The sequence below is a fragment of the Colias croceus genome, chromosome 2 (assembly GCF_905220415.1).
Source record: "Colias croceus chromosome 2, ilColCroc2.1".
Taxonomy (NCBI): domain Eukaryota; kingdom Metazoa; phylum Arthropoda; class Insecta; order Lepidoptera; family Pieridae; genus Colias; species Colias croceus.
The window spans coordinates 2,280,632-2,382,252 of NC_059538.1; the positions used below are offsets into that span (position 1 = coordinate 2,280,632).

The following is a 101,621-nucleotide window of genomic DNA, read 5'->3' on the forward strand; positions in this document are numbered from 1 at the left end:
AATGGAAAACTTGTTTTTTTTGTAAACAATTTATTACTCATTATTGTTGTTTGGCTGTGTGTTTGGCAACTCGAAGCGTGGTCGTCCGTCGTAGGTACTTTTGTTCGGCGTCGCGTCGTCGCTCGTCCGCGTCGGCTTGATATAAAACATTCTTGATTTCATTGACACGCGCTATGATTTGCGCGCGGAATTTCTTGTGTTGTGAATTTATTTTTGTATGCTATGCATTTTAATTGAATCAAATTGCAATATTTCTCTAGTATGCATTTGAGACTATATTGTAATAATTGATCGTGGGTAGGTATAGTAATTAATTATTCTAATAACGCAATTATATTTTCGGTGGGATTCAAAATAAAAAATTGGCCCGTGATTTTTATGAAATTTCACCACATTGCAAATTATATATTATACAATTACAATTACAATTATTATAAATCGGTAAACTATCAAAGTAATCACAAACTTGCAAAATATGCTTTTCCGAATTTTCAGACAGACACACAATTTTATTAGTTTGTTTTAGCAAAGTAGGTACCTATACCTATACGCTTACGTCGCGCGTCGCGTCGCGTCGTCGAAAACGGTGCGCCCAGAAACAAACATACCTACCTAATTCAGTTACAATCCTTTTTTTGTTCCGTAATATATTGTATTCTAATACGATTTTTTTTATTCGTCGGCCAGTTCTACTAGGTATAAAAAGATAAAATTGAAATATAATTATTGTAGCGACAGCCATATGTTACTATGTTTTCGTAAATATGTTTTTCACCTTCCTGGTTATTTTCACATAATCTTATCTCTAATATATAAAAATCAATGCCACTTTTCGTTGTAATTCCATAACTCGAGAACGGCTGAACCGATTTCGATAATTCTTTTTTTATTATATTCCTTGAAGTACGAGGATGGTTCTTATGTAGAGAAAACGTTAATATGTACCACGGGCGAAGCCGGGGCGGACCGCTAGTATATATATAAATGAATCGCAAAATGTGTTGGTAAGCGCATAACTCGAGAACGGCTGAACCGATTTCGATAATTCTTTTTTTATTATATTCCTTGAAGTACGAGGATGGTTCTTATGTAGAGAAAACGTAAACATGTACCACGGGCGAAGCCGGGGCGGACCGCTAGTCTAATATAAAAATGAATCGCAAAATGTGTTGGTAAGCGCATAACTCGAGAACGGCTGAACCGATTTCGATAATTCTTTTTTTATTATATTCCTTGAAGTACGAGGATGGTTCTTACTTCTTATGGAGAGAAAACGTAAACATGTACCACGGGCGAAGCCGGGGCGGACCGCTAGTAAATAATAAAATAATAAATAGTGTATTAGATTTGTTATTGTATCTTGTATACCTACGAATAATTATTCTTACGTCTTGTTGGGAAATGTTCAAATACCTACCTATTGAAATAATTTACTGTTACAAATCATTAGTGTTATTAGGTAGTTTTGAGTGAATAGGCATGGATCAGAAATTCAGAATATAATATGCTACTAACTACTCAAATACATACACGCCAAACTTGTTTTACATTCACGCCATCTAGAGTTCAATCTTTATCATTTTTGTATACGTCTGTGTGTGTAAACGACCCTGTATGCAATGACAGATGTTAAAACGCATGGTTTTACCGAATTGGGTGGATTTTAAGGCAATGATATGACATATTTAAATAAAATATAATATTCAGTAATCGCCATGACTATTCCTACGACCTTAATCTTTTCCAATTACGCAAAAACTCAAATAAACTAGAAATGTAGAATTCAGCGCCATCTAGCGGGACATTGGCTGGGAACAGATCGTAGCAATCACCTTAATCTAAGATTTAAGCTTAGAATTTTAGGTAGGTACGTAAAGTACTTAAAATTATATGAGTCTTTTAGAACACTTTTTTAATCGGTATTAATGTGTAGTTTTAACGAGAAACTCCTCTCAAACTATCTTGTATAATAGATGTCCAGAAGATAATAATTTCATGTTTTCTTCCTCATCTTCATCTTCTTTCGCTATATGTAATAACTCGGATACATATTATAAACATCATTAATTCATTATTCTGAAATGATATTTATTTAATTAATTAACGTTTCGTTTTTAACACTAAGGACTTTTTTTAAGAGAACAATACTTAATGTTTGATTGCATTCATAACATAAATAACATGGCGGGTTGTAAAATGAAAATGAAATTTTATTTTTCGTGTATAACGCTCGAGGGAGAAATCATATTTGTGAATGCTAGCGGCTCAAATAACTGTAAAGCAAATAATAACAATGTTTTGTAGGGTCGCAATTTTTTTTTTAATTACTTAAATGTCACAAAAAAACTATTACGTTATTGAAACTTAAAATATGCTTGTAAGTAGATATTAACTATGTTTCTACTTAATACTTGAAGGAACATAATATTATAATGAATCTAAATACTTAGTTACTTAAGTAGATAGTCTGTCTAGATTTTTGCTGAACTTGACTTAAGTAAATTTAGATTACTAATTGTTGAATAGCAGACTATTCAGAAATTTATCATTTAGAAATAGCTGATAGATATTTCTATGTAAATACAAGGTACAATTTTCATGTAAAATCTAATAACACAACCATAAAGAAATAAAAAAAGTCTTCATTGCATTAACATCTATGTGGATGACATGTATTTTTAACGCAATAAATCATGAAACAAAAATGTCAAACGATCATTTACAAAACCTTCGATACTCATACCTTAATACCTTTAAAGCAATGAATACGTCATTTGATACCAGGGTGAACCTTCAGTTCACCCCCGCGTCCGCGTTAAAATGTAGTAGCCCTTCTGGCTAACATTGAGAAACACCATACAAAAAAAAAAAAAAGTCATTTGAAATCCGTTCCAACTCAATACGAAATTAATCGAAGCTTACACGGCGGGTGAACGCCTCCATGGTGCAGTGGTTGACACGTGAGCGTAGAACCGAGGGGTCCTGGATTCGATTCCCAGTGGAGACGAAGAAAAAAAAATGTCTGGGACTTCACTTCACACTCGGGTGTTGATCAAAATCCGTTCAAAATCCGCTCCTTATCTACCTTTTATGTTGTGTTTATACATTACTTTACTAGACCGATTATACATTACTAGACCTATTTGGAGACTACAAGATTAAATTTACAACTAATACATTACCACGTCAACAGACATAGTCAACTACTATTTAACACTCTTTAAAAAAAAAATACCAAACTACTCTGTAAAATAAACTGTGTTGTAAGAAAGTAGATACCTACCCACTGCTACAAATTTGTAATTTTTTTATAGATTTTACTTATTAATTAATAATAAATTAATAAAATGGGCAAATTTCCCCAAAATTATGAGAAAATCTGATAATCATCATCAAGGTTAAAGTTCAAGGATTCAATACTAAAACAAACATTATAGGAAAACTCATACCAAAAGTAAAATAACACAATTTCATAAATAATAACAGTATATGGCAACCCTACAAGTAATCAGCAGCAGCAGTAAACTGGCAGTAACGAACGTTCACGTAAATTAATTAACTACGTTATGAGCAAACAGTATACCCTAATTGATATATACCCTTTGACTGGATATTGATTTTATAGTCTGTGCAATATTGCATGTGTGCGTGTCAAACCACAGAGAACAAAGAGTCGCGCCAATTTGTCAAATCGATATTGGGTTTTCCCGCCAATAGCGATTCAATTGTACATTGTATCTGTAACTATTTTTATTTTTCTCCGCTTTCGGCATTATCGAATTCAATCTCTATAAAATCAAATCTAAAATCAAATCTATGTATATTCTCACGAAAATGACTAATGAGTTGGTTTATTGTTGCAAAATGTAGCCTGTAGCATCTTCAGCCTCCAAATTACTACTTATGTACCTACTCTTATATGGACACAAAACATAGCCTAAAATCGCTTCAATGCAACTTGCAACGCAAAGAAAACATACAAACATTCTCACTTTCGAATTTAAAGAAGTAAGGAATGATCTTAATTCATTGGAGTTATTAAATTATACAAAATAATTTGTCTTTATTATTAATTATTAAACTTCATCTTAGGAAGAAAGAAAGTAAACAGTAATTAAAGAGCAAAATAAAATTTTTAAACAACATATTGCAGTAGTGTAAAATAAATTTCAAACAATTCCCAATTAAAACTTTATAAAAATTTCTTCTTAATTTTGAACTTATCCAACAAGGTTGTCTTACGTAAGTCGCAATCACTTGCTAACTTTGCCAAGTTAAAGCGGCTTACGACACTTTTATAAGCTCAGTTCAATTTCAAAGGATTGTGTACTAAGCTTTAAGATTAAGTAATTAGTTTTTAACAAGCCGTTTCTCCCGATCCCGCTTGTGTTTATAAGGATATATACTACCTACATAGGAATACGTTTTTATTTTTAAATATTAAAAAAAATCGGTTAAAGAGTTTGAGTTTATATAAACACTTACCTATGGCTGTACATGTTAATAAAATAAGATAAAGCCTTTTTTATCAACTTTTTAGCATCTTTTCAGTAGGGTCCAACTGTAGAAAAGATAATGCTGAAAATAAGAAATGACGGCACATATTAGGGTAGACTGGGTACGATTGAAACAAAGGACGGTTGAAACAACACGAATATCTCGCAAACCGTTGGTGGGGGGGTTAGGGGTCCAAGGGGAAAATGAAGCGTACAACTGTTCTAAACACGAACCACAATGTTGCGTCGATCTCCGCGCGCTTCAGCTGATTTTATAAGACCCTATTGTGTTTTTATGACCAAAAGTAAGTATTTTTGCTTGAAGATTTTTCCAATTATTGGCGTATCTATTTTAGTGACAGTATTAAGTGTGCGTTTTTGTTTGAAGTGAATCTTGTGGAATATGACATTGTGACTAGTTTTTGTGTATCATTGTTGTTACAATTACTATAACTGTATTTTACCTAAAGTAGGAGTTGGGGACGGTTGAAACATTTTTTTTGGGTACGGTTGAAACATTGTTTTAATTATTTTTTGTATTTTTAGATGCCAATTGTACGTGTTAAAGAGATTTCGGGAAGATAAATATACTTTTCAAAGTACAAAGACGTGTATGAGGAAGTGAAAACCGGAGATCATTGCGAAAAGTGGCAGAGAAGCACAATTATTCGCTTCTAAGGTAAATTCGAATGCGAGATGACTCTGGCGAGCAAGAAAATAAAAAAATGGGATATAATAGAGGATATAACAATAGAAGGTATAATAATAGAGGGCAAAAACTCAGAAAGTTTACACTTTTCACTGACACACCAGATAAGGAAGAGATAAGAAAAGAGCAAGAATTAATATTGAAACGAACTAGAGCTAAGCAAGTGAACAAGCGATTGGATTGACGAAAAAGGAAGACATTTGATGGAGGAAAATGTAAAAGTAACATCGAAGAAGCAAAAAATAAAAAAATACAAGAAGAGATATCATCAGAAGATGAGGAGTAGGTACTTCTGTCTTGTTTGTATGTCACCATATTTAGAGAGCAGACCTTATTGTAATAGAGTTACTTAATTATTGTTAGATTTAAAATAAACAATCAATAAAACATATTTTAATGCTATATTTTGTATTATTCGCATATTTTTCAACTGACCCCAATCACTGTTTCAACCGCCCCTGGTATGGGGACGGTTGAAACAAATCGGATTTATTTTTTTAATTTGATCTACTATAAAAAATAATAAACATGGAACTAAAATCATAGCGGCTATTAGTAGACAGATACATGCTCTTTTATTTAACATATATTTTTCATCGCTCGGGTTATAAACAGCAAAGTTATGGCCGTTATAAGTGAAATTGTTTCAACCGTACCCAGTCTACCCTACTTTGGACGGTTTGATTAGCAGTCCCAACTCACCTTTAAATTTAATATAGTAGTAGGCCTCATAGAAATAGGAAACAGACATTTTCATAAAATACTGGATCTTTTTGAAGGTGAAAATTTAGTCAACTTAAATTATACTTGTTGATATTTACTTCAATCGAAAAGAAAATTCTTAAACAAATATTCGTATTTGTATTCCATTCTATTGTTCGAAAAATACAAAGTTATACTCCGTGTCAACGATTTTATTTCATTGGAAATAACATTATTGATAAAGAGACCACTATTTCTGTTACAAATGGTTCCCTCTCAGGGGCATATCTCTGTATTCCCTCTATTGACAAGGATAAAGCTTGTCGTTCATATAATTTGATGTTATGATAACTAAGTAAATGTATTCATCGCCTCTTCATCATCATGTAAGTTTAAATAAATTTGTCTTGTAAGTGACAAATGTTGTAAAATATCTCCTTGGCTAATAATTTTATGGTTGTGTGAATTTTAATCGAAAATGTTGTTTGGAAAGAAAGCTCTTATTTGTTATGTTGTGATGGTTATTATTATGGTACACAACTCTGCGTCATTCAATACTTCCAAAACGTCTGAATTACTTCAAATTTTGTATTTTTTGCATATAGTTAAGTAGTAACCTTATTATAAATTTATAGACATATAGACAGCGAAAAAAATATATTATTATTATCAGTGTTCACTGAGATGCGACCTTTATTTCTGTTCACCGGAAAAGCTTGCACGTTAGAAATTGTAATCTGATTTATGTTGGAACGTGTATGCGAGGCGAATATTACTTATGTCGTTAGCGAACATACATACAAACTGTATTTTATATTTACTTTCATTTGTACTGGCCGTTCGGTCGATCTACACAATATCCAGACAATACTCTATGAGCAAATTCGGACATTAGTCTATTTCTATTCATTTAAAAATCTATCTTTGTGTTCTTCTAAAGCCGATTAGCTAATTTTGTAACAACCCATCCATCTTCTAGAACTTTCGCATTTATAATATACATATCTGTCTTATCTACCTTTGTTTCATAGAATTAAAAATATTTTATATAGAACATGGCTCTACTCTAAATATTTTTTTGTACTTTAAACACTACAATACTAAAATAAACGGGACCATTAAATTTCTTCCGGGTCGGGGAAATAGTTCTAACTCAGCGATTTCTTGAGTGGGTTTTGTGGAAACGTCTGAATCCCACAAAAATATTTTTTATAAAGAATCTATTTTGAATGCTGTTTTTTTAATCGATTTAAAAAACTAAAGCCTTGATTCCTAGGAAAGAATGCCTAAAAATATTTTCTCCTAATAGTAATGCAAGTGAAGATGGTTTTGCTTCGTATATTCCTCATTCGCTTTACGAACCTTTATGAATGCTATATCGTGTATCGATCGTATTTCTGAGAGCGTGGTACATGCAAATTTAATGAGACTCGCTGCACTACACTTTTAGGAAGCGGAATATTCATATAGTGTTGTGTCATCGCCAATTTCATAGGGAATAACTTATTTATTAAGTAGGTATGTTCAGTACTATACGATTATTTTTAAATAAATGGAAAATAAATAATATTTATATCTCGTATTTTTAAAGAAAATGAGGCATTTAACGATACTAATATTCTGACTTCTGAGTTTACACGGTAGGTATAGGTACATCCTATCCTTCCTACTTACTAATAATTATAAATGCGAAAGTTTGTGAGGATGTATGTGTGTTTGTTACTCATTCACGCAAATACTACAGAACCGATTACAATGAAATTTTAGCACACATATAGAGGGTAACTTGGATTAACACATAGGATAGATTTTATCCCGGAAATCCCACGGGAACGGAAACTATGAGGGTTTTTCTTTGAAAACTCGGGCGAAGCCGCGGGCGGAAGCTAGTATTATTATATTGTTTAAATAGTAGGTATATACTTATAATATACAATTTACATTATAGAAAACACGGCGAATTACATACTCTTTATTCAACTTACTTCTCTGGATCTACTGTTATCTCCAAAAACACCCTGACTTCGCTCACAAGTTTCAACAACAAATCGTCCGATACCGTAATTAATTCCTTTCCAATTTCATTCAAAACCTGCCTCATATGCTTACTCAAATAGATTTCATCCCTTACCGTCCATTCGAAGAAATAATTCAGAAACACACCAAAAGGATTCGATTTGTGACCGTAAAAATGGTCCATGTCAGACAGAATCGCGTGAAGAAGTAGGGCGTCGTGGGATAATTTCTCATCTTTATTCGATTTTATAAAATCCAGTCTAGCAGCTACGATTGTCTGAATAGCAGAAAGCACTTCTTTAGTTGGAACATTATCAGAATATGTCATATCATTTAATACAACTTGGAACTCATGAGCTGTACTTTCAGCTAAACACGTATAAAACAAAGTATCATACAGTGCTTCATAGAAATATCTTATGAATAGACGAACTTTCGTCTCGTTCATTGTTTTAAAATGCTCCAATATGGTAGTTAAACCCACTGTACATTCATAATTCTCAACGCAAATGTTATTATCTACACAGAGTTTATTCAAGTACCTCATTTCAACAATGATTGTGGCTAAAATTAGCTTCTGATTGAGCTGCTTATTTAGTTTCTTTTTGTCAACCTGCAAAATTTCAGATGCGACACTCGTCCCTATTTCTTGGAATTTACTACAGATCTTTTTAACTGCGTTTATCCAAGCTTCGGTTAGGTTTTCATCGCTTACCCTTTTGTCAGCGTGTTTTAGGATTCTTCTTATATGTTCTAATTCTAGTTTTAACTGATTTTCATATTCACTAATGATGAATTGATCACCGAGTAACGCGGCAAGGATATTTTGTACAGCCTTAGCTTGGATCACAACGTATTCGTCAATAAATTTTCTGAGATCGTCGCGACAAAACTTTAATTCGCGGCAGATTAATGACGATTTTACCATATCTGTGATTGTATCTTCTTCCCGTATTGGAGTAAGGGATCTTCTGGAGTATTTGGCTAAGTAATTTTGTCCTAAGAAACGAGACAGCGTCTCAATAACATCTCTTCCTAGACTTAGAGATCCTTGCATATCCACTTTGACGCAGTTGCATGCTGTAACTGATACTGAATTTTTTTTTTTTATTTTGATATATCCTGGACTTCTTAGGTATATTAAATTTATAAAGGTGTGAATAAATAATACCTAGGATTAATTTTAACACTTTGGTATAATACATTTTTTGCAAATTCCACTAAAATAGCATATTGCAAAATAAACTGTGAATGTTTTATGACTTGGTGTTTGATTTTATGCATTTTTTATACCTACCTAAAAGTAAAGTTACGAATAATGTAAACAGTTACCTATACATTTTACTATAACAATATTCATGAATTTTTATTTATGTATTTTGAAAACAGGCTTTTTTTTCATTTGCGCGGTATCTGGTATTGTAATTAATTTGCTTATGAATATTGTAATAAAGATTTTTAAACAAAGTTTTTTTTATATTTTAACATGTAGCGTGTTACATGTAAGTTAAAATAATAGATTCGTATGGAAAATAATTAACACCATCTAGCATTATTTTTGAACAAATTTGAAATTACAAAAACCGTCCGGATGAACATTTCTTATTTCATGGAATCCACTAGAGGGCGTTGATTTAAAATCGTTTGGTAAACTAGTTCTACTATCCATCGCTAGATGGCGTCATACACAAAATGAAATAAAGCTGCATATTCAGTTGGCAATAATTTTATAGTTTACTGAAAACTTTTTACTTTGTTATTTGAAGCATCGCAAGCACGAACTCGACCCTATTTCCCGTCACAAACATAATATTTTAAAAATGTGTCTTGTCTTTTACGACGCAAGAGAGAGATTATATATGAATTTTTATGTGACAAACTTTAATTTTTTGCTCGAGCTCGAGCAGTCCGTGTACGGCAGTGAATGAATGTCTATAGTTCACCGCGCTGTCGCGGCTTCAAGCAGTCGATCTCAACTGCTTGAAGCGATCCGTGTATGGCCGCCCTTATGCGGGTTGCAGACGAGCTACGCTTAGCTTAGCTCGCATAGCTGACGCAGTTTTCCATACTTGAGTGCAGACCGCAAACTATGTGAACTAAGCTATGTGAGTTAACTAAAATATACGAAGTTATGTTAGTTGTGTATGTCAATGCGCAGCTAGGTATTGTCCGCGAGCTATCTCCTTCCCGCCTTCCCCGCACGCCCTTCGTCGTCCGTCTAATTGAACTCCGCAACACTAACTGAGCTTTGGCTTAGCTCTTTGTGTGCAGCCATTTATTTCTATCTTAGCTTAGTTTGGCTTAGCCTAGCTTAGCTTTGGAATAGCTTAGTCTTCGGTCTGCAACCGGCATTAGGCCCTCTACACTATAATTATAGCTTTTGCTCGCCCAACACTGCCCATAACACACTCTAGTTCTAGGGTTAAATAAAACACAGCACTATACATAATTATTTATTGGCCTAGCCCTGCTTCTGCGCTATCTCCCTAGCTTTAGCCTTCTCCAGTTTGGCGATACGGGCGTTCGACTTGTTGCCGAGCACACCACCGCCCCAGTGCTTGCGGAGCTCTTCATAACGCTCGTTGAAGTTGGTCCTGATGGCCTCAACCACCTTGGAGAACGCTGCACGGTCTCCGGATTCCACCTGAAGATAGTTTATAGTGTTAATATACTGTAAATAATACCATGCGCTTCGTGATATATAAAAAAAAAAAAAAATGGTGAAAGAAGAATATTAGAAATATAAAGTGTAAGTTCAAATAATATATATATTCCTTTCCGTGGGTATCTTTGGAAGATTTCCCCACTATAAAAAAAAATAAAAAAGGGTAGTTACTCCTTTAGAAAAAAGGATGGTAACAGTTTTAAAACGCGATTTAATAATTATTAAGTCGATGTTTCGCACAGAGATTCGTAAACTGCTTTAAAACCCATTTAAAGCTTTTTTAATCTAAATGTATTGTAATACTCGCATAGAGAAAAAAAACTAAGGTATTCTTTATCAATTTGAATAATTCAAAACAACAGTATTGTTAACAGTCCCAAATGTAAGAATTGAATTATTTACAGGAAAATTACTTCATAGAGATGGCATATTCAGATATTTCTATATTGGTGGTAGAAAGGTTGACCTCATGGCATTCAGATAGCAAATACATCATCATTATATACCATTCTATATGTTAATTATTATTTTAATAATTTTAAAACTATAAACAATATTCAAACTTTAAAACACGGAAAAGCTTTGGTCATATTATGTTCACTAGAAAAACATAAAACCAAACATATTTCTGTGAATTTATAATGTTATAATATTGTTATAAAAAAAAATGTGTGAGTGTACCAGTGTACACACGTAAGAAGTGAAACTTCTTTATGACCTTATTTTTCAAAAAATAATTTACTATATGCAACTTTACAGAAATACGTCGCGTGGTAGGGTAGGGTATAAGAAAAAGATGGCGCGTACCGGAAAAATGTCACGCGTAACGAAAAAATGTTACACTAAATTTTTTTCCAACCCCGATAAAGAAGTTTCACTTCAATTGTTATCAGAACTTTCATACCCTTTTGGAGTAGAAAATAGACTACTACTGCTAGTACTAAAATATAGTTGTTTAATATAAAAATGTGGTTCAAAACAATACTTACATGTGTGAGCGCTAAGCATGTGCAAGTCTTGCGGTGTACAAGGGCTCCCAGGCGAGATTTGCCCTTAACAATACAGTATGGGACGCCCATCTTACGGCAGAGAGCGGGCAGGAAGAGTACCAGCTGAAATATTATGTAAATGTATTAATTTTAATTTTTAGGTTTTTTTTTTGTGTGAAAATAGTGTACGGAGGGTTTACTCAGAGTCAATTGGCTTCATGCAGCTTGTGACAAGCACAAGTCGCTCAGGTGAAGAAATTCTAACATCATTGTATGAAGTGGTTTATTAGATCTATTTTCTAGTGAAATAAACTACCTGTTTGGATAAATGTTTCTTAACCAAATCAAGCTAGAACACTACTGAATAGATTTGAATGAATAGACGAAAATTGGAATATATATTATACATAATAGCAATGCAATATTTGATTTGAAGATTGACAGCAGTGGATACCTGCAGCTGTAGTTATTAATAAGTTTTTTTTTTTAAATGTTGCACACTACTTTTCCTAGCTCAAATGAAAAATTGCATTATGTACTTTCTTATATTTTACACTAAATTATTTGAATTTAATCAATGAATAAGGTTTCATGGCCTTTCTTAATATCAGAAAGAAACCTAAAGCATTAAAGAAAAAAATCTATTTAGGTAACAATTGTGTGAAAGAATAGCAAAGATCTGCACAAACTTTAGCATTTATTGTAGTTTTATATGTTATTACTTAGTATATTATTTATCTTAACAACAACTGAAATGTACCTTTAATAAATAACAAGATTTCAAGAACCCACCTCAATAGGATCAACGTCGTGTGCGATGACCACCAACTGTGCCTTCTTCTTCTCAACCAGCTTGGTGACTGTGTTGGTGCCCGACCTGATTGTGTTGGGCCTCTTCGCTGGCGGCTCGTCTTTCTTGGCAACCTATAAATTAATTGTTGTTAGGAAAGTTCTAGAATATGTGTGTAGTTGGCTTGGTGTGAGGGTTCTCAGAGATCTTGGTGGTTAGGGGTCTTCATGGCTGTCTGAATTGTTTTATGCATCATTTTGTTTAGCGTTGATGAGACAAATTTTGTTTGGTTGTAGTTTAGAAAATTATGAAACAAATGTTTTATGTATTTATTTATTCCACTTTATTCTTAATATTAATGAAATGTATGTTAAATATTGTTTATTTTTATTGTATCTAAAGCCAAAAGCCTTAGTTTTACTTCAGTATTTAGCCAAATTAGAAATATGAATGCTTGTTTTAGAGAAATAGTCCTATTATATAATTTAAATCCATTTAATCATATTTAACCATTAACTACTAAAATTTTTTTTTGTCTCATCTATTAACTATAAAAAAAAAAATATTTACTTCAATGAAATATAAAGTGAAATACAATACCTTAGCCTCAGCAGCCTTCCTTAATCTTTCTTTCCTGACTGCTTCAGTCTCAGGCCTGTATTTCTCCAAGATCTTGAATAGACCCTTAGCTGTAACAACGTTATACTTATTTGTAAATGTAGTTATGTATAAGTGTAAAATGATTTAGTTAAATGCTTGTTCAGAGTTAAAAAGCTCGTATTGTTTTGTTGATAATCATAGAGATTCATCGTTGCATTTATGGATCATCATTTAATGTGCCCTATTCATAATTTGAATATTGTTTTACACATTTCTATCTTAAATGTCTTAATCATGTTACAGAAACTAACTCGCTAACATTTTGTACACATATTACGATTTACACATGTTTGATGGATAACGTTTTCAATTATCCAAATGGCTAACAACAAGAATTAAGCCAGTTTCTATTTTATGTCAATATAAAACTATATTGGTAACTTATTATTGAAATCCACAAATTCATCTGAAATCTAAAAATGGGTAAAACAACATCCACAACAACGGACGGCCAAACTATATTCTTTCTGATTTAACTTAATTATAATGATTACTATAAACTTCTCTTATACATTAAATAACATCGCACAAACCTGTGGTCTTATCCAAAGTCTGGGTGAACTGGTTGATGGGAGGTGGCACTTTGAGACGGCGCTGGAGCACCGCCTTCTGCCGCTGGATGCGGATGTATTTGGGCCATCGCACGAAACGGGAGAGGTCACGAGTTGGCTGGATGTCCTGGCCTTGGGACAGGGTACTTGATAATCAACTTTACAACGAAACTTTTTATAGTAGGTAAATAAATTACAAGTATAACTGAGCAATAATTTCAATAAAGTTTTAATGAAACCTATTTATAGATGAATTCTTGTATAAAATTAAAATATAACAACCCATTATGAAAGATGACACAAATGCAATGACACATTTATAGATATTGAACATCTCGTTAACATTTACACACTAAATATTAAGTTTAGTTTGATTTTTATGATTTAGCTGTAACTATTGCAATATTGAGAAAATAATAAACGCATTATTTGAATGATTATATTAATGATAATATATAGTAGTATTGGACCATTATCAGTGTTAAAAAGCTCGTATTAAAAAACCCACATGGCTTTTCAGGTGTTTGTTTTGATCATCACATTGGTCCATAGTAATTTATTATTAAACAAATTAAATAAAACGTTTCACTCACCAATAGCAAAGTTCTTTGTCCTCTTCTCGAAGAGAGGGTTCACAATCTTTTTGGGTTCAACTTTCTTAACGACCAAAGGAGCGGCCGCTACCTTCTTTCCGACCTTCTTCTTGGGCTGAAAACAAACTACTCATTGACTAAAATGCAGAAACATATACAGTTAAACTTTATAATCTTTAGCCTCAGAGATCTTGGTGATAATTAAGGTGTAGTCATAGCAATCATTGGATTGTTAACATCATGGTTTAGGTGGAGGTTATGTATGCTTCCGAAAGTTTTACGTTGCACTTTTCCACTTTTAGGTATCACTGGCATTTAATTTGAACTAGTATGTATCAAATATTTGTGTAGAAGCACAAAAATACATTGTTATAAACATGTTACCAACGAAAACATACACTGCGGTGAGAACTATCAGCACGCCACTTTTCCCGTTTTTACTAAAATAACCGACGGAAATAATAGTATTAATAAAACGCACATGGTTTTTACCTTCTTCTGCACCATCTTGTATAAAGTTTATTTATGTGATCTACAAGTTACGTACGGATACGTAACTCTAACAGAACACCAGACTTTCGGCTAAAATGGCCGAAACAAAAAGACAGATTCGGCGAGTGCTTGAAACGTCAGTCAAATCTGTCAAGTATATTACCATAGATAAAAGATATTCAACAGATTCAAAACGAGAAGTAAGAAAATAATTTGAAACTTAAATTAAAATATTAATATTTCATACCGCTAAACAACAATATTGTTTTATTTATATTGTATTAATAAAACCTAATAATATTATAATACCTTATATTATTCAGGAGAAAAGAGGCAATTTTAATATATTTTTAAAATTGCAACACTGAATAAGTTAACTAAATAGTATCATAGATGCCGCTTATCTTAAATTTGTAAAAAGTATTAATTAGGATCGGATAATATTATAATAATATTATGATCGGGTGGATTGGATACTTTATCGGTAAACGGATACCACCTTAAATTAAACATTAGAAAAAGATACCACCAAATTGATTCGATCTTGATTATAGTTTCGATTTTGATTCTATTTCGATCTTGAATTTTCACTTTGCAATCAATTCGAATTTTATACCCAGACCGGTAAGTAATAATTAGTAATAATTATCAAAATTCGACGTACCTACTTAGATCCAGTTTTCGATCGAGATTCTGTTCGTTGAGAGTAAAATATCAAGGTCGCGTCATGGCAATACCGTCAATACATGGAGTAACGCGACGATTTTGGTATCTTTGAATATTGCCAAAAAAGTTTCGCAGTACACATATTATACTGACACGTGTGTTCGGCACACATGCTGTTTTTTTATTAATTTTTCGGTGAACTTTCGCGAGATAAAGATAAGAGAACTAACAATAATCATAGCATCCATCCGCATAAACTTTCTGTTATTATAATATTACTAGCGGTCCGCCCCGGCTTCGCCCGTGGTACATATTAACGTTTTCTCTACATAAGAACCATCCTCGTACTTCAAGGAATATAATAAAAAAAGAATTATCGAAATCGGTTCAGCCGTTCTCGAGTTATGGAATTACAACGAAAAGTGGCATTGATTTTTATATATTAGATGTATAACTTATTAGGTTGTCACGTTGTCACACACTTGTGGAGTTGTGGCAAAAGCTTTTATAGGTAAAAAGTACTATTTCCCGTGAGGTTTTGCATCACGAAATGTCAATTAATTAAACATAAATAATATCATTTAGTAGTAAAAAAAACTATCAACCTACATTCATTTTATTCAGGTCAATGGGTTTTACTAACGATGTACCTACATAATATCTGTGAAATACGTAGTATATTATTATTAGTCTGTGGTGAAATCCTTTCCAATCTTTTCCAAATTTAAACTTACTTCGTCCTTTCAAGATAACGTAAATAATAATTTTATTCTTCACCACAGATGGCATTTGCATTGATACAAACTGCTGATTATAGACTTTAATTTACCATAATAGGTATAAAATATCGATATATTATATAAAAACGCGTGCATTTCACCTTTTGATAAATCTTGATTTCGATTATGACACACCGATCGGCGATCACTGCCACGGCAAGCTAGCTTCGGCGGCTTCGCTAGCTTCATTCGCTTCGCTCGATCCGCTCGTGGGGTGGTTCCATATGGTGGTTCGCAGTAAACCAATCGTCCAATACTCTCGTCGCTTTGAACCGACGTCCGCGCTTAACTTATTTAAATGACTTCAAAAAATGGTTCTAAATCCATCTGTTTGTATTATTTCTCACGAATTGAAGGCGGTTTACTTCTTTTGTAAAAAGATAATTATCTAGGTATGTGGATCCTTTACTATGGTCTGTGACTACAACGCATAGTGAGCTTTTTCCTAGCATTATAAATAATATGTAAATAACTAAATAGCTAGGTATATTAAAATATTTTTTTCCTACTCTATCAGATATCCCTCACAGCAGCACTAATTTGATCTACTGCCTACATTCTTATTATTTTGACGTGATTTTTTGTGATAATTGAGGGTGGAATTGTTTTCAGTAATGAAAGTAAAGTATAGTTATAAAATAAAGCTTTATAACCAAAACCAATATATAATCAACATATTAAGTAATTAATAATTATCAACTTTCTGTACAATAAATTTTTAAACTATATTCGATACAAAAAAGTATCGACATAATTATATAGCAAAACCGCAAACTTATTTACAAGCTAAAATTCTACGCGTGCTAAGCGGTCGTCGAACCAATTAGCCACTTTTCATAACAGGAAAATTGCAAGTGACATGAAACCTGCATGATACTCAAAAACGTTTACAGCGACTGTAATCGGTGAAAATTGCTGTTAATTACATTATACGTAACTAGCGCCCTGTAATTATTAAAACATAATAAATAAAGCGTCCCTCTACGCACGCGCCACCCCACGACAAGATCAGATGCCCTCTCCGTCACTCAGTCAGAAATTACCAAAGCGAACGCGCAAGCGTGCTTGCTGTATGCACACGTTCCAAAGCCATTCCTTGCTAAAATAAAAAAAAATGATCCGTCATTTAATCGCGCCAATTACAGATTAAATATACGTTCTTTTTTTAAATTGTCAATGAAACAATGATTTTGTATTGCCATATTACGCGTGTGCGTATTGACTTTTTGTGTTTTGTTTTGTGATAATTTTGTGATAGCGAGTGATGCCAAGTGGATATGCTAGTGATAATGTTAACTGTTTATGGGATTGGATTGCACGTTGTATCGGAACCTATGGTTTGTATGATTTAATTTATTTTAATTGTTTAGATGCTAATTTAAATTTATACAGTTACATTAAATCATATGTACCTATGTACATATGCGCTAAAATTGTATAAAATAAGCCAAATATGAAACTAATGCGAATTTAAGAATGCGAAAATATAGTACTTACGTACCTATAATATTATGTGAATGTGAAATAAAAAACTGAAAAATTATGAAAAATTTAATAGTAAATATGACATAAAAAAGTTAATAAATTTCATAGGTAGGTACCTATACATTAAATTGATTGAAATTTCATGTTTTATATTAAAACTCGGACGTTGGAAACTCTGAAAGCAATAAAATATGGTTAAGTGCTTTTAATATAGTTTATGAGTGCTAATACATAAATATTATTTTAATGTTCTTCATTATAAAATCTTAAAACTTCGTCTTTGTTGCTGAAACCTTAATTATATAAAGATACATAAAACCTTATGTTATATATAGGTACAATACGAAAATCCTAATTATATCTGTATTCTCTACATCTTATTTACAGTTACTATTCTGGAAGCAAAGAATATTAGGAAATGATTCTATATATCCGCGACTGAGATGCTTGTCAAGATTTATACCAATTACCTAAATGCTATAGAGAGAGGGTCGGACTTGGTTATCAAGTAGGGCTGCGACACCGTGATCTCACGTACTAGTAACTAGGGTTGTCACTTTCTAAAGGCACGTAATTTCTTGGATTACATTTTCGATTATCCTAATTTTCTTTTGTATGTATTGAATGGATTTATGGGCATGTGTGAATTATTTAATAATTGTGGATTTCTTTTAGGAATAATAAGTATTTCAAAATAGATTACGTTTGCACCTTGGGTACTTCACGGTTTGACAGGGGTGATATTTAATTGTACGAACAACGAGAGATGTCTCTTTATTCTCACACTTATTACATTTTTATCGTGGTTACATTATAAATTTAAATTGTTACACTTTAATAAAATAAGTTTTATAAAAGTGTTATACTTATTTTGTTAAATTATTAATTACAATGTTACATTCTTAATCCCACCATTATACAAGTAGTTGGTCGAATATAAGATTAATCAAAAAAGGTGGTGGTTATACTGACATAATACAAAGATTCGCAATGCGTTATCGCATTTTATACGATTACTAGCGGTCCGCCCCGGCTTCGCCCGTGGTACATATTAACGTTTTCTCTACATAAGAACCATCCTCGTACTTCAAGGAATATAATAAAAAAATAATTATCGAAATCGGTTCAGCCGTTCTCGAGTTATGGAATTACAACGAAAAGTGGCATTGATTTTTATATATTAGATTGGGGGCGGAATGCGATATCGACCCTAAACTTACACATCCCGTTTCTTCTCGTCATGGCAACGCATGTGCAAGTATTGAGGTCTGTGGTATTTCATTGGCAACACACACACATATGTATTGTACATATAAGTACTTTTATTTAGCAGAAGTATTTGATGTACAAATGTGCTACGCGGTTTCACCCGTCGACTAAACCACGTTAAACTATTGCTGTACATTACACCAAATTATTGTTGAAGTTTAGCCTTGGAAGACAAACAGACATACTATCCCATGTACCTATAATATTAGTTTGGACATTTCAATTTCCTTAGAGTTTTTGATATTTCATATTTGATGAACTTTACAATATTCTCTATATTATTGCAATGTAAAGTACTCGAATGTACGAAGCAAGCGTAAGTGGTGTTACGTAGTGCGAACATTAATCGATTTGAGTGCCGTATCTAAAATTTAATTTTCCCTATCCCCTACGTTCTGCAATGTACTAGCTATAAGCTTTAATGGAAAATTAAAACCTTAATGTATATGACGCTGAAGTTCAGAACTTAGTCGATAGAAATAGCTGAGAAAGTAACCTACTTTACGAAACTTAGAGCTTCATGTTGAGGATTATCAGAGGTTTATTAGTTAACTATCTTGCATTTAACACTATATATATACGTTTTAATAACTATTATGCTCAATATAACACGCATACTGAATAATTCTTAAACCAAAATGTATTGAAAATTATACCCAATTGTTATCAACAATGGCAACATTGAAACTGGCCGGTATGAAATCTTTCTCTTTTAAATTTGTGAAGTTTCGAAATTCGAATATCGGCTCGGCATTAAATATCTATTAAGATGGATCGACGGCTCTCGCTTTGAATAATCATATTATTAAATGATTCCCTTTATAAACAATCTATAATAATATTATAAACTCTGAAGAGATTTTTGATAAATTCTTAGTGTTAGATAGTCCATTTATCGAGGAAGGCTATAGAATATAATTTCATCACGCTAAGACCAATAAAGCGGAGCAATGCGGGTAAAACCGTAGGGCACAGCAAGTAAGTTATAAGATTTATTATTCGTTTATTTATAGAAATACAAATAAAGATTAGTATAACACAATACCGCAGAACGTAATTCAATCATGCGTATTTTATATCACGTATCTCATTGATGATTGATATTGTTATTCAGTAACTATATTCTCATTGTCAAAGAGGTTGCATTTATTTCCTTGAATAACCGTACAAACTTGGTACAAACGATAAAAGAGTTTAATAGACCAGTGATGTAAGTTAAATAAACGATATATTAAATCTTTCTTATTGATGTAGTTAAAATATAAACTCTGCTTATCTGCTGGACTAATTTTGATTGTTTTAGAATAATCAATATAAATTCAGCATATTTTTGGTGTTTGTTTTTAAATAAGGGGCTAAAACATTGAATAGGTAATTTTAGTTTAGGAATAAAATGTTCTGTGAATCTGCAAACGTCAAGTTATTAAAAAAAAAAACGCGGGCAAAAATAATAGCGTAGAGGAAAACAGAAAATATTTTAATGCCAACAGACAGACACTTGGATATAATGAATGACGTAAATACACATATTTTATGGCTCAAAAATATTTATATTTAAAACAAAACAAAGTTTATTGAAATCATTTTTGAACGAACAAAATGTGAGGTTATTTTCTGGCATTTTCTGGCCCTAAGCGCTTTTGACGTAAAGATTAATGATTGTTGATGTTTTCGTGTTTTGCTAAAACATTATTTATTTCTATTTGAGCCGCAATCTTTTTCTCTAGCTGTGAAAACTAATAAAGAAAAATGTATGTGTACACTAGGTACTACAGACTACTATAATCTAGTATAGAGGTATCAGGCAGAGCCCAGAGGTTTCAGAGAACACATACTTACCTATATGTTTTTATAAGAGCCATGCTTCGTCACAAAAAGAAAAAAAATGCTTACAAGTTATTGTTAAAGCATGCAGAGATGCGAGACATATCTTCCTTAATCTTATTCTGTCAGTAGCTTCTTAAGACCTTCTTAAAGCACTTTTGTACCTGGATTAATGAAGAATTCTGAAAAACAGCAGTTTTCCTGAACCTCTGGATGCAAAAATTGTTCAGATATCTGCTAAATATCTATAAAAATATGTTAAGACTTTTGCTAAACTCAAGTTTTAAAACTATATCATGAGAATACTTAGCCATACTAACCTATATACTAGGTAGTATTACTACCATATTATATCCTAACTTGCCATCTACAGGGACCTTAGAGCATTACCGACTGGTTTAATGCTCTAAGACAGGAACCCTTACGCGATCATAGATACATAAAATCAGACGGACTATTACATGCACCCAAGTCCATATAACAGTCTGCCTTCTAACCGTATTGGCTGATAATTGAATAGATATGGCTTTCAAAATGTGCTCCACCAAGCCTAATTGCACCTATAGGTATAGATGGCAGGGGTCTTATACGTTCTGTATTGGATGTTCAATTATTTATATGCACGATTAAACGGGATAAGATGTACTAGTAAGCTACAGTAAGATACTTTAATGGACCCTACTATTTTCTTCATGATTAAATGGGATAAGACTTTACCAAGCTACTGAAATACAGTGCCTGTAAATAATACCTATACTATTCAATACTATAATTATCTTTACGAATATTATAAAGCTGAAGAGTTCGTTTATATTGTTGAAAGTATTTATCTCAAGAACTACAGCTCCTTTTTAAAAATTATTTTAGTGTTAGATAGCCGATTCATTTAGGCAGGCTATATATTATCACGACAAAACACCTATTAAGGAGCGGAGTAATGCAGATAAAACAGCTAACTACCTAGTTTTCTATTATCTATATTTCCATGTAAAATATTCGTATCTTATGTTTGTCGGGTCTTAGGCTGGTTGCAGAGCTTGACCGACCGTCCGCGTCAGTGCGTACCGTCGGTCCTGACGATACGCATCAACAATTGTATGACTATGACACTAATGCGCATGACAATACGCGTGCGTATGGTCGGTCTAGCTATGAACGGTTTTATGAATTTCCATACATATGACAAGCGCGACTGACGTACGCACTGATGGTCGGTTAAGCTCTGCAACCAGCCTTATTGACGAAATGCGTCATTTCCTGACCGTTTTAAAAATTCAAATTTTTTGTTTGCCATTTAAAACCACGAGACAAAAACATATTATACTGTCTTTGTGTGCTAATTTAAAACCACAATGTTTCCTTGAAAATTATTCCTTACTTAAAGGAAAGAAGCAGCATGCGTTAAACAACCAAGCTGCTTCCTTTATTTTATCTTATTTTTAAAGTGAAACTTTTATTACATCGTCTCAAACTTTTTGGTATGTGTACGATACGTACGATAATTATCGTACAAATACGATAATTTATTTTTAGTTAAATGTCTATATTGTGAAAAAAAGTTTCACTTTTACCGTGGTTTCATAAAACCACACAACATTTTTTTTATCTTTTTATTATATTAATCTTTCAAAGTGTTAAATATACATATAACAAACACACACATAATTATTATCATTATTTAAATAACCGGCTTCTACCAAAGGATTACATAAAGGAATAAATTCTAAAATGTATCCTGAACTCATGCGAATAGCACAAAAAGGGAACGTGCTCTGCTCAATGCACAAACGGACATACAATTTATTCATTTCCATAGAACAGTAGTCCCTTTGAACTCCAACTGTGCATTATTCAAAACTTTAAGCTCTCGAAATTGTGTGCATTTTATTCACTAGCTTTATGCGCGGGGCTTTACCTGCTGTTTCTAAAACTTTATAAATTGTATACTAAACCCTTCCGAATCACTCATCTATAAAAAAACCACCATCAAAATCTGTTGAGTAATTTTAAAGATCTAAGCATACAGACACTGACGGCGGAAAGAGACTTTGTTTTAGACCCTACAAGGCTACATTATGACATTCCTGTTAAATTGGGCGAAATTTTCTTTTGAAAATTCGTTTCCCGTTTATTGGGTTCAACGATTTTAATAAGAAAGTTGTAAACAATGCGTTAGCTATCATCAGTTAGGTATTATCAGCCGTTGTAGGTATGTTTTGCAACGTAAAGTTTGTCTGTGCCTTATAGCTCTTTGTTTTTAGTACCTCTCTATTTCCATTTGTCCATATTTAAGCAACTTTTTCTTAGTCATAATTGAGACTGACTTACCCTTTCAAAAGTATCGAAGACACCTTTTAATATGATGAATATAGGTACCTACCCAAAAAAATCGCAAGTAAAACCACACATACAACACACTAGCTTTTCCCCGTGGTTTCACCCGCATTGCTCCGCTCCTGTTGGTCTTAGCGTGATGATATACAGCCTATAGCCTTCCTCGATAAATGGGCTATCTAATACCGAAAGAATTTTTCAAATCGGACAAGTAGTTCTCGAGATTAGCGCGCTCAAACAAACAAACAAACTCTTCAGCTTCATAATATTAAGTATAGATTATTACGACATAATCCTAAAACGCTTAAATAAATATCTAGTTAAACATCCTGTCCACTACGTAATGGCCGAAAGCTCTTTACAGAATTTCATTAAACTTCACTATGAAAGCGACATGAATGAACCCCAAGTTATTGTTCTAAACTTTATCATACTTTGAAAACATTTGCTCGTAGAAGTTGCTAAGCTATGGGTACAATGTAAAATTCATGTTTGTCCTGAACTTGTTTGTTTTGTGGGTCAAGGAAATTTTGCGGTAATAAGCTAGGCAGGGCTGTATCTAAACACACTATTAATGGGCCCGGCATCGTTTGGGCTAGAAAAAACATTATACATAGCCAGGCTATGTATATCAAATAGTAGGCTATGATAGCCTACTATTTGATTTGATAACGCTTCCTGTTTTCTGAAGACAAAATATTTTTTGAAATTGGTCCAGTAATTTTTGATAGTATTTGTAAAAAATAAAAAAAAAAACCTGTTGTAAAGACTTTTAGTTGAAATGACAATAGCAATTTTTAATTATACCTATTAGGAAATAAGCTTATTAGTTCAGGATACATCGCCCATTTTTGCAAGTGACTACTATCAAGCTAATTTTCCGTTTGTAGCTTTATTTTGATGAGATGCCCAATAATTTCGTGTATGAAAGTCTCGATTGTGGTAGCTAACAGAGATAACAAGGTTAAAATTTTTTGATTTGATGGTTCTCAAATATTTATTACTAACTGAATTTTTTTTTTGTTCAATCTCAAGATAATTACCTAAATTATTCGAAAAAATATTTGTCCTACCATAACTATGGTTGGTTCAAAGAGTCCCCCTTTCCAAAGTGTATCGATAACGAGGTCATCATAAATGATTACTAACAAGCTGATTTTTTTGTTTTCACTTAGTTAATGTTTATATAATTCAACAGACATATTGTCCTACAAATTGCGTTATAAATATTTGAGAACCATCAAATCAAAAAATTTTATCGTTGTTATCTCTGTTAGCTACCACAATCGAGAGTTTCGTACACGAAATTATTCGGTGTCTCATCAAAATAAAGCTACAAACGGAAAATCAGCTTGATAGTAGTCACTTGCAAAAATGGGCGATGTATCCTGAACTATATATAATATATGTAAGTATAATCATTTATCATTTTTAATAGACACAATTCTAGAAACTTTTGACATTCACAAAGCAGTCATTTGATTCTACTAATTTTGAGATAATGACTAATCACTGAAATTATTTACGAATTATTTACGATATCGAAGTTGAAATAATTATCAATTTATTTTCATCTTAATTTCGTAAGTAAGTATACAATTTAAACGCCGAAAATATAATTCATATATTTTAGAAGGATGGAAGAGGCTACTACAAAACGACACGATTAATTATTGATGTGAATTCTGAAGGTCTTTAACAAGAAAATTGCGAAATTATAACAATCTTTTCTCGTTCATGTTCTAAAATATTTAAAACGATTAAAGCCCTTATGCTTTATCCGAACTTTTTTTTTATTACTTTGGTATTAATTGTTGATGAATAATGTACGTTGGGATCAAGATGAATTCTTTCTGTTTAATGTTTCTTTATTTATTTTCTTTCTTGATAGTTGATGCTACCTACTGGCTACGATATAGGTACTATTATATATCATAGCTGTCTTTTCGCTACAGTAGTTTAATTTTTAGTAAATCTAATATATATAAATCTCGTGTCACAATGTTTGTCCTCAATGGACTCCTAAACCACTTAACCGATTATAATAAAATTCGCACACCATGTGCAGTTCGATCCAACTTGAGAGATAGGATAGTTTAAAGCACAAAGCGGGCGAAGCCGCGGGCGGAAAGCTAGTTTTCTGTAAAATAATATTTCAAGTTATATTGCTAGCTAGCATTCCGCGCGCGGCTTCGCCCGCTTTGTAGAAAAATTAACAAATTATTATACACTAAAGTCTAAAACTTTCCTCGAGAACAACTCTGTCTATTAAAAAAAGTATCTATAGGTATATATTCATACTTCACGTAGTTTTGAAGATTTAAGCATGAGATAAACTTATGAGCTCATATGCTGTTCTTCAAAACTCGTTCATAACTATTGTGCGTAATGTCATGCAAAGTTTAACTTTCAATTAAACGATATACAGTAGGTACCTATAGCTCCTACAGAAAATTCTACTCGAGATAGAGCACTCTAAATAATGATTTAAACCTATATCTTGGGTAATAATGATAAGATCCTTTAGGATGCTATTTTTAAAATAAAGTAGTAATATTTTATGTAGATACATTGGCTTTCTTCAGAGATGACACTCCTTGCATATAAAAATACGTAGATACACAAACCTTCGCTGTTTATCTTATTTATTTAAAGGTATTTAGTAAATAGCCCATAATGTATAAGTTTACAGAACAACTCGTTGTTGTAAAATATTTTCAAAACGGATATATACCTATATTTTTCTAAAAGACTTTTCACTTGAAATAAAAATAAGGAAGAACGACCACTGTATGTTATTCTATCAATTTTACACTGGTTTTACTGATTTACGCTGGTTCCTTAGATTATTAATATTATATATTTATTTATTACCAAATAGAGGTAAAACAGGGAAACTAAATAACATAATATGTATTGCAATATGAATCCTACAGAAAATTTTATCAGCGCTCACAGCCGAAGTGAAGTAATAACACCATTTCCATCCTCTCTCCATGTTTTGTTTATTCTTTTGTTATTCTAAATTAACGAATAAATAGCGAAATTGGAATTTAAATTTGATATTCAAATTGCAAAATTCACAGCGAACATTTAGATCGACTTAATTATATATAGTCTGGCTGAGAGGCTGCGATAACATCTCGATAACGAACCAATCAGAGGGGCTTTTAAGAGAGTACGGTTCGAGATTACTTCGCAATAACCTAAATTTTACTGGTGAACACAATAAGTATAGTGTTATTTGCAAGTAAGCTCTATCACTGTGGAGTATGGTTTTAAATCATTTCATAATACCACAGTAATACAATAATGCCTAAAAGTATTTTGCACTTTGGAAACTTTTAGAATTCATTCGCCTAGTTTTTCAAGATGTTATAATTTAGCAGTTCGTTAACATGCTTCTTAAATTTAAAATGCTTATGCAAAAATATTACAGTTTTTATGATATGATAGTAAAATTTCAAAGTCGCGTCATGGCAATGCCGTCACGTCATGGAGGCGACGATTTTGGAATCTTTGAATCTTGCTAAAGAAGTTTCACTTCTAGCACGTGTGCTCGGCACACACTTTCTTTTTTTTCTATTTAATATAATTAAGGATTATTTTGAATATTTCCATTTTCCAACAATTACTTAACTCACGCATAAACAAAAATTGATGGGTTCTCCATTGTGATTGATTAACTTCGCAATCAATCTCCTGTGTCCTGGCCACCTGGTGCAAGTCAGTTTCATAAAGTTCATCGGAATATATTATTTTCTATTTTGGTTTGTATATAAATTAACTTTAATTAATTAAGATCGAATTAATGATTAGGTATGTCTTTTCTTTTATAATAGGTACGTATCCATGAGATCTTCATATTGAAGTCTTCAGTAGAAAATGGAAACGGATGGTTGACTGCTTATTGTATTTCAGTAAGGAGCTTAAATAAATATGAATCTAAAGATAATCTTAGGCTGAATCTAACCTATAAAGCATTTCACTACAAAAAAATATGAGAATGAATATAAAAAGTTATCGCAATTAAACTGTCCCTATTTCACAAAACAACTTTTTTATCCATTTAAAACACTTCGAAATAATGCCAACTTGCAATTAGATGTCTGAATCTAACTGCCCTGTACTCTATATTTCACAAAATCTAGTGCTATCTGAACACTATTTAACCAAGAAGATCCAGAAAATAGCAGAACATAATTAGATCTCTCAATAAAAACGCCACTACTTCACATTCTATAAAACCTACCCAAACATCTAATTACTCAGTCAAAACAGGATCACGAAAGTGGCAACTGTAAACGCTACTTTCCTTTAATCCAATCACGCTACAAAATTCCCAACTTTATCTACTTCCAGAAGCCATTCACTGTAAATCCTATTAAGTTATTAAGAGAAGTCAATTTATATAGCCTTTGATGCAATGCCGAGTCTGTATGTTTATCGCCTTTCACAATCGTCCTATTCCAGGAATTTTCGATGGAAGCTGGATTTAGAAATCTACAGACACTCATTTTATATTGAATGGTATCGGGAAACCTTGCAAGTTCCGGGTATGCTAGGTATCAATCATTGATTTATTAGTACAGTAGATAATATAGCATTTAATGCACGTTATAGAAATCTTTGGGAGCAGGGGGAGGTTTATGTATGTCCAAAAGTGGACGTTCTCAAAGGCTGCAACGACAAACAGCATGCGTGCACATTATAATCATATTATAATCCTATAAAACATTATTTGCAATCAAAGCAAAATTTAAAACGTTAGGAGCTCTTTCCGCGTAGGTTTCGAAGTCAATGAACACTAAAAGAGATAATTGGAAATCCATCTTCTGAAGTAAAAGTTGCACCGCGGAAAGATAATTGCTTCTTTCATTTTGTTATAACAACTGTTCTAACCTTCGAATTTACATTTTTATCAGACCATTCTTTTCGCATTTGAGAGTACTTAGCAACTTAGAAGTCTAGCGTTTGCCCTGTGACCTTTACAGGTCAATAGGTTTTACCCTTATCCCTTGACCTCCAGTTTTTACACGCTCCAATATATTTTATTCACCTGTCATGTTTCATATTGATAGTCGAATCAAATGTCTCCTTTTAAGTGGCCGTTTGGGAAACCAGTAGACGTAAAAATGTATACCATATGTATACCTCTTTGAATTTAAATGATGTAAAATTTTTGATCTAGTTTATGTGTCTACGTCAATGTTTTACCCTTTTATATTTTTATTCATCTCAATAATAATTAAGTATTTCCTAGTATCAAAGTATTAAAACAAAATGCCAAATGAAAGGAAAATTATATACAGCACAGCTATCAGCACAGATTGATTTTCTCTAGGCAATTTATTTCATTATCTCCATCAGGAGTTAAACGTCAGATCCTGATTCCTGGGTTATTAATTACTAGCTGCTCCGCGCGGTTTCACCCCCGTGGCTCCACTCCTGTTGGTCGTAGCGTGATGATCTATAGCCTATAGCCTTCCTCGATAAATGAGCTTTCTAACACCGAAAGAATTTTTCAAATCGGACCAGTATAGTTCCCGAGATTATTGCGTTCAAACAAACAAACTCTTCAGCTGTATAATCAACTAAAACTTATCATTCACCAATAGCAAGAGAATAAACATAATTATCCAAAACAAAGTCAAGTAAAGGTTTTTAGCTAAACGGATTTCACGGTTTCATAATGTTGATTATTGCGCGGCAATGTGACCATGCTGACGTGTGAAACCTTTGTCAATACTTTAATGAAACCGTCTATGTGTCTGTTTATTGTGTAGTTTATTTTATTTTAGAGGTTAGTTTTCAAGGACATATTGTAAATTATTCAGCCATCTGAACTTATTTTAACGGAAGAAATATAACCTTCAGTAAATAATATAAATTCGTTGTCCTAATTAGACATTAGAATCACATCAAATAATTTATTTTTCAAACGAAAATAGACTCGACATCGATCGTATTTATCAATTAAATTCGGATTGTTCCAAACTTTCACAATCTTTCCAATACGGCTTGATTGTAAACAAATGCTAGAGAGCTTGATACTTCAGTATTTTCAGCTCTAGATTATTTCAATCATTATCATCTACACTAATATTATAAAGAGGAAAACTTTGTTTGTTTGATTGTAATAAATAGTAGGCTCATAAACTACTGGACCGATTTTGATGAAATTTGGCACAGACAATCTTTAGACCCTGAGAAAGAACATAGGCTACCTTTTATTGCGATATATGTACCACGATTTTTAGATCCATTACTAAGCCTTGCTTTTTCATAAAACGAGAGAGGAATGAGATTTGTGTACGTATACGTCTTTTTGGTCTGAGACATACAACTTTTTGGAAGGAAAATGAAAAAAAAAAAAAATAACTTACCTATTCTGCTAATTTTGAGATGTAATGCTGGTGGAACTGCAATGTTTTTTACTTGCGATACAACTAATAAATAGTATATTCTGATACAAAGAATTAGTCTTCAAATTATCAATAGCTAGTCTTCTTCCCACAGGAGATTTTTGGTTCTATTCATTATCTAAGTCGTTTATTCACTTGGTCCATATTCCGCACCATTGCGCTGTTTCTAGGTCAATAACAACTATTAGCAGCCACGGACAAGATATAGTCTAGAAAAATGCTGGTCCACGCGTTATAAAGAGTTGTCTTTTATCACATTCCATTATTAATATTGGAACAAAGGAACTGAGAACTATGGGTGATAAGTAAGGTTGAAATTGGATTCGTTTTTTATTTCATTGCATAAATAATGTTGAGTACTGTTTGACTAAAATTGTTGTTGTTTTGTAAAGTTGTATGTGTGTAGTGTGATGTAACCAGATAACACACATTGAAGTAGTTCTACTCGAATTATAAGCAGAAACACTCCGCTACGAATTCTGAATTATTGGAACATCAGAAAATTCTATAATGATTTTACCAGTACTTTTAAGTATTTACCTGTAATTTTATATTTTTTTACCAGTAAATTAATATTTTCAAGCAGTAATAAATGATAAAATTCTTGTAAGCATTAATCGATTCTAATAATGTTTTTAATTAGTGAAGCTGATGTTACGTAATAATATTGATGCTCTTATAAAAGTAGTTATAATTAAATAACTACTTTAATAATAAACTTGTAAGATATCTTTTTATGATGAATGAAAATATGATTCATTATATACACACAATCAAATAAGAAGTTCGTACAGGCTCTATCGCTGAAAGCATACTCTACCAGGCAGTTAAGTTTAGGGTATTATTTAAATTTAATAGGTTATAAATATAAATTGTTCAGTGTACATGATAATTTATAAAATTAGCAACCATAATCATTGATAGTTCGCAATGATGGGATACATCCGATATAACGCAGACATGTTTACAATCCCATCAGAATGGGGACGAGGTTGTTTAGCCTGAATCCCATTTCCTTCCCTTTAAAGTTTCAATAATGTCATAAGTTTTTGATGGGAGATGAATTGTGATTGAATCATGTTTGGATTGAATTTGAGTGCTCTATTCCATTTTGAATGCTGATTTTATGTAAGTAGGTATGTTATTTTTTGCTAATAGATGTACATACTTTTAAATGACTAGTTTGGTTGAAAGAGGAAAGGGTTAGGCACTGTGTAAAAGTAACATTAAAAGTTTATCCACACAAACCAAAACATCTATACTAATATTATAAAGCTGAAGAGTTTGTTTGTTTGAACGCGCTAGTCTCAGGAACTACTAAGGTCCGATTTGAAAAATTCTTTCGGTGTTGTTCGTTCGGTCTATCATCACGCTAAGATCAACAGGAGTGGTGCACTGCGGGTAAAACCGCAGGTCACAGCTAGTAAATAATATTATGAAGTGTAGAATTATTGTTACAGAGTAAGTTAATTACAGTGTTGTCAATGAAAAATCTAGATTTTTCCATCAAATTCACACATTTCAGACCTCTTAATTTGAGCAATAAAACTGCACACGGCCATAGTTCAATTGTCTCTAAAGCCTACCCGACTACCCGTCATGCCAAAATCATTCTTTAGGGTTACCAGATGTTAATACAAATCTATACCTATATTATAATCTGTTCAAATGAAGAAATAAAATTATCATGAAAAGACTTTTTTACAATTTGAAATTATCAGACATTCGACGAGTAAGTAATTTATTACTTTTATATTTGTTATTTTTATAATACGAGATATATGTAGCTTTGATCATAGATTAGTATTTTTAAGTATTAAATGATTATTATCTGCAACGTCAATAATAAGTGAGCAATGAAAAAAACCATTTACATTTAAATTTTCCTTCGACATTATTGAATTTAATACGTTAACATTTTCAACACGTAAAAGCTAGGCCTAGCTTTTTAATAAACGTCTAGTTTGTGTGGAAATGTTCTAAAGATCTGCATTTCAAACACATTGATGACAGAGGTGTTGCTGATACTCTGTCGACAAAGGCAACGCTGTCAAAGGTATTATTTGCACACGGGTATCTGCCTGTATTTTTAGTTTGTCAGTTTGTGTGTAGAAATCTATGGAACTTGTGAAACAATTCCTAATTTCAGTGGCAGGAAGAAACATTTTTCCTAAATAATATAGGCTATTATATTTTTGGGTTGTTGCAAGCCGATTCAAACTTATAATTCTAGTAATTTTTTCCCTACTTTAGTTATAGATAATGTTAAGTTGAAAGTTTATCATAGAACTGGAATAAAATCTGGAATGGATACGCCTTACATTGGTGAAAAAGATGAAAAATATCTGCCTCCATATTTTATGAGTTAAAACAATTTCAACAAGTGATAACTGCGTTAAAAACAACCGACTTCAAATTTGCACTTGCAACATTTACAAATACAGACAAAATTTTTATGAGAGCAATTCGACACCATCCCGCATCGAACAAAAAAAGAATCACGTAAATCGGATCAGAAACCTCGGAGTAATCGGTGTACATACATAAAAAAAAACATACCGGCCGAATTGATAACCTCCTCCTTTTTTTTGAAGTCGGTTAAAAAGATTGTCTGGCATCATTCTTCATTTGTTTCTTGACACGAATAATTGTATTTGCGACGGAAAATGTTAACAAAACAGATACTTAATTAAAAAAGATTTGTAATTATCGTAATTATGTGTCGTAGGTAGTCGCCTACTATACGCCCACACTCGAAATTATTTAACCCACACATAGACAATGTGGTAGTTTGTCTATTTTAGTACACGTGAATGTTACAATTTTATAAAAATAGTACCTTATATTTTATTTTGTATTAAATTGTCCACTGGCCGAGGCCACTTGAAATAAAAAATATACTCTATATTTTTTTCTATTTATATCTTCTTTCTCTTTTTGTGGAAGTGATGTGATGACAATGGAGTTGACTGTCACGTTACAAGACTATCTACTTATAATACACCATAAAATGGTGAATGGATGTGGATAAAATCTGAAATATAGATAGTTTGTGACTTTATATACTTTACCATATTATGCATGTGGCTTGCTTATTAATAATTGAAAATTAAAATTTGTCAAATAAATGTCATTTCCAAACCTATTCAGTTAATTTTGAATATCAATAAACACGACGACTATTTCAACTAATTAGTAAGCAAATACAAGAATAAACAAAATGGCGCATCGCTTAACAGTTTACAGCAGTTGAGTGGGAAAATAACCATCTGTTGACGATCGATTCAGTTTTATAAACTAATGAATCTATACCGCATTGTTTTAACACCCGATACTGTCTGCAATTTAATCCTACCATTATATAGGGTAAACGCAGGTATTAACGACCCCTCTAAGGCAATTTCAAAATCAACCATATTTTTTAAGTATACTGGTTCTTCTAAAGATTTATAATTTCATTTTATATGCTAGTGTTATGTATAAAAAATGTATTTATTGAAGCAAATACATTCTAATAAAGGATTATCTTGTAAAAAATAATTTACAATGTGACTTAGTCGATTGTTGCTATTACCGACCCATAAAAACGGCTGTGAAGCTATTAACGATTTTTATGCAGCTATTCCCGATCGTATGTGAGAGGAAGCCTTTTTCCAGCAATGGAATGTATAGAAGCTAGTGATGATGATGATTACCGATCTTAATAAAATGAAATAAAAATGCAAATATATTCGTATTTTTTTATTGTAGTTATTTTTAATAAAACAAATGAGTACTTTTTAGTAATGAACTAAATAATTACAAACTTTTAAATTAATCAACATAATACTATTAATATATGTACATATATTAAATTAAGGATTTCAAACTCTAGGATATTTCGTTATGCTATTTGATTGATTGCTTCGGCGAGTTGTGTTTTACTGAATACTTTTCGCCGCTTTCGTGGCTCCATATTTCTGGAAAAAATATACCTAATTATATGTTTTATGTTAATTGAACCTAAAAAAAATATAATTTTTAATAGGCACCTATTATGTCATAAAAGTAATAAAAATATATTTGCACGCTCAATTACGAGCGGAATGTTTAAGGATCAATATTATCTGTATATATAAACATCTTTATTCTACATTCTGCAAATAAAGCAATTTGAATTTGAATTTGTAGATGAGAAACTAAACAATCTATATTCGATCGGTAATATAGCTTCCTATAGTTGCTATTGCCGACCCACATGGGTCGGTATTAAAGTATGTAAGTATAAACCTAAATTGTATTACCGACCCATAAAAAAATGGTTATTTTAATTCATTTGACCATCAGACTATAAAATAGATTATAATTGATTAATGTCATACAAAATATGAACAAATGCATATTGTTTAAACAAAAAAAAACAATGATTTACTACTGTAACTATTCGATAGGGATCCTCGAAAATATCATAACTTTGTATAAATTGACAACGCTAAAAGACACAACACTAGACAAAAAAGTTTAGTCGCTAATAGATTTTTATGAAGACTCATAGCTTAGATTTAAACTGGTCCATAAGACCACTTGTGTTAGTGTGATATAATAACATAAAAGAAAATAAAACAAAAAGTTACGTTGCTGCCATTGCCGACTTACGGGTCGTTGATACCTGCCACGACTTAAACTGGTGAAGCTAACACCGTCCCATTTTAATTTTAAGTTTTATCGTTTCAAATTACGTTTTATTAATAAAATGTTGTAAGAAATGAAAAGTTGACACTTAAATGCATTGACATTTAGTAATATAAATTAAAGTATAGATGTCATTTGTTTGTAAATGTCTTAAAAAGATACTCACAGTACTTACCCGAAGGAACAACGGAACAGTACGACACGTCCTGCTTCCACGCTACCCCGCAGCAACTTACGCATTTTAACTCTTTTTTGCTCAGTTACTCACTCTAACGTTAAAGTATACGATGCTCAATTAATACATTCGTGTATAACTTTGCCTACCTATAGCTAGAATAGTTCTGGAAACGTTTAAATTTCGAATTACTTTTATAGGTCGGTAATACCTTCAGATTTTCGATGGGTCGTTGATAGCTGCGTTTACCTTACCTATATAGTACCGATATATAGTAGGTGACCTATGCAGTTTGCAAAAAGAAGTTTCTTCCCATTTTAGCAACTTTTTTCATCGATGCTTGGCTTTATTGGTGGTAACTTGATGTTAAAATAAATTCACTATGCCGTCCTTGATAAAGGAATTATAAACAGTAGTTCTTTGGATTAGTACTTTCAAGCAAATACCTACTCTTCGACCATGGACCCGGGTATATTGGTTATTGAGTATATTGGGTCCATGTCTTCGACTTTATAGTATTACCTACATGAAGTTTTTTTTTATTTTTTATTGTACAATAGGGGAGCGCTTGGCCACAATCTCGCCTGATGGTAAGCTGAGATGTGGCCTAAGATGGAGCGCGCTTCCCTAAAATGTACCTGTTCACTCTCCTCTTGAAGACCTCCAAATTGTACTCGTCGGGGAACACAGATTCAGGAAGCATATTCCAGTCCCTATCGGTTCGAATAAAGAATGACGGACGATCCAAACCGCTTTGTCCGGGTACATGGAACGTCAACCATGTGGCGATGCCTAGAATCTGTGCGCCTCGACGAACGATGGAAAAATGGGGATGGCGGAATTAGGTCGTGCAATTCCGCAGCGCACTCTCCAAAGTGTATCCGGTAAAAAACCGATAAACTTGCCACTCTGCGACGGTGGGCGAGGCTCTGGAGTTTTTTGCCTACTAGCTCATCGTCGTTTATTAGCCTCTTGGCACGCCTCTCTATCGCCTCAAGTGTCTCCAGCTGGTATTTGGCAGATCCATCCCAGAGGTGAGAGCAGTATTCCATGCATAAACCTGTGCTTGATAGAGGTTGAGCAACTGTCCCGGGCTGAAATACTGCCTCACCTTTGCCAGTATACCAAGCTTTTTTGAGGCTACTTGGGCTTTTGATTCAATGTATGAACCAAAGTTGAGAGTAGGCGTTAAGGTGATACGGGATACCAAGAAGCTCGAGGTGGTCAGGTAAAAAGAAGTTTAATTATTCTTCATTTTTTAAGATAAATAGCAACTTTTGCAGGACACAGATAGAGTTACATATTTTTTTATAAAGAGTATACTTAGTATATTATAAATTATAATTTATTGTTAAATATAATAATTTATTGTTAAATATTATAATTATCTTTTTTTTAACTTAGGAGTTTCCACATTGTAACAAGACGGATTATGTAGGTATAACTAGCTTTCCGCCCGCGGCTTCGCCCGCTTTAACTAAAACCTTCCTATTGAATCACTCTATGTATTAAAAAAACCGCATCAAAATCCGTTCCGTAGTTTTAAAGATTTAAGCATACAAAGGGACATAGAAAAACCGACTTTGTTTTATACTATGTATGATGTACGATCATAAAACTTATTAACATTATTAACTCACAAACATGTTTATCGTACAAAATTATAACAAACTTTAAATAGAATCAGTTCACAAAGTATTTACTTTAGACTCGTGGTAGTGGCTAAATATACGAATCCATTTATATCCTTGAATGAACGTAAAATTAAACGTGTGTAATGGGAATTAGGTTAATGAACAACGTAGGTGTGAAGTGGAATGAGATTTTGTAAGATAATAAATATGTATAAATGTAACTTTTAAACTTTATATGTTTATTCTAACGATAAATTACTAATTTGTTTGCACTTTGCTAAGCTATCAAGTATCAACCTTTAATTACTGTGCCTACTGATTTTGATTTATTTTCTGTATAAAAATTACAGGTTACCCTACTATTACCTTGGAAACTAACGCATAGAAGAAATAAGTTATACAATATTATGAGTAAGAGCAGAAATGTAGTAGGTAGTAGATAGCGAAAACTCGTGGAAGCTTGACGACAAAATCGTTTTATTGTATTTTATTTATTCTATTTTCTATTAACTAAACAAATATTTCTAAATAAAATTTATTTAGTTTTTAGTTCCAAAGAAAATTTTAGTTAGGTACAAACTTCATTAGTTTGCTATCTTATTATTTCTAAAAATACTCCCAATATAGAATACTAGCTTTTCACCCGCGGCATCGCCCGCGCAGTCAAAAAAAAACCCGCATAGTTCCCGTTCCCGTGGGATTTCCGGGATAAAACCTATCCTATGTCCTTTCTCGGGTATCCAAATATCTCTATACCAAATTTCATGCAAATTGGTTCAGTATTTAAGGCGTGATTGAGTAACAGACAGACAGAGTTACTTTCGCATTTATAATATTAGTATGGATGGTATGTACGAAATTTTTCCTTTTGATCATAAATAGAAAATTTTGTTTCAATATTATTCGTTTGATCGAATTCTCGATATGTACTTCACATCAAATATCTATAGTAGAATAAACCACGAATATATTATCTGTAATACTCGATATATACCCGCAAAATATTTGATTCAAACCGTTATGATGTTTGTAGACTGTAGTCGAGTCTGTGGTCGCTTTATTGTCTACGTCCGTCTGTATTTTATCTGTTTGTCAGAAACTATTGAAATAGACGGATATAATGAAACAAGGAAACAAGTGTAACAATTTGTCTTCCCTTTTGTAACTATACTACTTGTGTCCAACGGTTTTTGCTAGTTTCAAGTTAAATAAGTTAGCCTGTAGCCTTCCTCGAAGAATGAACCATCTACTGAAATAGTTTTTCAAATCGGACCCGTAGCTCCTGAGATTAGCGCGTTCAAGTGAACATACAAACAAACTCATCAGCATTGTAATATGATAAGTATAGAAATGTATATAATATAACGTTTAACTTAGATACACTGGCAAAAAGTCTTTGTTCATTGTCAGAATTAAGAAAATAATTGTTTATGAATCTTTTCAGAATACGAACTTGCCGAACTTCTGTGATAAAATAAAAAAAAACTTTTGCATTAATTGTTTCGTTTCCTTTACGGAAAATTATAAGCTTCATGATTGAAATTTTAATTTAGCTGATATTTGTCATTACGATGAGTTGAACAAAGTGTTGAACCCCAAATTTCATTATAACCATCCGTAGTTATAATATTTTTATTTATTTACATATAAGTATTACGTACGAACATAACTTTTTACCGCTGACCTTGTTGAACGAAGGTAAATCTTAACATAAATCTGAAATACGACTTCAGCTGCAACATGTATGCCCACACTTGCTCGTAATGAACGTATTTTTCTCTGCATTTTTGTATAATTTAGTGATGTTTTTACTTTTGTTTTAAAACACATAAAATAGCAATGATTTGAAGCTTGTTTTTACTAATTATTTCAGAGTTACGAATGTATTTTTAAATAATAGGTGAAGCGTATGAAAACCTTATTAAAAAAATTCGTTTGAGACATCTGTAATCAATTTAATGTAAGGTTTAAAATAAGCGAATTGATCCTTATTTAATCAGCTTTGGACACAAACGTCCCTTTTTAAATCGACCCGAGAGTCAAAGGGATCGTTGTCTTTTATATTGCATTTCAATAAACATCTCTATTTTTACATAAATAGTACATTGTTTCATTTAATTTATTCATATTATTTGATTTTTTACAACAAACTTATAACAGCAAGCACCTGTGTAACGTATTTATTCTACCAAAGATAAACAGCTTTTTTTTTTAAAGTATAAAAATCTTTATTGATAAAGTATAAAATAATACATTTAAAATTTGGGGAAACTAAAGCCTGTGTTAGTTGGAAACTGTGTTACAGGCTTTAGAATCCCTTTAATGTTAATATAATTCAAAAACAGCGATATAAAAGCGAAGCGAAGCGAAGCGAAGCGAAACCGTGGCGGAAACGCTCAAAGGACTACGATTATTTACAACGACAAAGCACAAAGCTTACATTAAAACGACAACATTGCGTAGGTGTTCCACGCGTTCTGAGACTTCAGAGTCAAAGGAAGGAAAATACAAAAAAGTTGCAACTTTCCAGACTCGCAAATAAAGAAAATAAGCGTCTTTCTAAAGGAAACGAGGATTTCTCGAAAACAGTTTATGTTTCATGTTGATGGACTCAAGTGTTTTATTTCTTTTCCTATCAGAGTGTAGAAAAATCTATTGCACACAGGATATTATTGAATGCTATCGGTATGATGGTTATACATTTTTTCAATTGATATTTCAAGGTTTTTTTGTAAATCTAAAACCATGTAATAGTTTTCGTATATTTTAAAAGCGAGAAGAAAAAGAGTGAAAAGGGTTTAGGGTATGGTTAACTATTGGATTAAAGCTCAAAGAAAACGTGAAGATACTTACTAATTTAACCGAATACTTTCAGGACCTTGTCTTGTATCCAAAAATACATTGCTAAGTATTTGCTACATAATTATACATATCTGCTTAAACTGATCATAATAACATTGCTCAACTCTTGCTCAACATATTTCGCTTTTTTACATTTCTCCCCGTGGTTGCCTGGCAGAGATCACTGCATAGTGATAAGGCCGCCCTTTGTGCTTTTATTTTATATGCTTATGTAACCTTTATGCACTTATATTCTTGCACAATAAAATGTTAAATAAATAAACATTATCACTTATCCTTTCATTAATGTTAAATACTTACTGTACAAAATCCAAACTATTTTTAACCGACTTCAAAAAAAAGGAGGAGGTTATCAATTCGGCCGGTATATATATATATTTTTTTTTATGTATGTACACCGATTCCTCCGAGGTTTCTGAACCGATTTACGTGATTCTTTTTTTGTTCGATGCGGGATGGTGTCGAATTGGTCCCATAAAAATTTTATTCAGATAGGCCCAGTAGTTTTTATTTTATGAGCATTTTGGTCTGTAGGTATTTGTAAATTTTGCAAGTGCAAGTTTGAAGTCGGTTGTTTTTAACGCAGTTATCACTTGTTGTTATATCTTCCATAGACAATATTCTATTATGTTCTTACTGTTCTGTGCTAAAGACCAATAAACCAAGTAAAAACTTCTTAAAGTTCAAACAATTGTGGTGTACAACTTTGGCCATTGCGCGTAAAATCGGAGTTATCTTAAAGAGTTTTTATCTCCGAACTTAAATTATCTTTATTTTATGGGACAATTCGAAAATTCATAAGAAGCATTAATCTAATCTTAATAATATTGAATTGATGTCTTTTGTCTAAATAAAAAGGACCTTCGATAAAATTTTCATCCATGTTGAATCGATATGTTACAAATTATAGGTAACCTTGAATAATATACATTAAGATTTATCTTTAAACCAACAAGCGAAACCATGAGCTTAAGCTGGTACAAAAACAAACCTCCGAATCGATTTAAAATATTAACTACAACATTATAAGGGTAAATACAAATACAGTTATTTCAAAGAGAAAATGTTATTCAAATGCAAATTAGATGGCATTCGAGAATCTTCGATAAAATAAATGCAAGAGCTTGTTAGCTTGTAGTGCAGCTTTAGTTCCGAGAAATATTACATGATGCAGGATTATTACATGTGATGTTGTGAACAATGTATTGAAATGGAATAGAAATTAAATACAATGCTTTTTCCTACTAATATTATAAATGCGAAGGTTTGTGAGCATGTGTATATGTGTGTTTGTTACTCTTTCACGCAAATACTACTGAACCGATTACAATGAAATTAAGCACACATATAGAGCGTAACTTGGATTAACACACAGAACTATTATAGTTCTGTTGATTAACACATAGGATAGGTTTAATCCCGGAAATCCCACGGGGACGGGAATTATACAGGTTTTTCTTTTGAAAATGTGGACGAAGCCACGGTTGGAAACCTAGCATGTTATACTTAATTAATGTTATAAAACCTTTATCTATCTTGCACTTGTAACTGTCAAAGTGACAGTTCACGCATATAACTAAAGTGTTTTAATGATGCAACGCTAATCTAGGACATAATGAGTGTGTGGATACAACTTTACAAGTTTATTGTTACTGCTAATTATATATCTATCTACATTTTGTATTTTTTAATCTTTATATATAAAAATGAATCGCAAAATGTATTGGTAAGCGCATAACTCGAGAACGGCTGAACCGATTTCGATAATTCTTTTTTTATTATATTTCTTGAAGTACGAGGATGGATCTTATGTAGAGAAAACATAAACATGTACTACGGGCGAAGCCGGGGCGGACCGCTAGTTAATAATAATTTTAGACTATTACCTAGGACATAGGTTATAGTGCACTGAAAAGTCTGTTTAAGTCTTAGACTGTGTATTACTTATTAGAAGAAAACTGTCAAATGTTAAAAATTAAAAATACACCTAGGTGTTTTACAAACTTTTTTCAGGTCTCTCTTAAGTACTTAATTGTAGATAAACTCCGTACAATTTTCTACAGCTGTAGCTGTTTCAAAATATTTTTTTTCTTTTAGCAATCATAAAGTTATAAATGTAACAAAATATATTATATCCGTTGATATTGTCGTTTCTTTTATTCTGGCCTCGTCGGGAATGTGACCAAACTGCAAAGGGTTCGTCCTTGGCCGTTCGAAGGGTTGTGTTAACTCTGTCACGTACAAACCATTCTTTATGAGTTTCCAGTTAATGCTAGACTTCGTTTATGTAACACTAGCTTTCCACCCGCGGGTTCGCCCGAAACAGAACCATTCTATGTATTACAAAAACGTACGTTGCGTGGTTTTAAGATTTTAGCATGCATAAGAACAGCGACAGTGACTTTATTTTGTCCAATCTCTGATCTTTAGATAAGTTTCTTTGTTAATTTATCAGTATATTGTCTATAGGTATATCTTGTACGTACCTCATCATACTGTTAAGTTGCGTGAATAAAGGAGACAAGTGAAACGCTCGGACGCTAGATATCAACTGGTTTATTGTATGAAATAATATTGTAACACAACGCACGCTCGCAAGTCGCATCTTGCGCTGTCATCATTTTCACACATTTAGGTATAACTATAAGTACGTGTCGCCACAACATTCCCCCCCTTTTTTTAAAAAAAAATGTGTAACAATAGTTAAAATTATACAATACAATATATAAAAACCTAAAACAAAAACATTACCATTTAGTTTATCTAGTTACAAACATTTTAAATAAGCTAGGAACATAATATAACATATTTTATGTTTATAAATTACATACCTATTTAAACTTGCTGCATTCGTTTCTGAATAACATTATCCATCTCCTTTCTAAAACATTTCTTTACTCTCCCAGTACATTTACCGCAACACAAATAACATAAAATAATTATAATTAACAATAGAACTGTAACAGATAAGTAATAATGATTCTTCATGTGTCTTTCGATATTATTAAAGTCCAATTGATTAGCTCCATTTTGAGCTATAATTATTTCTTCGTTCTTACTGTAACTTTTACCCATTTTGAAAATAATTTTACTTTATATTAATAAAATAAGATAAGTAATGTACTTTTAATGAGGTTTGATAGCAAATGAAACAAATATCATAAGACGTAAGTAAATTGCATTGTAACTGTGACCTACATAAAAATATGCAACGCTTATAAAAATCTACTTGATAATTTCGTAACTCGCCCGCTTCGTGTGGTACGAGGTACGAACTTATCGCTATTTGAAAATGAAACGCTTCGCTTAGACTTACTTACTAATTGGGGTTCCTTACTTGAATGTTGCGGCCTATAGGTTGTTACAAAAAATATTATATAAATTATTAACTAATTGCAAGATTGAACTGAATAAATAAAGTTTAATAAAAATGCTAAAAGAGTGACCATATTATTACCTATGTAATCCGATATAACTTACTTAGTAAATAGGTACTAATTATTATAAAACACGAAATACTAAATAGGCATCTTCAATGCGTAAAAACAAAACTATCGTATTACTTTATTCTTTCGCAATAGGTACACAAAAATGTAAAATATGCACAATATAATGTTAATCACATTTATGTAAAACATGTAATGATAAACAGTAATAATATGAAACAATAAAAACAAACTAAATTACTTTAAAACGTTGTATAGTGAACAATTAATATAAAAATTTGTATAAAACGCGATAGCTACATGTAAAAAAAATAAAAAAAAAATGTATATAACACACAAGTATGATACATTGAATAACAGCACAGATAATGCTTAGAATTAAAGACCGTGTGAAGTACTATATATCGGCGAATCGCACGGGTCGTCGGATTACGCGACCGCTCCTAGTTACGCTTATGGGCGGCGCATGCTGAACCGACTTCGATACAGGAGTGTTATGCGGAACAATATTGTTCTCCACATTAACATCATCTTTTAATATAAAGGCTGGCTTCAACCTATCGATAGAAATCCTAACCTTTCTATTTGGCATTTGTATAACAAAACTTTTATTACCACGACTTATGACGCTGTATGGGCCATCGTAAGGTGGTTGAAGTGATTTTCTTACCGTATCATTTCTAACAAATACTTGATTGCATTCTTTCAAATCTGAATGTACGAAAATATTTCTAGAATTATATTGACGTATTGATTTAGGTCTTAATTTGCTAATTATATTTCTAATATGCTTAACATAATCATGTGCCTCGTTAAAATGATGTTCGCTATTTTCAAAAAATTCACCTGGAATTCTTATGTTTGTACCATACACCATTTCGCTTGCACTAATACTAGTATCTACGCGTGGAACTACTCTTAATCCTAACAATACTGTACTTAACTCTGTTAACCAATTATTTGACTCACTCATTCTGGCCATAAGGGCTGCCTTAAGAGATCTGTGCCATCTTTCTACTTTTCCGTTACTCTCTGGGTGAAAACTAGTTGTTCTTATTTTATTTATTCCAAATAATTTCATTAGTTGCTGGAACAAATTGCTTTCGAATTGGGTTCCTCGATCACTTGTCAACCTGATAGGACATCCAAACCTGCTTATCCACCCATTGTATATAACCTTTGCTACTTTTTCCGCATGTATATCTCTTATAGGAAAAGCTTCCGGCCACCCCGTGAACCTATCTATAACCGTGACTAAATACCTATAGCCCTCAGGTGTGCTAGGTAACGGACCTACTATATCTACATGTATGTGTTCAAAGCGTTGGCATGATGGGAAAGTACCTAACTCGGATTTGTTATGACGCTGTACTTTTGCACGTTGACATTTAATACATGTTTTCGCCCACTGCCCTACCTCTTTATTCATACCTGGCCAGTAATATCTATTTGCTACCATTTTTCTACTAGTGCGAATACCGGGATGGCTTAAATTATGGATTATATCAAAAGCGATTTTTCTAAACTTCTCTGTTAAATAAGGACGAGCTTTCTGTCCGCTAACGTTACAAACAATTGACTTATCGCATGTCGGTACTAAAATTTCCCTAAATTGCGTATTGTCCTTGACTAACTCTTGTAATTCTCTATCTTTACTCTGCTCTTCCGCTAATTCATTATAATCTATTACACTTTGACCTGATATACTTTCTATTCGTGATAAACAGTCCGCGACTACATTTTGTTCACCTGATATGTGACGTATGTCTGTTGTAAACTCACTTATATATAATAATTGCCTTGTTCTCCTAGCTACCTCTTTCTCACAGTTCTTTTTAGTAAAGGCGTATGTTAAAGGTTTATGATCTGTAAAGACTATTATTTGTCTCCCTTCTATTAAATTTTGAAAATGTTGTATTGACATATAAATAGCTAATAATTCGCGATCATATGCGGAGTATTTCTGTTGGGAATCTGTGATCTTTTTGGAAAAATAACCTAATGGTTGCCATTCATTATTAACAAATTGTTGCAAAACCGCACCTATGCATGTGTTCGAGGCGTCAGTAAAAAGTGCTAACTCGCAATCGGGCAACGGATGCGCTAACGTTACAGCATGTCGTAACTGTCGCCTACATTCCAAAAATGCTTTGTCAGCTGACTCATTCCACGTAATTACAGTATTATCGCGTTTCTTTGAACCATGTATAAATGAATTTAATATAGCTTGATTTTCTGCGGCTTTAGGTAAATGTGACCTATAAAAATTGATCATCCCTAAAAATCTACGTAGTTCCTCTACCGTTTTTGGTTTAGGAAAATTTTCAATAACCTTTACTTTACTCTCTAATGGATGGATACCGTTTGTATTTACCTTGTAGCCTAAAAATTCTATTTCTGTCTTACCAAAATCGCATTTACTTAAATTAATAGTTATACCATATTTGTCAAATCTTTCAAATATTAATTTTAAATGTTCCCTATGTTCCTCTAAGCTATTACTTGCTAAAATGACGTCATCTAAATAACAAAATAAAAAGTCAAATCCCTGTAAAACAATACAATTCATAAATCTTTGGAACGTTTGCGCAGCATTTCGCATGCCAAACATCATTCTAGTAAATTCAAACAATCCAAAAGGTGTAATAATCGCAGTTTTGGGAATGTCGTCTGGATGATTTAATATGCAATGATAAGCTCTATTTATGTCTATCCGCGAAAATATCTTTTTATTTGCTAACAGGTAAGTAAAATCCCTTAGTCTCGGAATAGGGTATCTATCAGGAATAGTAACAGCGTTTAGCCTCCTATAATCACCTACTGGTCTTATCTCGCCTCCTTTTTTAGGTACTATGTGCAACGGACTAGCCCAAGGACTTTTCGATGGCCTGCATATGCCCATCTCTTGCATTACCTGGAACTCCTCTTTAACCCTTCTATACCTATCTGGCGGCAATGGCCGCGCCCGCGCGTAAACTGGTGGACCAGTGGTTTCAATATGATGATAAATGGCATGAGTAGGTGTTTCCTTAAACGAAACTGGTTTTGTTATATTAGGAAATTCTTTCAACAAATTATAAAGCGGGTGTGTATCCATAATCGTACATATTGGTGCCTGCGACGAATTAGTTATAGAACAAACAACATTCAAGTTAGTAACCCTGTCAACAAGTTTCTTATTTCTTAAATCTACTAATAAATTATGAAACTCTAAAAAATCCGCTCCTAATATAGGTTGGCTTACGTCTGCAATTACAAATGTCCATCGATAAGACCTTCTTAAATTTAAATTTAAATGTATTGTTTTTACACCATAAGTTTTAATTTCGCTATTATTCGCGGCAAAAAGTTTATAATTAGAACACTCACCGGACAGCTTCTGCTTACGTGTTACTGGTACCACCGAAATATTTGCACCTGTGTCCACTAAAAATGTCATTCCGGTCTCCTTATCGAATACACTAAGACGGTGATTCTTGTTAGGTACGTGATCCACCGCCGATATCCGTACCGCACTTAGTTTTCCGGTGAAGATGACCGAGATGGCGCTTTCCAGGCACACGGCTTTTCACAGGCTCGAGCTCGCTCACGAAAACGAAAGTGGTATCTGCACAACCAGTTTGGATGTTCTGGAGTCATGCGTGGTCTTGACGATGATCTGGAACGCGCTCTTCCTCGAAATCCTCCTCGTCCACGGCCATACCCTCGAAAACGGCTGCGGTGGTATTGTTGTCGCCTGTCCTTCACCTCCTCGCGCAGTGATGCAATTTCCAAATTCATTTTGTGCATCTGAGTAACCAAATCGCTGACTGGAAACTGGTGTTGACTACTGGAACTATGGACTTCAGCAATCTGTTCTCCTTGTCCTTCCTCCATCTTATATGTAGCGTCTCTATCTGAATCTCGTTTTTCTGGTGTTGGCGTCGGTTCCGTAGCTGGTGCTGCGACTTGTTTTCCTGACATGGGAAACATAGCGAGTTGATATCACTTCTCACGCCACGTCACTTCACGTATCGTATCGGGCTGAGATCACGTCGGGGTCACCAATGTTAAGTTGCGTGAATAAAGGAGACAAGTGAAACGCTCGGACGCTAGATATCAACTGGTTTATTGTATGAAATAATATTGTAACACAACGCACGCTCGCAAGTCGCATCTTGCGCTGTCATCATTTTCACACATTTAGGTATAACTATAAGTACGTGTCGCCACAATACATTATAACCATTTAATATATTAAAAAACGACTCAATAAATTTGACTTTATTTAGAGTGTTAATGAACGAAAAGAACGACCAAAATTTTAACATACAGTTCAACAAACGAGTTTTCGATAATAATAATAACGAATTTAAACTACAAATTTAATATTAAATTCATACTGATACACGTGTCCGCTTCCGTACTTATTAAGACAAATAATTAAACCCAATCCCAGGAATATCATATATAAATGTTACGTTGTAAGAGAATTCTGATATACGAGTTTATTAGTGTTTCATGGAATTTTGGTTAAAGCTGTGTTATATCGTTCGAATCATAAATCTGAAATTCATGCGACATATTGCAAATCTAAAATAAACTGAACATTGATTTTTCAATTTGTCTACGCATATTGTAACATCACCGCTCGAACGGTGAAGGAAAACATCGTGACGAAACCGACATGTCGAAGAATCAAAAGTTCGACGACATGTTTCATCCGCCAACCCGTGAGGTGGATTATGGCCTGTACCCTCATAGGAGCCCCGTGTCCCAGCTGAGGGAACGTATATGGGCTGATGATGCTGAGTTTGTTTATTCGAACGTGCTTAAATCACGGAAATTAATAGACCGCTTTACAAAAAATTATTTCACCATATCTTCGATTATACCCGAGTGATATATATGCACGGTATTATATAGTCTATACTCTATACATATAATATTGTATACTAGTTTTCCACCCACGGCTTCGCCCGCTTTGTCTATAACCTAATAAATTACATACTATAACCTCCCCTGAGAATCACTCTATATATATTAGAACAAACCGCATCAAAATCCGTTGCGTGAAGGTTTTAAAGATTTAAGCATACATTGAGATGGACACAACAACTTTGTTTTCTACTATGTACCTACCTAAGCGGACTACTGGTGTATGAAATTAATATCCTCTTCAGTAAGCTTAGATTTTCATATTACTAAAATGGATTGAGAATATACCAACAATATGTAACAAGGATCCGCCTCTATTTGTCTAGCATTGTATTTGAAACAAGACAACTATTGTCTAGCCAGAGGCTGCGGTTTACCTCACGTTCGAATGGGATACATCAAGGAGAATCGTATTGATATTAGAAATATTTAATATTAAACTTTATTACTTTGTGTTTAAAGTGCGTTTTCAAACTCATATTCGTTTGTGAAAATTGAAACTGAAATCTAGGTATGTGGAACGACAGAGCAATTTATTTCAGCTTTTTAATTTTAAAATCAAATTAAGATGCTCTAGAATGTTCTTCAAATAGAAGATTAAACTATATTTCAGTTTATCAAACAATAAGATCCAAAGAATAAAGTACGTCTACTAAAATAATAATTTGGAAATTTTCAGCAATAAAATTGATGATTTTTTGATATTCATTTGGCACCAATAGGTTCAAAGTATCTATCGATTACCAAACCGTCTCGAGAAAAGAATATTATCTCGAAAATTAAAGAAGTTCAAATCACAAAAGGTACCCCATTAACAACTGTTAGCATCATCTGACAGTTGATCTCAATTGATACCGACCTTCAACTTAAAGACGAGAATGACACATAAAGTTTAATTCGAGCTAACTTCAGCCTTTGGATTTACGTCATGTCGATTACGCCTACGATACATTTGGCCCTCATTATTTCTGAAATAATGACATTTACAACATCCTACGGGTGTAATAGATATGAAAGTTGTACGTGAACTTTCGTGACAGCCTGGAATGACGTAAAGTTGGGTCTATTCGAGTATCCGAGTGAGATAATAGTTTGGTGTTTTAAAACTTGGTGCAATTAATCTAGTGGCGGTGGTATCTAGTAGTGTCATGCTGCATGAGTGACCAAAAAAATCATGCATTTTTATTTTCGTGTCAGTTAACTGCATAAACAAGGCATAAACTAATTTCCGATAGCTTTGCTCTATGCACCTGTTTGCCATTAATTTTTACCCTCTATTTTATCCCTTCAGTTTTCGCAACCACAGGTAGCCAATGTCCGTTTGGCAAATTAAATGGCATTGAGTAGAGATAAAGTCTATATAGAATTATAGAGGTGTAAAAAGGATCAAAAACTAAATTCAACCATAAAAGGCAATGTCACTATAAAATAAACTCAGTTCTTTAGCAATAAAACTCAGTTCTAAAGCAGACCTATCACTTGAAGCCTAGATCAAAGCCAGCACGCTCGGTGGGGCTTAATTGCATGCGTTGAACTAAAATAAAAGGCGGGAAAGTCGCGCCAGACCACGCCATTTAATTATGACGTCATTACGCCGCAAACTTTTTTATTGCACGTGAGCGATCGGATAATTTTCCCAGCTGTATTTATTTATTTGAGTGGCATTTTTAAAAGCTCTATATTTATTTTGTTGCTGGTGCATTTTTTAATTTATCATTGCATTTGGTATTGACGTTGTTTATTATGTTGTAAATTGTTGAAATTCATTTCACATTTTACGAATTATAATTGGTATTTTTTAATTTTTTATATATTTTTTTTATTCAATGCAAATGTCAAGTTTGACAGTTGATGCTCGCAATTCGATTTGGATTAGGTATTTGTTTTGAATTCGCCTTCGAATTCCATTCTAGATTATTTACTCTGTATTCGATAAGGATTCGCACAGCGCGTTCAAAATTCAAAACAAAGCATTTAAGTGGGCGAAACGTGTATACTCTGTAATGTTTTGGCGGGAAACGAGAGATTTTAATTATATTGCTACATTGAACGTGAAGACATACATAATATGCGTTGGATTCCAGCGTGGCGGATGTTTACATTACTCAGCGTGGAACGCCTTAGTTATTTTAATTATTTCATTAATCTTTAACTTGCGCTGTAGTTTTTTGCACATGCGTATTTGCAACGAGCTTTCAACGGTTCATCTTTTATGCTGATATATGGGTTAGTTCAGGATACATCGCCCATTTTTGCAAGTGACTACTATCAAGCTAATAATCTTGAGATTGAACAAAAAAGAAAAATTCAGTTAGTAATAAATATTTGAGAACCATCAAATCAAAAATTTTTATCCTTGTTATCTCTGTTAGCTACCACAATCGAGAGTTTCGTACACGAAATTATTCGGTGTCTCATCAAAATAAAGCTACAAACGGAAAATCAGCTTGATAGTCTGTAGTCACTTGCAAAAATGGGCGATGTATCCTGAACTAGGTGGTTTTCTGAATGAATTTGGTGCGTTATAAATTATGAGATTAAAAATTTTCAGATATAAGTAGGTACCAATACCATGAAAATAATTGAATTGATACCTATTTAACAATTTATTTTATAGAGAATTATCAATTAATTTATTTTACTACATTTTGTAGATAAGATGTAAAAATGTGGAATATAATTTCAACGCAATCAACAACATTACGGTAAAATAACATAATAATATGTTGGAATAGAAAAAATAACTTAAAAAAAAAAATTAACCATAAGCTAAATGTCTGTTTATTACAAGCTCTAAGCATTATACTGTGATAGCGAATCTAACCAAAGATATGGAATCATATACCCTGCAAAAACATATAAAAAAAATATTCGAAATAGTGACACTTACTCCCACTAGATGGCGCCAAGCACATTCTAACTCGCGCTATAGAAATTTTTTGCAAATGTTATAAGTTAAATCGGGAATGTGCCGCACTTCGTGCCTCAATCTATTGAGTAAGGAAATTATTGGGCCTTGGTAACGCTCGGCTATGTCCTATGTGGGCGAAACTATTTTTGAGTGGGTCCAGGTCGTCCCTTTGAGTCACTCACCTACTTTGTGAGAGATTCGGGTGAAGCGATCTGCCCTTGCTAGTTGCTACTCGAATTATGTTATATATTATAATATGATATGTATTATGTAAGTACATAATATTTTATTACTGTAATGTTTGATCGGTGATTGTATTAATTCTTATAACAATTAGCCACTTTTGTTATGTTATTGTTACTTCTGCAATAACAAACATGTTAAAATAACGGTTGAGGAAAATAGGAAAAATAAGATGTCATTGAATTTGGTACTCTGATAATTTTAACTATGCGACAAATACACATTTTGCAGTCACTGTAAAAATCACCGTTACTGTAAAATTGTTAAATTTGATATTAATTATTATTAATCATTAGGTACTAATTACTATCTATAACTACTAATACGATGCAATCAAACCATAGATTTTTATATGACCTTCTTCCGAACCTACTCTTTAATTACAGTTTTAAAAGGAAAATTTTAAATAACGTTACCTATATCAAGTGAATTAATAACTGCTTATTAAGTTAGTCTATACATATTATATATTGATATTTATACCTTATAGATACGTATTCACTAAATACTTATGAGTTATAACTTGACATTGACAAGCAAACTCAATTGTCAACCCATAGCCCGAATAAAAAAAATCAATTTTATATACTCCAGGTAAGTCTGTAGTGAAGTGTAAGAAGTGATCTCAGACTTAGACCGGTAGAGACCTCTTCATTAGAAGTACATTGTTTCTCCAAGGCTATAGTAACACTGAAAACAGATTTTGATATGAATACGAAAGCAAGTGGATATTGCGTAGGTACTTGTAATTTACATAGGGCTTTTTCATAGAGCAACATTTATAATATTGTATCCGGACAATATTTGCCTTCTATCAAAACATAGAAGGATAAATATAATATAATAAATAATAATATTTACTTTGGCAAGGAAAGTCTTTTAGCCTGCGAGAGAAGAAGCGTTAAGTTTTTTGAGTATATATATGTACATGTAGGTATGTATAATGTCTTTGGCACGCCCTACAGCCCAAACCGCTGGAATAGTTATTTTGGTTTTCAGTATTATAATAATTCTTGTTAATATAGGTATTTAATTTCGTTTCGAACCGAACAAAGAACCTTCAGTTACGATGTTAATGGTTGCTAGGAAGTTAACCTATTCAGATATTTTTATATCGAGAAGTATGAGAAAAAATAGGTATCTACTTTCAATGTTGAATGAACAATGAAATATATTCTTTCAGAGAGTTTTTCACACAACTTAGAATATTATCTATACTATTAATAATTATTATAATATATAAAGCTACACTACCACTCACTCACTGACTGACTGACATCGGGTTTCTCGGAAACTACGGGGAAAGTTGGGGGGATTTCGACGTGGTCGTGTAGAGGTGCTTCCAGTGACCACCGGAAAAATATAGCGATCTCGATCATCTTCGAAAACCAAGTGGACCCCTGGAGGTGCGCAAAAACGGTGGTACCTGGAGGGGGGGTGTCTGAACAAAAAATGCTCGGAACTGGTGGCAATTACCAGGGGTGGTGGAAAAATGGGGATTTTCGCGAAAACAAGATGGCCGCCGTACTTTGCCAAAATCGCCGTTTATGAATCCTTACGTCTCAAATTTGGCACACGTGCTCTGTTCGAGCCGGCAAATCGATCGGTGCCCCATACGAGTGGCTCCGGGCCCCGGTTTCCAACTTTCATACAACGTAAAATCCAACGGCCCGCGGAAACGGTGCGAGTTGGGTGGGGGGTCCCGGAACTAAAAATGATCACCACCCTGGGACGCTACCAGGGAGCCGTAGTGGGACGCTCGAATTTGGAATTTTTCCATTTTTGGCGCAAACATAAAAACGTAAATTTAGCCGAGGTGGTGCAATGGAGAAATACACCAATGACGCATTCGTACTCGCCCAGCTCCCAGGATATCCAGAAAAATCCGAAATCTTAAACTTTCTAACAGCCCGCGGAGACGGTCAACGGCCCGCGCAAACGGTAGCAGCTGCATCTGGGGTGCTCGAACTAAACTTGGAGTAGACCTCGAGCAATTACCACAGATAGTGAAAAAAATTCAAAATGGCGGAAAAAATGGCCGCCGCCATACAAATTCTAAAACGGCCATCGCTGGTCCGATTGCGCTGAAACTTGGCACAGGGGCTTAAATCGAGCCGCACATTAAGATGGCATACTCATAATCGAGTTTCCACCGCTGGTTTCCGAGTTTCATACAATACAAAATTCGACGGCTCTCCGAAACGGCGCGAGATAGGTGGGGGGTGTAGAACTAAAAAATGATCAAGAAGATGGGGTGCTACCAGGGCAATCGAGAAATTTCAAATTGGACGCAATTTTTTTTCAAAAAATGGCCAATTTTTCAAAGCAAGATGGTGGCGCCGGTTCCGTCACGATCGGTCTCAAAATTGACTTCTGTGCTCTGATTGGTCAGATTTACAAAACTGCATACTCAGAATTTCTCTCCGACCCCCGGTTTCCATTTTCCATACATCACGAAATTCAACGGCTCTCTGAACTGGTGGCACTTAGGTTGGGGTCACCAAGGTAAAAAATGTTTAAAAACTTGGTCCGCTTCCAGGCACATAAAAATTTTTGCTAAAAAGCGAATTTTTTTTTTTCGAAAATTTTGTATGGAAATTTCCATAGTAGGAAGGGTAATTGAATAGCATCGGCAAAAGACGGCACCGCGGGCTGCTTGCTGCCCGCGCACCGCGCAACTTCGAGGGTTGACAGCCTCCCGGAGTAGAAAATATTTATTAACTTTTGAACTACCGCACGAGCCAAGCGAGCGAGTCACGGCAGCGGCCAGCGTAAATATTCAAATAGGTAGCGAGGAGCGAAGCGACGAGCGTGTTAGGTTAACTTTTGAACTACTTACCGCACGAGCCAAGCGAGCGAAGCGAGCGAGTCGCATCAACGGCCGGCCTAAATATTCAAATAGGTAGCGAGGAGCGAAGCGACGAGCGTGTTAGGTTAACTTATGAACTACCTACCGCACGAGCCAAGCGAGCGAAGCGAGCGAGTTGCGGCAGCGGCCGGCCTAAATATTCAAATAGGTAGCGAGGAGCGAAGCGACGAGCGTGTTAGGTTAACTCTTGAACAGTTTATTATGAAAAGTCACTGCCCGCTATCGATAGACGTTTCAAAAATTTTACCAATATTTGAATAAGTAATTTATAAGCAGTTTAAGTAGCGAGGAGCGAAGCGACGAGCGTGTAAGGTTAACTTTTGAACTACCACACGAGCCATGCGAGCGAAGCGAGCGAGTCACGGCAGCGGCCGGCCCAAATATTCAAATAGGTAGCGAGGAGCGAAGCGACGAGCATGTTAGGTTAACTTTTGAACTACCTATCGCACGAGCCAAGCGAGCGAAGCGAGCGAGACGCGGCAGCGGCCGGCCTATATATTCAAATAGGTAGCGAGGAGCGAAGCGACGAGCGTGTTAGGTTAACTCTTGAACAGTTTATTATGAAAAGTCACTACCCGCTATCGATAAGACGTTTCAAAAATTTAACAATATTTGAATAAGTAATTTATAAGCAGTTTCGACTAACTGTAGAATCGCTGTTAGCAGATGTTACAAATGGAAAGGAAATTCGAATGCATTTTCAAATGACTGAAGATTTCTGCCCTGGGATGAGCCGCGAGCTGCTTGCAGCTCGCGCACCACGCACCCTCGAAGGTGGACAGCCCCCCGGAATAGAAAATATTTGAATGGGGAATTTATAAGCATTACCGACTGACTGTAGAATCGCTGTTAGGAGATGTAACAAATGGATAGGAAATTCGAATGCATTTTCAAATGACTGAAGATTTCTGCCCTGGGATGAGCCGCGAGCTGCTTGCAGCTCGCGCACCACGCACCCTCGAAGGTGGACAGCCCCCCGGAATAGAAAATATTTGAATGGGGAATTTATAAGCATTACCGACTGACTGTAGAAATCGCTGTTAGGTGATGTAACAAATGGAAAGGAAATTCGAATGCATTTTCAAATGACTGAAGATTTCTGCCCTGGGATGAGCCGCGAGCTGCTTGCAGCTCGCGCACCACGCACCCTCGAAGGTGGACAGCCCCCCGGAATAGAAAATATTTGAATGGGGAATTTATAAGCATTACCGACTGACTGTAGAATCGCTGTTAGCAGATGTAACAAATGGACAGAAAATCCGAATATATTTTCAAATGACTGCCCTATTGCTTCAACCCAGGGGCAAAAGGGGCTCGCGGGCTGCTTGCAGCCCGCGCACAACGCACCAGCTAGTTAATATTATAAAGCTGAAGAGTTTGTTTGTTTGAACGCGTTAATCTCAGGAACGATTGGTCTGATTTGAAAAATTCTTTCGGTGTTAGATGGCCCATTTATCGAGGAAGGCTATTATATATCATCACGCTAAGACCAACAGGAGTGGAGCAACGAGGGTGAAGCCGCGGAGCACCAGCTAGTGATAGAATATTTATATTTTAGAGTAAATTGACATCTATTTGAACTAAGTCCTAGAGCTCATATAAAAATAAATAAATAAGGAAGGATCGCTAGATAATTGTAAATTCCTAGGGAGTCCTGTGATCTTATTGCATTATTCTTTAATAAAATGCCTGGAGCGCACCGCAATCGAGTTAGGCAGCAATCTCCTGCAAGTCAGCCGACTCATTTCATTATGGCGTATTCTTTAATTTCAATATTGCAAGGAAGTTTGTAAGTATTTTTTATGTAATTATAGGGTTATACACGCATTAGGTATAATACTGTTTGGATATTTGAGTAAAATCTTGTACATACATACATATATCAAATACTCGTGTCACACTGTTTGAAGTTAAACTCCTCTGAAGTTGCATATTTGGTAGAAAATCAGACTACATTTTTTTATACACCTAAACCTAAGTGATAAGAAAAAGGCATTTTAGTATACTTTTTTATGTAATTGTTTGTAAGTTTTTCTATGTGTAGAATTAATTAATATTCGACAGACAGGCGTGTTATGTAGGTTTTAATGTCCTTTTCCCATGGTAGAGGTAACGTTATGTATTTTAAATAAGACTTTTATGAATGATGAATAATATTAAATAAATTTTTTGAAAAAAAACAAAAACCGACTTCAAGACTATACCTATATTATGTACAAATTTAAACTAAAAAGTAGAATCACATTCAAATTCGATGGTATTACACAATTTTGTTACAGAGATCCCATACCCCTACCATTCATCATCAGCTCAGCAACATCAGATGGTGACCATTAGATGCAAAAATCTACATATTATATTAAGATAATTTCTGATAAAAAGTGTATATGCCTACAAAATTTGAGGGATTCCCTCGATTTTCCCAGGATCCCATCATCAGATCCTGACCTGGTGACAATGGGACCACCTCTGACGTATGACCTACCAAATAAAAAAAGAATTTTTCAAATCGGTTATCGGTTTATAATTGCCGGAGTAATCGCGTAACAAATATACAAAAAAAATACAGTCGAATTGATAACCTCCTCCTTTTTTTTTGAAGTCGGTTAAAAATACTCCTATTTATCACTTGGTACTTTACCTATAAATACATACTCAGAGCAATGTAAACTTTATGTCATTGGTAACAAATGTTCTTTTTACAGAAACGCGTTTCGATAAATCATTCATGATATCTCAATTTTTTGTCATACGCGATTTGCGATTGGTTGCCAATATATTTGGCATGAATTATTATGAATAATGTATCAATATTTTATGAGTCATTGTGATAAGTTGTGTAACATGTGTGTAACTATTATAAATCTATCTTTATGTACTCAAAGTATATTGTCAAGTATGTCTCTACAGGGTTACTTGTAAAACACCAGCAACCTCGCAGGACAAGATAGCTAACATCATAATATGTAACAACATTTTGTTCTACGACTTTTGGCATAACGCAATAAATTATTTTTAAATGATTTTTTAAACTTTTATTGTACTCTCTTAACATTTGTAAGTCTTTGTTCTATTCATTATTGGATGGACGACGCGACGCCCCCTTCCCCCTCTCGTTCGCTTCTTGTTTATATGTAATTTTTGTGAGGCGTAGAGTTTATAATATTCAAACGGAAAATTAAATGTATATTTATTTTTGTATGAAAATAAAATCTAACAAATTATCAAAAGTCGTAGAACAAATGTTGTTGCTTATGATGTTAGCTATCTTGTTGTCCTGCGAGGTTGCCGGTGTTTTACAAGTAACCCTGTATATAGTCTATAGATCACCTTATGTCATTTTATAATAATTTATTCTACTTTCGATATTAGTTGTAGTAATAGTATAGTAGTAACCAGCGATATTAATAAAAAAGAGCGTGTGTCCCGAGCACACGTGTTAGAAGTGAAACTTCTTTGACAAATTCAAAAATACCAAAATCGTCGCCTTACTCCATGGCGTGACGGTATTGCCATGACGCGAGCTTGACATTTTACTCTCAATTCGCCTAAAGAAGTTTCACTTCAAAAATAAATTGCTAAGCTAGTAGCCATTTTATGTAGCTAATAGCCATTTTATGTAGGTAAACACAAACCTCACGGAGCCAGAGACCTTTCCAACGAATGCAAATCCGTGGAAATCGGTTCGTGCGTTCTGGAGTTAGCAATTAGCATCAGGAATTCAGGAAGGAAAACCCGACTTATTTTTCTATAGTAGATACAAAATAGATACCTACCTATGACTCTTTCTCAAAGTATAAACTATAGTTATAATTTAAAAGCTATAATGAATGTTAGATTAATTAATAGCCTGCCTGAATAGATGTCCTTAATTGCAAAGTTTCTGTACAAATTGCTCGCTATTTGTAACTTTGTCATAAACTGTAAAATGTTGAAATAAAACAAAATAAACTCAAAGTTGCTAATGAAACTGATAGCAGGGCAATTTGTTAAGTTGGAAATATTTCAAATTACAATAAGGGTAAAAAGAAAAGTATACTTACGCTTTTTAATGAATTAAGCATTGTAGAAACTGCGCCATCTTTTTCTTATCCCTACCACGCGTGATTCGACGTACCTATTTCTGTAAAGTTGCAAATTAGTAAATTATTTTTTGAAAAAATAAGGTCTTAAAGAAGTTTTACTTCTTACGTGTGTACACTAGTACACGCACACATTTTTTATTTTAGCGGCATTTTCATATAATAAACTTTTAAAGTGAAGAATAGATAATATGTTTTGTGATGTAAGAATTTGCTTTCCTTACGAATTACGATTACGATTTTTCTTAGAATGATTAATCAATAATCACAATTTAATACACCTGTTGAATATTTCATTTAGAACTAGCGGTCCGCCCCGGCTTCGCCCGTGGTACATGTTTACGTTTTCTCTACATAAGATCCATCCTCGTACTTCAAGAAATATAATAAAAAAAGAATTATCAAAATCGGTTCAGTCGTTTTCAAGTTATGCGCTTACCAACACATTTTGCAATTCATTTTTAGGTATATATAAGATTTTATCTCAGTAGGTTTGTTTACCATTTCTACAGAACTTAAAAAAAATAGATATTTAAACCGATTAAAATCAGCGTTTAAAATCAATTTATAAATTCAATATAAACGCTAAAATAATTGAACGTTCAAGCATGAAACGTGAAAAAACAGAACATGCACGTATCGTCAACATAGTTGCAGACGTAAAAAAGAGGTTTTATATAAAACGAATTACACAGTCTGTCGGTTAACAGGATTAGAGGGTTGGCTCAAAATAATCGATAAAAATGATTAAACTCCAACACAAATAAGCATACCGTAAAGTATCTTTAATAGTGTTTTTGCTATAAATCTTCGTTCGAAAAGAAACGGTTGTGAAACAAAAACAGTTGCCAGTTTTAATTTTGGCGCCAAAATGTTTTATGATAATTAGGTATGTCTTTTCATGGATGGAATGGAGAGTTATGATTGTTTAAACTTTTAAGCTTAAATTATTATAATTTATAATCTGCTCTTGGAAGTCGGAACACAAAAAAATTTTGGTTAGTTTTGTGGAGATAACCTAAAAGTTTGCTTGATCAATTAATATTACAAAACACAAGCTATGTTGAAAGTCGTCGTTGTTTTTGCGCATAGTACACATAAATAATTATTGAAAAACCAATGTTTAACGTTTATGAGATCAACATAAGCCAAAAAAAAATAATTTGTTCTAAACATGTTTGTGTTCAAATATCAATAATGCATTACTTAAATTAAGTCTGAGTGAAATACATTAAAGTTTCTTGCCGTTTTAAACGAAGTGCAATTATTATTAGCTACAAAGTACATTAAGTGCATTACCTATTTCCTAGGAATTGCAGTAAGAGGATTTTGCTAAAACACTTTATACAGATGTTTACATAAGGATAGAGTCCTGGTTGCCTTTACTTATATACAAGTCCTATGCATATATATTTTCCGGTAAATAATGGTTAAAGATATGAGATGTGAGAAAAATATATACAAAAAAACCTCCTAGAAATAGGATGTGTATCTTGTTAAAATTTGAGTTCAATCGATGCTTCTTAAAATTTTTAAAGAATACACAATTTAAACATTTTCAATGTGTAGAATTTAAAAAAAAAATACACAAATTAAACATTTTCAATGTGTAGAATATATTATGTTTTAATTATTGATACTTACGTGTATAAAGTATGACATAATATAAGTATTTGTAATTATCAGTTCTAAAGTCAAAGCTTTAAAAAATACACAAAGATCATGACACGACGAATATGTGTTTAGTGTTTACTTTTAAGATAGGATAGTCTAAGTTTTTGTTGGCAATAAAGCTTTTTTTCTTTTTCTTTTCTTCTTTTTCAAATACCAAACGACTGAAACCGCGGGCTTCAACTAGGTAGTTATAACGCTATTTACTTATTACTTACTCCTACTTTACTTACTTCGATAAAATATACATTCTACATAGTATTTCCACGGTGCGTCGTAAATATAGACGGGGAATGATTTATGCGACATCAGAAACTATTTTTTCTGGCAAAGTGGTATCATTTTGCGGTTGACGTCAATAACCGTAATGAGCCATCGATGACACAGATAAAAAATGATAAAAATATATTAGATCGGGAGCACTCAATCTGATAGTTGTGATTAATTTTTATACTGAAGGGTTTAGTACATGCTTATATAATATATTAATAAAAAATAAAAAAAAATCGTTTGGCTGCAATTTATTTATTAATAACTAGCGGTCCGCCCCGGCTTCGCCCGTGGTACATATTCACGTTTTCTCTACATAAGGACCATCCTCGTACTTCAAGGAATATAATAAAAAAAGAATTAAAGAAATCGGTTCAGCTGTTCTAGAGTAATCTAGAGTTATGCGCTTACCAACACATTTCGGGATTCATTTTTATATTATAAGAAGATTACCTACTATCTAGTTGCTAGCCCCGGATTCGCACGTTTTTATAGGCCATCATATAGGCAGAACGTTGTTCGGCAGACGTGTGGATGGCCTATGGGCTATGACAAAGGATATAAAATTGTTACTCGGTAAAGATGTAGCTAATAGTAAGAATGTCTAAAATCAGTTGAGTAACTGTGTTAAATGTTAACAAGCAAAGAAATATATTTTCTCGTTATAATATAAATTAAGTTAAGTTATAGTCTCGTCTTCTTATAATAAAAGTTTAGATATAGTTATAATAAGTGTTATAATCTCGTCAAAAAACGAACTTATATATTCCACAATATTTGTTTTCAAATACAGTTCATCTACAACAAAATACCATGTAAACGGAGCATGAACTTTTCACCAAACGTTTAAACGCTCCTTATAAAGAACAGAAGAAACAAAAGCGCTTATAAATATTAAAGCAAGCCAATAAATACTTTATGCAGCTATCATTAGCCCCCTCGCAGACAATGCGCTATGAAACAATTGTCTGCGCTACGATTCGTCGGAACCTAGCACTTGGAACAATGCTCTCTCTCGATTTTAAGGACTAAGCTTGTGACCATCATTTTTTTAAATAAGAAAAAATGTTGTTTTATTAGAAAATGTAGGAATAATGAAGTTGAAAATTTTGTATTTGCTTTGCTGTATAGACTTGCTGTATTTACCTTATATTTTACCAAATTTATAGAATCTAATAAACAAATGCCTACAAATTTATAGACTACTAGGATTTTCGGTCGCATGTTTTAAAGCATTTCATTTCAAACTGGACTTGTTTAAATTTCCTATTTAAAAAAAAAGGTAAAAATAAAAAATCCTGTCTCTCCACGATAAGTACACACCACGTACATAAGCCATCATTTACGCTAGTCAGCTGGAACACAACAATTGTAGTCACCCTATAATCTCTAAGCATCTACAAGGACACTTGTGCGTTCACGTGTGAAGAGCCCTTAGCGGTTTAGTTGACGCAGTATCAATGCTTTGTGCGCTAGTTGCTAGCGCTGGTTACTTTACAGAAAAAAATAATAAATTTTCCGTTGTTGTTGGAAAATTCGAATTCCAACTTGGCATAATTTTCACAAAAAATAATATCTAACGTTCTAATTTTTCTACTTTAATTTTCTAAACGTAAATAAAATGACCAGAAGTCTTGGAAATTCCAATGTGACCTGATACCTACCTCTTAAAAGAGTTTTAGTTATTCTAGAAATAAAAACTGTACTAAACACTTAAACAGTATCCATACGTCTGTGTGCTACAAACACAGGCTAAAGTATAATATATTACTTACGTTAAAAAAATGTACAATTTATTCCAACGTGTTATCTACTATTTAGTATCATATAAAATAGCATCTCTATATCATACATAATAATCATACCATAAAAAGTTTTTTCTGTATCACAATGCAGATTTTGTCACATGTATGTTTGTTTCATCCGCGATGCGTGCAATGGAACGCAAGTGACATTTAAAATAGGTCGAATTATAGAATTATATTATCTGTATTCTGTAGGTAGAATTAACATGCGCAAGCATAGATAATATTAAGATTATAGTTATTTATACTACAAGAATGACCGGAATGGTTCGTCTGCTTTCAGTCAGCATCAAACAGTTTTACGATACATTGTTTTAAATACGTTGTGTTTAACAGATTTCCAAGGAAACTGGGATTCTTTGTAAACTTATAAATAACTCTGGATACGCAGAATTTTAGTAGTAATTATTTGTATTACTTTGTAATTTAAATGTGACAATTTCTCATCTCAGCTTCATAAAATAATTTTATTAATTATTATTAATTAATTCAATCAAAAACGTTGGCTTTCGGTGAAGTTTTAGAGCCAATGAAAAAATTACCTCTAAATTTTCTAATTTAAAAATGTGCATTTTACTTTAAATTTCGTTTTTGAAACTAGCTCAACACGAAAATTTTTATGTAAGCCTACCTTAATTGCAATTTAGATAAATTATGCAAACAGTAATTGTCGACCTTTTGCTTCGTTAACGATGCTTCGCCTCACAATCATAAAGCCTAACTTAAATATTTTTCACTACAATGAAAATTGAATGTTCAATTGTTGAACGATAAAAAAGCTTACAATGCCTACAAGAAAGTATTTCTGAAACATTTATATTATATCCTATGAATAAAATATACCACATCTTATATTAAACGTATTCATTTTAATACCCCAATTTCCATTCATCCAATGCATTATGTTCTCGACAATGTCGTTAGTCTCACATTTTATATTCAGAACGTTTTTCTTGGTTGGCGGGAAAATTTGACAGCCGTAACTTTTTCTTTCTTGGTTATGGTAACGAGTGTTGCCAGTGTCGAGCCGTAACTTGATACATCGTTCTTTTTTTTTCAGAAAATAAATCATGGCAAACGATCGGAGCAATGGGACACTTAAACGTGCAACGAACAAATTTAAACTGAAGTCACATTGCAAATAATGCTAAGTTATAAGGGGTGATATTGTGTAGTGATGGATGAATAATCGCGGTGATGGGGTGTGGCCAGAGTAAAATAAATTTGTACCCGAGGCGGAACAAAAACGGTGGGAAAGGAAATAGTGCCAAAAAATCAGGTGAGATAGACGTTTCAATTCGATTTAAATAACAATTCTAACATTTTTATTGCAAAATTTTATTGCACTGTTGTTTACTATTTACAAATAAACAATTTTGGCACTTAACTTTATGCTTGTTTATATTTATCTATTAAAAGTATAAATAATTTATTTTACTCACATTTAAATAAATAGCTACTAATCAAACACCGATTTCAATAAAATAACACATCATTTAACATTTCTATAATAACAAAATATACAGTCGAGATGAGACCCTACTCATTTATGATGCCTACATTATCGCGTGATTGGCGCCACGCAGATATAGTCTGTGACGCGAATCTCGATTATATAGATTTCCCTCCTTTTTAATCGGTTAATGCCCAACTTAACTGTCAAATAGTAATAATGACAATGGTTGAAATAATAAAGTAATAGGTTTTAATTATCGATAGGTACTTACTTTATAAACTTTAAAATGTAAGTCGATACTTGTAATGAAGTCTGACCCATATAATATATATTTTTTACTTTTTAAACTTTTTGATTACAGTGTATTTAAATCGTTCTACCGATTCGCGCCGTAACTATTTCGAATTTTCAAATCGAATAAAAACGTATTTTTTAATCGTTTTCGCATGGTTTTGTAGTGATACTTTTTTAAATAATTTATATTTTTGGTTTTTAAAATTACTTAAAAATCGTAGATACTTTTTACACGTCTAAACCACTAAACTCACAACTGTCGCTCTTCTTCCGCCATTTTGTGTTTTGCCATGCCATGAAATATTACTCAATAATAGGTAATAAAATAATATTATACTTACTAAGCTTACATAATATATCATAATATGTTTAGTTAAAATATAAATGAATAATAAACATGTCAAAATATTTATAGGTACATTATACTTACTGAGTAAAACCATCATGCAAAAACTAAATTAGTTCAACTAGACTGATTTGGTCTAAATTTAACAAATTTAAAGCTTTTGATCTACTTTTCATCCATATACGCGAATAAATTTCCGGACTGTAGGTTATACTCAAAGAGGAAAAATTTTAATATACCTAACATATTTAAATTTTAATAAATAACTCCGATATTTTCTCTTTCTACCATTGAAACTGCACTACTGTTCTCGAATTTAATAAAACAGAAGCGAGAATAAAAAGATTTTCCAAGGAGAGCTTTATTTTCTTTAAACAAAGCCGTCTTTGTTGTGGGAAATAACAAAATTGTATTGTGAATATAAGCCGAGGCATAGAGGACAGAAAAAGTTGCCCTACTAAAATATTTTGAAACAAATGTTAGAACTTTTTCGTGCTCACAATAAATACTTTTTTCTTGTTGTAATTACATCAAAACATTTAATTGAAATCTTACCGTCTAATATTCTAAATTACAAACAAAAACCTAATTATTATTAATGTCAATGTCGCCTAATTTCGGTCAGAAACCAAGTCAGATACCCTACTCAGATAGTTGTCAACTAAAAATATTAACCAATAAATAAATACATAAATAGATTAGTTTATATCCATAACTATAACTACCAATTACTTATTTTGTTTATTTTAATGAACTGTTATTTTGCCAAACAACTTTACTAGGTACTTTTCCTTATAAATGTTATGAAAAAGCGAAGCGAAGCGCGACCGGGTCACAAGTACCTTTCAAAGAGAGGTAAACCCTTGTAGATTTTAAGATAGTAGTTTATTTTATAAGTCACGTACTGTGATAACACATGTTGATAACCGTGTGAAAGTACCTGTTTGGTGGATTTTTATTATATAACCTGCTTGGTTATGAAACGGGTGGCTTATCAAATATTTTTTCAATATCTAATGTATTTGAAAGAATTTTTCAATATCTATTCAATATACTTAAATAATTTCATAAATTCTTGTGTTTGCTTGACCGATTCTCATGTCCGAATCTTCCTATTGCTCCTGTGACGTGTTTTCTCTCCATTGTCTGAGCCTTAATAATAACGTCTCTAACTCTTTTTTATTCTTTTTTTTTATGGTTTTCCAATTTCAGCTCAATTAAAAAATTATTATTAAATATTTCGCTTTTTTTGCCGCTTGGTTGCCTGGCAGAGATCACTGCTTAGTGATAAGGCCGCCAATTGTAATACGTCCTTCTCGTTCCATATATCTCCTTTTTATTGTTTTTTGTTATATAATGGTTGTATTACAATAAAGTGTGATAAATAAATAAAACGTCAAAAAAATAATCTAAATTGATCGAGCCGTTCTCGAGTTTTACGCTTAGCAACATTTTTCGAGGTTCATTTTTATTTTATAGATTTGCTCGTTATTTAAATAATTATAAATGTATTAATGGATCTAACATTTTTTTTCCTTAAACTTTTTTTATCTGTCTCTACCATAGACTTATTAACATACTTCATGGCTCCAACCTTGGCTCCAACACTACATAGAGTATAGAATATAGTCTATAGAAGGTATAGACGTCTCACCAAACGTGCGTTAAAATATTCATGAGGGATCGCAGAGGAATCTAGACACGCGGCAGCGTGTCAAGCCGAGTTCAAGCGAAGAGAACTGGCGAGCAGCAGCCGTGTGTATATTTACACGAACCATTTCGAGCCACTTTTCACCCCCTTATAACTCGAAAACTATTTAAGTTATATAAACCAAATTTGGTACATATCAAGAGGACCTCAAGATAAACAAGAACCTTAAATTTCATAAATACAGATTAAACAGTTGCGTAGATATTAATATCCAAAAATCGCAATTTTTAAGACTGACTGACTTATAGACATATACAAAACCTAACCCACTTCCAGATGACCTAGAAAGTTCAAATTTTGTAATCAACTAGGTAATAGTGAGTGTACAAAGGAAAAAATCAGAAAATACTGAATTTATTTGTATTTAATTTTTTTTTCAATGACATAAATTTTGTTTGTATGGAAAAATGGAAAAGTTTAAAAAAAAAGAAAATAGTATATTCACCTTACTAGTCTTAAAAAATAGATCAAAACTAATCAGTGGCCGAAAAAAATTTTGAAATCCATCAATAAATGACTGAGATATAGATTATTGAAGTTTACAATATATTTTAGGACGAAACATCTGTAGATTCGAAGCGCCTCTGACATCACACTCACTCGCGCTAGTATCGCTAGGGCGGATTACTTCGATTGCATGATTTCTTTATTCAAAACTGTTATTAAACGTAAAATAAAAGAAAATTGTAATAAAAATATTGCCTTTATTGCTCATACAGTTAAAAATAATATATAATTTTACATATTCACATTTATTTATTCTTTATTTATGAGTGTTTAGTTTAGTTTTAATTTCAGTGTAAATAAATAAATAAATAAATAAAATCTTTATTTTGCTTTAAACATGGTATTCAATGGTGATACAATTATATTAATAAAGCACAAACATGTTTAGCCAATACAAGCATGCAAAAATAATTACCATAAATGGTGTAATGGAAGAAGGCTTCGTCGAAGGTCGAAATGATTTAATTTGCGTAAAATAATATGAGTGAAACATGCGCGTTTAGAGTAAAATTTCAAGATCGCGTCATGGCAATACCGTAACGTCATGGAGTAAGGCGACGATTCTTCTACAACGATCTTTGCATCTTGGTAATAGTGTGTGTACAAATTCACGCTGGATGTTTAGAAAATCATGTAATCTTTTAAACAGAAAACGAGTTTAAAAAATTGCAGATAATGACGGGGCAATGTGCGCTGACATTCATAACATACAAGAAAATATAGAAAATAATACTAAACAAAGCATACAGAGAAACCGCAAGAAAAAAAAATCGTATATAAAAAGTATTATATTTATAAAGTAAATCAAATTTGCAGAGTAATTTTCTGTACAAAAAGTAATGATATCCCACCAAAAACATAAATGTAAAAATTGGAGCCGAGTTCAATCGTTGACTTAATTTGCCAAAAAAAGAAATGAGATCTAAATGTGTGCCAAGTTCTGCAGACAGTCCAGAAATTTATTTACAAAGATGTATTAAGTTCTTAGGTTGACTGAAAACTCAATTGTTTTATTTTCCCTTATAGAACAATATTTATTCCAAAATATAACTTTTTTAATTTGAATAATATAATTATTTTCACAAAGCAAACAACTAATGACCTATTGAACCCCATAATTTGATGAGGCTAGTTTTACATACTGTTTATATTTTGTGAGGTTCTAAAAACTAGCCTCATCAAATTATAGGGTTCAATAGGTCATTAGTTGTTTGCTTTGTGAAAATAATTATATTATTCAAATTAAAAAAGTTATATTTTGGAATAAACATTGTTCTCTAAGGGAAAATAAAACAATTGAGTTTTCAGTCAACCTAAGAACTTAATACATCTTTGTAAATAAATTTCTGGACTGTCTGCAGAACTTGGCACACATTTAGATCTCATTTCTTTTTTTGGCAAATTAAGTCAACGATTGAACTCGGCTCCAATTTTTACATTTATGTTTTTGGTGGGATCCTCTTTACCTCCGACATTCTAACTAAAACTTATTACAGGTTATAAAAGCCTTAGTTTCGTTAGTGAGGGTATTTTTGGATATTATTACTATACTAACTTTCCGCCCGCGGCTTCGCCCGCGTTTTCAAAGAGAACGCAGCATAGTTACCGTTCCCGTGGGATTTTCGGGATAAAACCTATCCTATGTGTTAATCCAAGTTACCCTCTATATGTGTGCTAAATTTCATTGTAATAGGTTCAGTAGTATTTGCGTGAAAGTGTAACAAACACACATACACATCCTTACAAACTTTCGCATTTATAATATTAGTAGGATGGCTATTAAGGCACCAGAAGATGTTTTAGTAATGTTTAGGTTAAAATAATTTATTTAAAAAAGAGATTAGAGCATTTGGCATATCTTTCTTTGATCAGTTTTCTTTAAGAAAAAATAAACTTCATATATTATGATCCAGCAAAAGACGAGAAAAGTAATATTACTTTTCTTATTACTTTACCTATATATTACTTTATATATATTACTTTACCTATATAGGTATATGTTGTTTTGTAAATAAAAAATTTATTTATTACAGTAAATAATTCTTTTTACTTATTGAACCAATAGTTATTATGTCACATGGGACCTAATTACGAAGCTATGCCTGCTTATTAGTATCATTCCAACTTGCTTTTGATCAAAAACAATAATATGACTTATTTCCAAATAAATATTGAGTTTTTCGCAATGAGATATGTAATTGACGTTTTAACAATTAAAAAAATCCGTTATTGTACATATATTGTACGTATAGTACATAATCTATACTAATATTATAAAGCTGAAGAGTTTGTTTGTTTGAACGCGCTAATCTCAGGAACTACAGGTCCGATTTGAAAAATTATTTCGGTGTTAGATAGCCCATTCATCGACCAAGGCTATAAGCTATATAAGCTAAGACCAACAGGAGCGGAGCAATGCGGGTGAAACCGCGCGGCACAGCTAGTATATCTATATAAATGAATGAAATACTACAAATAATTCAAAATTAAACCAGCAAAAGAGCCACTGGAATATAAAATACGCTCAATTTTGTTCACAATATTACCATTTGTATGAAACCGGGCCCTTTTTACTTTGTTTCCGCCCTATTGAATTTTATTAAGACTTCAAAAACTACAATTTGTAAGACGAAAGGCGGATTTTCATTTAGTCGAAAGCTTCATGCTTTCAAATATGTAAAGGTTAGATTTTTTTTAAGTTTTCGAGGAATTATTTTAATATTAATTATAAGATTATAACTGGATTGTGACCTAGATTTGTAGGGTATTTTAATATAGGTCGGATCGACAAAAGAGAATTAGGAATAAATGTAAGTACCTACCCAGTTACCTACTTTAAATTTTTTTATAATAAATAGAAATAAAAGAATGGTAATATAGTGAATGGGCTGGAGATTATTGCAGTTAATTTTTTTATCATTAAAATATATCGTAACTAGCTTACCGCCCGCGGCTTCGCCCGCTTTTTCTAAAACCTAATAAATTATATAGTGAAACCACAGACATAATAATGTATGTCTGTGAGTGAAACCTTCCTCTTGAATCACTCTATCTATTAAAAAAACCACACCAAAATCCGTTGCGTAGTTTTAAAGATTTAAGCATACAAAGGGACATAGGGAAATAGCCCGGACAGAGAAAGCGACTTTGTTTTATACTATGTAGGTAGTGATACCGCATACGCTGCATTACATTTTTTTCGAACATAATTCACGTTTTTAGTAGGCTAAGAAGTTACATTGAGCATTACACGAAATCTCGTAAAAGCATGCCGAATTACTAATTTATGACCTCATTAATTTTTACCATAAATTATCAAAGGTTTTACGGCTCACATAAAAGGGGGATTTCCAATAAATCTGTCAGGGATATAAGTTATTTTAGGTTTTCTAGGTCTATTTGTACATTTTTTAAACTAACTACATATTGCGTTTTGGATATTCTCTATGTACAGATAAGTACATTCGTTGTCAATATTAGATTTTTTATGGGATTTATACAACTGTAACCGATTTATTTTACTAAACAAAAAACAATTAACAACTGTAAAATATAAATTTAAATAAAGTCTAAAGATGTTGAAACAGGATAAAACTTAAAAATAATACTGAATTATATTATTTTTACTGCGTAAAAGAATTTCAAAATACGAACATAATTATGTAAAAATTTCATTTCCCTTTATAACTGTAATTTGTAGACTGAAGAAAGAATTCTATAACAACAAAGAAAGGTTATTTTAAAGAATACAAACAACAAAAAGTCTCAATGTTCGCCCCAGTAACCTAGAAGAAGCTGAGCCAGTTACAATACAAATCTTAGTGGCTCTTATCTTAACCATTAGTAATTCGAGATTATTGAGTATTTATTATTTGTATTCGTAAATTAATTTATTATTTCCTGCATAGGTAACCATAATAACTTTCAACCCCTATTTCTTCTAGGGGTGTTATTTTTGCGACAAAACGAACAAAGTAGTCTTCTATAGATAGAAGACAGACAATTTAACATTTCAAAATTAATAACTTCATTTTCAGCAGATCGAGTATTTTCACAGACGGACAAAAAAATTTTCTTATAAACTTATAAACACCTGAAGTGTTTGTTTGGTTGTTTGAACACGCTTTTCTCTGGAACTACTGGACCGATTACGAAAATTCTTTGATATTTCACCGTTGCATATGTACGTGATACTAGTACCATAGTATTATATGTGTACTACAGGCGAAGCCGGAGTGAATTACTAGTTTAATGTATTAGTACGGATAAGTATTAAAACATATAGTGTCAGGCATTTACTAGAATACCTAAGTGAACTAACTTCCAATATCCTGCATACTTCTGGAGCTTAGTTATTTAGCAATGACGTGATGTAGGTTCCATGGAACATAGTTTGAAAGCCTTTATACAGTTGAATACTAGCTGTGGCCCTGGTTTTGCCGGTAAAAGGTGTATTCTTAAGTAAAATATACCTTTTTAATTTAGATACCTACTTACATTCACATTAACTCAAAATATTTTTTTCAACCTTTATAGACTTTTATTATGAACTGTGCCGCGCGGTTTCACCTTCCTTGAAAACTGGGCTATCTAACACCGAAAGAATTTTTCAAATCGGACCAGTAGTTCCCGAAATTAGAGCGTTCAAACAAACAAACAAACTCTTCAGCTTTATAATACATAATATTAGTATAGATAGCATGTTTAAAATCTAAGTCAAATCGTACAATTTAACAAAATATAAGTTACCTTGTAACCCATATATTCTTCTTTAATAATTTTGCGTATTTTTTATCCGAATCATTTTCTTCTAGTCATTAAAAATCTATTTGATTGTTTACTTCAGACGGTAATTATTATGCGGGCCAAGAGAACAAAAAGTGAAAAATTTATGATTCCAAAGAGAATTAGCCGTAAAATCGTTAATGGTACATTAACATTGTCATAAAATGCCAATTAAATGAGTTCAAGCTGAAAAAATGTTGTTACCGTTACAAAAATATTATTATGACCATTAAAATTTTCCATTGAGTTTTCATTTGAGATGTTTTAAGGTCGGTTTAAATGTGTTTCTGGTTTTCAAATATTTTTTCTATCATTTTTCATATAAATACTTAAGTTTACATGATAGCATTGTTAATAATTCTCAACTCAATTTATACCTAAGGTTTAATAAAAAAAAAATTAGAGGTGTCATTTTAGAGAGAAACAGTTTCGTTACAACTTTTGGTCTTCTTTCTGTCTAGCCCCCTTTCGCAACGTGCGACAAGGAACTTGTTCTAATCTAATTCGAAAGTGGGAAGTCCCATTGCAGAACTCGAAATTTAACTTTTTCTCATTAGAAGTAATGTAATGGACTAAATCTTATATTAATATATTATGTAGGTACTCAATTTAACCACTCAATACAATATCTGAAATGAGTTTGAAACTTACAGATTTGTCAAATCCTCTGACCAGCCTAAAACTATCACTACTCTAACCTTTATTTGACCCTGGGTTTCAACTATATCTCTTTAAAATTTCATCAAAATCAGTGCTGTGGTTTAGCCATGAAAGCGTAGCAAACAGACTTTGAAATTAATATTTTAGCGTAGATTACAGATTGAATTTTTAAATGATGTCAAGATGGCGCCTAAACAGATAAAATTTAAGAAAATTCAGCAATAAAATAATTTACGGCAAACAAATCTATAATTAACACACAGTAAGCAGATGCTCGTAGTTTTTACGAGTCTAATGTTGTACTGATATTTGCAGAACAAACGAAAATGTAGGTAATTACTTAGGTACTATGACTACATCCCCCATGGCTTTCTATATATTACTAGTGGTCCGCCCCGGCTTCGCCCGTGGTACCTACGTGTTTAAACTATCCTATCTCTCAAGTTGGATCGAACTGCACATGGTGTGCGAATTTTATTATAATCGGTAAAGTGATTTAGGAGTCCATAGGACAAACATTGTGACACGAGATTTATATATATTAAGATAAACTCACAAAAATACGTAAAAATAACACAAAAACATGAATCCAAAAATTACAGAGGTTTTTAATTCATTCAAATAATTTTAATTATTATTTATGATTAATATTTATATAGACCGGGAGATATTGACACAAAATTTCGAGTCATTTGTAACAGGATGGCGCGGCGGTTCTACAGGGGTCTTAGTACGCAATGATAAAAAGATTGTGATGTGCGGAAGGTATTTGTCTCACAAAAAAAATGTATCAGAGCTCTGTGCGGTTTGAACCAAAGAGACAGTTGTAGACCTCTGTTTAGTAAATTACGGATCCTTACTTTAACTTGCATGTACATAAGAGAAGTATGTTTATTTGTAAAATATCACCCGGAATACTTTAAGAAGAAAGGAGAAGTAAACTCGCATATGTTGACAAGATACCAAAACAAATTACATTTCCCAACGTGTAGAATCAACAAAGCTAAAAACAGTGTAATATTTATGGCAATTAAAATATATAATAAAATACCGGACAATTTTAAGGAACTACCAGTAAACCTTTTCAAAAATAAACTGACGAACTGGCTAATGGTAAAACAATTTTATGACATTGAAGAATTTATGACTTTGAAGTAGTGTAAACTGAATTGTGTGTGATAAGTGAAGTGTGTAGTGTAAATCGTGTAAATCGTAGTGCGTTCGCGTAATTGTGAAAATTGAATTGTGTGTACATTTAAATAATTAGACTAATTAACTTTCTTTTTTAATATTTGCACACCCAATCAATGGGTAGAATGTATTAGCCACATAACATTGTAATAATTAAAACATCTAGAATCTGTAACTACATTCTTGCAAATAAATATAATTTGAATTTGAATTTGAATTTGAATTTGAATTTGAAAAATGATGGTGTGAACGCTAGTACCCTGTCCGCAACGCATGTCCCTATGTCCCTATTTCCGTGTCCCTATATAATATGTATGCTTAAATCATTTGGATGCAGTTTTTTTAATAGATAGAATGGTTTAAGAGGGAGGTTTTAGTATATAATTTATTAATTTTTATACAAAGAAAGCGAAGCCGCGGGTGGAAAGCTAGTACATAAAGATAACTAAGTTATGTTTATAAGACGTGCTTAATTAGGCCTCAATCTCAAGGGACAGCTTCCTGCCTACAAACTTTAATAAGATTATAATGTCTAATTAGGTGGAATGAAGGTCTTGTTATGTTTTCTTTTCGCGTATATGTGGTGAAAATTTATGAAATATATTTAAAGGTTTTTCAGTTATTTTCATACATATTTTTTTTATTTATCAGCCATAAGTAAGAGCAGTAGTTATGCAGCCTATCACCTATGAATGTTAATAATATTTTGCATTACCAAATAATACAGAAGTACGTACACCCGACGATAAAGTATTTGGTTTTTCTTCACCAGCACTACAATAATAATCAATAATCTTATAAGAAAAAAAAATGCGTTCATCTAATAAAGGAAAATAATAAATATTATGAAAATTCATTAACTAAAAGAAAGAAACACTACTCACGAGATAGATTATTAGATTATTTTTTGAATTTCGGGTCAACCAGGAATAAGCGACTAGTCTATACTAATATTATAAAGCTGAAGAGTTTGTTTGTTGGTTTGAACGCGCTAATCTCAAGAACTACTGGTCCGACTTGAAAAATTATTTCGGTGTTAGAAAGCCCGTTTATCCAGGAAGGCTATAGGCTATATACAATCAAGCTAAGAGCAATAGAAGCGGAGCCACAAGGGTGAAACCACGGAGCGCAGCTAGTTGTTAATAAAACCGACCAATCCACATACTTTATAATATAACTAAAGTCTAAAAGCATCACAGCTGAAGCTCATACATTACACATTAAGCGTAGTTTAAACCGACCCTTAAACTCAATAAAACTACAAAGCCGCTAAAATACCCGCAATTCGCACAAAGAGTGGAATAGTCGAAAAGTGCCCCGAATGGAGACAATGCCCCAGTCTGGGTACTCGTGGGGCCTTTATTTTGTTGAAATATGTGGTAAATTACGATAAAACAACGCTCTTATTGTTTATGAAAAATGTTTTAGTGAGAAAAAAAAGACGGGTTGCACTCCGGGAGTGCCGGCAGAAGTGAAAACTTGATTATTAACGTTTAGCATGTTTGATATTTTGGAATGGTATCCGTCTTACGCATGGAATATAAGGGCTAAAAAAAAAACATCCGTCTTACGCTTTTTCGATCAGGCCACGTGTCCTGGCGCGAGTTTAAGATTTTATACCCAACGCCGCAAGAAGTTTTCACTTCAAAAAAATTCTTTGAATTATGAAATATTGCAAATAGCAAAAATATTTCGTTTGTATATTAATCGAAAGTTAATAAGTTAAAGAAAAGAAAAGAAAGATAAGTTAATTGATAAAATGCTTGCATAGTTAAAAATACATCCTCCTTTAACAAATGTTTTCTTTAATCGTACTTTTCCTAAAGCTAAACGACTAATTAACAGATTTAATCCTAAATTATAAAATCAGATAATTCCAGTGTATAATTCCACCCTACATAAAAAGTAAAACGGCATTTGTAAAGAGTTTAGGTACTTACAAAATGCCAAAAATAAAAATTCCCTCGCTCGGGGATTGCTTTACCTTCTCTTATCTGTGAATATAATAGGTACATATTATGTATCTAATTGCAAACATTTTGGGTAAACCACGGTTATATTTCGGTATAAATGTACTTTCCATTTCTGCTTGGTTATATTTGAAATAATCGCATCATGCTATACCGTCACGTCATGGAGCAAGGCGAAGATATTTATATCTTTGAATCTTAATAAAGCAGTTTCACTTCTGACACGTGTGCTCGGCTTTTTAATAAATAGCCATTCTTTTCATCGTCTTTTCTTTCGTCCGCTAAATGGGAGTAAATTTCGTCTGCTAAAGCTTAACGCTTTTTAGAAAAAATATAATTAACTAGCGGACCGCCCCGGCTTCGCCCGTGGCACATGTTTACGTTTTCTCTCCATAAGAACCATCCTCGTACTTCAAGGAATATTATAAAAAAAAAGCATGTTTTAAAGAATTATCGAAATCGGTCCACCCATTCGTGAACGCGTGATGCCGTGACCAAGGGAAATATGGACTCATTTTAATATATAGAGATGTAAAAATTACATAGGTACCTAACAGATATATAGGTATGTTTAAGCTTAAGAAATAAGAAATACAGGGAATACAGTAATTCGTTTAACCATTTATTAATAAATATGTAGATCATATTCTAAGAACTTCCACAAAATAACATCCGTACTGAATGTAGGTTTATTATGTTTATTTCATCTGTATTTATATAAATCTATTTCCCTTCATCTGTGCAGCCATAATTTTAATACATCACGATGAGAATTTATTCATTACCTAGATTCTATCCATAATGATTTATGAATTACGTGATTTTTTTTTCAATTCTTATCTTGTAGGAGCGAAAAAGATGACGACTACGACTCTACCAATTTTGAAAAACTTATATTATTATCAGACACGTCACCTCTTATGAGATAAATAACTGCGTTAAAAACAACCGACTTCAAACTTGCACTTGCAACATTTACAAATACAGACAAAAATGCTAATAAAATAAAAACTACTGGGCCTATCCGAACAAAATTTTTATGGGACCAATTCGAGACCATCCCGCATCGAAAAAAAAAAGAATCACGTAAATCGGTTCAGAAACCTAGGAGTTATCGGTGTACATAAAAAAAAAAACACACCGGCCGAATTGATAACCTCCTCCTTTTTTTGAAGTCGGTTAAAAATGTATTTCTTTTCCAGAAGATCCACTTTATTTTATTATTTAAGATAATATATTTATAATATTTATCTGAATTGAATATCTGACAGTTTCAGCTTACCGCGGGAACATTAATTTTGACAAAACTCTAAAAGGTGTGAAAATTATAAGGACTCTACTATTATTCATACACATCGCTTATAGTTATTTGAAAGAAAGAAAGAAACATTTATTTATCAAGGACAGCACAACACACACACACACACGTACATCGACATTAAAACAAAAAATTGGTTGTCTGTAAAGTCGGTTTACTGACGATAGTTGAACGTGACAACGATTGTGCTTCTTTGTCGCTCGTTCCGCGCTCTCGCTTGCACTGGAACGCCTCAGAGTGAGGTAACGCCGCATGAGTCATGTTTTTTCGGGCGTGCAGCCGGCTCTATCGAATTATAAGACGTTGTCACGTCAAAAACCGTACATAAAAGTTACCGTTTTTTCTCCTGTTATTCGTTCGTTCTTAGTCTCAGTATCTATTAACACAAAATAAAATCCCGGGCCACAAAAACACCAAAATCCGGTCTACTAACAAATTCACACCCCATCACACAATGGACGGTCCCTTATGTATCTTATGACACAATATTATAGACCCACTTGAGACAAGGGCCTAAACGACATGACAATGTTATTAAAATTCGCTTTTTTATCCATACATATTGTTGAGAAAATAATAATAATTATTATAAACAGTAAAGTTATGGCTGTTTGTTTGTTATGATTGAACTCACAAACTACTCAGTTTAACTGTGGAACTTAAGTATAGTTTAAAAAACTGAAAATCAAGCTTTACTAAGATCATGCAATGATTATATTGTTTCCGATCCTTGCTAATGTTCAAAGACCGTTTTTGTGTGTCAAAATCGAGTCAGGACTTCAGGAGTCGGTTATATACAGGTGATGAAAATTTATAAAATCGTAGTAAGCATACTACAAACACACAAAGCAAAACAAATGTATCAAATATATTGTGCTCTTTTTAATATTGAATAGAGACAAGGTTATAACACCCTATAAGTAGTACCTACCTATTGAACATACAACTTCAATTTTCATTAAATTAATAGAAATGTTCAGTACAATTCAAATATTAATCTTTGACGTCGAATCAGTAATCCATTATTTAAATGTCTCGTCTATTTCCATGTGACCTCTATAAATTGGATCAATATTTGTATAGAGTTCTTATGTTTGTCTGTCGGAACTCGGAACCCAGGTGTTCAATATTGAGGTATTAAGATTGTGAAACCCGCAAATGTCACGGTTGAGTTTTATAGTGTAAGAGCTTTTTAAATTTTAAACTACTTTATTTTTTATTTTAATGATTTTTGTATGATTTATGAAGGATATGTTGCAATTTTTCTTTTTGTGTAGGTATTATATTTTAAATAAGTAGGTATACTTACTACAATTTTTAAGATTGCACAATGAACTTCTAGAAAAAAATAAAAATATATTATATGGAAAAAGTTATGTAAATTCCAATTTACATATTTTTCATTACTTGCATGGCAATGTGCATGATTACAGTGCATTGACACCTCCGACATTTATTCACTAAAATAGTTTTCTTATCTATACTAATATTATAAAGCTGAAGAGTTTGTTTGTTTGAACGCGCTAATCTCGGGAACTACTGGTCCGATTTGAAAAATTCTTTCAGTGTTAGATAGCTCATTTATCGAGGAAGGCTATAGGCTATATATCAACACGCTTCGACCAACGGGAGAGGAGTCACGGGGGTGAAACCGCGCGGAGCAGCTAGTTTATAATATGTAATCGTTAGTTAATTTTGTTTAAGCCCAAGACAAAAAATACGTCCCATGTCCAGGTGACTCGGTAATATGTGGTAATGTCATAATTTTCTAAAAGTGAAGCAATTTTGAAAGTTGATTTAGTAGATTTTGAGTTTATCCATTCAAAACAATAAAATTTGTTTCTCTATCTTTTATTAAAAATAAAAACAAGAGAGAAACTCTTATTTTTTTTTTTAGGTAAAAATTACTCTCGTTAGATAATACAAAAGTACCTTACCTTTAAATTTTTCTTTTTAATTTGATCCAACATAAAAAAAGTATTTTACACATCAGTGTAGATTTCTGATCAATGAAAACTTGACCTAGGCAATGATTAAAAATGCAGGTAATAATTATAAAACGGTAGTAACGTACATTTTCCACGCGACGTAAGCTCTTAAAAACCTGTTACATATTCATAATTTTAAACCGTTTGCATAATGCCTTGAGTATCGTCTGGCTTTCACGAAATAAGATGTTTATAAAATATTTATGTGATTTATAATGAACATGAAACTTGTGGTTACATTTCACTTGCAGTTCTACAAATAAAAGTGATATAAATACTATCTATATTAATATATTATATATGTATTTAAACACTAGGTTGTGCCCCGTGTTTTCACCCGCTTTCCCCCGCTTAGCGTGATGATATACAGCCCATAGCCTTCCTCGATAATTGGTCCTCCTGACAATAGCGCGTTAAAGCAAACAAACAAACTCTCCAGTTTTGAAATATTAGTATTAAAAAAAAACTGCAATGAATGTTAAGTAATTAATAGGTTTTTTTTACAAAAAAGCCTTAATACTTATAAAATATATCGATACCGATCAGATACTTCATTTTATGAAGCAGCTCCTAGACTATTCCAGTAATACGATTAGGGTAGTCGTACAAAAGGCGTTTGATTTCGGCCCCAATATTCTCAGCATATCCTTTATTATACTAATATAATGTTTATCATGGAAATGTCTTCATAGGGCTCTTATTGAGCCCTTTATTCGTATCAATTCTTATTGAGGGTCTTTGACCTCTCTTATAGACCACAAGCTATTGTCATTAGGTTTTTTGAATAGTTATATTGGTGTGTAGAATTTGTTTATAAAAAATGTTGTCGAAAATGTATTTATTGTCATTTTTGATACTGGTATGATTTATTTTATTCATTAAGATTATAGATAAATTTTTTTTTTATTTTTAACTTTATATTAATCGCATTCAAGATGAAAGAACGGATTAAAATTATTAAAAAGTGAACGTACCCATTGCCCATAGGCCCACAGGTTTTGTAATCGTGATTTTTTTTCTAATTTTGTTTTAATATGCACCAAGCTAAGGATAATATAATCCTAAACTAGTAACATCACTAAGACTGCATACATTAAATTTATTATCGCCATGGACTCATTACATACTACACCAAATCTAGTAGGATTATGAAAGCTTTAGGCTCCTGATTATGTCTTGTTAGAATACAGTCAGTAATTATCTAGAGTGTTATATAATACAACAATTAACAACATGGCTTAATAAATGAAATACAGTATAATTTTAAACACCTTTATTTTAAATCTTTTATACCTGCATAATTCCCGTCCTCGTGGGATTTCTGGGATAAAACATATCCTATGTCGTGTTAATCCAAGTTACTGTATGTGTGCTAAGTTTCATAGGTAATATACCTATGCTAAATTTTATAATCGGTTCTGCAGTATTTGCCTGAAATTTATAATATTAGTAGGATAGGATTTGATCACTGAAAAATAGTGTTAAAATGATTTATTAAACTGCACTAATTATTAAAATCAAAAATATAAATAAATAAACAAATAATAAATAAATATTTCAGTACAACTTTCACACACGGCACGATCTGATCCCATACTAAGCTTTCGCTTGTGTTATGGAAACCAGATGGCTGAAAAACATACATTATATATATAATTTTAAATAAATACTTACCTATATAGATAATTAACACACAGACACAGAGCAAACATCTATGTTCATCACACAAATATATGCCCCTGGTGGGGATCAAACCCACGACCTCTGGCTTGGAAGGCAGGACCACTACCAACCAAGCCAACCGGTCGGTCAAATACAATACAAATTAAAAATAAATTAAAACAAGTTAAATAAACACTCTGTACTGCGATGTCCAGATAAAATAAAACAAATATTTGTTGTTTCCCGCCTCTCTACAGATGTTTCCAAAAGCAATTTTAACAAAGGTCCCTCCAATACCAAGTCATTTTTTATTCATTGCACAGCCTCTCATTTTTAAATTTAATTGGGTCGGTCTTAAAATGACTTTTCGAAATAAAATCGAGGTTATTAGTTTCTGAAACTTTATTTTAATTATTTAGAGACATCTGTTTTCTCATTTAGTAAAAGCATTTATGTCGATTATTTATGTTAGAAATTTTGACTGTTTTTAGATAAGTAATAAAGTAATGAAATTCAATTCATTTCATTGGACGAAAATTAATTAAATTTTGGATAAATTTCGATTATTGAAGGTGTCGTTTGAGATATTTTAGATCGAAATTAGGTATCCAAGGTTTCATATAAGAAGATAGTAAGTAAGCACTGAAGCTTTTTGGCCATAAATAAAAAATTACACAATTTGATTCCAAGTGTTTCTCAATAAGTATAATATCTTATATCACAGCTTCCAAAAGTTGTATTTTTCTTACATTATTAACTGACAAATAAAATAAATAGAACAAAATTATAAAACTATCTAATAAACACTTTCATTATACATTTCATGACAATAAAATTCACATGAAACTAAATAATTCTATGTTATTGAAACGGAAAAATAACTTTAAATTACAAAATATATGGAATTCCTGAAAATCTCTTGTTGATATTTCCCACGTGTACATTTGCCGTATTTCTATGAAAAAACAGAAACAAAACTAAACAATATTAAAAATATATTTACTAGAAAAACAATTGCACATTTTCTCGATGAAAATGGCGTTGTTTTATTGGGAAAAACTAATAAATTAATATTTACTGTGTGCATCGAAACATTTTATCTTTTAAGCTGCAATGTTGTTTGATATTTTAATATTTATCATCAAAGCGTGTACAAATGATACTTCATAATTTGATTATCGCAGTTTTCCACTTTTGTATTAAAAATAACCATCGAGGACATAACATATTAATTATATATTGATTCTGGATTAAATATAAGCTTAAAAAAGACACATAATGTTTATTCTAATTAAATAGAGTACCCAGAGTGGTACTCTATTCGTCGTCTCAAAGTTACAGTAACCAACCAATAACACGCTTTTATGGGTGTCAACGTTGTCGTTGTTGTTTGTAGTATACAAAGACGGCCGACTCGCCGGTTGGCTTGGTTGTTAGTGACCCTGCCTTCGAAGCCTCTGGTCGTGGGTTCGGTTCCCACTCGGGGCAAATATTTGTGTAATGAACATAGATGTTTGCTCTGTGTCTGGGTGTTAATTATTATCTATACTATTAGTTTTTATTAAAATTATATAATATATATGTCCGTTTATCAGCCATCTGGTTTCCATAACACAAGTGAGTGAAAATTGTCCCGAATTATTTATTAATTTATTAATTCTTTGTATTTATGATGTGTTAAAACTAAATAAGTTAAAATACTATCAGTCAACAGTTGGCAGATATTTTGTATATAATATTAGTGTAGATGAATGAGCGCTATTTCCTAACCTATTTATTCCTTTTGGATCCCATCATCCATCTCCATCTTGTATGGATAAAACATTCGCAACTGACTTCTTACATTTGTGTATTCGTTCGAGTGAGTGTGACCAGGGGGTATACCATGAGGTCATATAGCAATATTAACTCCAGCGTGGGAAAGAGACGGCGCTAGACGACCTATATAGCGCTGTCCTTTTTTCACACTAGAGTTAATCATGGTACACAAACTAGTTAGACAAATTAGTTCCTACGAACTGGATCTTAAGGAAATTATTATTAATAAGAAAGGTGCCTAGGTTTCATGGTGCGATAACTTCACAAATCACCTTGTTTATGGCTTATGTGATAGGCAGTTAATGGCATGATAAGATGTCATTGAAAGTTTACGACTGCCCGTGACTCGTAAAATATCCAACATTAATTTTAGACAGAGCTTTGTGATTCCATGTTACGTTTAGTTACTGGGGCTTTTTGCTGATTGGTTTTTTCGTGAGGATTATTCGATTTATATGATTAAGTAAGTTGTAGAAAAATAACTAATACAATTTATCCTAAACTGCTGTATACAGTAGGTATTATCATACAATAGTATGACAATTGACTAGTCTTTAAATATTTCTTCTTATTTTAACGGATAACACCAGAGATTTTGAAAACATTATTATATATTTTATCATACGTGATTTTCAATATGTACATAACTTATAGGTACTTACAGTGTCACTCTTAATTTGGCCAGCTTACGTATGATTTTTCTTTTGGAGATTTTCTGACAGCAAAAGAATTATAAATGAATACATCATACAATTACATTTGAACCTTTATACATTGGCCCCTTCTTTAGCAATGAAATATAGGAAAGTAGGTACAGTCGAAAACATGGGCGCGTGTGCCGAGCACACGTGTTAGAAGTGAAACTTCTTTAGCAAGATTCAAAGATACCAAAATCGTCGCCTTACTCCATGATGTGACGGTAAATGACGCGAACTTGAAATTTTGGCGTATTACCCATGATCTCCCTGCTATGACCCACTGGTGGGTCTACGGGTAATATCGGGTAATACGCCGAAATTTTACTCTCAACGCGCCTAAAGAAGTTTTACTTTAAGTTTTACATAACTATTGATTTTAATAGTCCTGCAGTGCTGTCACTGTAGTCTGTAATATTCAAATTACATTTCCAGAATCAGTAATACAATATTTGTTATGTTTTCTCGATAATTGAAATGAAGTATTCCAAGCATAACCCAGATATGAGAGTGTGTCAGCGATTCATTCACATCGGATGAATCATGGGTATTATTTTAGCAAATAATATGTTTTGAGAAGATGATACAATGCAGCTTTATTCATGCATCCGTGGAATGCAAATAAATTTTAAATATTAATGTTTTTGTATTTCCTCGGATGTAAGTATGTACCTAACGTTTTTAGATTAACAATAGTTGTTTTCTATTCTTTTGTTACTTACTGTTATTGATGTTGTGTCAAGAAAGTCTCGTTTTACACCTCTAGATTTAGCTTAAAACTTATGTTTAATAACAATATTCAGGTATTTCCATGCAATGTTGTTTTAATCGGTTCAGCAGCTAAACTACAGATTACTAAATATTTGATACGGCTTAGTCTCAAATGAATAAAATACATTTTGACAATTATTTCTTCATCCACATCATATTCATGATCACATACCATACTAATATTATAAATGCGAAAGTAACTCTGTCTGTCTGTCTGTCTGTTACTCAATCACGCCTAAACTACTGAACCAATTTGCATGAAATTTGGAATGGAGATATTTTGATACCCGAGAAAGGACATAGGCTACCTTTTATTGCGAAATATGTACCACGGGCGAAGCCGGGGCGGACCTCTAGTTTTATATAAAGGCTTCTTTCTTTGTTTGAGAGTTTCTGAAATTATTTAATCAGGTCAAATCGACATTTTAGTATATGCAACAGATTACTTTAATAAAATAGAATTCTGGTAAACTAGCTGGAACAAGGGCGTGCGTCTAGCTGAGTCTACATAGCCCAATTTTCCTTTGTAACTTAAGTTACCGGTCAGCTACGGTTCCTAACTTAACTGAACCATTCAAGTTGAACGACCAAGTTAACACTTGATAATTGTTCTCCAATTCAAGTTAGCTTTACTTTACTACATCAAAATGTAGCTTATAAAGATATTGGTCTTTAATATTTAGGTATATTTTAAAGTAATATTATTTTAAAGACAAACTTACTGACCCATATAGTCATAGAGCAAAATAAAAATATTGTATTTGATTTGACGCAATAGCAATATTGCCAATATTCTGTTAACTTTAACCCAAATGAATGAATTTAACGCTTCATTTCACAGAAAGCAACAATAATCACATTATCATTGTGTGTTTTCACAATTTGTAACGAAAAGCCCGCCAATATTTCACACGTAAAAAAGCTACCAACTAATCACAGATTAAATTAAACATGTTCTAGCAATTTCGAATAGATTCCTCAACTCAATTATAAATGACAAAAGTTTGTAACTACAAGTTCATTATGAAGTTGTAGGGCCTCATTAGGAGTGCACCTTGAGTTGTCGAGACTCCGCAGTTCCTATTTGTTAGCCGTGTTTATTGTATGTTGGATGTAAAACTTCTTATATTAATTATAGATTTCCGCCCCGGGATAATTGATCCATTTCTATGTATTTCTGTTAATGTGTGTTTCTTATAATGTTAATTGTACTCCACGGAAATGGGATAACCGATTTTTATGAAATTTTATAAGTAAGAAGGTATTTAAAAGTCTAAAAATAGGTCTGAAGCTTTTTGAGACTTTTTTATTTAATGCTTAGTTTATGTGATAAGGTCTATTTGAAATATAAAATAACATATTTAATATTTATTTCTCTAGCTGATACCACTCACTGATTAGTATCAGTAAGTGAATAGTTTCACTGATAGAATATTTAATACCTTTTTACTACATTTTCATACGTCGTTTGTTATTTGAGCTGACAAGTGACAGATAAGCTTAACTGAACATATTTAGTTTCAGTACTCTGGGAAGTTGCGAAGTTGGATATAATCTGTTTACTGTATAAAGGGAAGTTACACTTTGACATCTATGTGTTAATTTAAGCCTTTTACATATTTATAAATTAGTTATACTTTAGTTTCCTTGTTGAATGTAGCAAAAAAGTGTTATGTAAATAATCCTGTGCTTTAATAAAAATTGTAGGTGTTTTCATTAATTATTTATTTTCCACATATTATAACAAGCTACCGATATCCCCCGTAGGGATTTATGCCAAACTTTTTAAGGGCCAATCCTTTTGTGCAGGCCTAGTTAAGGACTATTAAATGACCTTACGCCTCTGCAAATGTTCATGGGCGGTGGTAGAGCTTACCATCAGGTCCTGTCTGCTTTTTTGCCGAATATTACATAAAATATAAAAAATGCTTTATGAAAAGACATAAGATTTTTTTCTCATTACTTGTCCTTTTGATAGTATGCCTATCTTGCCTTCATTACCTTACCTTCATCAATATCTCATCCCATTTGAAGACATGTTCTTATTACATAAACTCAAGTTGAAAGATACCGAAATAGACTTAGAAATTAATGCTTGAACAAAGCCATACGAAAAGCTAGTCATAAATATGCAATTTGCGAAGTTTCCATCGATCTGATAACCGCGTTATCCAGTCGCTCCATGCATTCGATTTATTCCCGTGTCAATGTTTATCTTGCCCTGTGTACGATACTTTGGTGTTCAATTTACATGATGTTCTGTTTTGTCATTTCCTAATATATGTTCATTGTTCAGCGGTTTGTTTGTTTGTTAAAGAATTATCTAGTTCTGTATGAAGTAGATTTAGTTTAGAGTTTTTTGACTCTAATTCCTTCTGTTATTTATTTTATGTACTAACTGCGTTCATCGGTTTCCCCCGTGTGGCCCCACTCCTGTTGGTCTTAGCGTGATGATATACAGCCTTCCTCTATAAATAGGCTATCTAACACCGGCATTTTTCAAATCGGACCAGTAGTGCCTGAGATAAGCGCGTTCAAACAAACAAAATCTTCAGCTTTATAATATTAGTAAATGTGTTACTCTTTTCAAAAAAAATTCAGTTTACTCTCTTCGTTTGATGATAAAGGTATATATGTCATGAAACTTGAACTCTTTAGAAATAATCTTTAAAACTCTTCTTCGCATTGATTCTTAAATCTTTAAGATTTTGTTTAGGGTTCCCTGCTCTTAGCTGATTAGTCTCTTAAGAATTATAGAAAGAAACTCAATCTGGTATCACTTTAAGGCACTCCTATAAATTAAATTAATACTTTTTTATGTACCTACTTACTTTATATTTTTGGTTTTATGGCATTCAAATGCTTTATAAATTTATATTATATTATTTATTTATATATTATTTATATTATATTATTTTTTATAAATTTATATTATTTATATTTATATACTAAATCATAAAATATATATGGCGCGAAGGATGCGGGTTCGAGTCCCGCCTCGTGATCGAATTTTTTCTATTCTTTATCTATATCTATACATATATAATAAAATCGTAGGAAAGTCAAAACTGTACATTGAATATTTTTTTAAAAGAATACATAATCCATGATCTATAATCGATATAGAAGCCAAAAACATAGTTTTTAGAATTTTTGTCTGTTTGTCTGTTTGTCGGTTTGTCTGTTTGTCTGTTTGTCTGTATGTTTGTCCGAGCTAATCTCGAAAAGTACCACATAGATTGACTTCAAATTTTGCATGAATATTACTAACAGGTCGGGTGAGGCTTTTATATACACATTATCATGCTATCACCTCCGGGGGAGGAGCTGTGAACCTTTATTTTTCTAACGTATTCCGTGTATTACACAGCGTACAATCTAAAGACTCATGTTTAAATGTTGTTTTTGGGTAAGCCACGCTATTATCTAGCTTTACACTATAAAAACTACGTCATTTACGTAATTTTGGCAGAGAAACAGTTTAATGAATCTTAGTAGTATAAAGACAAATTTGAAACAGCGCCATCTATGAGACTTCATTAAAATCAAATCAATTTACATATTTAACGCTTCTTGCAAATTTATAATTAAGAATTAAATAATATGATGTTGGTGGGGTTTTTAATTGTACTTATTATTTATTTAACTTTTTAACCCATGTCTTCCCAGAGTCCACTTCAGGTGCTTATATTTTATGTGAATATACTAAATAAAATTTTACAAGTGAGGGTAGATGTTTATTATTTGATGTCAAACAAGACACCATTAACAGTTAATTGTGACATTTTAAAAAATCCTTCTTGCGTTCCCACAAAAGGTAAAATGTGGCTTTTATATTTATTCTTTATACATAATTAATTATATAGTTAGACTCATGTTTTTAATTAGAATTGAAGTTACGACAAAATAAGAAAATGATGAAATTTTATTTTTATGTATAACTTTTACAAGACTATATTATACGCCCAAAGAAGGTCACTTAAGTTCTTGATAGAATTTTATTTGTTAGTAGCTTTTTAATAAAATAAGGTAAAGTAATCTTTTCATTTTTTTTATTTACAGATTCAATGTTCATAAAAAATTAACGATTTGCGTGAGGATGTAGTAGAAATAAGTATCCTGGCGCGTGGTCAATTGTTGACTAAAGTTAATTTCCAACGTATGGTACAATCATTGGAAGAATCTTGGGTAATTTTAGAGGACATTTTTCGGGAATGAGAAAAGGGGCAGCCAACCACGTATCAGCGTGCGTACATGAGAATCTACGTTTTAGTACCAAAAAAAATGTTATTTTGAAACGTAAATATTGCACTCACAACTACTGTACAAGTATGATTTTTATTCGTGCTTTACTGTTGTTTTATTATCGTTATGGCTTTCGCGGTACAGATAGTACTGGGATCAGAGTACATATTATTTATCAATTTAATATACGTACCACACCAAGTAAAATATTACAATCATACCAAATGGATTAACACGGTATGTACATAAGGCGGTCTTATCGCTTACTAGCGATCTCTTCCAGACTGCCCAAGGTAAGAGATAAAGAATTATACTCATGATCCAGCAATTTTCAACCGAAAAAGAAGTTTTTCTGTAATTGGTAGTTGTTTCATTTATTTATTTTAAAAACCTAATTTTACTTTTACATTTGCCCATTTGCATTACATTCAGCTTCCATAAAACTTATAAAAATTTTATGTTTATTTCTGTCTAATATAACTACTCTTTTTTAGATATAAATAACAAAAACAACTTTTTTATTAAAATTTAGTACCTTGGGAAGATATTATCTATGTGTTAATAGAACAATACATAAAGGAAGTTATGTTACGATTTTATACAATGAAAATATGTAAAAAAATATTAGCAGGTGTAATTATTAAATTGATCCCGAACCCAAAACTGTAGTTAATTTTTTTGTCATTTAGTGTTTAATTCATGTCAATTGGTTCATTAATAAAAAAAAATATGATCATTTAAATAATCACGGCGAACATTTGCTAAGGCATTCATGTACAAGGTGTAATCGTTCAGTGTGCACAGGCGATTTTTTTTTTGTAAGTATTACAGATAACAAAAAACTTTAAACTGATATCGAAAGTACTTAACCTAATAATGGCCGTAATCATTTTTTTTAAATAAATCGAGAAATATCAAAAAAAATATCTTTAAACCCTTACATTAAGTACATATGAAATATGAATATCCCATATACATTTAATATGAAAGATTTTAGCTTTCTTTTTCTTTTTTTGGTTGTCTGCTTTAATTACTTCGCAAATTTGAAGTGGCATTTTCCACGCTTTTCCCGGACATTTTCACGCATTTTCCGGATATTTTCCGGGCATTTTCCGGGCAATTCCTCACGCATTTTCCGGGGATTTTCCAGGCATTTTCCATGCCTTTTCCGGACCATTTCACGCATTTTCCGGATATTTTCACGCATTTTCCGGGGGTTTTCCAGGCATTGTCCACGCTTTTCCCGGATATTTTCCAGACATTTCCCAGACATTTTCCGGAGATTTTCCAGGCACTTTCCACGCTTTTCCCAGACATTTTTACGCATTTTCCGGATATTTTCCGGACATTTTCATGCATTTTCCGGATATTTCTCAGGCATTTCCCAGTCATTTTCCAGACATTTCCCTGACATTTTCCGGGAATTTTCCAGGCATTTTCCACGCCTTTTCCGGACATTTTCACGCATTTTTTGAATATTTTCCGGGCATTTTCTGGGCATCTCTCAGGCATTTTCCACGCTTTTTCCGGATATTTTCCAGACATTTCCCTGGCATTTTCCGGAGATTTTTCAGGCATTTTCCACGCTTTTCCCAAACATTTTCACGCATTTTCCGGATATTTTCCGCATATTTTCCGGGTATTTCCCGGACATTTTCACACATTTTCCGGGGGATTTCCCAGATATTTTACAGGCATTTTCCGGATATCCCCGGAAAATGCCCCAGATTTCCGGAAAGTACGTAAGTTTTTTAGCTTAGATTAGTAATAAATTCTATTAACAATTCTATGAATTGTTTATGGTAGTACGTGTTTACTAGATAATTGTATGTAAAGTAGTAACTACTATGCAGTCGCTATTCCACGCGGACGAAGTCGCGGGCACAGCTAGTAAATTTATATACCTACTTACTTGTTAATCGAAAAACTTATTTAAATTTGTTTTATTATCTGTTAGATTCAAAAAGTTTTCTTAAATCTGGGAAATATCACAACCATCCCAAATTTCATTAGTAAAAACAAACATTCTTAACAAATAACTCGAATAAACAGAAAATATTAATCTAAATTATAAACCAATAAAACATAAAATAATCTGACAATCTTGAAAGAGAGCTTAAAAGCTCGTAACTTTAAATTGGACGGAGTTATTAGTCGAGTACTGCCTTCCGTACCTTCAATATAGCGGAATTAATTTTTTAAACTAATCATTAAACATTTCAATATATAGCTATTTATTGTACAAAATAATTTATATTCGTGTTTATTCAGTACACTTGTTTTGTAAGGCGATATAAATTGAAATTTTGTAAGTAGAATTTTTACCCAAAAACTGCTGATCGAGTCCGAGTGAAATTGTAGATCGAAATAGATTGAAAGCATAATAAATGACCGTTTTATTTTGCTTCCAATTGAGAAAAGTCAGGCGCTGCAATTAGTAGTACAAAATATTAAGAATATTATCAAATTCATTGAAATTAGAATTCAGGTAAATATTTTTTAAAAACGTAGATACAAATCCGTTAAAGGCTTGATTGAATTAACATTAGAAGTCGATATCTATAAATGAATTACATAACAAAACAATCCTGTCTTGTTTTAAATTACAGATTTAAACAAACGGTTTTATATTCTACGTAAAATTTAGAAGGAACTAGAACTAGAGGGAATACAAATTTTATTAAAAGCTACTAGATGTGCCCCGCAGTTCTACTCGCATTACTCTGTTCCTATTGGTCTTTAAGCGTGATGAGGCTATATGCCTATAGCCTTCCTCGATAAATGGGCTATCTAGCACTGAAATGATTTTTCAAATCGAACCATTATAGCTCCTCAGATGAGCGCTTTCAAGCAAACAAACAAACAAACTCTTCAAATTTATAATAATAATAATAGAGATAATTGCTAAAACCGCGTACCGAAGTTAATTTCCCAATTAATTAATTAATCAAGCAACAAACTTTACGAAACCCTGCTTCAAACTCGAAAAGTTTATTTATGAACATTGCCTTAGTGTAAAAGCGTTTTACAAGCTTATTATTCACTTGCACTGTAGATATTTATGTTCGGGTGAAATCTTGCAACTCAATTTTGAAGCAGTCTATAGAGCTGAAATTTTGTACACAGATTCAGTTTTAGATTGCAATGCCTAACCAACAAAGTGTGGCGTCATTCTAAATCCAAGATGGCGACACTTCGAAGATGACAGACCAATTAGTTTTAGTGCACTCCTCTAATATGTGTAATCAAATAAAATTATGATGTCAAGTTTTAAATGTGATGTCATTCTAAACCAATATGGCAGAATAAAACACTTATAAAAGCTTGTTTTAAAAAATAATTTATCCTTAATTTATTAAATCATCATATTGAATATTAGCTATCACTAGGTCCGATAAAAGTATATAGAAAAGTGTCAACAAGAAACTGTGGTTTCTCTTTAAGTACACGTCAGCATATTCCATTATCTAGATTCTAGTAAAAGCAAGTCAATATAGACCACACCCAGCTTGAAACGGGTAAAGGAAATGGGAAGCTTCACGGCATAATGTCGTTTATCAAGTGTAGCTACATTTGTTATTATTTCCTGAGTGATTTATTTTGCTCGGATCTAAAATAGACTTAAGAATTGTTTTGTTTGAACAGGTTTGAACAGTTAATGTATTTCAGTAATTATCAAGCACTTATAGGTTTCCGCCCGCGGCTTCGCCCGCGCAGTCAAAGAAAAATCCGCATAGTTCTCGTTCCCGTGGGATTTCCGGGATTGCGTCATTTTCCCGGGATAAAAAGTAGCCTATGTCCTTTCTCGGGTATCAAAATATCTCCATACCAAATTTCATGAAAATTGGTTCAGTAGTTTAGGCGTGATTGAGTAACAGACAGACAGACAGAGTTACTTTCGCATTTATAATATTAAGTATGGATTTTAAGTAATGACTATAATCGCACCAAAATCTTAAAATCTTCAATTCCATTTCAAGCATGTATCATCAATTGTACTACATTTATGTTAATACCAGAGATTATAAAATCAGTATCAATTACAACGGTCAAACCACTGTCCCTAATGAGATGCATTTCAAAAACATACACAAACCTAGATGTTATATTTTAGGCAAAACCTGTAACCTCAGTTGCGAACTCTATAGACAGGGTATCTGCTTGATGTAAACATCAAGCAATGCGACTACTCGTATGCCAATAAAATGAAAAAAAAAAAACATTCACTATACGCTGCTCGTTCAGATATTCAAGGTCAATATAATTTGCAGGCGCTACAGAAAAGGAGACAGATGAAGAGGAAGGCAGGACTGGAGCCCAGGATGAGGCTGAGGAAGAATCCGACCACGGCAAGCACATCCTGCCGCTCACCAACCATCCACCGACTGTGTAAGCCTTCTATTATGGTTTGATATTGAACACGTGATTAATTTTCCGATTCATTTGTATAATCTTGATTTATATCGTAATGAATAAGCCATTTATGATTAAAAAGAAAAATTGTAAAGTTAAGAAATAAATGATGGATTAATTCACCTGAATAACAAATTCTAATTAACTATTATCTAAATTATTTTCCAACTATGTAAGACTTTTGGGAAGTGAAGTATCTTGGTTTGCTTTAGTTGCCTTGCCCTTTATTGCGCAACAAAGCAATAATCATTGATTTATCTTTCAGTGAAGCATCGGCTAGCATGCAGGACTTCTTCAAAATGTTGGATGAAAAAATTGAAAAGGTACATAACTACCTTTTTTCTTGAATTATTATTTTTTATCCTTAATTATTATTAAGCATCTTCATTACAATCAGTATTGAATTTCGTATTTTTTCTCACAGGGCAAAGACTACGACTCATCGAGTGAAACTGAAGTACAGATAGAAAAAGAAAGGCGAAAACGTTTAATAGACCAATGGCGATCTGCGTCGCAGTCCACACAGTCCTCACAATCACAGCCCAGTCCGCCCACGCCGGCCAGACGACGGCTGCACAGACCGATGCCACCCCAGCCTCCAGAACGCCAGAACAGCCCTGGAAGCGTGAGACGTTGCTATCGGCAACAACACGTCCCCGAAGGCATGTCTCCACCGCCGCGTCGGTCACACAGCGCCCAATCGCACCACCCGCCGGACCCTCGCCATATAAACGGAGAAAACTGGCAAGACCCGACTAAATCACCCGTCAAACGGTCTCAAAGCGCCGGTGCCAACTGGAAAAACAACCCAAAGGTCGCACCGTATCAGAAGCCAAAGAAGAACGAAGTCAACGAAAGCCAAAGAGCCGTGCAAAAAGACATGGACATATCAGTGTCTCAGTCTGTTGATGCTAGTCAAGATTCCCAAATCACGTACAATCCAACATTCCAAACACACAGCCCAGCGCATTCGGCGAAATCACAGCAGCCGTACATCACTCAAATTTTAAGCTACCCCATGTCGCAACAAGTGACTCCACCTTCGCCACCAAAATACATTGCTCCGCCGGAAGAATACCAAGATCCACAAAGTAATACAGTTGATAATAAGTACAATAATTCGAACCAAAAAACGACGCCAGTGACACAAATGAATACTCAGTCACATATATATTATATTCACGGTAACGCTGCAACGAACGTGTCCCAAGATTTAGCGCAGCAGAGGCAACAGACTGCTATACATTTACAGCAGTACGTAGCAATGAAACAGGCGCAGCAGCAGATGTTTTCGTATTTACAGCGTGGACCACATACAGTGTTTCCCAACGTTGATTATTCACAAATACCTCATCGAACGTACGAGGGTGAAGAATACGTACATCCCCCATATGCGCATGGCCACCCAGCAATGCGACCGCATAGTGCGCCGACTCCCGTAGGAGTCGTCAGGCCTATGGCAGTCGCACCAGGATTCGCTCCACTCCCTGACGGCTCTCACATGGTTCAAATGCCCATGTACATGCACATGCCTCCCGTCGTATCGACTATGGGACCCTGGATTCCAGGACAGGGGCCCGAGATGCAATACTACCCGCAATCGCCATTCATGCCCATGTACCGGCCCAACTCCGCGGGATCAGCCGGGACGTTAACTAGATACCAAAAGAAGGAGACAATTGAGACTGATGGAAAGAACGTGTGCCAAAGTATAAACCTGGTGAGACAGAAGCAGATCGGGCAGATAGTATCGGTGCCGGGGCAGGAGCTGACGGTGTGCAACAACCCGAGCGACAGCCCGAGCTCCGCGTCGGTGAGCACGGACAGCGGCGTGTCGCCCGGGAACAGCGCACCCAGCTCTGTGCCCAAGTGCCCCGGCTTCGGTGCCATGACGACAGACTCTTACACGAATTCGGTAGATAATAAGAGCAAGAAAGTGAAATCAGTGCCGTTCTCAACGCGATCGCTGAAAAATTCTAAAAGTTTAGATTCTTAGCGCAAGTTTGTAATTATGTAGATTTTCTAAGTGTACCTAGCGCCTAGTCAATATGTATAGTAAATTTTAGATTCAACACCGCTTATCATTGTATAGTAAAGTGAGCATTTTTCATCAGTGGGTGTAATTAATTTAATCGAGCTAAATAAAAGTGAATCAAGAAAAATGGAGCGTGAAGACGAAAATTATGTTCTTGGAGAGGTCCTAGAAGACAAACCAAAGGCAACATATCAGCAAAGGAGGCTGCACGCAGCTTCAGATTCCTGTCAAATAGGGAAATAGTGCTATATAGTACAGACATTCTTATTATTCCAGCAGCTGTGGTATCTAATATCTAGGAGTGATTTGCCTTGACATGCAGCTGCGGTTAGGATAGTTGCTGGGACTCGGAACTACTAGGAACGGGAACGGACTAGGAACCACATCCAAGGAACTAATGTTTATTCGATCACTCTTAATCGATGTCGTAAGACTTTCATTTCAAATTCCACTTCTCGTGAATTCTGTGATTATAATTTCCATTACTTCTATGCGTGATTTTTGTTTGAAACGGGTAAATTATTATTATTTATTGACGTAATTATTTAATAGGTGTAATTCTATCTAAATATATGTTTAGATAAAGACATGTAAGTGGTACTTTGATGTGCCGAACGATGCATTTTAAATTATCCATTAATAAAAATAATAATGAGTATTCACTGGTTTTATTTAGCCCCTTTAAAGCTTTTTATAACTGAACAAAAGGAAACCTCAATAGTATTCAGTATTAAATAATTTAATTATTATTGTTGACAGTATATTTCCACCATTCTCAACATCGTCTTTTATTTACTATCAAACCACACTCACGAAGACAAACTGTGTTAGCTGATAATTCTGTTATTTACACAACTATTATTTTAACGTAAATCAAAAATAACAAGCCTCCCGCCGCAGCCACTTTCGTATTGTTACAGAAATTTTCTTACATTGGCAAGATGCCAATAGGGCTAAAAATCTTATGCTTATTTTTCTTTTGATATAGGCTCTCATAAACTGTGAATAGTCTTTTGAAATGTGTGGTTTATAAAAGGTTCTGATGCATTTTCTATATAAGATGCAGAACGTGTACTTTAATTGGTTTAGACGTAATGTTCGATGTAGGAAATGTTAGAGCGATACTTGTAGATTTAAACTCTTTTATTTTTAATCAGAATTGGGAAAATTTCTTATGATTTGAAACGATGTAATTCAGAATTATTTGATAGAAATTTCATAAAAATGTTAATTAACACATAAACACAAATATTATGATCATATTTCAGATAAGTAGTGAAAGATTTATTACCACAACATTATTTCGCATAGGTATCTTGTAGAGTAGTTCAATGTAGACACTAGTCTTAGATATAAGTACTTATTATAATCCGATCGAGTCCTATTCAAATTACCTAAGCGATTAAGTATAAGTTGAATGAAGTAGAAAAAACATAATATTACAAAACCAGAAAACAGTATGAAAAGTTTGGTGTCAGTATTTAAACCATGTTTACTCAAATCCACTCTTATCTTATAAGCCTTTGAAATCCATAGAGGTTATACCTAACTTTTTCTTCAATAAAAAGAAAATATGTTCCATAGAGAATTCAATTCAGAATATTATTGCTACGTTACTTTTTCTTTTCAAATTGGTACTACGTCGTAGCCTCGTAGAGTTACACCTACGGCGTAGTTGAATATAGATGATAAAATTTTAAATATTAGATTTTCACCTGCTGCAAGCTTATATAATCAGTATCTTGCTTAGATAGTACGGAAAGTGTGTTAGGGTATATGAGCATGAAGATGCGAGTAAGCATAGATTTTTAACTAGTCTCTTTTAAAAACGACATAATATTATCTACCAACAGCGTAGGTGCTCAATAAGGTAAGGTTTTTTTATACAATACATGTCTATGCGCAAAATTAACTAACCCAATGTTATTATTTCTAGTGTGTATTCTCTATACATTTGAAATATTTTTTTTATTTTTAATAAACTTTGTAGTTAACAAATATACACATCCTACCATCTTATTCTTTACTAGCTGCTCCGCGCGGTTTCACCCCCTTGACTCCACTCCGGTTGGTCGAAGCGTGATGATATATAGCCTTATAACCTTTCTCGATAAATGAGCTATCTAACACCGAAAGAATTTTTCAAATCGGACCAGTAGTTTCCGAGATTAGCGCGTTCAAACAAACAAACAAACTCTTCAGTTTTATATATTAGTATAGATAAACGAACCATAAGTTAACATAATGATAAGAATTATAAATCCATACACCTACACAATTATGCACTACAGAATAACCAGCAGTTTCATAAATGCGCTGTTATTTTTGATTCAAACCTGAAATGATTTAGCGTACGTCGCGAGCGGAAAGGTCAATGTACCCCACCCCTCAGTCATGCCGCCTTTACTTGAAACTGTTCTGTCGTTTTTTGCAAACGTATTTTGGCTGAGAGTCTCTGTTGTTTGTTTTGGATAAGGATTAGATAGTGATATTTTGAATGTTACGATCTGATTAAGTAAATGTTGTGTGAAAGAATATGATTGTGAATTACCATGTAATTATTGGGAAAAGTCGTCATGTTTTTTTTAAATACGAATATACAGTGCCGGCGTGAGGGCCACTGACACCCCAGGCGAAAATATTTTGGCGCCCACTTGAGGGAAGCAATATCAAGTGATAGGTTAACCAACTTCAGACCTTGGCGCCCCCCAGAATATGTCGCCCTTGGCCATTGCCCCCTCTGCCCCCCCCCCCCCACCCCTAACGTCGGCACTGCGAATATACATCATGCTGATTTGAAATCCTGTTTGGCCTCTAATAAACATTGGAATTTGAGTAATGTTCAATCATAAATCGAATATTTAACTTTTCAGTATGACTATAATTCTATTCATGGCAGTGAGATAATTAAGGATTTAATAGTTTTTAAATATGCCACCCTGCCAAGTCAAAAAAAATCAAAGCAAAAATTGATTGCGTTACTTTGGACGGAGGCGTCATTTTAATAGTAACATATAGGTTCATTGCACTTCTAATGAAAGCTCACTAGAGCTTTTAACTAAAATAAACGAGTAGTTATATATCCATAAACGAAGCACAGCGTAATCCATAGCTGGAAGCTCATTGTACGATCAGTAATCGGTTTAAATTAATTTGATTTAACTGCCGGCTACGATACTTTCGTGTATTTCCCTTACACGTGGTGCTGATTCATAAAATCAACAGACACATGTATATTGTATACATTGAAAATTATACAATTGTATTTTCAACTATTATATTGATTTATTATTGACTACAGCCCGTGTAGAAAAAATTATGGGTAATTTGACCCACCAGGTGACCTATCTAGAACGATATAAGAGCATTAAATAATAATATACAGCACTATGACATCACTTGTAAGCTGTCCACCTGAGTGCAGATGAGAATTCGAAAGTTCAGGTAGAGATTTTTTCCTCTTGTCTCTGCATCTCTGTATCTCTGGACTACAGGCCCGTGTTTTTCAACACGGGCCTGTAGTCTATAAATTACGGAGATGATAATTCTTGGGTCATTGTGTAAACGCCGATCCAGTATTACAGATATTTTACTAGATTTCCGCCCGCGGTATTGCCCGTGTTTTCAAAGAAAAACCCGCATAGTTCCCGTTCCTGTGGGATTTCCGGGGTAAAAAGTAGCCTATGTCTTATTCTGGGTTTTCAGCTACCTACATACCAAATTGCATTTGCGTGAAAGAGAAAACAAACTTTCGCATTTGTAATACTAGCATTAGTAATAAGTAATGTTTTTTTCCTTTGCTTGTAGTAGATATAAATAGTTAGCTGTTTATGCAATGTCATATTCATAAGTGGACTTTTTTACTTAGTTTCTATACAAGCTAGTACCTAGAGTCAAGACCCTTTCGTCTCTGTATGCAATTAGAGCCTTAGTGCATGTATAAATGCACTAAGGCTCTAATTTTCCTTAAACTTAGTGACATTATTGTTTAAATAAATAAAACTGCTACATGAGAAACTTTATTATAAGACGTCTCAGTAATTCCCTTATTATGTCATAAACCACGAACCAACATAATCATAAACAGCAAATAATTTGAAATTACTAAAGTAACTGTGAAAATAAACAGGCGGCGTACAAACTCCGAGTTTCGACAAAATAAATTTTCCACAGTTTAGATTTAAGCTTCGCTTTGTATAATTCGTTTGGTTTACGGCGCAAATTTCATATTTTTAAAACGGCTTTACGATAAGAGTATTTGCTGCTAAGATGAGAAAGATTATTTTAATAATTCTTTCCGTTGTATAAGGATATTTTTTACGATTTTTATGAACCTTTTTATACGAGATCTCGTGTATAATTAGTAATAGGTAAATACAAAATATAGTAAAGAAAAAAGGGCAGAAAATAGGCTTTGCAGAAAAAGATCTGTTTATTTACGCTTTAGATAGCTTTATGAACTTTAGAAACCTCTGAAAACTTAAAATAGTTTTATTGATATTGACAGTTACAGGAATTTCGTTTCAGTTCAATTATAAATTCATATTGAATGCCAATTACTGTAAAACCTTTGATATCATAAATCTATTTATTTCGCTCACTTCCTAAACCCGCCTTAGCCAGGATCCCACGAGGATATAAAACTTACTACGAGAGTTGCAAACACAATTATTATTGTTAAAATATCGGCGGAATTCTAAATACGTAACTTTTAACTTTATTTGTTGACTTTGAGCTTTTATTGGATAAGGGATGGGATTTAGTTATTACGTATTAAATTTTTCAAATATTAAATTGTAACATACTTGTACAAATAAATGAGCTTTTTATTAAATGTAAATGCAGATAGGTACTAATATGCAATATATAGTAAAACCAAGTAGGTAAGATTACTTGTTTATAAATGAATATTGTTATCCCTTATGAACAATGACCTATTATACTAGTAGACGCGGCATACGCCAACATCATTGCACTAAAAAACAGCGTAATTAATACATACCTACTTACTAACGCATTATCACCAATACAGTTGTTCTCTCTTTCACTCTCACGCACGAGACATAATACATGTCTCACTCATGTACTTCGTAATAACAACCGCCGATTAAAATATAAAAAGAACGTCCAGCCACGACGCTGAAATCTGAATGGTGCGTGACTAAGTGAAACTCGGGCACTTAGCTCAGTTTTTTCTTGCCAAAATAGAGAGCGGGTAACGTATCTAGATTTTTTATATATCATAGCTTATGAAACATATTTTTGCCAGCACTTTTTTAATTTATTTATTTATTGAAGACCTTAGTCACTAGATTCACATTTTTTGTAAACTACTTACAACTAAAAATTATTAATAATATCTTCTAACATGTGTAAAATTAAGTGTATAACTTAACATACACATCTACTCTATATTTTTATTTTCATAAAATTTCATTAGAAAATGCCATAATGGTTCTTAAATCTCAATTTGTACCATTTCCCTGACCATGAGACAATCAATTTACATAATTTAATCTTGGGATAATTAAATAGGCGTATAATTTAATTTCGAGGGTGACCGAGGGCTCTGCTAAGTTTTAATTTAATAGGATAAATGAATGCAAGTATTTCCTTGTTATTGTCCGTACTTGTACATGTATATCCGTTTGAAATTAATATATTTAAGCTGTTTTTTCAACTTTAATATTGTTAGCAAAACAGATTCATCATTTGTAGTTGTACCTATAGATACTAAGTATATAAATAGCTCGTTTATTTTATATCTAATATATATTATAAAGGCGAAAGTTTGTAAGTATGGATGTATGGATGTATGGATGTTTGTTACTCTTTCACGTAAAAACTACTGAACCGATTACAATGAAATTTTGCACACATATAGAGGGTAACTTGGATTAACACATAGGATAGTTTTTATCCCGGAGATCCCACGGGAACGGGAACTATGCGGGTTTTCCTTTGCAAACGCGGGTGAAGCCGCGGGCGGAAATCTAGTTCAAATATATATTAATGTATAAATTTGTGAATACATATAATATATTGGACTGTTATTTTAATCGTTTTATAAAATGAACTATAACATCACGTCACTCCTTATTTCGTAAACATATGCATTTTCACAGTAATAACAGTCAGTATAATTACAAATTAATTTTAAAACAAATTGATAGCTGCATGCAATTAAATAATATAAAATAAATTACGATAGGATGTTAAATTTGGTGAAAATTGCAGTAACAATGAGACAATGATGCAATTACCTATTTGGCGCAAATTTGTTTAAATTAGTGCGTTTTACCTACCTAAGTATATCATTATTGGTCCATGACCTATATTATATAAAATATTACTCTTTATTCATTTATCTAAAGCTCTCCTGTCACAGTTGGCTGTTTTTATGAAGTTATTCGGGTATATTCAGTGTAAAAAGACAGTTGTTGAAAATAATTCTTTTTTTTTCTTTAATTTTCATGCACCGTGATAAGCGGCAGATCAATGTTTGCTTAATAATGACTTCTACTAGTAAAAAAGATGTACTTATCCAATATTAAGTATGTATTTTGTAAAATCCCAATAAATATTTTAAGAGATGTTTAAAGCTGCCTAAAAATATAAACCTACATGTCTTGTTACGTAATTTCACATGAAACCGTTCACAGTGCAAACTGTTGATCCCTGTCGATATAAATCATCCATGTGAACACAGAACAGTGACAAATACGCCATCCACATGAAAACAGGATTTCTACGAATCGGTATTATGTCAACGATTGATTAGGCCATCCGCCACCGGTGTTCTGTTAAATCACTGTCCTTTCAATGATCTAAATAGATTACGGATCATTTGTTGTGTTTTGTAATAAATAATTGTTATAGTACCAATGATAACCTTACGCTTCTAACATCGATTGTAAAGAGTATGGAAGCCTGCACTCTTTTCCTTACCCTTTCTTGGTCATTCCTTTGCTGTCATCAATTCTTTCTTTATCCCCTTCATCCTAATAATATAGTTAACTAGCTGCGCCGCTTAGCGTGATGTTATATAGCCTATAGCCTATAGCCTTCCTCGATAAATGAGCTATCTAACACCGAAAGAATTTTTCAAATCGGACCAGTAGTTCCTGAGATTAGCGCGTTCAAACAAACAAACTCTTCAGCTTTATAATATTATTAGTATACTAGCCGCTTCGCGCGGATTCACCCCCGTGGCTCCTCTCCTGTTGGTCGTAGCGTGATGGTATAAAGCCTATAACCTTCCTCGATAAATGGGCTATCTAACAACGAAAGAATTTTTCAAATCGGACCAGTAGTTCCCGAGATTAGCGCGTTCAAACAAACAAACAAACTCTTCAGCTTTATAATATTAGTATAGATTAATAAGTTTTATTAATTAATATTAATAAGTTTTCACATGGTGGTCGCTTAGGAGTTAAGTACCATCGGTGACCACCGAGGAGTTGTTTAAAATACACGTCTCAAATAATAATGCACGATTAGATTTGTAATTTAATCGTACCTATTTCATAAAAACTGTGTAAAACTTCAGTTTACTATTTACAGTTACCTATTTAAGTTACTTACTTTTAAATATATTAATTTTTATAATTGAGTCTGAGGCTTACCACTTTAAATATGTACTTAAATATTCGTTTCCTACGATGAATTTCGTTGTATTGAACAATACATAACAAAAATTGAATTTTACATAGTTACGGAAAATAAGACAAAGTTTAGGAAATTTTGTACGAGACATGGGAAATTTAGAAAGAAACTTTTTACTCGCCTTGAGCGAAAACAAGACAAGGGATTACAAGTTTATATTTATACCTAAATAAATGCATTATAGTATGTGTGTATGATGAATACCTAATAAATATAATTAATGTTAATTATATCAGATTTTATGAAATAGGTAAGTATGACGCTTTTTATAGAGCAATGCATATTTTTTAAATAAAAGGAATAACCGAATAATTAAAGGATTGTAGGCGTGGTAAGGATAAGGCTGGGAAAAATTAAAAATCTTTTTTATAGAAGTCTTTATTAATTCGTGCTTAATACTACTTATTATATGGGTAATATACTTATAGATGTAGTTAGTAACTATTTACTAATCTGGGCATAAGAGAGCAGCAATAATTTAAACAATATAGGCAGTCTAGTATTAGTATTTAGTAGTATATTTATCTACTTAACTACTAGATAATAAAACAGAAAGACTACTATACTACTTACTAAATAAAATACCTTAACAAGGGAACGCAACCAATACGACTATTAAATGAAATACCTTACTAAAGCAATATGAGAAAACCCCTATCGAAAAACATTAAGCTCGGTAGTGTTGCCATAAAACTTATACAATTTCATATACCTAGAAACGTAGGGAAAACGTGTTTAAATCGATCTGTGTAACCTTCTGGGAAAACCCTTGTTGGGTTAACCCTATTAAACGGATAATATATTGTATGTTTATCTGTTCATGCCCTTAAATTTAAACTATTAAAGTAAATAATTTATATGGGAAGGACTAAGGAGAACAGTATTTCATTGTTAAGCCGCGTCGTAATGGATGTGGAAATTAATGAAAAAGTATCTAATAAATAAGATAAATCTTAATAAATTCATGATTTCTATAATTTACAATAGGTACTAACAACATGATCAAAAGTCAAAACGTTTTGTGTTTTTGATCTTAAAATTTTGAACATAAAAGTAAGCGTGGATACAGGTAGACTGAACAGTCAATACC

At 32.9% G+C, this 101,621-nt stretch overlaps 3 protein-coding genes, 1 long non-coding RNA gene and 1 other non-coding gene across 6 annotated transcripts; 3 read left to right on the plus strand and 2 right to left on the minus strand.

The window, feature by feature from the left end:
• Positions 1–4,615: 4,615 nt before the first annotated feature.
• On the plus strand, positions 4,616–5,607 carry LOC123705294. The gene is made up of 2 exons (XR_006753293.1): positions 4,616–4,801; positions 5,043–5,607. It is a non-coding gene; the product is annotated as an uncharacterized LOC123705294 (long non-coding RNA).
• Positions 5,608–7,851: 2,244 nt separating this feature from the next.
• On the minus strand, positions 7,852–9,163 carry LOC123705298. The gene is made up of 2 exons (XM_045654037.1): positions 9,095–9,163; positions 7,852–9,015 (listed from the first exon to the last, which is right to left on the minus strand). Exons 1-2 carry the CDS (start codon positions 9,126–9,128, stop codon positions 7,889–7,891), a joined length of 1,161 nt encoding a protein of 386 aa, XP_045509993.1. The 5' UTR covers positions 9,129–9,163; the 3' UTR covers positions 7,852–7,888.
• Positions 9,164–10,363: 1,200 nt separating this feature from the next.
• Positions 10,364–14,805, minus strand: LOC123705310 (60S ribosomal protein L7a). Its single transcript, XM_045654047.1, has 7 exons — positions 14,664–14,805; positions 14,172–14,286; positions 13,561–13,710; positions 12,968–13,056; positions 12,370–12,501; positions 11,578–11,700; positions 10,364–10,567 (listed from the first exon to the last, which is right to left on the minus strand). The coding sequence occupies exons 1-7, from the start codon at positions 14,676–14,678 to the stop codon at positions 10,385–10,387; spliced, it is 807 nt and encodes a 268-aa protein (XP_045510003.1). The 5' UTR covers positions 14,679–14,805; the 3' UTR covers positions 10,364–10,384.
• A 2,357-nt stretch (positions 14,806–17,162) lies between these two features.
• Positions 17,163–93,524, plus strand: LOC123705317. 2 transcript variants are annotated; one of them, XM_045654057.1, is made up of 5 exons: positions 17,163–17,445; positions 62,062–62,280; positions 90,690–90,807; positions 91,097–91,154; positions 91,256–93,524. In XM_045654057.1, exons 2-5 carry the CDS (start codon positions 62,199–62,201, stop codon positions 92,825–92,827), a joined length of 1,830 nt encoding a protein of 609 aa, XP_045510013.1. In that variant the 5' UTR covers positions 17,163–17,445; positions 62,062–62,198; the 3' UTR covers positions 92,828–93,524. The 2 variants fall into 2 exon arrangements, with proteins under 2 accessions (XP_045510013.1, XP_045510022.1); XM_045654066.1 differs by lacking the exon at positions 62,062–62,280.
• LOC123705754 lies at positions 50,131–50,280 on the plus strand. Its single transcript, XR_006753334.1, has one exon. It is a non-coding gene; the product is annotated as a U12 minor spliceosomal RNA (small nuclear RNA).
• Positions 93,525–101,621: the final 8,097 nt, after the last annotated feature.

What these genes read in the sequence shown, in the direction of transcription:
- LOC123705298 (XM_045654037.1), bottom strand. Translation starts at nt 9,128, where the DNA reads ATGTATTATACCAAAGTGTTAAAATTAATCCTAG. An exon ending in AGTGTTAAAATTAATCCTAG is followed by an intron (nt 9,016 to 9,094) that starts GTATTATTTATT and finishes AAAAAAATTCAG; the next exon opens with TATCAGTTACAGCATGCAAC.
- LOC123705310 (XM_045654047.1), bottom strand. An exon ending in GACAAAGAACTTTGCTATTG is followed by an intron (nt 13,711 to 14,171) that starts GTGAGTGAAACG and finishes CCCTGTCCCAAG; the next exon opens with GCCAGGACATCCAGCCAACT. An exon ending in GACTTTGGATAAGACCACAG is followed by an intron (nt 13,057 to 13,560) that starts GTTTGTGCGATG and finishes ACGTTGTTACAG; the next exon opens with CTAAGGGTCTATTCAAGATC.
- LOC123705317 (XM_045654057.1), top strand. Translation starts at nt 62,199, where the DNA reads ATGGGGTGTGGCCAGAGTAAAATAAATTTGTACCCGAGGCGGAACAAA. An exon ending in AAATAGTGCCAAAAAATCAG is followed by an intron (nt 62,281 to 90,689) that starts GTGAGATAGACG and finishes TATAATTTGCAG; the next exon opens with GCGCTACAGAAAAGGAGACA. An exon ending in ACCAACCATCCACCGACTGT is followed by an intron (nt 90,808 to 91,096) that starts GTAAGCCTTCTA and finishes TTTATCTTTCAG; the next exon opens with TGAAGCATCGGCTAGCATGC.